This window comes from Condylostylus longicornis, unplaced genomic scaffold (assembly GCF_029603195.1).
Source record: "Condylostylus longicornis isolate FDR11 unplaced genomic scaffold, ASM2960319v2 ptg000122l, whole genome shotgun sequence".
NCBI lineage: Eukaryota > Metazoa > Arthropoda > Insecta > Diptera > Dolichopodidae > Condylostylus > Condylostylus longicornis.
The window spans coordinates 735,649-879,827 of NW_026578090.1; the positions used below are offsets into that span (position 1 = coordinate 735,649).

Here is a 144,179-nt window from a genome sequence, read left to right on the forward strand (position 1 = left end):
AACTATATCGCATACACAAAACTTTATGTGAGTTGGTTGTAATGTTTTTCAATGTTCAATGTTCATTGTCAATGTTTGATGTCTCACAGAACGATTTTGTTTTTTTGTTTTGTTTCAGTATTATCGTTTTTGTGATTTTTGACTAAACATGGTTTGTTGCTCGATTTCTGAGCATATAATAATTTTAATATTATAGCATTTTTTTTTATTTTCTCTTATTATCTTTTTTTGTTGTATTTTATTTTTCATTTTCTTTATACGTTCTCCTGTTACTAGTTGTACTTTAAATGACAGTAAGAGCATAAAATAATGAAACAAGAACAGTAAAATATCAACAACTTAAGAAAGTTAAGTAATAAAAAAATAAAATAGAAGAAGAAAAATAAAAAGGTAAAAATCATGTGCATCACAATTTGAGGAACAAAACAAAAAAAAATATGTATACCTTTATGTGAAAATAAGTTGTCCCAATGAAAACTGAAATTTCTCATAAAGTGAGCGATGGCAGTCTTATCATGCAAAACTTGCATATCATCCGAAAGTTGTATGTCACAAAAAAAGTTGTGTGTCATTCAAAACGTGCAAGTCATACAAAACTTTCATATCATACAATGCACGCTTGTCATACAAAATTTGTTTGATACAGACAAGTTGCATGTCATACAAAACATGTATGTCATACAAAATTTGCATGTCATACAAAACTTGTTTGTTACAGAAAAGTTGCATGTCATACAAAACTTGTTTGATACAGACAAGTTGCTTGCCGTACAAAACATATATGTTATACAAAACTCTCATATGACATAATACGCGCATGTCATACAAAATATGGACGTCATACAAAACTTTCATGCCATACAATTCGCGCATATTATACAAAATTTGCATGTCATACAAAACTTGTTTTTCTTAGAAAAATTATATGTCATACAATACAATTATAGTCCGCATATCATATAATACTAAATATTCTCTTCTTGGCGCTAACTTTGAATAAGATAAAGTGTTTTTGCAAAAACCATGTCGAACAAAAAAAATAAATGAATAACTTCAAACTATAGCCATTCAGTACGAGCATATGATTTTAAAAACTTTCAATCGAAATCCAGGGACTAGGACTTCTCATTCAATCATTACTTTCCACAAATTTTCCACTGAAATAAATTCAAAGAAAATAAAAATTATAATCAAAAATAAATATCTATAATCTTTTTTATGCCAAATTAATCATTTTTAATTAAATATACATACAATAAAGTAAAAAAATGCCGACACCTCTTGTATATACTACGTATGTTATACCTACTAAATCTATTCTTTAATCTCAATAACAACAAAAAAAAAAAAAAAACCCCAACAGTGAGGTGGTATAGTACCATTTATAAATACAATACACAATATACCTGACTTCAAGTTAAACTGCAAGCAAACAAACAAAAAAAAAAAAACGCAAGAAGTTAACAGAAACAGTATAAAAAGAAAACCATATAGTCAAGAAAGAGAAGTAACAACTCTTTGGTCACATAGTTTAACCACAAAAATTCATACGCTATCATCATAAAACGACACAAAAAGCAGAAAAACTGAAGCAAATTCAAAAAAATAAAAATGAAAAGGCCATAGAAAATAACGATCACACATGACTCTCGAACAAACACATATTCGAATATATAGATACAATAATATCGTGGAGGATAACAAGATAAATGAACCAATAATGCACTCTAATTTCAATAAGTTCGAACTTTAACAAAAATGAAAAGCATAAGAAAAATGAAAAACAGAAAATCCGACAACAAAAAAAAAAAAGTCCAATAACCTAAGACGTTTCTTCTTCTGTAAAGAAGTGCACATAGCAGAAGCACAAAAATCAAATAAAAATATCAAAAAAATTTTTTAAAAATGTACAAGCAAACAATCCTGCATGATATCCAAAAGAGATCAAATATGCAATTTTTATTTTTCTGTTTGTTCTGGCATGTCTTGAATATTTTCTTTCCAATTTCTTGCAATTTTGTTTTTGTCTTTTTTTCTATTATATTGGCACGGTTTACATTCCATCCATCCATATTTGGTAAATATTAAAATGGCCGAGAGAACATTAAATTGCAGTCTTTGAATTTTTTTTTTTTTTTGTTTCATTACTTTTTTAAGGTTAAGCTCAAGATCTAGCTTAATGCCATATAATTCTATCTAGGCACAAACACACATGCACAGATGTATGTACATTATCATGTTAAATATATAATCGGAATAATTGTAAGTGAATCGGATTTGCAATTAATCGGATCAATACAAAGGAATCACAAGCATTAATAATAAAAGAAAAAAAATATAAAAAAAAAAAAAAAGCAAAAAATTATAGAGGAAAAAAAAAATTATTTAAGGAAAGAAAAATCAATGGAATCATGAAAAGATTAAAGAGAATGAAGTAGATTTTGGAGAACATTATAGTAAAAAGGAAACAAGAAACAAAATGGCAATGAAAATTTTCGGTTTATAGAGTGAAAATTGGAAAATTATTAGCGAAAAGGTGTCATTACTTTTTGCTACCATTTTAAAAATAAAAAAAAAAATTGTTATTTTTTTGCTGTTCTTTCTGGTCGTTTTGGTTATTTTATTTATTTTTTCTTCTTTTTTCGAATAATGATTGTAAAAATTGTAATTTTCATTTTTGGATATATGAAACATTATGAACATGAACGCATGAATTGTAAAATTACATAATAACAAAATTTGATCGATTGTCTCGAACGATATTCTGGTATTCCAATTTGGTGTGATTCCTGATTGCACCTCAAATTGTCGGCACATTCTGGGCCGAATCCTTGGGTGTCCAATTTTCATAGTTTGCAATGTTGTATTGGGTACTTAAATATTCATTCATCGGCGACGTGTAGCAATTTTTTTTCATATCTCAGGAAAATCTTTTATAAAAATCAGATATAGTATTGGGTGCAAAATCCGGCAACTATGAGGTATTCTTATTATTATTTCTTCAGGTGGAGTTTTTCACAGAAAATTGACAGGGAAAGCCATCCAGTCTTTATATCTTTTTGTATATTATAATAATTTAAACATAGTAAACGATTGACGGCTGATGTCTTTAGTGCAGTATACCGACGGCACTACGTAAACCTTGGGTTAAGTTAGGCTTCTACGGGACTATCTACCTTGTCGTGGTGTTGGAGCTGAATGAAGTCAAGAAATCTCCCGATACATCTCCAGATGAGGTCTGAAACCAAATAATAATCAAATACTTTCACCACACCTGTCCCTCCTATTGTAACCTATCACTCTTGATTCCATCAGAGCCGGATTAAGATGTTATGCGACCCGTGTCAATAGTCAGCTTGACTGGAGGCCTAGATAATTAGTCCAGTCGCTAACAGATCATTCGGATACCAGGTGCACTCCGTATTATTTAGCCTTGTCTAGGTACGGCGGATTTCTACCTAGATCGGCGTATACAATCGCATATCATAATAGCACAAAACATATACAATAATAAACTATAAAACGCTTCTACTAATATCAAAATTGTCACTATTTTACTTGGTACTATCGAAATATTGTATTGAATTAAGGAAGGAATAAATTCGATACTTTTAATATTAATAAACAAAAATCGTTTAACATTTTTCACTTGCCATATTTGTTTTATTTTACACTTTACTTTTAATATTGTACACAATTTTACATGAGTGTTAATATTATTTTAATAAACTGTAGTAGTTAAAAATAAAAATAATGTTTTATTTTAGATTTTAATGACCCTATCAAATTATTATTGTATATAGTCTCTATATATGAAGAAAAGATTAGAAGTTCATTTATTCGTGAATTAGACAGAAAGAGCAGGAATATGAAAAATTTTTAACATGACACGATGGTCTTTTATGTTTTTCTTACAAATTATTTATGGTAATACCCGAGTTATTCTCTTTAAAAAATATTTTAAAATGTCATTAATTAAAATTACATAATGTTGTAAATTTTTTATTAAGAAAACAACATTGTATGTTTGTAAAGTTATTTTGTATTTAAATTTCAAAATTAAATGGCTTACTTTGTAAGTGAATTTATAATGAAATTTTATTTACAATCAGTTATCTGGTTAAGATATTGGAATGGTTAAAATTGGTTGTTTGTGGTCAATTTCCTTATGGTTTTGTGATTTTTGATTGTGTTTGTAAAATTTCCTTAAAACTTTTCAAAATTTTTCAAATGAATTTCGTAAACCATTTTTGAATTTATACAGAACAACGTTATAACACGGGAAGAAAATTGTTACTAAGCCTATAGGATTACGTAGCACAAGGTATTTGGCAACTGTCCGACGTGAGGAAACCAATCCAATAAAAGGAGTCCAACAGGAAAATTATCTGTTTGGCAAACAAGGCAGAGAGAGGTGTGCCATCCGCAAGGAATATCTGTAGATACCACAAACATGCAGTATAGAAAGAAACTACAACCCCGTGTCCCACGCTTATTAATCTTATAGTGCGTTATACGGAACGTTATTGTTTTTTCTCAATATAATTGACTTTTCACTAAATTACATTTAATTTTAAACTCATGCTTTGAATTCAAGTAAATTTAATTTAAGCACTTTGATTCAAATCCAATAGTTTTAAATCAAATTTAATTGACACAATATTTTCACATTTAATTTAAAATGAGCTCATTCTGCTATTGGAATATAGTATGCACTTCTTACTTCATTAGGGGTCATTGACCTTTTATAAAATAACCATTTTTTTTTTTTTTTTTGTTAATTTTAAAACTCTTAAACTTTTTTAACATTATTGTAAACTTATTTTTCCAATAAAATAACCATAAAAATTTCCACACCTCAAATTAACTGTGGGTAATAAAAGCAGTATGTACAGTTTTGTGTCATAAAAATCCAGTTATACACTTTTGATATTGCTATTAATTTTTGATTATTTCATATTATTGCTTAAAACTTGTCATATTTTAATGAAAGAATGTGAAACACAAGTTTAATAAGAGCTAAAAAAAAAACAACAATCCCAAAATTTAATCAATATTTCAATTTTCAATCGCTTAAATCAAAAATTAATACCAAGTAAGCTTAGTCTTTCTAACATCTGTGTTAAAATTTTTTCCAAAATTATTTCTGCTGAAATTGTACATTGTTCATGCACTGCACTCAGAATGTTGTATAGAAGGCTTTGAAGACTTTTAATATAATATTTTCTTCTTGTACTGGCAAACTAACTAACTTATACTGTAGCTTTGAGTCCTAACAATTTTTATATTATTCTGAAAAATTACTAAAAACATTCTGTTTCAGATGATATTTTTGATTGCCTTTTGCTTTTGTATAAATTGCTTTGTATATGCACTTTATTATTAAATGAACCAATCGAGAAATGGCTATCAATATTTGACGCGATTCAGATTTAATTCGTTAAAAATAACTGCTGAAGCGCAATGAATATCACTAAAGAACAACACAGTAACATTGTATGTTCAACAAAATAAATGAAAAGAAGAGAAGAAAAAACAAAATGAGCAAAAATTCAGAAAAACAGAATTGAAATTGAATAAATATTGTGGAATTGATCATCATCATCACCATCCATATCAGAAATTATCATCATTTTTAAGTTTTGTTTTTCTTTTTAATGTTGGCTTAGCAATATTGGCATGGCATCAATAATTTAAAAAGCAATAATAAGAAAATATCAGAAATCGAAGAGAAACAAAAACTTCAATTTTCATCAGACTTTTTGTTCTTGTGCTGTTGTTATTTAAAATGATGTTTAACTGTGCGCCATTACAATATTTTTTTGATAGTATAAACTGAAGAGAGCATGATTTTCTGTCTCTTTGTTTCCATTTATTTCTCTATAGGTTTTAAATTACTGTTGCAATTTTGATGTTTAATTTTGATGGCAGTTAAATAATAACACAACCGGTTGTGATTGTTATAAATTAAAATAATTGTAAATTAGTTTATTTATAAAGGGTTGATACGTTGAACAAACGTTAAGAACCGAGAAAATTAGGCTCTGATATTAATCACTGACGATGGCTCTTACTCCGTGCAACAGTGTTTAATGGTTAAAGTAAAATTAAAAATTCTGCCCAGAAGAGAAGTTTTGGAAACACTATTTGGTATTTAAAAATTCGCAATGGTGCAAATTTAAGACAAAAGAACTGTGTGCCTTCAATACTCTAAGTCAATAAGATAGTCGTCGTTATCCCTCCACTATATTTTCTGCACGCATCAGGAAATATCCACATTTCCAGAAGAAATTCAGCATATCTCCCACGGATATCACGAACAGCTTTTTAGAGTTACCAAATCAGTACTCAACCAAAATGAGCATTCATATAGCACGTATTACACCTTCATTTCCAATATCCTAACAGTCAATTGAAAAATTTTGCTATCGCCCCCAATCTCACCAATTTGTTAGATTTTTAATTCAATTTTGGTGTTATTCCGTTCAGATTTCTCTGATTAGCCCCAAATATTTAATTTACAATTTAAAATTCAACAAAATTTTACTTGTTGGTTTCTTCATTTTCTGTTCTTACTTTAATTTATTTTACATTCTACTGTTATTGTACCTCAATATCAGATTAAAGATATTATAGTAAATCCATAATGTAGATAATATTACATTTATAATCATGTTTCGTTTTTTCTGATTCCAATACAGGATTAAAATGTTGAATTCCTTTACACAATTCGTTTTTACTTCTATTATTTTTGTTTTAAACGATCATTATTTGCGATGCATTCATCATTTAACTTCAATTTAGATTGGTTTAAAGTAAAACGAAATTCATCCAATGATTATACAAGTACGATATATGATTATTCTCATTCAAGCTTGGATTTATGATGAGCTCATTGAATTTAACATGTTTTTTTCTTTCTATAATTTTATCGAAATTAAAATTTTGTCGTTTCTTTTTCACCATATTGAAAATTCAGTTGAGAAATGATGAATAAGAGAGAATGTACGAAAAGAACATAACATTAAGAAGCATCATTGAATAGAAGTGAAAAAAAAAGAGAAAAAACTAAATGATCGCGTGTTGATCTTAAATAACTTCTTTTTCCTTGCTTTCTTTTACAAGAAATAACATAAAAATTTAAGGTGATTTTTTAATTTTTTTTATTAAGCAACAAATCAAATTTTTAAACTTGTTTTTAAAAATAAAATGAAATGAGTAACAAATCAAAATAGAATTTAAACATTTTCAATTGATTGATTTAAAATTTCAGGAATTATTCGATTCTTTAAATCAAACATAAAATAAGTATTGCATTTTTTTGAACGAAAATTTCAAAAATATTAATATTGGGCCACGGAAGAGACGTCGACACACCTCCTCGGAGAATGTGAATCGTTGATTTACAGGAGAGGAAAGTTTTCCGACAGCTTTGCTTTCCGAAGAATATCAAATGCTGAGCTGTGGAAGAAATGGCGCTGGTTGGGGCACATGCTAAGAAGACCACAGGCTGCGATATTGCGCCAAGCATTAGAGTGGAATCCACAAGGGAAACGTAAAGTTGGAAGGCCGAAAATGACTTGGCGTCGAACAATAGACAAAGAAATCATCGAAAGCGGCAAGACCTGGGCACAAATAAAACATCTGGCCCGCAACCGAGTGAGATGGAGAGGCTATGTGGAAGCCCTATGCTCCCCAAGGGAGTGAGCAAAGGAGAAAAAAAAAAAATTACAATCCAATGCCAAAATAAAATTTCAAGTAGCTCAAAAATATTAGTCCGCAGCCATATTCATTTTAGGAATTCAAAAACTTGTATACTAATTCTATTTCGAAAATTTTGATAAACCTAAAATCATATCTTAGACTTATCAAAATTTTAATACCTCTGATCTATACCTCTGACTTTTACAGTTGTACATTAGTTTTAGTTGCACTTTTACTGTTGTACGATTACTTCTCTTGTAATATTATGTAAGCAAAATTAACAAAAGTAAGAACATTTCAATTTTAATTTAGCCATTTTACAAAAATCTGAAGAAAAAAAATTTTAATTACAGGTCTGTTAATATTCTAATCAAAGGTTTCAGCTCCTTCAAGGCTCCTTCTAATAAAAGGGGCAAGCAATGACTAAAATAAAACTCCAGTTTCTATTCTATTAATATTTCCTCAGAAATTCATTAAAATCACATTGAACAGATTGGATTTTGTTTTCTATTTCACCATAATTTCAAAATATTGCTCAATGAAAAATTGCAATTAAACAGCGAAAAAACAGCTGAAAAAAAAAGTAGTTTTAGATCGCGTGATAAAAACTTATAAAAAAATTTTTATTTAATTTAAACCGCACTTTGTGTAATTTACAAACTATAATTGTAGTTTAAGTTGGAATACAAGTAAGTGTAACGAAATTATAGTGGAAAATGAGATAAGCAATAGTAATTTTTATTATTATATAAACGCCCTCTTTAAATAAAATTTCATAAAATATCATAATTTTTATTAATATTCCAATTAGTCATAATGACGAATAATATACGTGCGATCATGATTTGTGAATTAAGAAAGCAAAATAGTCGCTTTTTACCGACAACATTCACAATGGTTTATTTAGAACCATTCGTCTTCAGAACTAAATTTACAGATTTGCGAGGAATGAAAACGCTTTGTTTTTGTTCTGTAATTTGCACATTTAAAACTCAACCATCTGCAAAACAATGCAAATGAAAACTAGAAAATAAAATTTGCAAAAATACCTGAAATTATTCAAGAAAATATCAAAAGTAATTTTAATAAAACAGAAAACAATACAATTTTAGTCCCAGTTTACACATTCTTATATAACAATATTATCCCAGTATTATGGGGTCATAAAAATTTTAATTTTAATTTTTTTTTTAATTCTCACGCACATAACAAAATGCGCATTCACTGAATTGAGTAAATTTTTAAAGTCTTTAATGTAAATTATAAATACGAGTATGTGTGTGTTGGTAGTGGTATTTAAGACTAACAGTGCGTACATAATTTATGTAAGTTTATACATATTTTTACTAATATGTATGTGTAATTCTTATAACTGACTTATCATTGTTAAGAAATCTTAATGATAAAAATTCGACATTATTTCAATATGTTGTCTTGAATATTGCCGAGAAGAAGCAAGCCTATATGTACAGTATATATAAGCATAAATTATAAAAATAAGAAAACCTTAAGGGCTTTTTAATTTTATTTCATTTCATCTTCAAAATATATAATTCATTTTAGTCAGACTTAGAATTATTTAATTGCTTTTAAAGGCGAATATTTTCTTTGAATATTTTTTATAAAAATAGTGAATATACGCTTTGGTTTAATCATTTTCTCTTAAACGAATGTTAGATGTAGTGTTACAGATTCCGAAGACGAAGAATTTTAGAAATCAAAAAGGTACAGTAAAATTAACCCATTTAAACGAGAAAATATAGCGTTAACTTGAGAGTTATGTGACAGTCCAATTTAGCAAAACAAGAGGAGATAAAGAAAAGGAGAGAGTAAAAATTTATGATATTTATATGAAAGAGAGCGTAAACTGACAGAATGCCACTGTATCTCGACCGGTATATCTCGGGTGTAAATTAAGATTTTGTCATTTTTTGCTGTCATTTTAAAACGTTTCCATATGCACGTCCATAAGTGGTAAATAAAAAATAATGTGGTTATTTTCTACAACTCACTTGTTGAATTTTGTTAAGTTTTTGTGAATTAAAAAATTTGTACATTTATTTAGGAAATTGTTGAAAAACTTTCAGAAATTTACCAAAATATTAGAAAACTAAGCAGCCGCACGCAATAATCCTGCGCATATGGAAAATGGCTACGAGAGTTGCAGAGACTGCTGCAGGGCAGAGCACCCTAAGGATGTGCGTGGCCACGGGATGCCCACAGGGTGGGGTTCTGTCCCCGCTAATGTGGAATTTGATGGTGGATGAACTCCTTGATGAGCTGCTTCGTCTGGGAATTGGTGTCCAGCCTTACGCCGATGATATTGTCATCATCGCTAGAGGTAAGTTTGAGGGGCTCTTTGTGATATAGTCCAAAGGGGATTACGGGTGGCCTGGGCCTGGTGCGATACTTAACCCTAATAAGACGGCCCTGGTGCCTTTCACTAGGAGAAGGAAGCTGGAGCATCTGCGCACAATGTACGTGTGCGGAGCGGCTGCAGAGAGAAAATCGGAGATCAAATACCTAGGAGTGGTGTTTGATTGTCATGTGGTGGATGCATACCATGATGGTCGTGCCGCTCCTAACTTATGAAGCAGTGGCATGGGCAAGAAGGGTGACTCGCATGCGTCTGCATCACAGGGGCTATGAGAACTTGTCCAACGGCGGCAATGGAGGTGATTTTGGGACTAACCCCCTTGCACCTTGTTGTGGAAATATTTGGCCCAAGAACCAAATTCGCCGATCCTATGGAATCTTTTCCAAGTGAGTTGCACGCCATTGAAATATGCGTGCGGTTCAGCCTGGAAGGGCGGTGTCGGGGACAGGAGATAATGATTATTTCAGATAGCCGGGCTGCGATCGGAGCGCTGAACTCGTTTTCAGTATCCTCCGCGGCAGTATGAGGCTGTCTTGAGAAGCTCAATGAGTTAGGCAGATGCAACCGGGTGACACTGTGTTGGGTTCCGGGCCATGTGGGCGTGGAAGGAAATGTGGCCGCTGATGCGCGTGCAAGGAAGGCGGCAAACACACCTCTTCTTGGGTCGGAGTCCTTCTGCGGATACGGACCATATACTATTCGTTGGGAATTAAGGAAGGAATCAGAAAGAAGCGATTATGACCAGAAGCGACTTAAGAAAATTATAGGGATGGGCAAGAACCAGGTGAGAGTCCTCACCGGCATTTTGACGGGTCACTGCAGGCTTAGGGGACACCACAGTCGCCTGGGCCTGGAAAATGAGGATACTTGCAGATTCTGTGGGGAGTATGGAGAGACCTCGGTGCACCTCTTGGGGGAGTGTGATGCTCTTGCTCGTAGAAGGCGGGAGGTGCTGGGAGGCTTTACTCTAACGGTGGCGGAGTTACGGTCTTCTGATCCTCACAAGTTGCTTGAGTTCATCAGGAGGGTGGGTCTCGAGCGTGTGTTTTAGGGAATGTTCCGCACTTGGATGGGGGCGCACAATAGATCCTTATATGTGGTCCCGGTGCACTGCTGCCCCCGTTATACAAATCTACAAATCTACTGTCGTACAATATTACATATTGAACTGCGTTACGGAGAATATACGAATATAAAAAGAAATCCTAATAGATAAATACAATTTGATACATCACTCAATTAAAATATTGCTCTGCTTTATCATTCTCTTAGTTCCCCTAATACTAGGCCCCTTCCCACACTTTTGTTTTCTACAAAATGTGCATAATTTCAATTTGAAAGTTGGGTTCTTACCCCTTATGTTTCATATTGTCCTGGAATCTTTATCAACTGTTTTTTTTTCTCTTATTTATAAGTTTATTTATTATAGGGCCACATAAGCCTAGACTTAAAAACATTAATGAAAATATTCTTTATTATATAATTTTTGTTGTGTAGATTAGAAAAATTGCATTTTAAAATAAACAAAAAAAAAGTATGCAAAAAAAAACTACAAAAAATTATGCAAACAGATAGAAAATAGAATCCTCCTTGAATTAAAAGATCCTTTTGGCTAAAAAAATAAGAACAAAATGATGATAAATAAAAAGTTATGAAATGATAAAAAAAAAATTGCATAAAAAAAAATTGCATAAAAAAAAATTTCTGATCACAATAGAAATTTCATAGATCTCAACTTATTCTACTTATTTTTCTCTGCTTTTTTGTTTTTTGCCCATATTTGAAGAGGAGAAGATGAAATCATAGAACTGCATTTGGTGATGAAAAAAAAATATTAGCAAGAAATGAATTGTAAGAAGCTAATAATATTGGTATAATAAGAGTGACAAAGAGCCGATATGAAATGTTGAAGAGGAGGTGGGGAGGGGATAACAATAAAGTCAGATCCACAAGAGCATTTGATAAGTAGAGAAAAAGAGAAAAGAAATTAAGATTGGAAAATGCATAATAAAAGGGTAAAAACAAACACAAGAAAAAAGCCGGAAAACAAGACAATATTTTTTATTTGCGGTCATATTATAGCCTAAATGGACATTATAACTCTTCAAGTCTTAAAGAAAGAAAAAAAAAAAACAAAAGACCAAAACAGAAATTGATAAAAACTAGAAAATACCGTGAAAGATTTGTGAATAAAAGAGCAACAAACAAAAGTTTTAGCTTATTTGCTTCTTGTACCTATGAATTTGTTTGTTTTTGGAAGAGTAAGAAAAGTGGGGAAAGAAAACTGAAAAGACGATATAGAACCACCGCAAAATCCATAAGATTTTTTTTTTGGCCCGAAGGTAAAGGTAGTGGCGGTTAACAAAGGTTATTTTTTTTGTTTTATTCTATTTCTGCTTTAGTTTTTGTTATTTTTTCTCTCTTTCATTTTGGATCACCTATAAGAGCAGGAGTTTAGCAGTGAAATCTATGCCTTGTATAAGTTGTTTTTTTTATGTGCCTCTTCTTCTTCTCAACATCACATTTCCACTACCTATATCTTATATATTGTATGCTTGTATTGTTGTTGTTTTTAAGAAATCGAAGACAATATTGCATTTTTAGTGCAATTTATTTATTCGTTTTTTTCTCTTCTTCTTCTTTATTTTTGTTGTTTTGTCTTCTATTATTTTTATTATCATTATTTGTTTGTTTTTTTGTTTTTTCTTTCTTTTTGGTTGCTGTTGTATTACCTTGATAGTTGTATTGTTTAGGTATTTTTTGCATTCAGGAAAGGGTTCAGATGCAAATCGGTTGTAGACAAACAAAGTAAATTGTTTTTCTTACAATTTTCTACATTTTTAAAAACTCTAACTTTAATGCATTGGTTTGTAAGAAACGGAAGCCCCCCAAAGCTCGGCACAGATATTCCAGATAGCATTACAGATTGCCATTTCTGACACATCAAGTCACTGCCGGTATGATACTATTCAAACGAAGGTATATTTCATTTATCAAATCAGACCCTTGTTTTCATTTGAACGGCAGTTATACGCATCTCGATCAATTTGAAGGTCTGATGAAAAATTTTAAAATTTTACCCTTCCAAAAGGAAAATAATCCAGATTAAGCCATTCCAATTTGAGATTATTTAGTTTCCCGCTTTGATAACTCTCCAAAAGTATAGGTAGAGCGGACAGGCTTTTGATAGACAAGAGAAAAAGATCCTAAGTGAGGGAAGAAAAGCTGTTATAGCGCCGCAATCAACTCCCCAGAAAATTCTAAGAGCTAAATAAGACAATGTGAGTTATAAAGGTGTCGATTCTCCATCGGAAGAGAAATAATTTTTGCAACTGTCACATTTTATATATTAATTGTATATAAGTACCTGGAAAAATTTATGATCCCTAGATCTGCCTCTAGTTTTTATTCTTGTTGCCCCTTATAAAAAATTTTTTTGTTTTCCAATTTTGTTTTTTTTTAATTTTTGTTATTTTATACTTGCATTCATCTAGATTTTATTTGGAAAATTTACGATTTAGTAAAGGCCCATCATTGCGCGAAAGAATGCACCTGAAAATTTATGGACGACTTTTGTTGAGGAGGACATGTCACGATTTTTTCTGCTTTTGTTTTTTTTTTTTTTATTAATTTTTTTTTTTTTGTTGTTTTTTTGTTATGAACTATATACATTATTATTGCAATCATTGAACGACTACTTAAATATTTCAAAATAAAATGTATGTGTGTGTGTATGCGGATAAATAATCTTATGGTTTACATACATATTTATAAAAAATTAATGTGTATATTGTGAGTATGTATGTATTAATAAAGAATATGCACATTTTTATTATTGTTTGTCGTTCAATTTTGAATTGAAGAGAAAGAAAAAAGGCATAATGCACTAAAAAGACAGCAAACATAACGAAAAAAAAAAACAAAGAAAGTATAAAAGAAAAAAAAAATTGATTATTGCTTTTATTTTATTCGGTTTTTTTTTTTAATTTATAGTAGCTGTATAGAGCTGCTGATATTGCTGCAATATTTAGTTGCAATAATATTAGAGTTGATAGCCATTGTCACTAACCTGAAACCTTTTTGTTTTTTTAATTTTCTTTCATTTTATAGGTATATTATGAGGCAATCATCAATTTCAACGGTTTGTTTCATAATGCAAACAGGGGTGAATTATGGTCACACAGAAATAAGTTGTATGCTACCTTATTTCGTTATGAAACCTGATGGTACTTGTACAATGAGCCGAGATGCTTGTACCATGAGTCAAGATAGTCACATTAAAGGGTCGAAATACTAACTATTAATAGCCAGAGTGCCACTTCACAGAATTTACACTGTGGAAAGAGCCATTTTAATTACTATTAATTCCAAAATTGCTTTTATGAAAAATGAATTCCAATTGAAACTTACGTTCACTGGAATCTTCTAAATTTTCTTAAATATCCTCTAACTACAGACCTTAAAATATCACAGACCTTAAAATATAGATGGATAAACACCGGAATATTTGTAAATTAAACGTTAAAATGAGTTTCTATGAACCGGTTTTTTTCTGTCATCTCTTTCTCTTTCTGTCATACCAAAGAACATAAAACAATAACTCAAATTATTCCAAATATTAAAAGTTATTTTCAAGTTTCGATAGTGAACTCTTGAAGTTAATCACTTTAATTAAATTTGAAAAGATGAAATGTTGCGATTATTAGAGAGAACAAAATTATTGTTATGCTATATTTATCTCTTTCCTTTATATACACAATATAATGTGTTCTCTTATTTCAGATTATGAGCTCATACCTATTTATGTTGTACAGAGCTATACCTCGTACACATTCACAATATGTAATTTATAATGATGATTTTTTTTGTTTTGCTCTACTAAAAATCACTAGTTTAGTTTATTACCATTATTTTTGATTCTTGTTATTATTTAAAAGCAAAACAGAAAAATTTTGGTATAAAAATACCATCATCATCATCATAATCATTGTGATTATCATCATTATAAATAAGAGGCATCATAGAAAAACAGCAGCAGCAACAGCAGTAGGAGCACCACAAATAATATAATGGTTAATAATAATGATGGTTGAATAAAAATTAAATGGTGAAACTAAATCGAAAGATTAAGATTAAAAAACAAAGTTTTCATTATTATTATTAGCAACTGCTATTATTATTGTTATTCTTATTATCATTATTATTATTATTGTTTTTATGGATCTTTTCCCTACTGTTAAAATGTTTGTGTTCGAGAAATTATTCTTTTGTTTATTATCATTATTATTGCTGTTGCTGTTATAATAGTATTTATTGTTGCTATTGTTTATGAATATGGAAGAATAAAAATTGTGTCTTGGATAGTTTTCGTATACAAAACGTATGGTTGATTTGGAAATGTGCAATGCCTTAAATAATTTCACATTAAAATAATTTTAATAATTTTTTTTTAAGAGTCACGTTGATTAGTAAAATTTTACAAAAAACAAAAATATTTTAATTGCAACAATTATAATTGTTCTTGTCTTAAAGAAATAAGTTATTTTTCATCATTGTTAAATAATCGGATTTCAATTTTTAATTACCTACTTTTAAATTAAATTTAACCTTCAATAAAAATACCAAGATTATGTACATACGACTTGTCTACACCATACGCATAAACATAGGTAATTGCTTAAAATTATTTTAATAATTCTGCATTGTAGACAGACGCATTACTTTTCTCTTATTTTATAAATTTTTAAATACAAAAGTAGGGTAACATAATCAATAAAAACATTCCTTCTTCAATTAACAAAAGAGAATTCAGGCAATTGGAATGTTTAAGACAGTAGGGCTTGTAATGCGACTTGAAATTATTTTTGTTAATTGCAACATGTTTGAATACGTATTTTACTAGTTACTGATTACATAATATAATTAGGAATAACGATTCAATCGCGATCTAAAAGAGGTATTATGCCCTATACTGAGAAAACTAGTGCTTTTAATGAGTCTGATTAACTTTTCTGGAGAAATATCGCAGGAATTTTGTGTTCATCAGCTAGAATCTACCAAGACAACATTTTCTCCTGTAAATCAAACATAATTCCATGGAAGATGCATTGGTATCTGTACGGTCTAACTTCCGTTGTAGAGAAATTTAGGTTTTCCGTATTAACTCTTCATCACAACCAGAGCTTCATAAAGAAAAGTGTATACAATTGAATTTGTAATATGCATAGGAAAATATATATCGATAAAATCAGTTTGACTTGCAAACATATACCTATTATCCGAAATTCCCTTTGTCGATATTCACTTAATTATTTGCGGTTGGGTCTTCCGTCTTTATTAACTTTGTTCCGATATTTTGGGACAATATCGAAAATATTACTGAACCAATATTAATTTCTCCATTTTAAACAGTTTTCAAACCGGAAAAATAATAAGAATAGTATTTGGAAAGATTTTAAATTTGTTATTTACCAAAGATAACTGCTTGTTATTTATTCTTAATAATTTAACAAAGATTTAACTCAATAAAAATTCTACACCCCAAAAATACAAATACCTATATATATCCACACAAGTACAAGTATGTTATATATTCAATTTAATTCCTTGAGGTCTAAATTAAAATAATTTATAATAAACTGAATTTCGAATACCATATTTTCATAATTATACAGTTTGTGCTCAAGATAAAAAATACATTGTAAAATATTAAATACCTATGTATATAAGAAATTGAATATCAAAAAATTACAAATGTGCAACAATTTACGATTTCAATAAATCTCAAATCAAAAAAATTTAAAATTCTATAAAAATATTATTCACTTTTCTATTGTACATAAACACAAATAAAATATTCCAGTGATGAAACATTGAAAAGGATTAAATTTAACTAATATAAGTGTTATACCAGTATAATTGATAAAGCCGTAAAATATTGCTGTTAAGGTTTGTTTTGGGAGAATCAGTTGAAGATGTGAGCGCACAATTGAAAAATAAGAGGGAATTAAACACCGTCAACAAAATTTTATTAGAATTGGAGCTCCAAAACACTGAAATCTAAAACATTCAATTAAGAGTATTGTCTACCTAAAGCCAACTTGGACAAATAAGTGTGAAATACGTAAATATCAACAAACGTCCCTGAATTATGAGCCAAAGAAATAATATTTTCGCCAAATAGAAACAACTGTAACATAAATTTTTGTTCGCCTGTACAACCGCCATTCGATAGAAATACTAATAAAGAAAAGAAAGTACAAATTCCGGGACCCTATATAAAGGAAATCAATACATCATACGGTGAAATAAGCCGTGGAAGCGGAATACTCAGCTATGCAGGAAGATTTGTAGATTAACAATATTCGTGGAGAAGGGCTGTAATAAATGTAATATCCAATGAAAATCTAGGTGACAAGCTTATAGTTTAGCCCAAAAATAGAAAAAGATTGAGAAGTTTTTGATGTTATCCTAAGTAAAAGAAGGAAGATAAATTGTACCACTATATTATTTCAAAATTTTAAAATAGTACTCGATTATTTTAAAGTACGATTGTATACATTCATAATTTAAGTACCTGATAAAATATAGTTTTACATTCATATACAACGTTTATATGTATAATTGTAACATACAAATAAATTTTCCCTCAAGAAATGAATATTGATTTTTATATTTTGCTCGTATTTTAATTTTTTTTTTTTGAAAAATATTTCAGGATATATTTTCTATATTATTGTTGGAATGTGAAGATTTTGGTGGCGTGTTCCTTACATCATTCTTTACTCATATATAATGATCTTTGGATTAGTTGATAATAAACGTATGTGATTAGATTTTGTGTAGTTATGAGTAAATATGTGTAAAAGTAGAACTGGTTTTTTTCTACTCACAGAACAAGTACAATTGTATATGTATAGTAGAGCTAGTACCTATGTATATTTAAGTATATTTGTGCATACTTCATAATGATTTTATTATTACAAAAATATTATGAATAAGTCAATAAATGAATGAAATTATTATTCTTGAATATTAGCCTAGAGATGATATATAAATTTTATATTATTTTTTTTTCTATTTCTATTAAAAATGGAGAAATATTCAAAACTCCATCCTTAAAAATTCATTTACATAAAGGAATAATAAAAATGATAAATTTTTTGACATAAGAAATAAACATGAAATTATTATTATTTTTTTAAACTTTTGTATTTAAAAAAATTTTTTTTATTTATTTAATTTTTCAAAAATAATAATAATGTATGGCAAAACAAAACTTAAAATGTGCATTGAGTTCATGAAAAACAAAAAAAAATTGAATTCATTTTAAGTATGTATAGAGTTTCTTAGACCGTGCGCGCATTGTCAGCAAAAAAATAGGAAAAAAACACCAAAAAATTAATGCTAGTTTTCTTTACTATTTTCGTTCAGTGAATAACACAGGAAAAATATGGTTTCTAGATTAATATATTTTATGAACAACCCAAAATACATGAATTTTCTATTAATAAGGCAATTAGAGTTCAAACATGTTGCTACCGTAATTCAATTTTTTAAATAGTGTGATTTTAGTGTTCCCATTAATATTGCAACATGTTTGATTTAATATTACAAATAGTAATTTCATCTTCGAGTGTACTTTTTTATTAAATTCGGAAAGCATGACTTAACAAAAAATAAAATAAAAAATATCTGACTAATTATAGTCGAACTAAAGAAATTTTGTTAATATTAAATACATTTCATACATGTTGCAACACATGTATCATACATTGTGCAACATGTATGATACATGTGAAATAAATGTGCAACATGTATATGTGAAGTAAATTTCAAAAATAAATCTCACAATATTTTTCTAATATGATATACGTTTCATACATGTTGTAGTTCGGATGTGCAACATGTTTGAAACAAAATTAAATATATTAAAATTATTAAAAAAGCAACTATAGATTTTCACTTCTACTCGATAACTGATTCCAGTCCAGAAAGTTTTTCTCTTAAACTAACGGAATAAAATGTACTCTTCGTACATTTTATTTCGTTAGTTTTAAATGAAGGTACACGTCCAAACATTCTGAACGCTTACCATTTTATAATATGCCTGTACTAAATTTTTTTATTTTTTTTTTTATTGTTTATGAAATTGTATTATCATTCGTCCATTTTGGATTTTTAATTTAAGCTCGAGGGCCCGAATAAAATGAATTCAAGAGAAAAATAAAACATAATTCTGTAGTACTGTTTAAAAAATTACCCTTTTGATAACTTCTTTTTTTGGTTTTTATTGCAATATTATGCACATAAAATTATTATTTTCTACTCAATATGATACTACTACTATACTATTATACAAATCGTGGATATACAAACATTCTTATTTCAAAATAGTTACTTTTCAAATTTTTACAATTTTATTACCGAAGACAATTTTCTGTTCATTGTTTGTCTTATTTTTGTTTTTCGCATAAAATTTTCTTAAAACTTGGTAAGTACCTTGTATAATAAGAGGAAAAATTGAATTTAAAAATTTTCAATATCTTACCATTTTTAGTAATCTCTAATGTCCATTTCATATTATTTGGTATTAGAACATAGCACTATACTATGTGTACATAAGGAACTTAATCAAAACTATTGGTAATATTGATAGAAATTATGTGTGTATGTTGATCATACATACAACAACGGTATGGGAGATGATCAACCGATAAATTTTAGATCTCTTAATATAATCTTGTAAAATTTGAAATACTCTAGGTACTTTTTATGTATAGAATCAAAAATTTTTAATAAAATTTATTTTAAATTTCAATATTATAGGCGTTCAGAGCCTAAAAATCTATGACCGTCGATACTCGTATATGTATATATAGTATCTATATAATAAAGGTGGGACATTATCACTTTAAATCTTATTGCACATAATATACACCATGTAATGGTACATAATAAGTTTCTGGATCAAGTGAGGGCGTTATTATAATAATTTATCAAAATGTCTAAATATTTTTTTTGTTGTGTTTCTCAATATTAAAACTCAATACTAGTGCATTATACCCAAAAAAAAAAAAAATAAATAACAAAATATGAACGATGATTACTTTTACAATATTTTTTTATTTTAAATTGAATTCGATTATTATTTTCGAAATGTAAAAAAAAAAAATCAATTTTAATCTAAAAAAAAAAAAAAAATTATTAATTAAATCGATTATTTAAGAAAAAAAAATCAATTGTACATGAAAATTATGCAATATTTTTTTTTAAAATTTTAAAATAAATTTTTTTGTTCATTTTATAGCCCCAAACCATTAATAGAATATGTAAATTTTTCCTTATACCTTATGTGATTTTGTAATAATTTTTATGAATTTGTGATCGATTGCGATTAGTAATAGTTGTAATTTCAAAATATAATTGAAATTGAATTGAATTTATTGGTGGTAAAAATTTATTTCCTAATACAAATTTTAGATTAACAAGTTTTCTGTAAATATTGCTAAATATTGTTGGAACGAATTAATTCAAATTCAAATTCAGGCCTGAAATTCAATATCAAATTTTATCTAGTTGAATTTCTCAAAAAAGTAATTAAAATAATTCTGGATTCCGACCTACAAATGTCGAAAAAAATTTGACTAAACACGTCTTTTTTTACTTCTCCCGTTCAGTCGCATTACCATATTACTTACCCGTCAACTACTTATTTCACTACTTCCCATGTAAAATTCTAACAGAATGGACTCTACTATTAAGCGTACAACTTTATATTAAATTTGTTCAGACAAAACTTTCCTTTTATTTAATATTTTTCGGTGTTGGCTGTCCGGCTTCACAATTATTTTGTGTACGGATATTCCTAACCGTTCAGGGTAAGTGCTATCTAATTCACTTGAGGGTACCTTGAGTTGTATACCTGAAACAGAAATATTTTAAGCAACAGCCTATAGAGATCCTACAATAAGCCGCGAATGACTGCCGTGGCCGAGGAAATATATTATCCTGCATAATTCGATTCCCTTAAAATCTACAAAATTTACAAAACGTACTATTTTACGAAAAATGATTTTGTAGGGAAATCTGCACTAATTCAGGTTTCGGGTATAATTTTAGAAGAGAGTAGTAGATTAAACTCATAGAAATGTAATTACCCAGTAGTTAGTAAAGTAATCAGAATTATTCATGAGTCTGAGTTTCATTTCCGAAAATTATAGGATTTAAATTTAAGAGTTAGTTCAAGAGAAAGCACTATTGAACAATTTTAATTATAAGAAACAAGTCAAAACTGCCTGATTCCGAACAAGTTCTAATTTAATTGTTCCCAGAAGTAAAAAAATAAAATTAATTTTAAATTTAAAATTTTTTGTGATTTTAATAGCAAATTTTTTAAACAATGTATTTTAAAAAATTAAATTTTTTTGTCAAATAATTCGAGACAGTTTTGTTTTTTCACAATAAAGGGAAACAAAAAGAGACAACATTCATTCAATAAAAGAAAAAAGTTTTTAATCACAGAAAAACATTGTCAATAATAAAATCAAATGTGTAAAAATAAATTTTTTATTTTTTAGAAAGTAACAAGTTAATTTTGCAACAAAACTAATCAAAAATAAAAAAAAACAAGAAGAATTCTAACTAATTTTTATTCATGAAAACTCTCAAGTGTACTATAATAAAAATAAAAAAAAACAATGAAAAATCTTGGGAAATCTTTTATTTTAACGCTTTTGTCTCAATGCTTTCTTAGAGTGATTCTTGTACATAATTTTCTTATTAGAAAAAACTTTAAAATAAAAACAAGTAAAAACATTTCAGTCGGTATAAACCAACTGTATAATACCATGCACTTTGGCAATCTGAGTTTCAAATATTTAAAAATAACCACCTAATAGAAACTTCACGGATATTGTGTCTTGGACACACAACTACCTAATTTTATTTAAAATTAACTTTCGGAGTTGTACGGCAGCTACCGTAACCTATCAATCAATTCCATCAAAACTTCATAAATATATCTGACTTGAAATTGAACACACGACTGCCGAGTTTCATGAATCTATAGCTTTATTATTTTTCCAAATATTTAAAATTAACTTTCAGAGTCGTATGGCAATTACCCGAACCAGTGCAGCAATTCCATTAAAATTTCCAGAGCATATGTAAAGTATAATTGGACACATCTTTGCAAAATTTGATATTAATAACTCTATTACTTTTTGAAATATTGAAAAAAAAACCTCTTTGAGTTGTATGGCAGCTACCCGGACCCGTTGTCCGAATTGGTCCAATTACAATTACAGCCGTCGCTGGCACAAAAGAAGCAATTTGTGAAAGTTTGGTCTTATTTGCTTTATTCGTTTTTGTGTTATCGTGCGATCGGACGGACGAACGTACATGTCTAAATCAACGCAGAATTTTACGCAGAATGAATATCTATACCGGGGACGAATCCTTCATGTAGTTACAAACTCCATACCAAAGTGAATATACCCTTCACGAAGTGTAGGGTATAAAAGTGTACAATTTAAATTAAATTTTTTTTTATTTTTTGTTGCTTTTGTCTTAATTTTTATCAAGATTTTAGTTAAGAAACTGACTAGTTAATTTTATCTTTAATATTATATTATTCAATCTAAAATTTCATCAAATTCATTTCAAAAAAATGATAAAAGATTTCCAAGATTATAAAATGAGAGAACGAACTTTAAAGAAATTATAAAAAATGTTGGTATAATCTTGTAAGCGTGTTGTAACTTAAATTTAAAAATTTTTAACAAATTTGTGTGTTAATTAGGGTTTTGAACCCATGTTACAGTTCAAATTCATATTCAATTTTGTGAGTCCAAAACTAAATGGAATTAGAAATCAACGAAAAACTCAGTTCTAGTTTAATTTTAACTTGAAGTTGTTTCTTTTGGACGCCTTTTCGTCATTTTACTCTCCAAATCTTCCTGTAAACTTGATTTTGGCCATTATTGCTGTGAAAAAATTTTCTTTTTCCTGTAAAAATTGTGTGAAAAAAAAAATTAGCTGGGACACAAACCTAATATGAGCCGGGATCCTAACCAAATAATAAATTTCAATTCAATGAATCTGAACATATTCTCACTGTACCAAACACTGGCATTTGTTGCCTTATACAACTAGAAACATTGTTGGGTAAAGTAGAGGTAGTTTGAATGCACATTAACGATTGGAGGGAATTATACTGAAAAGTGTTGAAAAGTTCTTATAGCTAGGATTTTATTCGGAAAATTGCCACTAATAACACAGAAAATGTGAATAAATGGGACTGTGATGGCAGTTCATGATGCCTGTGCTTCACAAATACCTGAAAATCACAGTTCTTTCATTATTTAAATAATTATTTTTATGAGTTCTTATTGTAAGTTAATCACACTATTTTCGAATTGAATATATTAAATTCTAAATTAAATTATATTAGAAAATTATTTTTAAAAAATATTTTGCATAAATTAAATTAAAAATTTAAAAATTTTTGTAAGATGCCGGTATTAAAACAAAAATCCAACTAAATCTATGTATTAAAATATGAATTTAATAACAAGATTTTTAAAATGTAGTACAAAAGAAGCTGCTGAAACGCAAAAAAAATTAAATCCTTTACACGAGCATACTCCACTAATATTTACATGTGTATGTATATAGATGCAATACGAGTATATACAGCGATTATCTACGATATTACATTGTGTGTAATAATTATATAGAATGATATTATAATTAGGAATATTGTAATACTAATTACCTTAAGGCAATAATTTTAATTACAAATCGAGAAGGATTTTTTCCATTTTATATAAAGCCACCATTGAAAATTTTAATAGAATATGTAAAAGCCCTTATACGTACTACTCATACAACTGAGCGAGAATATAAAAATGAAAACCAAAAAAAAAAAGAAGGATAATAGAAGAAAGTACAAATCTTTTGTTTTCACTTGTCTTCGGTTTTCCTTCTTTGTTTTTCACAAATTCTTAAGATATTTTCTAAGAGGAAAAAGAAGAAAATTTTTAAGATTTTTCAAATTTTTTTAATAGTTAATTCAGTTTTTCTTATAACTTGCGTTTCAATTCTCTAAAAACTCTTCCTTTCGAATTTAAACGATTTTATAATGAAAATAAAAGCAGGTTGTACATATTACCTACCTCTTCGTGTACGCGAAAAAAAAAATTTTGATTATTCTTTTTACACTGAAAATTTCCCATTTATTTTTTCGATGTGGGTTGTCATTGTTATTGTAATCGGTGTAAAATTTTAGTGAAATTCAAAATCATTTTCAGTTTTCATGATTTCCTCCTCTCTCCAATTGCTTTCTCTATTCTTTAGACTTATGTAAGTTTGATTATATTATAATTTTTTAAAATTAGAATTAAGTCACACCTACGTTATTCACAAAGAAGAAAATTAAAGAAAATATTTTATTGTTTTGTATTTGCTTTAAAATTTAAATTTATTCTAAAGTTATTTTTCAATTGAAATTGTGCACCGTCGACCATTGTTTTGTAAAACAAAGAAAGTTTGCCGAATATCACTAAGAGGTGAAGAAAGTGGGACAGTCATAAAACCTTTGAAATCTGAGATGAGTTCGTTTCACAAAATTGCAAGTCATTTCTCGACGAAATGGCCAATGAGTTCGAAATTAACTTGATTAGAGTTCCGTGGTATAGTACAACCACCGAATTGTAGGGCGTACTTTTCAAGTTCTTGAGTTTCTGTTATGAACTGTTACATAGCATTACGGTGATAAAATAAACCGATAGCAAATGGAATGTTGGGAAAATGATACAACATGCGGTATGAACAGAGAATTATGGCCGAAGCTATACGTTGTTCGAGGAGTCTGATATCTCCTTGTCAAGAACATATAGGAGTTGTGGTAGAGGTTATAATCAGGCATTGTCTAATAGTCTTATATGACCTGCGTATTAGCCACGCTGTGAACGACATGTACAATAGGTACTGTGATGAGATAAGTTTGGAGGCGGTAACCTTTTCCATACGCTTTTTGCTCGTATCCGGCTTTAAGCAGAAGTATGCAAATATTGCTTGGACCTTACTCCCTTTTTCCAGATTTGTTCCCCTATTATAAGCATTGTCCGCTAACGAATTTTTGTAATCAAATCGGATTTGTACTTACAGTTTTTTCAATAAACATTAATATAGTCTCACACACGTTTCATACTCATACCCATACTCAAACTGCTTTTTGAGGACAAAATCTTTTATAGTCAAAATATTTTCGCAAAAATCGAAAAAGAAAATATTAGCTATGATTTCTTAATCTTCCAATTTTTCTTTTCTTCATTGTCTTTAAAAAAACAAGAAATGGAATCATTTACAAGACCAAAAGCACAAAAGACATAAGATTTCTCTCACTAGTGTTGCAGAGAAAAAATTTTCAATGCTATACGACAACAATAAATTTGCGATTGGAAGCAAAAACTGCTTAACTTCAGTTTTACACCCTTTCGTGTCATATTTAGTATATTTTTGAAAATCAAATCAAATTTTGAATTTAAAGTTGTCATCTTTATTCACTCGAAAATCCATTAATTTATACTTCGTCTTAGACAATAGCAACCTGGAAGACTAGAATTTTTTCCAATTGAATTTCAAATTCAAACACAATTCACTCAAAACACAAATTTTCCAATTTGGCAAGTTTTCCCATAAAATCGCCGAAAACACTTTTGTTTCAGGAGCGAAAATCTTGAAAAGCAAAATAAAAAGAAGAGAAGATTAAGAAAAGATACGGAGGACTTGATAAGTTAATTTTAATGTAAAAACCAGAAGAAAAAACCCAAAAGCAAAAAAAGGACATCTTTTTTTTAAATAAAAAAAGAAAAAAACTAAAGAACAATGGAAATGTTAAGAAAAAAAAAAAATCCCCGTTAAAATAATAAGTAAATTTTGAATCCTTAAGCAATGTACGATTTATGCTAAAATTCATGAATTTTCTTATTAAACAAAGCAACTCCTTCTTTTAATGCCTTTATTCTATTCAAAAATTCATTTTCAAATTTTGCTGTGTTTTTGTGATTTTTTTTCGCCTTAAAATCTTTTAATTAATTTACTTAAGAACTAAACTGTCCTAACAATTTTTTTTTTATGGAAAATGCTTTGTATTTAACTGGAACATTTTTAAGAAAATAAAGAACACATTCAAGAAAATTGGAAAATCACATCCTTTCAGAAACAACAAACAGACACAAATATTGTGTATTACAAGAAAAATTACAAACGTTTAGGGCACATCAAATCACAAACAAGTGAAAAGAGCAGCGAAATCAGAAGAAAAAATTATAAATTTATGACACATAAAAAAATATTAGAAGCAGTAAATATGAGACACTGCTATTAAATGTAAATCTAAAAGTGCAGTAACTGTAAAGTAAGACAAGTGTAATAAAGATTTTTATTATCGGTCAGCAAGATTATGTGAATTGCATTTCATGTGGAGCACGAAGCAGAGTTATTTATAATTTGGGTTTTACGATCAGCGCTCTTTAAGGCAAAGAAGAAAGAAGATCTGTTTTAAAGGAATTTAGAAAGCTTCATTTTAAATACCAACGCAAAAGTCTTCCTTCTTCATGTCAGGATGGGTCATGCTCAAGGCATTTCAAGTACAGGAGTTTTAAAAAATTTTGATTGCTGTTTTTTTCCAGATTTGTTCCCTATTATAAGAAATACCCGTTGAAAAGCCTTCCTTCTTCATGTGAAGGCGAATCATGCTCAAAGCATATGAAGAAAAAATCTTCAAACATTATTTTAGTAAAGCAGTTTTCAAAAAATTCGCTTAAAAAATTCCAATCTTCTATGGCTTCAGCCAGAAAATGCGTTTGAATAATTTCATAATCTGAAATATTCAAACTCATAATTAAATTCCAACGCGAGTCGTGTAATTTAACATCCATAACACCATGCTGGTTGTGAAAATTTGATTTACCTCTTACACCTAACATTTGCCAAAACTCAGTACGCAGTTAAGTACAGTGGTACAACAGTAATAATTATAACACAATCCTCATGTTGTATGTAAAACAAAAGAGAATTGTCATAAAAGGCCAACAACATTATGTCTTTAGCCAAGTGGAATAAGCACATGAGAAAAATGTCCTTAAGGTAGAAAATTTTTTTGTTTTCTTTATATTTTTTCTAACTATGAATTTCTTTCAGTGCAACAATTTGTAATGTATTTGATTTTTTGACATCCTTTCGTCCTTTTCAATTTTAACTAGCATTTGGAAAGGAAAAAGTGTGTTACGTAAATGAACTAAAGAGTTGAATAACAAGAAATTGTCTTTGGATTTTTCTCTTTTAAACGCATAATTTGTTAAATAAAAAATTTAATAAAACCAATAAGAATGAAAAATAAGGCCTACAAATAGGACAAACCATTTAACAAATGTGGAACAGAAGAAAAATTTTGGAATACTTTCACCTGAAGCACTAAATTTGCCTTATGAAATTGTTAAAGGGCAGGAATAAATCAAGTTGGAGAAGCCTTTAAAAATAAATTTTATTGTAAAACTTCTATATAGCTCTAGGTATTGAAGACTTTCCACTTCATCAATTTATTTATAAAATATTCCTTTTTTTTTTATTAATATCCAACATCCTTTTAACAAAAATTATAATACGAGTATAATGTTATTATTCATTTGATGAAAAAGGATATTTCAAGATTTGGACATTTCACTCATTCTTTTCTTATTATTGTTATTATTATTATTATTATTTTTCATTTGTGGTTATGTCTTGGGACACAAATAATCATTCTAAAGAAATTTTGTAGGCAGGTAAATACAAGTTATCCTGTTAACGAATTAAATTTATTAGTTACGAATAATATATGAATGGTGCAAGAAAGTCCAGTTTCTCTTAAACCTTTATGAGCAATCTCGAATTTTCAAAAATTCAATTAAGTATTCAATATTAACCGCTTGCACTACGCCGTCCCAAATATTGCAAACTTTGCCGTCGGGACGATGTGACTAACATATAATGATTAACATTTTCAAACATAGTTATACAGACCCTTATAACAGCTCATTTAATTCGGTATTCATGATTAAATTTGTCAAAAATTAGAGAACAATTAAAATTTTTGACCACAAAAAACACCAAAAAACCAACACCAAAATTCGTCATTTTTCTTTTTAAGTAACTCTTCTCTTCAACTCAATCAAAGCACCAGTACCACCCTGTACTTTAACTAATTTACCTCTCTACAAAAATATTTCGACATATTATTTCTAATTTGATTTCATTCCATAAATAAAATAAACGGAATACGTAACTGAAAGGGGTACTTAGGTATATTTAATGTGTAGATATTGCAAATTAGAGCCAAAAAAAAAATTGTGATCCATAACCATCATTAGGTATGAAAAGTATAAGGAAAAATTCAAAACAAAGCCGAGAAAAAATTTGTGTGACAGAAGACGACAAGAAAGATTTACAAACCAAAAAAGCAGCATAGCAAAAATAAACAAACAAAAAAGGTCTTGTGGATAACAAAAACACAAATTATTCTCAAAGGTGTAATTTTGTAACTTCAATTTTATGTCCTTTAATTTTCTTTTCTATTTTTTGTTTTATTTATAAAACTCATTATAATACACAAAATGTATAAATAGAATGTGTCCTTTTTTATTCCTATACTTCTCTGGTTCTTCTTCTTCTTGTTTCTCTTATTTTTCTCAGTGTGGTTTTTGTTTCTTTTTTGATTCATTTGAAGAGTTTAGTCGTCTGTTTACTATTTTTTATAAATTTTTTTATTTTTTTTTTGAAAAAGTGCTTTTTAATTTGAATAAAAGTTTTTGGAAAATTTTTGGACATTTAAGGGATTTCTCCATCATACATAATAGAAATGTATTAGTTATAATATTGCAATATCGTAGGTTTAAAGCATGTTCCGCATAAGCGTCAGCGATCAGAGTTTCGAGAAAAAAGAATTTAAATTTCAACTTCTTGCAGGTTTTAATGAAATTTTCAGTAACTAAGGTATTGTTTTCTGTAAATTTCTCAAAATTTGAATGAGTTCAACATGAGTTTTAATCAATATTTGTAAGGATTTTACAAAGTATTTGGAGGAGGCATGAAAAATATGCATCGTGGGAGCCGTACAAAGTTTACAAACGAAGAATTGTCCGGAACAAGCAATAATAGAACGAAAAATGAGTGACCAACATTCAGAAATGCGAAAAAACATATTTTGTTCAAAAGGTTAAGAGGGGCGTTTGGCCGAAGTAAGCTTTTAACCGACGATATATGAAATGCATCACATACTATTATTTTTATTAGATGAAGTTGAAGAGGAAGAGGAAGAAGGAGAGGGAGAGAGAGAAAATTACCTTGTATTTTATTGATATAAAAAATATTTTATCGCCTAAAAACACACTTACGTATATGAAAAGTGAATCTAAATAATTTTGTGATCACTAAGAGAACACAAAAATTTTTTAGTGATTTTTTTTGTATTTGAATTTCGGAATGTGGTGAAAGAATGTGACCTTAAAGTTTATGCTTTTTAGTTTTTTTTTTTACTTGTGATTTGTGTTTTTTTTTTATTTTGCTAAAAATGAGATATGAAAAATTTGAATTTAAGGACATTAATAAAAAACAAAAGCAAAAAGAAAAACAATAAAACAATGCTACAATAAGTATAAGGAAAATGAAGACAGATTTATATTTGTGGCTAAAAAATTTTTCTAATCTAATCATTTATAAGACGTATATAGGCGAAGAGGAAGATTTACGTTGGAGAGTGTTTGTGGAAGGGGAACAAAACAAAATTATTGTACTATTATTTATATTTTCAATGATTAAGGAGGGTATGTATATTTTAGGTGGAAGTATTAAAAATGTAGGTTAGTATACTAAAATATTAAATACAGTATGGTTTATCGATTCTGACCCAAGTCTACGAAATTTGTATGTAAAATTAATCACCAAAAAATTGGAAGGAATTCAAAGCAAAGGTAAAGACTCAAATGTGCATTTTCGCATATGTAATAGTTTGTTAACAAGATTTTCTTCTAAATGTTAAAGCAAATTATTGCATAATTATCGGACTCTTTAAATTTCCAAAAATTCATACTATCTATATTAATGAACTTAATATTTTACAAATCAAATGTGATACATAATTGAGCTTCCGAGATTAATTACTACCAGATTTAATTGGGCTATTGCCCGATTATAGTTAATTGAATATTGTACCCCCCTTATTACTCTCGAATTTTTCACTGTAGTTAACCCAGTTCATGCATTTTATACTCTACTGTATTTCTTATCTTAAATAATTCACAAATTTATATTGTAGTAGAAAATTCCAAAAAAGTTTACTCTTCTAATATAAATAGAAAAAAAAATAGAATTATTTTAACTGATGATGATGGAATATCGTCCTTTATCCTACACACAAAACAAAAAAAAAACTATAAACCATAAAAAAAAAATAGAAAAAGAATTGAAATTTATTATTGACATTTATCTTATTAAATAATAATAGTTTGGTATTTCGGGGGTAACATTATTAAGATTAAGTATCCAAAAAATAACTATCACTCCCAAAATAAACGAATCAGAAAAAAAAAACCAAAAAATAAATAAAAGTAGTCCTTTTTGTATGAGTATTGGAAGAGTTTGAATGGTGAGGGAGGTGGTCGGTGGAACACTAATAAATCAAAAAATAAATTAATGAACATTAAATATTTTTGTTATAAAATTTCAAGTCAATTTAGTCTTATTATAAACTGTTCGAGTTGTAGTTTTAAATATGCTTAGCTAGTTTATTAAAGGCTTCAATTATTGTGTGATTCAATAATAAAGCAATTGGAGACTTACGTGAATTTTTTAAATTAATTTATTTGGCAATAATAAGAGTAATATTAATTAATATTTGATGAAAATATTATTGACAGCAAGGTTTTTTTTATATAGTAAACACTTAAAGCTTAGATGACATCAATATTAATCTAAAATTTCAAAAGCAAAATCATTTCCTTGACCTAAAAATGCTTTAATTTTATTAATTTATAAAATAAATAATCAAGACAAGTTTATAACACTGAATTACACAAAAAAAAATGTTGCAATAAATTAATAATTTCAATTCGAAAAAAAAAATTTATAATGAAAATACTTTCATGTCACTTACTTCCATGCCATTTACTTCCATGATCTTTTGGTGCAATACAATTAAAATTAAGTAAGCAATTTTATGTCTACAGAAACGAAGTAGTGCCGAATTAATAATTAGATTAATTAATCTTATCTCAACTAAAATGACCAGAAATCAGTCATCATGCGAAATTCTAATGCCCCGAACCCCTACCTCCCATACGCATTCACGTATGTACTCAAATACCCATGCACTCCAATTTTCGATTTTAATTCTTTTAAAACTTCATTTGATTTGCTCAATGTTTTAATATAGTTTACTAAAATGTTGCAAAAATAAAATTTATTACTAAAATAAAATCAATTTTTATTGACGTAAAAAATTTACGACATTGAAATGCACCAAATGCAAATTACAAAATGTAAAAAAATAAAATTGAATTCGCGTTGGAAACAACAAAACCACAGAAACAAGAATATTGGAATTACTTAAAAAAAAAATTTTTTTATGATCATTCGGAAGTTCAATAATTTCAAATATTTTATTAATTCCATAAATAAATTTTAAATTTATTAAAACACTTTACATTTCTCATATAATCCATAAATATGTAAGTGTTATACGTATGCATGATATACCTATATAATTATGAAAAGGATAGAAGAATATGTTTGAAAGATTAAACATATCCAATAATAGAAGTATTGAATTTGAGAATGATTATATAAAGCATATTTGCTGATCTTAATGACTTTGTTTTTGACAAACTTTCTAAATTAAATGTGTTCGTAGCTTAACAAGTTCAGGCAGAGAGAGGCAAGCCAAGGAACTTTTGAAGTTAATTGACTAGAAGCAAGTTGAATAGAAATTAGGTAAACCAGACTTAGTAGACACTTCAGTAGCCTAGGGACCGGAAAATGAAGACAATTGTAGATTCTGTGGAGAGAATGAAAAGATCTCACTACATTCTCTGGGAGAGTGTGTATACTCTGGTTCGTGGAAATAATACAGAATTACGCTTTGACAGAGGCGGAGCAGCATTTTTCCGGAGCTCACAAGTTGCACTCATCTGGAAAGCTGATTTCGATAGGGTGCAATAGGTGCATGCCTGCATTGAGGGGTTGTACAATAAATTCTTGCACGCAGCCGCGATAGAAATTATCAACACCTTGTCCGATGCAGAAAAATTTTCGAGAAATTAATAAAATTCCGTTTTTAATCTCCTCAATATGTTCAATAATCACGCTCAATGTTATTGTATTTTTAGCTTTTACATTGCGTTATACATTCCTTTTTCTCATTCGATCATCATTAAATTTAAATTAATATCACATAGTAGAAAATGTATTCCATAAATAAATTCACAAGTATAATAATATTAAATCTAAATAGATAAAAATTTTTTTATATATATTTAGATCTTTTCGGTATGAGTCGTAAGGTCATAAAAGCATTAAATGATCCTATAAATTGATTACAGAACAGAGAGGAAAATAGAGAGAGAGAGCGAGATCAAAGAGTTACCAATACAGTTAACATAACTCTTGTGTTCGTAATCTTAGTTTTTATAATATCGAGCTGAATATTGTGAATTAAATTAAGTTTTATCGTAAAAATTCTTGTAGTTTTTGGTTTTTGTTTTAAAAATCATTTTTAAACTATCACAGTATAATAAAATTTTTATTAAAAACTCCGTTAACAGCGAATACACGTACTAAATGGAAAGTTGAATAGCTATGGATCCAGTCTATGCGGGATAAAACGTGCCATCGCGGTGTCAAGATCTCCATTTTCAGATAACTCAAATCGTTCTAGTAACCAAGCTCTAACTTTTTGCGTAAAGTCTTCACAAAAACCACGGTCATTGTTCTCCTTTTGATTAAATCTTGCCTGCACTATACTGTGGAATTTTTAATGCATTCACAATAATTAAATTTGTAATATAAATCTCATATTCCTTTTATCTTGTTGTACGCCATAAAATTTCATTTGATTTTCACATAACTATTATTAGTAGCTAGCATTGTTATATTTTTACACAATAATTAATTGTAAAACTTAGCAAAACTATTAGATTTTAAAAAATTAATCACATGTTAAAGAACACAAAATTTTTATCATGCAAAATTGTAACCTCTTCTAGAACTTCTATACGTATCTAAAGAATTATTACACATTATTATTAAATTACATTAAACTTATTCATTTTAAAAATTAAAAAGAAATAAACAGGAATTTCTTTTGATAACTCATTAGCTTACATGTGTAGATAAAGGCTCTGTAAGCAAAATGTTCTCAACTTCGCACAGTAGAGCGAAAACTGATATTCAAAGAACACGAATATCTTAAACTATAGCGAAATTACAATAATAAATTTTATTCACCATAGGAATATTAATCACAAATAATTAACACTTGTTAATGGCATTTTTTAATGGACTTAAAAATAAACTATAGCAATTTTTATACCCATAACTAATTCTTACTTACCCCTTTTCTTATAATTTTACAGAAACTTCGAAATTATCACTTAGAGAAACTTTTATGATTATGTAAAATAGAAAAACTATTTCAATTTTTCTTTATTTTGAATAGAGAAAAATAAAAAAGATGATTGAAAACCTTAGATTTTTATAATTTTTCAAAAAAATCGAAAAATATTAAATGCACCTTTTTTTTGTATATGCTAGATTATTATTTAATATTAATATTCTTGCACATTGTTTTAAAATTGTGAGCCGTATTCGGCAGGTGTTCTTCTCTCCTGATATTGTAACGAATGTAATATTCAGCCTGCCATGATGCGACACAACTGTTTTTGCTTTGTGAAAGCTATATAGAATGTATATAAAGCTATTAGTTTTGCATACAATATGCTGTACCATTCCATTGACTATTCTACTATGAGCCTCGATATGTGTGTAAGCATTTTCGTATCAGGCATCCTAGCCTAACTCCTGCTGTTGTTGCGAATGAAATGATGAGTCTGTCATGATGCGACGCAACTGTTTTGCGTCATTATAATATAAAGAGAATTTTAATGAATTTTAATCGGAGTTCTATGTTTCTTCAGTATACGGTTAACGAAAATGAGCTGTTGTTACGAATAACAAAGATAACTCTTGCTGTTGTTACGAGTAGAATATTGAAACTGTTATGATGGGACACAACTACTTTTGCGTCGAATTTTTGGCCAGAATTCTATGTTTCTTTAGTTTACGGTTTACAGTGATGAGCTCCCTCCGAGTGATAAGTAGACTGTTCCATTCCATTGACCATTCCACTATAAGTCTCAATATATTCGAATGTTCCTAGAACCGGCTGGACCCGATATTGTTTTACACTGACTTTACTTTTCCCCGATTGCGGCACTCAATTTCTCAAATATTCTGAGATAAACTACTAGTCATCTTTACAATAACACGAAGGCTACTCACTAATCTATGAAACTTTCTCAGTGACGTTAACATACAATTATCCTTTCACATAATATATTAGTTATTTTGAACTTTGATTGCTAACAACCGGTTAGTATTCTTGCCATTTTTACAAAGTTTAGATGATCATGAGACCGATGAGATCCCATTTTGCAATATTATTTTTTTTATATTTTCTCTTTTTCTACCATATAATTGCACCTTTAGCAATTGATTCAACATTCAATTTCAAAATACTCTTTATTTAGCTGAAAAAAAAAAATTGTTTTATTTTTTGTAATGAAAAATATTCTGACATTTTAGTAGTTTTTTTTTCAACAGAATTGCATACGTACGTTACCTATATAACAGCATCTATGTATATTTATGTATGTAGGTACCTATATAATATTATTTAAATATTATGTACCTACAATGTAATATTTTGTGTAATGTTTGTGTTGTTCATCTCATATTTTTCTTAAATAATACACACAGAAAAAAAAAACCAAATACTATAATAAAAATTTCTAATAATAAATGACTAAATTAAGTGCGTAGGAAGGTGGTGTTCGCTTGTTTAAATCGCCTTTTATATATAATATTTACAAAGTTATCTACACATTTATACATACATACAAATATTGTTATTTTAATATTATTAAAAGCCCAGGTCAGGCCAGGCGTGTTATGCTATGTGTTGTTATTTTAACTGAATTGAAAATTGAATAAAAATACATAAAAATATTAAAAATAATAAAAGTCTTATAAAGTTAAAAGTTATAGCTGATTTTGTAATATAGATGGCAGATTGATGGTTGCTATAATTTTTTGTCGCTTTTTTTTCTTCTTCTTTCCTTTTTCTTCATACTTAAATTTTCATTCATTTTTAAAGAACATTGATTTTTTTTTTGTTTTTCTTGTGATCTTTTGATTTTTTTTTTAATATTATTCGCTTAAATTCAATTTACTCATCTGATTGCTTTAAGTTTTACAATAAAAATAAAAAAAAATAATATGAAAAATTTGAATTTTTGTTATTTTTTATTAAGTTTATAAACCGACGATTTGGACATGGGTTGAAAATAACCATAAATGTAGTTAATTTTAATAATTTATGACTTTTAATTTACTATATGAATGAATGAAGGAGGATTTTTGATTCTTTATTTTTCAGTTTTGTTACAAACAATTTTTTTTTTTGATTTGTTGCATATATGAAACATATACGATCTTATAAATAACAGCAAAATATTGCAACCCAAATTTGTAGATCAAGATAATTTTAAAAATTGTTAAATTGTGTACAAAAATGTGAGCTCGACCTTACAGCATACGCCACATATTATTAAATAACTATATTGAGCTATACGATACCTTATATATTTAAACATTCTTGACAAAATCCCAATTGTACAGACAAATTGTCGCCATTTTGACATTAATAACAATAGTCACTCATATTATATTTTTAATTATTTGGCATTCAATCTGAAATTTATGACATATGGTTCACCATAATCCGTTAAAACTTTAAATTATTTCACAAGATGGTAAGACTATTCAATTCTCACTTAACACTGCCTCTCGATGGTCCATCTAAGAAGTATAGCAGGGCAGGGAATGGAATGTACGGTTTGTGCCTGGAAGAGGACGAAATGATGGCGCACTTATTGTGTGAATGCGAAGTAGTTGCTCACCTGCAACTAGAGTGCTTAGGGGAGGGGAGTCTTTGTGCTTCTCGGGATGATCTCGAGGCTTGATGTGGCTCCTATACTGCGGTTTGTCAAGGGCCTGGGTATAGAGCAGATGTAGATGGGGACGGGAATCACAAAAAATCTTAAAAATCGAGTGAATGAGAGTGGCTTAAGGACCTTAGACCCCGGGGGGGGGGGGGGGGGGAAACACTATGCAAATGCCTAAAATAGTATGATGCATTTGCAACATCTGTGACTGATTTTGTTTTGTTGCTAAGCTGATATACCTTTTTAGTTTGTAATATTCAAGACGGCGATTTTATGTTGCAGTGAAAACGGTCCTTTACTTATAATATGCAATAACATATGATAACTGCTGGTGGTGCTGCACATTTTCCTCCCATTGTTATATAAGCGAGAGTGTTACCTTCCTGGCTTAAATTTTTTCAATAATTATTTTCTTCCCTTACAGTTCCTATTCCAAACAGAAAAATTTTTTTTGAATCCGAGGGAAGACGAAATGCTTCCGATAAAAATACTGACGCCGTACGAGTTCACATTGTTATGTAGGTCAGTGTCGGCTTATTGCATATCTTGGTGTTATTATAGTCTACTTTTAGGAGTACGAATTACATACATACACTTAAATACAAATTTAATTCTCGTTTTGGGACAAATCTTTCAAGTTATTTTGTTTTTAAATTTTCTCATTTTTTGAACAAATCAATTTTGTTTCTTTAAGTTATAAATTTTGTTTCTTGGCTCTTTTTGCTATTAAAATTTTTCTTTTCTTTTTTTTTTTGAATTTTGATTTTAATGATTGGTTTTTAGTACACAAGTGTTTATCAAAAAAATTTATTTGAGTATTCATCAGTGCAAAACTTAAAAAAGTATACGCGGATGGTGTCAATTTACGAATATTTAGAGATTTCGAAGGGAAGGAATTGGGAACAGATGAATAATGTTTTATTTCCGGTTAGAATTTCCTTTGCCTTTTTCATTTTACATATAGAAATCGATAAAATCGTACAGGGAACCATTTTGAATGTAGATGAATTTTTGGAGAAAATTCATCTTAATTTCAAAAATTTAAGTCATATTTTTAATGGTAGTATTCTACAATTGCTAATCTCTGTATACCTATGAATATAGTAATTTTCCCCCTTTTGTTTCACTTCCCGTATAAACGTGGTCAGCAAAATATTTAATTCAAATAATAAATGTTCCTGCCGTTAAAGCGACAACTTAATAGAAAATATCGCCCATCAGGAAAGGAGATTTTTTGCTATACAGATGATCCACTAATCCAAAATGTACAGCATTCGAAAATGAGTATTAATGCTTACAATACACCATAAGTGTCTGTGGTGATCAGAGGCCATTCCTCAAGTAAGCACCAATATCCCCTTACAAAAAAGAAATTTACAATCTGTAATGACAAAAGCCTTCCAAAAAATTGTTTTTCTTACGGTTTCCTCTACTGATTTGAGTCAGTTCCAAAACTATATTTCTTTAAAATGCAGTGAGTTTCCAGATAACCGGCACACTATAGATATTTTACGATTTTCTTAGCGGCTAATTAGTATTCCCAAATTTGTTCGTTGTTGGGCGATATATTCCAGTTTCCTGATTCCATAAACTTTAAAAGTGCTTCAAATCCTCAATTTCATTGTGAAATTGATCCTGCTTTTATTGTTATTCGATTATTAACTAAAATATAACTGACATCTATTAAATCTACTATAGTATTTAAAAAATACTTACCAAACAGCCATCATAATGCTCTCAGTTCGCCAAAACATACTAAAGAATAACCTTACCAAACAATATATTTATTGTTTGGTAAGGCTTACCAAAAAGAAAAATCAATAAAATTTTGGAAAAGAAAAATGAAAACGCAAAAAAAAAAAAAACACACACTGAAGCTGATGAGTTTGTCATTTCAATAATTCAAAAATTTTTATGAACCCAGACATCAGACTCAATAATTCAATAATTTTTAATATTCAATTTATTTTTTTTTTTAAATAAATTTATCGTGCATAAATTATAATATAAAAACAAACATGAGTATAACACACACACACATACAAACATAAAATACAAGAAATTTTTAATGTGAGATTTGTTTTTGGTTTTCTTTTTATGAAGTGAATGATTGCTACTCTAAAAATAATGACATATACATAATTACATACATACTTACATAATATTGTTTAGTTTGCAATAATAATTAAACCGAATATAGATTTTTTATAAACGGCAACACAAAAACACACATTAAAAAAATATGAAAACAGCGCAGCGCACTCTTTTTTCTAACATTTTCTCTTTACTTATAATCATTTTTTAACATATAAAATATTTTTTTTTTTTTTTTTAATTTAAAGTATTAAATATTCATTAAAATGAGACCACCAAGTGGATTGGTAACATTTTACTTTTTTCGTTTCTTTTTTTTTTTTTTTAATAATAATTTCTGTACCTACAAGCCAACACCACTTAATTGGTAAATATAAAATTTCTCAGAAGAAATCACTGAACCCTGAATAGAAATTTCGGTACATTGATTTAGTAAGCCAAACGCAAAAACCGGTCACCTAATTAAAATCCTGAAGATTTGTATGTAAAAACGACAGTACTGCGCCAGCGAGTGTCATTAGTTTTATTTTAAGGAATTGAGTGTCTTCCGAAATTATTAACCCATGTAAAAACGACAAGAAAATCAACTAATTAAATTTTTTTTGGAAGAATTGTTCATTCATTCAATAATCTGCGGCACAGTGAGTCGTTGCTGTTATCTATTTATTTGTTTCTGCCTGTATTAACTAAAATTTTATGAAACAGCTCAAAGTCGCTACAAAAGCATTCGGATGCTGTTTTTGGTATTATAATAACTCTTAAATTGTTAAAGAGAGCAAATTTTTAAAGTTATTTTAATAGCTCTCTCTGCTAGAGAGAGAAAATTTCTGTAATTAATTTAACAGCTCTCTCTGCTAAAGAGAGAAAATTTCTAGAATTATTTTAACAGAATTCAGATACAGTTGATGTTTAACACAAAGCTATTCAGTTTAATTTTGACCTAAGACACCTTAAGATGCTTTGGCTTGTACATACTGAATTCTGTACATAACGTATATCTTATGCATATATTTATGTTATTTCTTTAACTTCTGCGTTCATAGTCATTCAAATAATACATAATAATATGTAGTCATTTCAGACATAAACAAAAATAATATTACCTAAATAAAAAATCAAAAACTAGCGCAACCATAACATGTCATTTTTGTTAAGATGTCGTTATTTTTCACAAAGCAATAATTTTTTTCTATATTTTTTTCTTATTATACTATTCTCTATATACATAACAAGATTAGTAACAGGCAGGCTTTTATTAAAATAAACGCGGCATTTATCACTAACGCCATCTTTGGATTTTTAAAGGTAAATTTGTATATTAAAGCATTTTGTATAAGAGTATAGGAAAAATAACAGCAAAGAATGCGCAGCAAAAACATAAAAGAACGAAAAAATTAACAACACACAAATCAAAACCACATCTTAATAAGAAATTCAAAAAAAAAATATTTTTATAAATAAATTTAAATGACTTCAGTAAATCAAAATAATAAAATGAATGAATTAAAATAAGCTTTAAGTTGAAATTTAAATAAAAATGACAAAAAAAAAAAAATTCAATTTTACTACCATTAAATTAAGTTTTAATTTTGTTAAAATTGTAATAAAATTAAATACGATAAAAATGTTAAAAATACAAAATTCATACCTATTTTATGCTTATTTGAAAAATAAAAAGAGCGAACAAAGCGACCAACATTAGCAACTAAATTGTTTAAAACTTGTGCCAAATATTTTTATGTATGTATATGTATGTATGTTAATGTGTACGTCAATATTTCTCTATTGTTAAAGACGCCACCACTTTAATAAATCAAATATTTTGTTTTTTTTTTTTTTTTTAAATAACAATAATAGAAAAATATAATATTACATTTTAAAACTAAAACTAAATCAATGAGTTGTTGACTGATGTAGGAATTTTATTTTATATACATATATATTATGTACATTGTATTAAAATAAGTGTTGCCATCTATACTGGAATTTATGATAATTAATGTGTAACTACTTTGATACAATTTTTGTCCATTTGTATTCATTTTTGCTTTAAATTTAACAAAGAGAATCAAATTTTCTAAAATGCCGAAATCAGCTTTACATTTAAAAATTTTGCTGGAATACGGAAACATTGAAAATTTTGCTGAATACGGAAACATTTCTTTTCTTAAACACTAAAATATTATAAAACTGTCAAAATGCTGCTAATATTAAATCGTGAAATTGCTTTATTTCCAAAAAAAAAAAAATGTTATTTGCTGGCTTTACTAAACAGATTTCCAAATTTTTTAGAAGAAAATAAGAAACATACGATATTAAATGTGTATTCCCTTTTGCTTTGTCTAAATCCAGAACATTTTGACAAGAGCATACTGGAAACAAATTTGATGTAAGTTAGTTGTAACAGAGAATGCATTGGCTGTACATATTTTTTTAAAATTTGTTTGTTTTTATGATGAATTTTAAGTTTTTAACGCATAGCTCAGCAGCTACAATGATCGTATATTCTCAGACCTCAACTTTTACAATTAAAATACAATTATGTTTTTTCTTAAGGAACTGTCTACAAATAATAAAACTCACATTGATGCATAAACTAAATTAATATTAATTATGAGTTAATTTGTGCCAAATAAGACGACTTATTACGAGATTGGATACATTTTGGATATATTTTTTTCTCGAAATTGAATATGTTTTTGTTTTTACTGAGCGTGAGACAGTTTGACGAGCTTAATCCTTAATCCCAATTAATTTCAAGTGTTTAAAAACAATAAGATGATACGTAACAAGGCTATATGGATCGAAGCTTATTAACTACACCAATGACGAAAGCGTACGTGAATGAAGCATAGTTGAAAATAGTAACCCACTATCCCACTGACATCAATTATAAAAATTCCTTTCATTTGAAATTTTCTTAAGTTACAAATTACGGGAACTACAGGAATAAGAAGAAACAAAAATTGTAATTTTAATATATAAGCATATTGTACAAATAGCCTATATTAGACGCACATGGAACAGCATGGGTTTTTTAAACTTCTTATCATCGGCTGTTAATATATTATTTGATAAGCAATAAGCTAAGAAAATATAGCATCCGGTAATTTGAGTTTAAACTTCTTAACTAGACCCCATTGAGTATAAATTCAAGAAAATTCAGAGTTGCCGAGCATACAAAATAAATGGTTAAAATTTATGCAGATAATTTACCTTTATTGTAAATAAATATCAAAAAAATAATGACCAACAGGGCCCTCAATTTACCAATCTCTTTTACTCAATTAAGAGCAAAAATAATTCATATACAAAATTTCTATATTACGGCAACACCAAATTACTTTGACGTCAAAATATTATAATATGTCGCTTTTTCATAATATCATTTTGTTAGTGCTCAATATAATTTTGTTTTTTTGTTTTTTTTTTATTTCAGTATATCAAATAACTAGGTTGAATATAATATAATTTAAATGAAATAAAATCTATTTTAGGAAAAACTTAAATTGAAATAAATCAATTTTTAAATTACCTGACGAGATTTGTTTTTAACCTAATTTAGCATTTTTAAAAATTAAAATGAAAAAAAAAAATAATAATTTTATTTTTCATTCAACATAACATTTTAAATTGGAAATTTCATGAAAATTTCTAAATAGCTACATAACATTTTTTTTTTTTTTCAAAATATTTGAAATAGTTTCGCTTTAATATGAAAATAATAAATAAATAGAAAAAGTTGTCCCGTTTAATAAATTATAATCATACTTAAAATAATAATATTGGTAACTGGCTGTGATATTAGTAGCTTCCGTTTAAGAGAAAATTCACCATCATCACAATCATTTAAGAAAAAAAATCCACATAATTATTATGAAAAATGACGTAAGTGCATAACGTAAGTTTATAATGAAATCATAATGCTGCCTAATACGAATATCGTAAATAATATTATATAGAAATTAAATAATGTGCATTTTGAAAAAAAAAAATGATTGTGTTAATTAAAATGAAAATGTTTCTGGTTGAATTTTAAATTTTTAAATTAATTAATTTCTTTAATATACAAGTAAATTTTTGTTATACAATTATTAGAGAAAAAATTGATTTTATAATATTATTATAGTGCCTATATAATATCACGCCATCTATATATAGGAAATGCAAAATATTTACTTGTTACGTAAGTTGTGTCAAATTTACTTAAAATTTCTGTAATATTTTCACCATTAATTTAATCCCGAATGTAACCGATCAATTGAAAATTCAATAATTTATATATGGAAATGTAAAAATAAACTTATAGTTTCGGAAAAAACCAGTGTGTTTCCACTAGAACAGAATTATTTTAAAATAAGTAATTCAAGTATTGTACCCAATACTGAAAAATTTTCAATTCAATCAAAATAATCGAACCCTGCACGATAATGGCCTAAACATTTTTTCATGCTGTTCCAAGGAAATTTATTCTATAAAAAAAATTAAAACTAGCCCCAATTATTTTCATTCGAGATATTTATCCATAAAATATAATATAATTTAACGCCAGTATTAGCTGTGTATTCTCAACTTCAGTTAAATATGAGTTTCAGATTCAAGCTCATATGAGTGAAAAATGATATTATATTTATTGATGTAATAAGTGAAAGTTATCTAATATCAAATCGTCACTATAGAAAATTTTTTTAGTAAATAAAAAGTATGTTCAAACTTGCTATTGTAATTACTTTGGATCTGACCAATGGTGCAAATGTTATGACTTCGGTGTTTATACTTAAAGATCTCAAACAGAAATCCAGGTGATTTTTGTAATAAAAAATAATGTCGATAACTTTGAATATACAACAATATAAAGAAAAAAAATATGGCTGGCTATTCAATCGCCCGTCTAATCAACCCAGTGACTAACAAAATTGAAATATCTATGATTCTATTGTACCTATGATGTAAATCAAAGGTTCGGAACGAAATTACTCAAGTTGGGAATGAAAAAGAGAAATACAGTTATTTTGGATTCAAATAATATAAAATTAGAGTAATAAACAATTGATTTAGTCCAAGTATCATTTCTGAAACAAAACATTCAACACACTTTCAAATATAACCTCAAAAACAGTCACAATCACAATACTCTAAAAAAAACCGGAAAGATAAAAAATTTAAATTGGAGTAAAAAATTCCAACAAATTGAATTTAAGTTCCACCTTAAAAATTCAATAAAACAAACAGTAGAAAATCAAACTGTATAAAAATAACAAAAAACTCTGATCATCAAAATATTTTGATGTCCGCCATTTTTTATTTATTTTTAATTCTTGATTCATATTAAAAGAAATAATTTAATATTATTTTTTTTTTCATATTATTATATAATAATAAAGGAAGACCATTTTAAATAACAAAAACAAGAAGAGAAACAGAAGAGATCACAAAAATGTAAAACCAACAAAACTTGCCATATTATACATTACCATTTTAATAAAAAAAAAAAAAAAAAATAAAGGTACCTTACAAAATCAATTTTCTATATACGAGTACTTCAGTTTTATTTTTTGTTTTTCTTCTTTTTTACGATCACAATAATTCAATGCAACTCAATGTTGAATTCTTTAAACATCATTTTAAAAATAAAAAAAAAAATCATTCAATTTTTTTTCATTTCTTCTACTTATTTAGCTTCCATATACACTATATAAAACAATAATAATAATAACAACACCAAAACAAACCAAAAAAATAACATACTTCAAGGTGCTCCTATAAACTTAAAGAATTTAATGATGAAGCTGAAAAAAAAACAACAAGAATAACAACAAAAATAACTACACAGAATAATAAGAGATCGAGTTAAAAATGAAACGACATATAAGTAACACAAGCCGATAAACAGAAATAAAAATAAAGCAATATAGAAAAAATCAAAAAAGAAAAGAGAAAGAGAAAAAGAAAATAAATATAAAAATGAAACAGAGCCATATTGAAACTGTCAAAGAGATATCTTTTAAAAAAACAAAAAAAAAAAGGTTACAACCTCAATTCTTCCTTGAACGGACATTTCAACAAAAACAAAAAAAAAAAGCATTAATAATAACAATAATAATGAGAGAATAATAATAAGAATAATGAGAATAGCAACAACAACAACGAAAACGCTTTAAAAGCCAATAAATCGTCCAATGAATTCAATGTGTACATCTTTCTCTTTTTTTCTTTTTCTTTTTTTTGTGTTTTTAGAATGAATCCATTGAATTTCAATTTTTACATTCAATCTTTTGAATTGTTTTTCTTTTCTCTTTTCTTGAGTTTTCTGGAGATGCATTTTTTTGTTTCTTTTGCTTCCAATCCCAAAAGAAACTTCATCAACTGAAATAAAAAATATTTTTTTTTTCTCTCTCTTTTTTTATTGTTTTCATTTGGTTACTGTTTTTCTTTTTTTTTTTCATTTTCTGTTTTCAAAAATCCAAGCTACTTACTTGCTCTTTTTTAATAATTTTGTTACGGATTTTAATGGGGAATCTTCTTAAAAGTTAATCACACTAAAAAGAATAAAAAATAAAAATAATAATAAAAGAATAAAAAGTAAAATAAAATGTTACCTATAATTTTTTTTTTTTTGCTTTTTTGCAAATCATACTCTTTTTGTTGCAAATTAACTCTTTTGGTATGATGACAGAAATTGGATATTTGGTTTGAATGAATCCATTTGTAATGTTGATGCATAAATTTAAAGACCTACTTGAATTGAACTTGATATTTTTTTTCATTTGTAAGGCACTTTGTTAGTGCTGGAAAGAAAATAACAAAATTTAAAAAGAGAAAGTCCGAAAAAGTTAGATCATTTTTTGGTGTATGAAACCAATAACACTTATGAAAGGTTTTTGTATGAAATGATATCGAAAAACATATTATGTAAACAATTTAAAAATTTTTTGCATTTATGTATTACAAATATGTATAATAAACATGTATGGTAAACATGTATGATAAACATGTATGATAAACATGTATGACAACCATGTATGACAAACATGTATGATAAACATGTATGAACAAATGAAAAACCTGAAAAACGAAAATTGTTCCCGAAGAATAGGTGACTAATTTCCTTTAATCTCTTTCAAGCAATCAATTCATCCAAACATATCAGTTGGCCTCACAAAACACAATAAGATAATTATGATTTTTGGATAAGCAAAAACTATTTCATATATCCCAAAGTAGTCCGGAATATATAATATTGAAAATTTTCTAACTTTATTATTATTTTTAAAAAATAGCTTGGGAATAATTTTATTTCTTAAGGCAAAATAAATAAAATAAAAATAAAAGAGGCGTGTTACAAATGTCTCATCAAAAAATTTCTAAAACAAAATCAAATCCTATGAAAAAGAATAAAAAAAAGGAAAATGACAAAAGTTTAGAATAAAACGAGAAAAATAAAATCGTTTTTTTTTTTAAAGTATTCACATTATAAGATTAAGATTAAATCAAATAGATGATAAAATTATACCCTTACAACACTTTACACTAATACTATCAAACATTATCGAACAATTTCCAATAAGATACATTTGAATGCTAAAAAGTTTGAATATTTAGGTAAAATTAACCTTATAAGCTGTAATGCTGTCTACCAAAGTTATAATGCTGCCGCCCAACACTTATAAGACTCTTATAAGGCTAATAGGACTCTTATAAACAGCTGCAGATTTTTTCCTGAGAGCAAGTCGCTAAATTGATACTTTCCCAAAAAGTGTCTTCTCCCTTTGCATCAGACTTAGGCATTTACGAAAAACATGTGATACGTTCTTTGTCAGTTCAACGTTCAAGCATATGTGACAAATATTTGACGAGATAATATGCTCTCGTCTCATTGTTATTATACCAAAATCTATCTCATCAAAATACTAACTGCGATTATGAGATTCCTTCCTCTTAGTGTCAACAGGTTTTCATTTTTCACAAGCCATCCTTAACTGATCGGTGATTCGAATTGGATTTGGTTTGAATTTTTGGTCCCTCGAAAGATTTCCTCAATAGACTTCTATAGAATTCTTAATAGAATTCTCAATATAATTATGAAAAGATTGTGAAGCAAGTTCACCGTTAACTCAATATTTTTTTGCAGTAAAATCAACAATTGCATCATAATTTTTCAATATTAAAAGATTAGAACAACTTATAAAAATCACCAAAATAATTTCATTCAATTTATTTTTGTAATATTTTTAAGTTCATTAAACTTTTTCTTACCTGTAGAATTCAATCTTGATACTTTCATTCAAATATTTTTTTAAAATAAATCTTAAAGTAAAAAAAAAAAAACAATAAAAAAAAACATTACATTTTCAATGTAAGATTCTAAAATCATTTGGTGATTGTAAAGAGAAGGTGAAACCAAAACAAAAAGCAACTAAAAAAAATATTTGTGCACTTGAATTATCAGATTTTGAAGCCAATATTTTTTTTACAAGTAGCCAATCTTAAAACCAAAAACGATGAAGAGCAACAAATTACAAAACTAGCAACAGAAAGAGAGAGAGAAGATAAAAATTTTTGAAATTCTTCTGCCTTTTTTTCTCTATTCACTTTTTTTTTAAGGTAATTTTTCATTCAATTTTTTATGCTTTCTTATTATTTAAAAGTTTGGAAAAATTTTCATTGAAGAAGCCAAAAACAGCAACACTATGAACCTATCAGCACTATCACTAGTAATAATTTGGAATTTCTTAACTCTTTTTTTTTTGTTTTATTTCATTTTTTTCCCGAACCCACTGAAAACTTATCGAGTAATGAAAAAAACTGTATAAAAAATCAAATTTTTTGGTATTAATTTCAATTGCTGCCACACGTTCTTTTATCGTTGTACTCTTAGAAGATGGCGACTTGTTGCTCTCTATAATAAAAAAATTTAAATAATTAAAATTTTAATTTTTAAATTTTCAAACATGTTCTCCAGGGAATTTTTTAATTCTTACAATTCTATTAAAACTAAAATTTTGTCATCCAGAACTCCTCAAATATGAAAATATTCTCTAATATTTATATTGAAAATCGTTAAAAATTAATACGTGCCTTTGAAGAATATTACAAATTTTTTAATTGAACACTGGATTCATTCTACATGCAGTATTTGTTCATATACGTGGCATTTACCTTTCTAGCCCCAGTATTTGTACGCTCTAACTCAATCAATTTTAAAAAGTCATATATATACACAATAAAACACATAAACATACCTACATAACTATATTATTCCGGAGCCGGTGCATCTCTATTGTTATACTATAATGCAGATTATTTTTTATACTTCTTTGAATATAAAATTTGCGCTTATTTCTTTTCACAATATTGTTCTCTTTTATTCTTCTATACTATATTTACTACTTCTTTTAATATTATATATCGGATAGTATCCGTTAACATACTTACATACTTACTTTTATTATTGTATACCTACGTACAATAGTGAAACGATCAACGATCAGTAATAAATACAATAATAATAACGATCGCAACTAAACAAAAAAAAAAATAAAATAACTGAAACTGAATATAAAATATAATAAATAAGCAACATTGCAGAGAAGAAAATTAAAAAAAAAAGAAGGTATTTGTAGCTTACTGAATTTAGATGAAATCAGTTGCAGACATTACACTGAATTAACTACAGAAAAGAAGGAAAGGGAATTATAAAAAAAAGTCGGGCTTAGGAATAATACCGGCTCGTTGCTTATTATCGTTCATATTTGCACCAGTATTCGTAATAATGTGCAAAATATGTTCTATAATATAAGATCTAGCCGTATCCATCTCAATATTACTATGTAATCCCCTCAAGATACCAGAAATGAAGTTTTATATGCTCCTAATACGGAATGTAATTAAATATTTTTTCAGAATATTATGCAATTTAATCGGAAATGGTTTGAAGTCGCTCATAAAACATAAAACTTTTTGATATAGGTTGGGGTATTTGGTCAATCTTAACCCTGATCAACAAAAGATTGTGGAATTAGGTATCGACTCCTGAAGTAATGGATGAAAATAGGATGAGAACATTGAACTTTATGTCAAACTAGGGACGATAATGAATTTAATTGGTTTTGTGTCTTTCTATAATCTGCCAAACTTCTTCAATGAAAGCATGATTTCAAAACAGGTGTTTGTGGTTTATTTGCATACAACCAATTATAGGATGATTGCATTGTATTGGAGTAATTCATAACTTTCACATCTTGCCGTAACAAGCCAAAAATGTCTAAATTTTTTATTGTTGTCTCTGGTTACGTATTTTATATCTCATATAAATGTACAAGTTAAGACTTACTGTCGACTGCTTGTACATATTCTACCATTTAAAAGAAGAGGCAGCTTTACACATCTTATTTTAATACCCGCCAGCCGGTTGTATATGAATAACCCATCATTTATATTTCTGTATATGGCCCTTCGCATGTACTTTAACGCACCTTAGACATTCATACCAGTTCAATTTTTTAACTATATATTGTTAAAATTAACGCAGTGCAATATTATTTTGATAGCTTCGCTCGGATTATCTTATTATACTATTTTTTTTTTGTTGTCTTCTATTTTCTTTATATTCAAACTGATATGGGCTTCTGCTATTTACTATATTATTTTGTTTTTTACTTCATAATAAAATCAACAAGTAACAAATGGTTAGATAGACAAGTCAAAAAAAAAAAAAAAATCCGATAGGTCCTTTATGGTTATTTTTTTCGTAAATATTTTATAGGAAATAATTTTGTAAAACTCTTTCTATCCCCATATAGAAGTTAAGGGATTGGTTTTTCAATTACAAAATATTATTATGTATATAGGTTATACAAAATATTCAATACATTCTGATGCACATAAAAGTATGTTACAAAGAATAAAGATAATAAGCACCTGAATAATGGTGTACACGCTGCATAATACGACTCGAAGAGAGAATTCTCTTTATATATAGCAATTTTTACTTATAAGAGTGTATAAGAACTGCTACACAATGCCAGATGAATGCGAAATTGTAAATGAAAAATTTGTAATATAAAAATGAGCAAAATATCAAAAAATTTTTTACTATTTTTTTATTGCATCACCCTATGTTACTAATGTTGCATGGTTGTTGTTTTTGTTGTTATTGAATTTTCAATTTACCATACCAATACTATTTATTATGGTTACTTGCTTATTTTTCATATTAACTATTTTATATGGATACCAAATGTGAAATTTTATTTTTTGTTTTTTGCTTTTTGTGTGCTTTGCATCTTCTCAATGCACAGAAAAAAAAAACAATGGACAATAGGAACATAAATCAGTGTAATTAGTTTCTACTTTCGATATTTTTTAAAAAATATATACATGTTTATAAACACACTCATATACTATATATAACACGTAAATATATTGAATTTCAAGTACTTTTTTAAAGTACCTTACTTACATATTATTAAAATGTGCATATAATGTACATAATAAAAAAATCTGTAAATAGAAATATGTAATAATAAAGGTAAAAAGATGCAATATGTAAAATTAAAAATAGTAAAAAGCGAGGAAAAATACAGTTGACCATGTCAACTAGGTGATACCCGTACGAGTTTTTTATTCAATGGAATAACAAATACTCGTATTTTACCACTGACAATAGGACAGACATGACTTTAAGTTGCCATATTACCATATTAATTTATGCAAAATTGCAGTACTGTGTTCTTCAAAATACTGTGTGAGCCAAACTACTATTGAAGTTATATGGCAGTTACCACAAGGAGTCAAGAAATTTTAACGATTTTTAGTACACTTGACAGCCCAAGTAATATATCCGTTTGTGCGAAATTTCAGTGCCATAGCTTCTATAATTTCTCAGATAAGGCAAAATAAATTTTAAAGTTGTACGGCAACCATCCGAACCAGTACCTCGATCGTATCCAATTTGAAAAGGTTTCTGGTATTTACTACCAAAAATCATTTGTGAAAATTTTGTAACCTTAGCTCAATTAGTTTTTAAGTTATTGCCGGCACGGACAGATTGTAGATTTGTAGAAGAAGGGCAACCGTGCACCGCGACCACATATAAGGATCTATTGTGCGCCCTCCCACCCCCCCTAGTGCGGGGCATGCCCTACACCACGCTCGAGACTCATCCTCTTGATGAACTCAAGCAACTTGTGAGGGCCGGAAAACCGCAATCCCGCCGCCGTTAGAGCAAAGACCCACAGAACCTTTTCCCTCCAGGAGGTGCACCGAGCTCTCCACACACTTCACACAGAATCTGCAAGTATCCTCATTTTCCAGGCCCAGCCGACTGAGGTGTCCCCTAAGTCTGCAGTGACCCGTTTAAATGCCGGTGAGGACTCTCACCTGGTTCTTGCCTATCGCTATAATCTTCTGAAATCGCTTCTGGTTACAATCTCCCAGGAGCTCCTTGGGAGATTCTCCAGCGCTCCCACTGCTTTCTTCCTGTTTCCTTCCTTAATATCCCATCGCTATCTATCCCATCGGATAGTATAGTCCGGTTCCGCAGAAGGGCTCAGGCCCAAGAAGAGGTGTGTTTGCCTCCCTCTTTGCAAGCGCATCAGCGGACTCCATTCCTTTCAGGCTCACATGACCCGGGACCCAACGCAGTGTAACCCGATTGCGCCTGCCCAACTCATTGAGCTTCTCAAGACCGAAAATGAGTTCAGCCCTCCGATGGTAACCCGGCTATCCGACATAATCCTTATCTCCTGCATCCGATACCCCTTTCCAAGGCTGAACCGCACGCACAATTCAATGGCGTGCAACTCGGCCTGAAACACACTCGGAAAAGTACCCATAGGTTCGGAGAATTTGGTTCTTGGCCCAAAACATCCCCGCACCGGTCCTCATGCTTTTTCTTGACCCATCTGCGTACCATCAAACAACGTGTGTTCCCGCTGGGTGAGCTGGAAAGTCACGCTCCCAGTCCCTCCTGTTACTCAGCAAGAGAAAAAATTTTTCTTGAAGCTGTACCTCCATACCATGTCGTCCCTAGGCATCGATAGGAGCGAAACCTTCCCGACAAGACGGCCTCAATCCCTCACTCCGATCATTCCATTTCTTCTCAACCTAAAAATGGCAGCCTTCGCTACTATCTCCACAATGAGGTGCAAAGGGGTTAGTCCCAAAATAACCTTCATTGGAACGAACAGACAAACGGACATGGTGTAATTAACTCAGAATTCGACGCTGATCAAAAACATACACTTATGTCTATATGCATTGTCTCTTATCGTTACAAATGGTAAGACAAATTTAATATACCCTTCGAACATACGTTCGTACTGGTATAAATACAACAAAAAAAGCAAATTTCAAAAAAATGAAATTTCATTTTTCTTCAATTGAATTTCTCTTATATAGGAGCGAAACTATTGTAGAGTGATATCTGTTTAGCGGTGCACACAAAAAATATTATGTAAATACAAAGACGCGAAAAATATTAGCATACTATTTCTACATTGACCTATACGACATTTTTGCTTCCTTTAGAAATTCAATTAAGCAAGAAACTCAAATTTTAATCGTTAAAAAGAGGAAGCAATTTATTGTTATAAAATAGATTTAGAGCAATTATTTCGCGTTAAACATTTAAATTCGGAGCTGGAGAGGCTGTAAAGCTTCTAAGTTTTTAAGGTATTTCACAGCAAATGAGGCATATATCTATATTTCGCAAAAAATATCTCCTGTAAGAGTTTTTTGTATAAGTACAATTAATTTTATTATTCAAGTTAATTTGATCTTCCATATTAATTCCATAATGAGAATAGCTTCATAATAATTTCGTTACAACTCCTAAATGCTGGTGTTTGCTTCCAAATCAAATTCAAATTGGTCAAAGAATTCGTATGGTTCTAATGACTGCTTAGATTAGAAAAGAACGCAAATTCAAACACAGAAGAACCTATTAAAATCAGCTACACTCTCATTATTATCAGCACAATCAAAGACAAAATTTTCTTATTTTTCAAAAAGTATCTATGGAAAATAACAGAAAATACAATTTCATGCTCGATAGAATGTACTGAACACAAAAAAAAAAATTCAAATAACCTATGATTGGCGCTTATTCCCTCGTATTATTGAAAAACAAAAAACATTTGAAAATTTTTGTATACACGTTAGATATGAAATGCATTTTAAGGCGGTTAAAATTTTCTTAAAGGGCTCAACCAATGATTTCTTTGGAATTTGTTTTCAAAATAAAAAATAAAGGAGAAAACAGCCGTGATCACGTTCCTTTCTAATGCGTTTTTTTAAGGTATATGACATGGAAGTGCCTTTTTCAAAAAAATCAATTCTAAGCAAAGGAATTTTTTTAAAAGAAAAATAAAAAATTTTTAATAAACGCATGAAAAACGATCATTTCCTTTAAAGGATATTTTTTGTTTGATAATAAACTAAAAAAAATTTAAATATTGTAACATTGTTGGCCATAAAATTTAATTATAGTTAAGGTTCAGCATTAGATTTAGAATATAATTTAAGTACTTCAATAGTCGTAATAATAAAACTTTCCCTTTTAATATTTTCTAGAATGTGATGAAACATCAGACCACCAAGATGAAAGACGATCTAGCACAGAAAATTTAGATACAAAATCTAGTTCAACAAATATACCAAATGATATTAAAAATTCACCAGCATCATCATCATCATCAACACCTTTATATATTCCTAATTATACAGAATCACTAGAATCAATAAAACCAACAATAACAGATCTATCAAATTTACAAAATTCGGTAAAATTTTTACAACAATTTCCAATTTCTAAATTAAAAACAAATACAATTGATAATGACAATAATATTATTGATGATGATTACGGCAACAACAATGTAAACAATGATAATATTATTGGTTGTGATGTCATCAATCCAACAATTAATATTGGAAATTATAGTAGCAGTAGTAGTAGTAGAAATAATAATAATAACAATAATAATGATGATAATAATATTAATGACCATAATGTTATCATCGATGATGACTGTGATATAAAATATTCAATATCATTGAAAAAAAATAAAATTATAAATAAAGATTTAAAGTCATTGCATCAATTAACTTCATCTTTACAAACATCTAATCATTCATCAAGAGAAAATTTAAAAAAAAATATTGAAAAATTAATATCAACAACAGAAACATCATCATTAACATCATCATCGATAATAACACCAACAACAACTACAGCAATATGTGCATCAACAACAATAAAAGATGAATATTCTCGAATTGATAAATCACCGATACTATTCTCAAATCCGATTAAACATGAAATATCAAGAGAACAAGAAAATTGTGATAATTTATTACCATCAATATCATTGTCAACATTAAATAAATCAACAATACCATCAACAACAACAACTGGAACAGGAACATTAGGAACAACCGGAACATCAATAACAAAATTGAAATCATCATCAAATTTTAAAAGAGAATCATCAGCATCACCTCCATTACCACCTAGAAGTATTATTACCTTATCAAATAATTATAATATAAGTGGTATGAATGAATGTATAAAAAATATTGAAAGTGGTAATACAAACAACAATAAAACAAATAGTAGTAGCAGTAACAGTAAGAATTCATTAAAACAACGTAATAATAAAAGTGATAATAATAAAAATAATATAAAGAATGAAGAAGATATAATATTAACATATGATCATGAAGATTATAATATAAGCCAACCACCACAGAAATCAATAATTTCCGGTTTAGAAGCATGTGTTAAACAATTAAAAACTGAATCATTAAGTAGAACGAAAAGAACAGCATATGAATCATTTAATCGAAATAGATTATCAAATAATTCTGATAGTATTCTATTACCATCAACTACAAATTTATTTCAATCACAATCAACAACATCATTATCACCACATTCGTCATCATCAACGACACCAATATCATCTACTGCTACCACATCTAATATAAATCAAATGCCTACAAGAATTACAAGAAGTAGTAGTCGTTTAGCTGCTGCTGCTGCTGCAGCTGCTGCTACATCAGGTACTTCAACTACAACTTCATCTAATATTAATGATTTTAAGATGTCAAATACTTTAAATGAAAAAAATTTAATGAGTACAAAATTAAAACAATTTGAATCAACAAATCGTCTCACCGGAAATAATCGAAGACTTGAACGAGATTTAAAAAAATTAATGAATGAAAGGTAAGTGAAAATTTAAAGTTTTCTTTTTTTCTTTTGAATAAATTAAATTTTTTAACGGTGGAATTATAAATTTATGGTGATTACAATTTGCGTCTAAACAAAAATTAAATTTATTACTACAATAATTTAGAGTTTCAGGTAGAATTGCTAGAACTGTCGACAATTTTGCCAAGTAACCCCAATTTATTACAAACTATTCCGTATTGTATAATGCTCTTTATTATATTTCTAGAAATTTATCGAACTCTTGGCTCTCAATAAATAATTTGCAGTGTGATAAAAACGAAATGTGTATGATAGTTTCGGAATTGGAGGTCACATTTTAAACAGTTTGTAAAATTTTTAAAAAATCAAATGTAGAACGTTCAAAATGTTATCAATTTTGTGTACAAGTATGATATACACACGAACTAATATGATTGCTTCAAACAGAGAGACAAATATTGACAAAATATAAGGCGAACACTATATGAGAGCAAACTATATTTAAATACTTCCTAATATGCTTACAAACGCCGTAATACATCACAAAATACCGTAACATATACCGTACTATAATTTTTAATGACAAAACCAAAATTCCATTTCATATTTTTCATTCATTTTTCATAAATTTTATGATTGCATCAAATTTAAAATGTCATTATTACACTTTTCTATAATATTTTCTCATTATTATCCTTCATCATTCAATATCCTCCCTTGACTATAGTTATATACACAAAACAAAAAATGAATCTATCATTTTCAATCCCTTAAGTATAAAAATCCTTAATTTTCTAATCATCATTTTTTCCACAACAATAATGCAAAAATTGCATTCAATTTGATTGACTTCGATTTCGAAATTTTCATAAAATTTGCATTGACGAAAAATAGAACGAAAAATAAAAATAAATGAAGACCAAAGACCTAGGTATACAGGGTGTCCGGGACTCAATGGTATTCCCGAAGCAGGGTGATAGAATACATGTAGACGAACAAAAAACACCTAGTGACATTTTCCTTTTTGGGCCCTTGTTCTCGAGTTATGGGGCCTCAAAGTTGGAACATCCAAAAACCGGCTTATTTTCACATTTTTATTTATAACTCGGGAAATGTGACAGGTAAATCCAATCTTGTACACTCGTTTTAAAGCTAATGAAATACTCATTCTAACGGTTTACCAGCGGTTGCAAATACTTTTTTAGTTTCAGAGATATTTAAGTGCAAAGTCAAAATTTGTTAAAAATTTTTTTTTTAAATTTTCGTTTAACCGTCATTTACTCATAATTCCTCGTTATCAACCTATCATTTTTTTTACAGGAAGACGAGCCCTATATTCTGACCTTCATTTTGATATGACATAATGTGGGAAAAATTTTAGAAATAACATGTCTATCAGGCGAAAACTGAGGCCAAAACCTTAGAAAATTAACTAAAACAACGTATTTTTCAAACAAAAACAAATTTTTTTAATCTTTATTGCGCAGTATATGCATTATTAACATGCACTTTTTTTTTCAAAACGAAAGACATTTGCATTACCTTTTTTTCTCCACAAAATATTTCCAAAAGTTTCAGGAATATCGTGTCTACGGGGATCAAATTTATAAAAAAATTAGTTATAATCGATAAATTAGTTATAATCCAAGAAATATTCACCCTTTAACCTTCTTTGTGTTTTGTTATTATTCGAAAAATGTAATTAGTAATCTTCACCTGTAGGTAATATAGAAAATTTTAATTTTCTTATTATTTACAAGAGTGTTTTTTATTAGGAAAGCCAAATTAAAGTGATCAAAATTAACTAAAATGCTATTTATACAAATTTTTCTATTTCATACCCTTAATAATAGTTTAAATAATATGAATCAAAATTAAAAGTACTTTTTTTTAGGTGAAGTTCATTAGTGTTTTAAATCTTGATGCAACAGAAATTTTGCAATTTTTTTGATACTTAAGTTGATTTAAATAAAAGTGAAAAGTGGTTGGAGCAATAGGGTCCAATGTAGTTATGATAAAAAGTATTTAATTTTTTTTTCTGATTAAGAATACTAAAATACTTACTAACTCTACTTTCATGTGAATAAGAATATTAAAAGTACCAATTAAAAGTATTAGTAAAAGTATTATTATAAGGATATATGGATATAAAAAAAGGAAGTTTACTTACAAAAAAACGTTCTTGTAAGTAATATGAAAATTAAAATTTTCTATATTACCTACAGGTGAAGATTACTAATTACATTTTTCGAATAATAACAAAACACAAAGAAGGTTAAAGGGTGAATATTTCTTGGATTATAACTAATTTATCGATTATAACTAATTTTTTTATAAATTTGATCCCCGTAGACACGATATTCCTGAAACTTTTGGAAATATTTTGTGGAGAAAAAAAGGTAATGCAAATGTCTTTCGTTTTGAAAAAAAAAAGTGCATGTTAATAATGCATATACTGCGCAATAAAGATTAAAAAAATTTGTTTTTGTTTGAAAAATACGTTGTTTTAGTTAATTTTCTAAGGTTTTGGCCTCAGTTTTCGCCTGATAGACATGTTATTTCTAAAATTTTTCCCACATTATGTCATATCAAAATGAAGGTCAGAATATAGGGCTCGTCTTCCTGTAAAAAAAATGATAGGTTGATAACGAGGAATTATGAGTAAATGACGGTTAAACGAAAATTTAAAAAAAAAATTTTTAACAAATTTTGACTTTGCACTTAAATATCTCTGAAACTAAAAAAGTATTTGCAACCGCTGGTAAACCGTTAGAATGAGTATTTCATTAGCTTTAAAACGAGTGTACAAAATTGGATTTACCTGTCACATTTCCCGAGTTATAAATAAAAATGTGAAAATAAGCCGGTTTTTGGATGTTCCAACTTTGAGGCCCCATAACTCGAGAACAAGGGCCCAAAAAGGAAAATGTCACTAGGTGTTTTTTGTTCGTCTGCATGTATTCTATCATCCTGCTTCGGGAATACCATTGAGTCCCGGACACCCTGTATAACAAAATAAATGTTAAAATTCCTCGTATTACAAAAAAAAAAAAGGCTCGAAAAAAAATTCCATTTCACTTTTAGCATCCCACCCAAAAAGGCCATTCTGTGGTAATAATGAATGCATTTTGTATATGACAATTGAAACATTGATGTCAGTCTTGTGGCCACTACACTGATAAATACCATATGAACATCATCGAAACCAAAAAAAAAAAAAACAAAAGCATCCATTGAAAATAGTTGAAAAAAAAAGCTAAAATGTTAACTGACAGCTTGTACTCTTTTCTGTTTTCATTTCTGATTTTCTCATTTTTTCCATTTTATGCAATTTTATTTATCTTTCATCTATGGAACAATGTTATAAAAATAAAAATGTACTTATTTTATAGTACTATTGCAGTAGCAAGATAGCTGCAAACCAAAATTTTAATAAAAACATGCAAAACAATACAAAAGTGTGAAACAAAAAAAAAATCCTTAGCATTTCAATTTAGAATAATGTTAACGTACACGCGGTACACTTACACATCCATATTGGAGAGGTGTGAGTGATTCAAATATAATGAATAGAATGATTTTTAACATACCAATTTAATAGATGACTGAAGAAATCATAGAAACACCATAACTGTTATAATATAATATGCATATGAATCTCTGCATAAGTTTAACATTATGTGCACGAGGTCTAATGTTGAATGGTTTTCCACACAAAAATTTAACATTGTCGAATACAACATTCGATCTTGCCGTGTCACAATTTTGTACAGTTACAATCTTCTCTTAACTGACGATAATTATTATTTTCCCAAATTACCTAAATATTGTACACTCTAAAAAATAATTGGAATAATTGAAAGTATCCAAGTACCTTAAACATAGCTCGATGACAGTAAAGCTTTAACTGTTCGGGTTGGTATGTAAAATAAAAAGGAAATTTTTTTACTACACTTCAGAGAGGAGCGCGTTCATTCTAACGTACTGAATATTATCATCCGTTAATTTACTTAAATTAATAATTATCAATAATTACGCCAATGTCAATTTTACGGTATATTTTACGGTAGATTTTTAATCAAATTCAATTAACGCTAAAATATTCTTCAATTCTTCAATTATCGCACCCGTTTTCGACAGGATTTTTTGCAGTGTGCGAGGGTAATAAAATATTTTCTGAGTAAGAAAAACAAAAGAGCAAGTACCATACTATACATAGAACAAAAAAAAAAAGAATTAACGGTGTGATTGAATAAAAATGCATTTGACTGATACCGTTATTTTAACCGTTACACTAAAATGTAACTTAAAACTTATTGTAACGCTCTCTTTCTTCATTTCCATCATCTTGCTTCTCTTCACTCTTCTCGCATTTCACTACAATAAAATTTATTACATTCTGTTATTCTCTCATATCGTTCTCAGCTAGGTACGTACTTATATCATACATCATTCTTGGGAAATATTCTATTAAACTGCAAAATAAAAATAAAAAAAATCATAATAATAAAAAGTGACAACGTCAAAAAAAAAACAGAGTAAAATAAGGGGTTGAAGAATAATGTACGCACTGATAGTGCATACAAACCTACACAATGCATGTTCTATGAATTTGGTTGAAAATACACGTATATGTACACATACACACCTATTTAAGTGCACTGTAAAACGTACATACAATTATATGCAATGCGTGAGGGTAACCGTTGTGGACAAGTTGACATAACGATTTATTTTATAATTTTTAGTAAAAAATTTATTTATACTGTTTTTTTTTTTTTAATTTTTGTGTAATTTTCTTTGTTTTTATTTGGTTGTGATTTTCTCTTGTGAGAAACAAAAAAGGCATAAAAGAAATTATGCACAACCTAAAAGCTTGTTAACAATATGAATGCGTTTGTATGAATGTCGTCATACAAGGACTTAATTAAAATAAAAAAAAAAAATATTTAAAAGATCAAATAGAAAAAGTGAATCTAGTGCATGAAATCAGTGTTGAGCTGTGAAATGATTTTTTTGTGTAAAAGATTTTTTTGTGTAAAAATTTCTGTTTGGCTTTATAGAATTCTGAAATCTGCGTATCGCAGTGATGTTATGAGATGATCCGTGTCCAGTGTAGTAGTTGCTAACGAGTAGCATACAAGCTGATAATATTTGAATGATACTGGATCACCTTAACTGGATCACGATAATCTTGCGATGCAGCCGAATCTCTGCATATCCCTTGGCTACAAGAAAACAGCAGATGAATTTGTAGTAGACTATTCCTTTCCTACATGAACAAAAATAAACTCAACTGTCCAATCCTACAAAAATGTAATTATTAAATTTAAATGTTGTGCAAAGAATATCGAAAGAAAGAAAAATTTAACCCTTTCTTTCTTATATGTCATAATTTAGGTTCATTATTTTAAGTTACTTTAATTATGTTTTTTAATACCGGTATGGGACCTTCTAATCTCAATTGACCTTTGACTGCAAATTATTTTGATAAGTGTATAATTCAGAGTTCAAAGTGTTAAGTACCTTTAAAAATCACGTAAGATTTACGACGGCGATAAAAATGTTCAAATAACCGCATGATATTCAAATTCTTGCAAGATATTTTGCCTATATCTTCTGAGACAGAAGGAAAATCTAGTTTTCTCAGCAAAAACCCAAGAGTTTTCTTACGACCGGATTCTTGGCTCACGGACAATATACAATACAAATAGAGCAAATTTCCTTTTAACAGATAATATGTGTCAATATAGCAAATAGACGTAGTATAAACAGTTTGGATATTTCCGATGGTGAAAGAGGCGGGTTATCATTGGCAAAAAGAATTTGGCAGGACCAACTTTCTTCAATATATGGCAAAGCAAAACACAAGAAAATTGGACGGGTACAGTATCTATTCACGTGAGAAAAGACAGTCAACTTCAGCTCTTGCAATTATAAGTAACCGCTTAACCGAAAATAATCCATAATTCAATTTGAAAAGCATTCCTTTTCTACATTTTTGTACTATAGCCCTTCCAGCACAAGAACATCCAAAAAAAAAATTTTTTAAAATAATAAACAAAAACATGACAAAAAAAAATTGTGAAAAAAAATAATTCTTCATGAATTAAGCAATTACTATCAGGGAGAGCTTAATAGGTCGTAATCATAAAAACATTTTCATAATAGTTTTATAGCATGCATAATAACTTCATCAATATGTATGACAAAAAAGTAGCCTTATATGTTTGTTATTATAACGTTATTTTTTCGCCATTTTTTAATGTTGTTTATAACGGTAATTTTTTCACTGCATTTTTTATAAAATTTATTGTTGCTTTCTCATTTTACTTGCTTTATAGCCAGCCATAGTGTACTGATTTTATTTCAATTTGTTGATGCAGTTATTGAATAATATGATAAAAAAAAAAAATTTTTAAAGCCTTATTTATAGGTTGCATATTGATAGGGTGATTTAATATGAAAAGATTATTATTATTATTTTTTCTGATTTTTTTTTTAAAGAGTAATTGGACTATTGTATATAAATATTGTTATATATATAAAATAAATGTATAATGGAATTTAAATATTGAATTTAGTGAATGAAATTTTTTATTTTTTTTTTTTGCTAGTATAAAATAAGGACTCTAATTTATTTATTGTATTAATAAAACGATTAAATTGTATAATATTGAATTTCATTATATTGATTGGTGACAATTTGTGTATATAGGTAATTTGAATATATGTAGTTAAATTGAATACCTCACATTTGTATGCCTATATAATAAGCGTATATTAATTTTGAATAAGAAATTTCCCGAAAGTCATTTTGAAAAAAACTTCATCCAGAACAGCAGAAATATAGGATTTGATTAAGAGGTTACAATAAACCATAACAGCTGTTGTTCTTCGCAAAAATTATGTCACTAACATATAAGACGGTAACCTATTGTTACTAGGGTAATATCTGACTAGGACACATACATGAATGAACTTTTTTGCTGGCTGTACGAAACCCTTGCGCGAATTCTACTTCAGTATCTTAAAAGTTCTCTATGGCTACGCACTATGGTAAAATTCAGGAAGAGTGCACTTAGATCAATTAAGCCGGCGAGGCTATACCGTAATCAGTGGTCATGGAATAAGGAATTTTCTAAACTATTCACTGTAAATCAACATCACAATAGATATAATATTTAGATAAAATTTTTGATTTCATTGCAGCCGCTCTTAATCCACACGTAACAGTAATTCTAATGTCTCCTATTAAGTTCCAGCCAAAGTTGAAATGTCAAAGAGAAAATTTCTAAAAGGTCTTTCCTTTTCCTGCCTCCTAAATTAGCTGAAACGTTCTAATCTTTAAATGGTTTTTTCCAATCCGCAAATTATCAATGGACAAGCACTTAAAATGCGCACTCAGGGATTTATTGCTTCATTTTCTACAATAAGATGCTACTATATGTTATCGCTAGTATTCTGTGCAATTCCCGGCTTAAATTTTGTTTATATTTTATATTGTATTTTATTGAACAACAGAGCAAATTAAATTTTACTTACGTTTTAGTTTATTAAATATAGAATTATATATTTTATAATAAAAAAAAATGTATTCTAACCATTGATCTTTAATCTAAAATTTCTAATATTAAATATGCATTTTACATACTTTATATTTAAAATTTTCAATATGACACAAATATTTACCATACATTTGTTGTTATCCTGCTTCCCTCTATCCAATTTACCATTATATAATACATATAATATTTCATATTGTAGCTCTATACAATTTTCCTGCCATCGTAATATCAAAATTGTAAAACATCTTCTACTTTATAATATAAAAACTAAAATAAAATGCTAAGCACTATACACAAAAACCTTTTAACCATTTTGTTAAACAAACGTTCACAAAAATTTTAATTCTATAATAATTTTTTATTATACAAATTGCACCACAATGAAAAATACATAAATAAAAATTCCGTTCATATATAAAATTTGACATCATTTATCATTGCCGCATAATATATATAACATACATACACACATATAAATGTAAAACCTATGACATTAAATGACTGACAGGTTCGATTTATGCAGATCAAATGAAGGGATTTTGCGATTATTATAGAAAAAATTAAAATAAAATAGAAATGAAATTCAAGAATTAAAAAATATGCAATAAAATCAATGCAACACTAATAGTAACATACACAACAGTAATATTGCATAACATAAGGCACTTATATAGGAGTATAGAGTATGAATAAAACACTGCAATTTTTTTTATGTTTTCTTTTGTATAAATTTCTCTATATTGTCCGAAATTACAAACAAAACAAATTGAAAAACTGCAATTTTTCAGTGTTTTGTTTTTTTACCCCTTAGTTGTTACACGAAAACAGTAATAGTGCCATATGAATGTCACATAGAAAAAATTATAAAAAAAAAAAAATAAAACAAAAAAAAAGTATTTTTATTGAAAAAATTAAAAAAAAAAACACACAAGAACAATCCATCACAGCGTTAGTGAAGGACAAGAGCAACAACAAAACCAAAAGGCAATGAGAAAGGGACAACGAATAAAACAAAATTAAAACGTGAAACAAAACAAGAAACAATAAAATCAAAGAAAACGGAATTATTTTTACCGTTTGGAAAAAAATGTCATTCCGGCCAAATGATAATGTCATAAATTTTGACACATTGATAGACAGTTATGATGTTTTATTTTTTTTTTGCTATTGCTTTTCTTTCTTTCTTTCTACTTTTAATTGACATGTAATATTTTTTTTTTGTAATTTTAATAACAGTTTTGTTCAATTTTATTTCATTTCTGTTCATTTTTTTTTTCAAATTTTTTTTTTTAATTTTACTATTTCAGTTTTTATTGTAGAATAGTTCGAGTGGGTGATACAAAAATAATTGTAGGTTACTTGAATATTGAATAGAAAATTTTTAATATTTTTTTTTTTTGTGTTATTTTGTTATTAATGTAGGTCACACACAATATTAATGGATAATAAAAATAATGCCATGCGAATTCCGAATTCGGCTGATAATTTTTGAGATTTGAAGGTAGTCACTCAAAATTTTGAAAAAATTACTAATTCTTTTGCAGATTAACTGAATGAAAATTAAATTTTATAAGTTATAAGCAAGGAAGTATAGGAATTCTGGTATGGGTATAAGTATATCTCACAATGGATCGGTCGCTGATTATTAATTGGCACTTACTATAGTAGAGTTATGCGTGTCATATGGTCCTGCGAGAAAGGCGGTAATTGTCCATCTGTCGTTATAGTAATTTGATTTGAATGCTTTTTCGGCCACCTTTATACTTAATGTTACATTTATATATAATATCAGTGTTTCTTTTCAATTAAATTTGATTTCAATTAAACTAGTTTTAAATGTGCACCTAAAAGTATGCAATTTTTTTGTATTTATAAATTTGTTGTTATGTAATTTTCCATTGCTTTTCAAATAATTATAAACAATGATTGCACAATTCGTTTCATAAATTTCAGGATTTTGTGTTTTATAGAACGAGTTATTTCTAAATTGCCTCTTATTACTTAACAAGTAAACGCAGTTACTCTTATTTACAATTTTGTCGATAATTTCTGGAAACTAGACTTGTTTTATGCTCTAAAACATTGTGCTATGAATATTAAATTAACTTGAGTAAAATTACTCAAATAATATTGTATTAGTTTCAATTTACGCAATCTATTTTTCACTATTGCAAATATTTTGAACTCAAATTATTAAATTTTAAGTCAGTAGGAGCCTTATATACCTTTAAAATTATTTTAACAATTTTATTATATTAGTATATTACGTAGACCCATGTACTCAACCTAATAATATATGCTCAACTTTTTCGTACAAATGTATAACAATATCCTTCAACAAAATAAAAGAATAAGAAAAATAAAAATATTATTTCCTGCTTCATTTTATTGCTCTATATTCTTTATTATTGCATTCTTTTTTTCAAAAAGGACATTTTAAATATTATTACAATTGTTATTGTAATGAAGAAGAAGAAGAAAAGAATTTTCCTTTTATTTCTATTTTAAACTTTTCCTTTTAAAATATTTGACATTTTAAAATACCTTCACTATTATACAAAAAATTTGTGTATATACCATAATAGTAGTAGGGATTTGTGTATGAATATAAGGAGTTGAAAATCATTTAAATACTGTTTTACTTGAATATTGAGGCGAGGAAGGTTTGAAAAGAATGTAATAAACACACGTGGCAAGCAATACATGTATAGCCTCTCTATATTCAATAAATTATTGTTAATGTTTAAATTTTCTCATTTCTTATTATTCTTATGTACTAAAACAAAAAAAAAAGTTGAAAAATTTATAAATTTATATTTGAAAATTAAATTACGAATTAAATGTCCTGTATCCTTTTTTTCATAAAATAAGAAAATTTTTAATTTCTCTATATACTTTTATAATTTTTACTCTTTAAGTCCTTCTATTTTTTTTCAATTTGTTCTTATAATTTAATTTAATGAATAATTTTTAATATATTATAGAAGATTATTGAAAGTAATGAAGAGAAAAAATATAATTTAATTTCTTCTTTCAATGTTTGCTTTTAAATTACTTTGAAATTCTTAGTATTTTCAACAATGAAAACAGTGTTGTGAATTGTTTTAGTTATTAAGAATGGGTCAAACACACTTTTAGTTCTACACATTCCTTTGCTCAATTTCCTCTGAAAAGCAAGTTTGTATCACATATTTTAAAAATTGTGAATACAATTTAGCCTTCTAACAAAATCTTCCAGTTTTTATAAGAAGCACTCTAAATGAGAAATGAATTTTATGAGAAGCACATGCTCAGTGGTACCTTGAATATAGAGGTGAAATCCATCAACATTTTTCTTCATTTTGATGTTTAAAATGTAATTTAAGTAATTAGTACTTAAAAAACAGAAATTAACTAAATCTTTAATTGAATTAATCTTTATAAAAAATTGCATACTTCTAGGGTGAAATTTTCTCAGTATAATTATTTTTTTAACTTTCTTTTACCACAAAAATTAATGAAAAGTAAATATAGCTATTGTAAAAAATTGTTCTGTCAGTCAATCAATAATCTATCATTTAAACTCGATGTTGTACTCAATACCAACTCAACTGTATACTATAAGGTTTTAAAATATTTTTCATTGAAAAGTTTCATTTTTACACTCTTCATATAATCCATAATTTCTCATTAAGAAAATAATTTACTATATTTGAATTTGATAGGTGTCATTCAATATTTAACAGAAAATATTATTTTCTTATTTTGAATATAATAGGGTTTTTTGTCTTGTGTTACTGGCTGAAATTTCACCCAAAATTTTATAATATTTGGTGATACACTTAAAACAAAAAGATATACAAAAGAAATTAAAAAATTAAGAAATTAAGTTTCAACTTTCAATTGACTGTGTCGTAATTTATCTATATCGAGTGTCAGTAAATTACGACACAGTCGATTTAAGACACCGCTATATTTGTCGGCCTATATCGGGACATAAATTCCGACAGAATTTTTTAAGTTTCTAAAGAGTTCTACTTTAAAAAGTTTGTAATTTTGATTGAAGCTCGCCATACAAATACGCAAATGGCAAAGCCTCTTTTAATACTACTCTAAGTTTGTTGTTCTAAAAATTTTTCTAGATCTTGAAAACAGGTTAAACAGTCACTTGAGTTACAAAAAAAGAAACTTTTATTCTACACTACAATCCATGAGAACACACGCACTCAAACATTTATTTTGTATCAATACATAAATAAAATATTAAATATAAAAATTATAATATATTAAATAATTTTTTTTTTAAGTATAAACCTTGACATTTTCTATGGCTAGCCGTAACAATAAATTTTAACTCACCCCTTTAATAATATGATAAAAGAAAAAAAATAAAATAATGTTCCCTTTTAATCAAGCAAAAAGCAACACAAGAAAGTATTTATAACTTATGTGTGTATACAATAATACGAGCTTACATACATATGTATGTATAGGTACATATACAATCAGTTGTACTGTAGTTAAATATTCACACACAAGACCACACTAAAAGAAAAGGAATAGAAATGACCATAACTTTTAGTACAAAACTTAACGAAAATGAATAAAAGGAAAAAGAGTAAGAAAAGAAAAAAGAAAAAAAAGAATATTTATAACAATAATAAAAATGAATAACAGTAAAAATAATGTTGTACAATTTCATTTGTGTTTGTGTGTGTTACAAAAATATAAAATTTTATATTTTAAAAAGGTTTATAAATAATTCCATTTTTTTTATTTATAATTTCTTTAGTATGTTTCTTTTATTGCAAAGAATAACCCATATAAACAAGTACAGAAATTGAAATATATTTGAAGTGAAGGCCTAAAATATAGAAGTTCAGAATCCAGCTCCAACTGTAGTTCTTTCAACTGTTTGTTCTGAATTCAAAATTTCACTTTAATCATCTTTACAAATCCGACTATAAATGCGACATGGGCTCTGCGATTCCGAATTCAATTCGGATTCCGAACCCGACTCCAATTCCGAATCCGAATACATCTCCGACTCCGAATCAGACTCCAACTCCGAATCTGAATCTTAATCCGACTCTTATTATGACTCTGAATTTGACTATGACTTTGACTCTGATTCTGACTCTGAATCTAACTTTGACTCTGACTCTTGTTCTGACTCTAACTCTGACTCTGAATCTGATTGTGACTCTGACTCTGACTCTGACTCTGACTCTGACTCTGACTCTAACTCTGACTCTGAATCTGGCTGTGACTCTGACTCTGACTCTGACTGTGCTGTGATTCTGACTGTGAATCTTACTTTTATTACGTAACTCTGATTTTGACTCTGTTTCTTTTTTATGTACACTTAAAATAATTTTAGTTTGCCATGAAAACAACGCATGAAACCTAAGCATTATTTAATAAAAGTTTATTAAAGAACAACCCTATCAAAATATCGCTAAAAGGTAAAAATAAAAATTTATATAAAAATTACAAAAGGAATTTAAAGGAAAGAAAATGATATCAGTTCTTTTGGATTATTTTGATTTCCGAATTTTCTATTAATTTTTTTGCATACATACATATATACACATACTATATACACAGAGGTTTTAATCCATTTTATACCTTAATTTCAAATAAATGAGTGTGTGAATCAATAGGCAGCAAAATTATTTTCCATTTTGAAAGGCTTAACATGACTCTCAAGTTCACCAGCCCAAATAAAATAATTCATCTTATAAAACTGGAGTCATCGGAGCTTCAATATTTATTTTTTCACACTACCAAAAACCAAAAATTTTTTGAAAATCTAATGCCCTCTTACACTTCCTTTCCTAATTTTGAATTTAAGCTACATTCCATAACTCGAACAATTCTTGATTTCATCATTTTGCAAATATATTTTTAATTCATCTCTTAAATTAAATAAAATAAAATATCAACTAAGTTCTAGAATCATTTATTAAATTTTCAAAAAAAAAATTTTAGACCTCTTGTATATTATTTATTAGCGAAAATATGGAATTTATTCAGGTATTTGTGTGTATGTTCATTATAACACGTTTTTCGTTTTATATTTTATTCATTTATAAACTTTGTTATTCTTCTCTTTTCTTTTATTATAAATGTTTTGTGTTATTTTTTAAATGGTTTGTAGTCAATCATCACACACTGAATAATGATGGAAATATAAGAGAGGCAAAAAAAAAGAAAAGGATAGATTGAATCGACCGTAACTTGAAGCTTTTGATGGACATAAGGTTGAAGGACTACTGATGGATAGATGGTTAAGGTTGAAATTATTCTTAGTCTTGTTTTTTTTTTTGTTTTTATCCTCCAACAATATTTTTCATTCATATTTTCTTTTAAAAGATTTTTAGTTTTTACGTATCCTTTCTTAATTTAATGTCTCCATAAAAAGCATTTTGGAGTTTGAGAATGAATGAATGGTTTATTCTTGTTATATTTGTATTTTCTGTTACTTTTCTTTTTTTGTACATGGGAATGGATCCCAAGGGTTGAATTACCAATTTTTGTGTAGAGCTTGTTTATATAAAAAAAATAATAATGTAGAAAAGAAACTAAAAATGAAAATAAAAAATTGTAAGTTCTAAGAAAATATTAAAAGAAATTTACCATTATTATTACAGAGTAGATGGAGAAAAATAGAGGAATATTATATAAGAAAATGGGAAATGGAAAATTATAATCAGATTTTCAGATTGTTTAAGATTACCATTATATTATTTAATTTTAAATAGGTAGCTAGCTACAAGATTATTTTAGAAAATGAAATTAATTCATAGTATTTATGAAAAATGCCTAACGGTATGCTAAATTTATTCATCGCTGTTATTTAATTTAAATTTTCTTTTTCTCATTTCAAGTGATCCCTAATTGTTAGTTGATTTGATAAAAGAAACTCTAAATCAAAATTTTTTTCTTAATTTTTACATTTTTCAAAACGGGAAATTTGAAATGATTTTAACCCGATATGGTCTAATGGCAACCCTCATTAAATAGAATTCATGGCAAAATAAAAATTTTACAGTGATTTTACATTCATTTTACTCGAACTCGGGCTTTGATTTTGAATAATCCTAGCTTTGTCACACGTTTTAATCCAAATTTTAACAATAATGTCAAATAATTCAACAATGTTAATGAAAATTTCAAAAATTATTAATATTATGTTGTCCTAATACAGCTGAAATCTTCAACATTTCTCTGACTATCTTAATCTTAATTATTTTATGACAAAACCTAAATTATATTTCTTATTTTTTAACTCTAGAATTTCTAAGAATAAAGGAAAATACAAAATCCTTGTTTTTTGACATAAAAACTGTCACTGTCAATTACATCATGTATTTAAGAAAGAGACAGATATAGAAAAAAAAAAGAGTATATTAAAAACATTTTTTTATCCCTTTTTCTCTTTCTTTTTTATGTGCAATTATTTTTTCTGTTTTTTTTTTGCATTCTACTCTTCCCTTTCTCGCACTTCCTCTTCTTCTTCTATAATTTTTTATTTTACTATGTGTTTTTATAAAAAATAATTTGATTGACATTTAATTTAATGAAATTTTAAATTATTTGTCAATCAAAAATAATAAAAAAAATAAAATAAAATTTAAGAAAGTAAAAAAAAAAATTTCTTGACTTTTGAAATAACCTGTCCATTTTTATCCTTGTCATTTATTATCCTTTTGTCCATTTTGAAAGATCTGAATAAAAGTTTATTTAACACTAAGATTCTTAAAATAAAATAAAAAAAAATGAAAAATTTAAGCGTCTCTTTGAGCCTGTCCATCATTTTTCCATGTTGCCAAAGAAAAAAAAAAAACTCAAATGAATTTTTAAAATTTTTCTTTATTGACAATCAAATGTCAAGATGAAAGAACTTATTTGCTTGACATTTCAAGTTGATTAACTTGACATTTCATTATAAATTGGAAATTTAAAAAAAAATATTTTTTTTTTTGAAGAATATTTAATCTTCTATCTAAATTTTTCTCTAATAATTTTTGGTGATTTTCAATTTGTCGCATTACTACGACGCAAAGTCGTAACCTGAGGACAAACGAATGCAATCTGAATTATTTTCATATTATTTAAATTAATTTTTTTCTCATTAACTTGGTAATGAAATAGAGAATTTATTTTCTCTATAATTTTCTGCAATGACGGCTAGCCCTGACAAATATCCCGTTTTGGAACGGAAATTTACAAATCAAACGTGAAATTTTAAAATACTAACTCAATGAAATTTAGAGAAAATATTACAACTGCAAAATAGATGGATGGCGTAATTAAAGGTACGAGTAAAAAGTCAGAAAAACTAAAAAATTTTCTCCTCGAACCAGTGACCTACCGCTTTCTAGGCGAACGCTTTACCAACTGAGCTACAAGAGGAATGAAGAAATTACCGACAAATTGTTCTTTACATTGTTTTATACTCTAATCAACATAATTACCAAGTATTGTTTACATGTGATGTAATATGCAATTTTCTATTTGAAATAGGCAGACACAAGAACACATTAAAAGGTTATGTACCTATTACACTAATACAATTACTGAATTACTAATATAACGTGTAGTTATTTTAATTTTTAGGTATTCTGCCTATTACACTATAATACGACATCCATCTGTTCTGCAGTTGTATGAAGAAATTTCCATTGAGTTAATAATACTAGTGTAATAGGCACAATATCTACTAATTAAAATAATTACATGTCGTATTAATAATTCAGTAATGTTATTGATTCAGTAGTGTGAAATTTAAAATTATTCAAATAAAATTTTTAAAAATTAAATTTCTCATATGTATCTTAAAATCCTTAAATCCTTTCATATTTTTCCTTATTTCCCAAATATTTTCCTCAATATTGCATTTGTCATTGAAATTAATCTACTACCAAATTAATACCTCCAATATTGCTTCCATTGACATTTATTGCTCCAAACTATTTTGTATTTTTACAGAATTTCAATTAGAATTTATTAAGGTTCCTTGTATTTCAAACCCAAACCATATAGAATTCTGATTACCATGTACAAAATATGGACTAAAACACGAACTTAATGCCAACAAAAAAAGAAAGAGTAGGAAAGGACCATTTAAAAAATTTCATAATTTTTAAGTTATTAAAAAACAAAATCAAACAAAATGAATTCAACAAATAAATTTATTTTTTTTTTGTTCTAGTTTAAAATTCCCGTCACATAGACGCCTTTAATTCTTGACTTAAAACTTAAAAATAGTAAAAAAAAAAAAACAAAATAAAGAAAATTTCGTATATGAAATTTTCTTGCATTTCATTTTTAATTTTTTTTTTCTTTTCCTTTCTTAAAAACTGTCAAAACATATAAAAATGTCAATCTTTTCAATTAAATAAAATAATATCCTTATAGTCCTTCTTATATGTATAAATATAATATATAAGAAACACATACAATCATGCACATTTATTTTAAATTTAAAATTCATAAAAAATTGTATAGAAAAACTAGAAAACTTTTTAAGAGTATAAAACTGATGAAATTCTTAAATATTATAAGAAAAATACCGTTATTTATATGCACATACACACAAATGTAAAACAAATCTTGAAAATTCTTTAATTTTTATCTACATATATCGAAAAAACTCTTTACCAATTTCATGTATGAAACTTAAAAACACACACAAAAAAAAAAATAGAAAAAACCAACTTCGAAAAAAATTAAGAAAAAAAAAACAAAACCATTAGAAGCTTAAGGAACAGCAACCACAAGAACAACAACAACAACAAAAATGCAAAACCTTTATCCTTTCATATCTAATATTTCTATTGTTATTCCATTTCTCTATATTATCCTTAAAATTTTCCTTATTTCTTGATTTGTTTCTTTCTCATCCTTTTCCCTTTTCCACAATATTTTCATCTCACTTCTCATTGTCATTCTATAGCATATGAGCAAAACAAATAAAACATAATAACAAAAAAAAAAAAAATATTTTTTTTTTTTCTTAAGAAAAAATAAGAAATAATTTAAAAATATAGAAAACAGAAAATCAATTTCTATACTGACTGACCTTAAGAGGAAAATAATTTAAGATAAAAATGCATTTTATCTTTTACAATATACACACATACAACTTATTATTGTTGTATATAATATATACAGAGCGTTAGATATATAATATGTTTATTAAAATCATACATGCTTGTCATACAAAATTATAATCAAACTGAAAAGGTGAATTTTTCAAATAAAATTTAATTAAATAATTTAAGCCACAAAATATTTTTATTCATACAAATAGAATATTTTCAAGAAGACGTATGAATAATATTAAAGTGTTCTTATATAAGAATCGAACATAAATTTCAAAATGTTCGAACCTATTATACGATTTTATTATATTAAAAATTCAAATTTTCTTCATTGAATTGCTTACTATTTAATTCCTTCAGTTTAAAATATATTATTTTAGATTTAAAATAATTATAAAAGTTGTTTTACATAAATTAATCTATCGCATACAAATAATCGCATCATACAATTTCTATCATACAATTTAATCATACATATTATTTAAAGTAATATTCATTTTAGTTATCATACATAATAGCCATATAAACAGGTGAAATTTTCAAATATTATTCAATATACTCATTGATACATAATTTCCTAAATTTCTTAAATTCATAAATAAAATTTTTTAATTTTAATCAAATCTGAAAGCAATATATTCTGGAAGAATAATTATTGTGTGTTTCCTTCACAATTTTAATGAGATTTATAAAGGAGTTGACCCGAGATAAGGGGGTTCAAAATCACGGTTTCACTAGTATCCTAGAAATATTAATGCCAGAATTTGTTTATCAAACCCACAATTGAAATAAATTTTTATTGGTTCATTCTATAAAAGTCAGAGTTTATAATATGAAACAAGTATATGCAAATTTTTTGTAAAATTAAATAAATAACTCATTTTATATTGTACATAAAAATAAAATTTTTCATATCATACATGTTTGTCATACATGCTTATCATACATGCTTATCATACATGCCTATCATACATGCTTGTCATACATATTGTTGAAATTAAATGTTCATTTAATTTATTGGATTTAAATTTTTAATATCAAATGATTGCTCATTAAGTAAAACAGTATTATTGTCTAACAATCTTTTTCATACTTTATGTATGATACGATCCAAATTATGGATAATTGTACTAATACAAAGTAATTTGTATAAAATACAACTTTCACATTTCATTCTGAACGTAATTTATGAGTAGCCCTTCTAACTGTATAACAGTTTTTATTTTTAATTTTTTTTTTTTTCTAATAATATTCTTTATTATATGCATTGTTATTATTGCAAATAATGTCCTAGGTTAAAAACAATCTAAACTTATCAAATTTTCTTGTATTTCTTGCATAAAACACATACACTTATACATATATACATTTTTATATTATATACGCCTTCTTTTTCTTATACAGCATATTTAATTGAAAAAAATAGAAACAAAAAACTTAAGAAAAAATATTTAGAAAAAAAAAAAATTGTTTTTTGAATCCTTTAAGTTTATATGTCCTGTCTTCTTTAATATGCATACATGTCCATTCTTATTTTTTTTTCTTAAAAAGAAGGAAAAACAGTACATCATCTTATTTTATTCCTTATATACCCATAAACACACTTTTTCTTCCATAAGGATATTTGTACGTACTCTACAAAAATATTTTTCTTTCCTCTTGTTTTATTATCCTTTATATATATAAATATATACATTATTATTTGTGTAGATATATGTACATATGTGAATATTATAAATATATAAATCATTACCATCAATCCAAAGTAAATGATGGCTAACACAATTGAGTATAAAAAAAGAAGAAATAAAAATTAAAATAACAAGAAAAACAAAAGGATAATAAAATATTTTATATGAAAAAATAAAAAATGTTCCTTTTCTTAAAAAAAATTTAACATTTCTTAGCAATGCAATGCACTTTAATATTATAACAGAGCATACATATATTTGAGGTTGTTTCAATAGTTTCTCTAAACAGTTTCTTCGTTTTAAATGGGAAAAAATCACAAAATAGCAGCAATAAATTGAAATTCTTCAGGGCTAAATTCTATAGACTTTAACATAAATCAAAAATTTAATAATAAAAGCTATATTTACGATATCAAACTCTAGAAGAAAATTAATCTTCAAATTAATATTTTTACTGAAAATCAGAAGAAATTTACAATTAAATTGTAATTCGAACTGCAAATGATTTTGTATATTTCTTCAAAAGTAATCGTATGTAACAACAAATGGAACTGTCTTTATTCCACTTATCATACAAAATTTTTGGTATGATACACAAGTTTGATCATAAATTTCTAGAAATATCAAATTTTTAAAATATGGCGATTTAGTTTTTACGGTATAATATTCAGGATTTTGAGTATTTTAAGAATATTGAGTATAAAATCTGTGAATAATGTGAGTGAAGTTCAAGAAATATTTTTTAGGGTCCATAATGACGGACTCTGTATCTTAAATTTTCCCATAATATATTCTGAATAATTCAATATAGATGTTCTATATATAAAAAAATACTATACACACATACGAACACTTTATTATCATTATATTTAAGATTGAAATTTTTCATCATTCTTATGAAGAACAACAACAACAATAAACAAAAACGATAGAAACTAAAAACAACAACAAAATGAATGCAAAAAAAAACTATTGTATAACAATATAGAACAACATAAAGAATTAGATATGTGAAAGAATAGTTTAAATTCTTTCTCAAATCTAAAAATTATAAAAGAAAATTAAAGGAAAAATTAAAGAAAAATATATGAAAAAAAAAAAAATGTCAGATCTTATATTTATGCAATATTTTCTACATAAATGTGTGTATGTATTTTATATGTGTTATACATAATCTAAAATCATATATTGCAATTTATACAAAAGAATTTCTATAGATGCATCGTATATTGTGTATGCAATTTAATCAGAGAAAAATACTTGGAAAATTATTGTAATAAAAATTGAAACCTGGTGTTATCCGACAATCACTAAAAAACGGCATCTACGACATGGTTTTTGCATTCTAGATCAACAGTTTTTCGATATTTTAAAAATATCTCAGAAAAACTGTGCTCCAGCCAGGCAAATTTTTCACATTTAAACAAATTTTCACAGTAATTTTGTTTCAGACAAATATTTTTTCGTTATTTTCATGATTTTACACAGAAACTGCGTTCTAGACACACATTTTTTGTATATTTTCGAAAAATTTTCATGTGAACAGGGTTCTAAACAGATATTTTTTTAATATTCCTACATTTCATGAAATTTCATTCTAAGCTCAATCAAATCCAAATTTCATACAGTAAATTCCCGACATATTCAATAAATCAATATGGAAATTCTATTTTTAATTCCAAAATCGCAAATTTTAGTAACAATTTCTATTAATTTCCTTCTAAATCTATACCAACTTAAAATTTTTATTAAATGTAAAAGTTTACAAAGAAACTCTTTACTAATGCAAATAATTTATTGAGCACTCTGTATTTCAAACAATAAAATTTCATATGTTGTAGAATTTAAACAAACCAACGGCTAGAAAAAATTTCAATTCTATTCGAAACTAAGACAACACACATCTCAACAGAATTAAGAAAACGAAGAAAACACAAAAAAGAGAATAAGAGACCAATAGAACAACAAAACAAGTAAAAACGTTTCAGTCGGTATAAACCGATTGAATTATACCCTGCACCTTTCGTTATTGTGTAGCAATTACTTGAACCTCTAAAATCATTCTATAGAAACTTCACGGACATGTCTGACCTATAATTGGACATCCGACTGCCAAGTTTCATGAATCTGACCTTATAATTTTTCCAAATATTTAAAATTAGCTTTTGGAGTTGTATGTTAAGTACCTAAACCTGCCAAGCAATTCCACCAAAGCTTCACAAATATATCAGATCTATAATCGGACACACAACTGCCAAGTTTCATGAATCTGACTTTATTATTTTTTCAAATATTAAAAATAAGCTTTTACACTTGTATGGGATCTACTCGAACATGTTAAGCAATTCCACCAAAACTTCAGAAATATATGTGACCTATAACTCGACATACAACTGCCAAGTTTCATGAATCTGACTTTATTATTTTTCCAAATATGTAAAATAAGCTTTTGGAGTTGTATGGCAAGTACCCGAACCTGTCAAGCAATTCCATCAAAACTTCACAAATATATCTGATCTATAATCGGACACACAACTGCCAAGTTTCATGAATCTGACTTTATTATTTTTCCAAATATTAAGAATAAGCTTTTAGACTTGTATGGGAGCTACTCGAACCTGTCAAGCAATTCCACCAAAACTTCAGAAATATATTTGAGCCATAATTGGACACATGATTGTCAAGTTTCATGAATCTGACTTTATTATTTTTCCAAATATTTAAAATTTGCTTCTGGAGTTGTATGGCAGGTACCCGAACCTGTCAAGCGATTCCTCTAAAACTTCAGAAATATATTTGACCTATAATTGGACACATGACTGCCAAGTTTCATGAATCTGACTTTATTATTTTGCCGAATATAAAAAATTTGCTGTTGGAGTTGTATGGCAGCCACCCGAACCGGTGCAGCTATCCCATTATAATTTTCAGAGCATGTGTAGAGTATAATTGGACACATGTATACAAAATTTTATATTTATACCTTTATTTGTTTTTGAAATATTTAAAATAAACTCTATGAGTTGTATGGCAGCTACCCGAACCCGTTGTCCGAATTAGTCCAATAACAATAGGGCTCGTCCTTGGCACAAAAGAAAAAACTTGTGAAAGTTTGGTGTCGATTGCATTATTCGTTTTTGAGTTATCGTGCGATCGGACGGACGGACGGACGGACGGACGGACGGACGGACGGACGGACGGACGGACGGACGGACGGACGGACGGACGGACGGACAGACGGACATGTCTAAATCGACTCAGAATTTTACGCTGAGCAAGAATATATATATATGTCCATACCGCAGATGACTCCTTCAAGTAGTTACAAACTCCATACCAAAGTTAATATACCCTTCACGAAGTGCAGGGTATAAAAAAACACAAAAAATATTGAAAAAAATCTGGAAAAATTCTTCATCTATTTTCTTGTTTTTTGTTTATTTTCTCTTCTTGCTTCTTATAAAGATGACTTACAAATACATACATGAAAAATAGAAACTATTTTACACATTCAAACCCCCCCCCCCCCCCCTTTTCCCATAATATTTTTTAAATATCAAAGGAAAATATCCCATAATATTTTTTCAAATATCAAAGTATTCTCAGCACTCTTCTTTCACACTCAAACCTCTGGAAAAGAAAAAAAATAAATAACAACTTGCAAATGTGCAAGACGAAGAAGAAGAAGAAGAAGAAAAATCATTGAATAAAACTAAAACTATGGCAAAAACATAACAGAAAAGTTCAAGTCATTCCCATCAACCTATAAGATTTTTTATATTTTTTCTTTTTTAATAGTTTCCAAGATAAAAACAGAAAAAAAAGTAGAGAATCATAAGCAAACAAAATAATAAAAGAAGGAAAAGAGGAAGAGAAAAAAAAAAACGTTGAAATCCTTCATATTTTCTTTCCTCCTATATGTATGCAATTTTATTCTAAACATTTCAAAGGATATCACACTATCCTTCAAGAGTTTGACTGAAATTTTCTTAGAAAATATTAGAAAAATTTTTTTTTTTTTTATTTTTCTGCAATATTTTCTTTTTCATCTTTTTTTTTTCTAATTTTTGAAATGGTATTAAAAATATTTCTTGACATAAAAAAATTTATGTCTGATATTTTTTTATTTCACTTGTTTTGTTCGTATATCTAAAAATGTTTGGGTTTGTGTTTGTATCATGAGAGAAATATTTTTAATGCTGAATTACATCACAAGTCAAAAATGATCAAAAAAATTTTCTTTTTTGCTCTCTGATTTTCTTGTTTCTTGCTTTTATTGGAAAAATGTTTTCTTCAGGATTAAATTAGCTGATTATTAAGAAAAGATGCTTTTTACAATATGATTGAGGAAATCAGAGCGTTGGTTGGGAAGGTGTCTTGGTAGTGCAGACAGATTAATTTATGAATAAAGAATTTTTCTATACCGCTGAACCGCTGTTCAATAATGCAGCACGAATCGTATCCTGGATTTTTATGAAAATTTTTATTAAAATTGCTATAAATTGAATTGGAATTGGAGCTATAGTGTGTAAGAATATTGATTCCTAGTTTATATTAAAATTTTTATAAGTAATGTATTGGGTATTTGAGTGACAATTATTTAATATCAGAGATTTTGAATTATTGAAACAGAATCGGGTATTTGAATGATTAATAATTAAAAAAATTAAACAGATTTTTGAAGAACTCTTTTGAATAACCAGTTCTTTTTTCAATAATGAATATGGTAACCAACATTTAATATTGATCTGGGTTTAGAAACAATAAGAAAACTAATATAAAAAAATCAAATTTTGCCAATATCTCTGGATCATTTCGATATAATATAAATAGCCGGGAATGTAACCTATTATTTGTTGTCGAATGTCATCCATTATTCACATATTATGTTACGTAATTCGTTTTCTAACATTTTCACTCCTCTGATCCGTCGTAACTTCTTTTTTTTTATTAAAAATTTTTCAATTAATTCAATTCAATCTTCTCGAATCTAAGATAATCGGAACCATTTCAAAGATTTAAATATATTTTCGAGAAATATCACTCTAAAGCAACAATGTACGGTAATTTTTATGTGTTAACATTACAATTTACATAAGATTTTTTCTTGATTTTATAAACATATTACATTAATTTAAAAATTTCATTGCAGTTAGCGCAAATCAAACGATTGTATTTAATTCCCAAAACCATATTTTATTAAAAAATTTCAAAAACTAAATTCATACTTGCCCAACTCACCGTATACCCTGTCAACTTTTAAATTTTTTTCAGAAAAATAATATTACCAACTTAACCAAAAATAACTTTAAGGAAAATCTTTCTTTTCATTTATAAATTTCTTAATGAGTACAATAAACTAAAAATAAAATATTTTGTAATTTCTAGTTTTGATATTTTTGACTCTAAAAAAAAAACAAAAAAATCCTTATTCTTGTTGTTTCATAACTTTTCTATATAAAAATACATAAAACTTATAAATCCCAAGGATCCATCACATATCATTCGAATTGTTAGTAATAAAAATAAAGATTTTCAACAGAAACAGAACAGAAAGAAAATTTTTGCAACAAAACTATAATGAACACGTACACATGTAAAAAAAAAAAAAGGACATTTTATTTTCCTTACCATTTTTACTCTCAATTCAATTTTTTCTTTTTTTCATTTCTGTTGTTTTGATTCCTTGATTTTAACTAAGATTAAAACTTCATCTTATAACAAAAATCTTATATAATTCAAGACCATTTATAATAATATCCTTATATAGTAAAAAAGGATACATATGAGTAGATCTATGTATAATATAAAAGTGAATATTAAACAGGCACAAAACACATAATATTTTGCTCGTGTACATTTGAAAAAATAAAATCAAAATAAAATAAAAAAAAATTAAATGATGACAAACAAGAACAAAAAAAAAGAATGTGAAAAACCAAAATCCTTGTTCTGTTTTTTCTTCTTCTTGTTCACAATTTTTTGATGTGATTTTTTTCGTCCTCATTCAATTTTCTAATTCTAATAACACAAATATCCTTTCAAAAAAATATCCAAAAAAACAAGAATAAACAAAAAAAAAAATTATTGACGACATCTCATCAAATTTGTACGTGTCTCCGATGTTCAAACGACACTAAATACAAAAATGGAAAAAGAAGAAAGAAAGAAAAAAAAAATGCTTTTTGTTCTTAATGTTTCTGGAAAATATTTTCGAAAAATGAGAAGAAAATTGTGAAAATTTTTCAAAAATATATGACGATTTTCATCCGAAAAGCAGAACAAAACAGAACAAAATACAAGAAACACAACAAACAACAAGAAAAAAAGAAAATCCTTAACATCAAATCAAAAACTTCAACCTCATTTTGCTAAAAAACTTTGTCGTCCTCCTTGTATACACACATACATAATACTCTAATATTGTATCGGATGATTTTTTAAATAAACATGCAAGCAGTACAACCTTATATGCTTTGAAACTAAAATACAAAATGCGGAAAAGAGTAGAAAAGTAAAACAAAAACAAAAAAAAATAATTTTGATGGTTCCATTTATAAAAATATTAGAGTTTATTATAGAAGAAAATTTAAAAAAGGTAGCCCTCTTCTTTGCAACAAATTAAATTTCATTAAAATAACAAGACCGAATTAATTCAAATGTCGAATGATTACAAAAATTAATTACCAAAATTAAAAGTTGAAGAATTAATAAAATTTTCTGGTTACACGCCCTGATTACAATTTTTAAGTTAAACCGAAGTTATTATTAAATTTCCATTAATTCACTAGGGTAGAATTTTACCCCAGGCCTTTATTTAATTAGAAATTAAGCGAACTCGAGTGCAAATTGAAAACCGTTACATTCAAGAAAGACTTAATTTTAAAAAAGAAGCAAAAAAACATCTTAGAAATTCAATAATTTTAACAGATCTAAATATTAGGGTAAAATGCTAAACCATTAGGATTTTTTCATTGTGCGCCCTAAAAATGGTTATAGATTGTAGAAGATGTGTACATAGTAAGGGTTACGTTACGTAAGATGTGTACGTACTGAATGAAATAAGCGTAAAATTCTGAAAATTGTCACAAATTTTTGCAATTTTGTCTTGTCGTTTCACATAATTAGCCAAATTAATAAGTGCAGCCCCTATAAGTATGCAATTTTCGAGTTAATATTACTCCTTAACATATTTTTTTTTTGTAGCTAGCTATATCAACCTAGAATATATGAAAATTTCATTCTTTCTAACATAAATATTTTGCAATTAATTAAAATCTATGCAAATATTTTAAAAATTGACGTATGCATTCATCTTAAGGTCCTTATCGTTGCTCATGGAACTTAATTTGCATTTTGAAGAGTGAATTTAATTTTGTCATATGTGAAACATGAGGAAATTTCCTTTAAATTTAATTTGAGTACAATTTGTTATATTCCATATCTCATCGATTATTATTCTATATCATACTAAACGCCTAAAATTATGTAATTTTAATTTTATTCTCGCCAATTTATTACTCATTAGAAGTACTTTTTTAGAATATTCTTGCTCGATATAATTACAAAAGTACTGAAATTAATAATTTTCAAATTGAATTTTAAGCAAAAGTGTACCACCAACACATCATTATTTTTCGAAAAAACTTAAAATCTTATAAGTATATAGGAGTTAGTATATTAGTCGGCATATTTTTTATTTATTTGTTTTTTTCTTTAAATTATATTTTTTTTTTTGTAATTTGCCACTCATCCATTTCAAAAATATTTTAACATAAAGTATAGGTACATTATAACAATCATATTATTATATTTTGTATAACAGAACAAGAATACTACTTATAATAGAGAGCCATTTTTGTACTTATATATATAGTATAAAGAAAACTATATATATAGTTGTACTACATTACACGTTTTTGTAATATAAATGCATAATTTAAAGAAAATAATATGCTAATATCCCTTAAATGTACAAGGATAAGGATAAAAGGAGAGAGACAGAGTGAGAGAGAGAGGAATGGAAAAATAAAAAAAATAAAAAAACTTGAAAACATGCTTGTTTTACTTTATTTTTTCTCTCTCGTTTTTTCTTGTTTTTCATGTACTCTTTATACATTGTATATTTTGAATTCATTTTTATGCCATTTAACAACATACACACTACTATAGCACTATATTTCTCGAAATATTCCTTTACGAAAACAAAAATTCCTAATATTAGCCAGGATATACAAAAAATTCTATAAATACCAAAAAAAAAAAAAAAATTCTAATCTAAGAAAAAAAATCTTACGTTCAAAATTTTCTTATTTTAGTTTTCATTTTTTTCTAATTTGATTTTTTGATTTGATGAGAATAGAAGAGAAAGAGGTTCTTTTCAAAAATACAAAACTTGTGTGGTATAAGAGAATTCGATTCGAATATTTTTTATGCACGCAAGTTTGTGTGTGGATACGCCACAAGCATGTGTGTGGATGAGCCACAAACGTGGGAATGAAGACATGTGCCAAAAAATATGATGACTCCTTGATGGAAGGATACAAAAAAATTTGAAATCTAGATTTAAATATGATTCAAGTTTTGAAACAGTTTTGGAAAATAAGACAGGTTCTGTTGAACAGCACACAATTGGGTGGTTTAGAACGGGTTGGGAGCGGTTGGGAGCGGTTGGGAATAAAAAATCTAGTGTACTATAAAAGATTTACTTAAGTTTTTATAAAAACAGTTTAATTTTGTTATGATTGTTGTTTTTCATCTTCAAGTTATTGATGGAATCAAATGTGTATTAAGAAAACACAAAAAAAAAACTCAATTCTTTTCTTGATGAACCATTCATTTTTTTTATTTTTGAATTGGTTTTCTTTAATTTTTTTTCTTATTCTTCTTCTTGTTTTCATTTTTTCCCCCCATATTTTTTTTTTTTTCATTTTTTGATGATTTCAGTTAGTGAATATTGCACAAGAGGGTCGTTACTTACGTGACACATTTATAAATTACTTATAATGCAGTTATAGATGATGTGAGGATTATTAGTTATGCAGAAGGTGGTGGTGATGATGTTGGTGGTGGTATGTAAAAAATCAAAAATAAATATAAGATGAAAATGACTTAAGAAATCTGAGAATTTTGGTTTTTTGTTTCTGATTTAATTTGTTTTTTTTTTTTGTGATTTTTAAATATGTTTTACAGGCTTATTTCTGATTTAAGCTGTTTTAGTTGGTATCCATCCTTAGCCACACTCATATGTTTATTATTTTTTTCTTACAATGCTGTACAAGTATGAAATTGTGGTGGAATTTGGGGTCCTGCGGTTCTTAATTAGTTTTCAATTCATATGATTAATGTATTTTAAATTTCTTTGAATATCACCTTAAGATTTATGGTATAGTAGCTCCTAGAATACCTTAAGAAACATTTTTAAAATGAAGCTCTTTTAAAATATTAATTCATGTCTTTGGAAATGAAACCGTCTTTTACATTATTCAAGTGTTTGTGTGTCCTTTGCTAAGGTACGTGAATATGAATATAAAAAAAAAATTTCAAAACTTTTTCGGGGGTATTTGCAAAATTTACATTGTACGGATTTAATAAGCGATTTATACGTTCTCAAGGAGTATGCTCCTGCGTTTCAGATACATCCATGAGAGTTGAAAACTACCCCGCTGCGAAACTGTGTAAGGACAATATTCTGAAAATATACGCGTCCCTTTCCGAAAAAAAGCTCTATCGAACACAATAGTTCTTGTACAAAATTTGTTTTGAATAATTAAGTCTAAAGCATTAATTTCTATTTCTTTATCATAACAATTTTGACAAAATAAATAGTATTCTCCTAAAATTATGCAACATATTAAATTATTCCTCCTAAAATTATGCAAATTTCCTCTTAAGTTCATGTAGTCAAAAATAAATTTATTACGAAAATAATGCTAAAGAAAAAACGAGGAAAAAAAAAATTAATACTTCAAAAATAATTCAAAATTTTTTCACATCTGGCGCACCAAAATCAAAACGATTGAACGTTATTTTCCATATTTTGTTTTTCTCTCTTTTTGTTATTTTTTTTTTTCGATTTCTTTAAAATATTCGGCACAAATAAAATTTTTTTTTTGGTTCTGAAAGAAAAAGTAAAGGAATCACGTTCATATCCTATTTTCAGAATTCAATCTTCATCAAGCTAACAAATAATAACAATAAATAGCAAAAAAGAACAAAAAATAAAAATAACGCCATAATATATGCAATTTTTTTTTTTTTGCTTTGTTATTTTTTATAGAACTTTTTCAATAAATATTTGATGTGTGTAACACCAAAAAACTACTAAATTACCTCATTCCCTTTTTTATATACCATCCATGTAATTCCCATGTAATGCTTTTCTTGTATAAATGTTTGTGAGAATGTCATTTTAGACATATTCACAAACTCTATTGAAAAAAATAACAATATTGTTGTTTTTTCATAAATAAGAAGAGAAAGAACCATATCCTAGCGAATTAGAATGTAAGGAACGAAATATAAGAGAAAGCAAAAAAAAAAATTAATATGGAAAACCACCACCATATCAGCCACCTCCTATACTATGTTCAGTTTAAAATACAAAAATTAAAAAAAAAAAAATACCAAATTTGAAATTCACTTTATTTTTTTTTTTTGTACTCGTGAAATAAAGGTAAAGCTTGTTGAAAATATATGAGAGGCAATATTATATTTTTCTACAAAAAAAAAAAAATAAAATAAGAAATAAGAGCAACAATTTAATACGCAAAACACATTGAAAGTCCTTTCTCGAAGGAATCACTGGAAAAATACAAGGAACACATATGAAAGTTTTCAAAGTGGTTTTTATAGTTTTCATTTTATACGTAAATAATTTACAAGCGTTTCGCAAAAACTATCTTGGTACCAAAGAAAGTATCTTACTTTTGTGCCATTAACATTTGAAATAAGGATTGAATTTTAACAGCTTTTTCGTATCCTTGCTGTTATCATGATATTTTCTAAATCCTCCCTACCTAATATTGCGAAATCGTTCCGACATCAAATATTCAATTTTCTATGGATTGCATATTTATAGAACTAATTTTAGGCCCAACATTTCACTCCTGAATTCGAAATACCTATCTTAAATGCAAAGTTTCAAAAGCTTTTGATATTTTCTAACATTTCTCATACAAATATCTTTATCATTTCATATGGTACTCCGTTCATAGAAATAAAGCTCACTAATTGCTTGCCTTCCTTGTGAATTTTACTTAGGCATAATAATTTCAAAGCAGAGCCGATGACGGACAAATTTTCGGATACAATTGTGTTGAAATCCCAAAATCCTGTACTTTTTTTTTAAACTTTAGTTACTTTTGCTTTCGATTATTTCAATGTCGTACAATTGATTTTATTGGTCCAAGATTTTTCATTGTAATCGTTCTCGTCAATTATGAATTATGGAATTAACTCTGTCTGCCTGCATATTTTAATGTATACTATGGTTTCGCATTCAAACTTTTCACAAATTTATATTCAAAGCCACATTGCTATGATATTGTGTGTAGAATTTGCCATACTTAAACTTAACTTCAATTCTAATAATGTCAGTGCTTCTTGCGGCACTCTCCATACTTTACGATATTCTAAGTATTGCTTAAATTTTCACAATATTCTTCAAAACTAAAACTGTTCTCTAACTAAATTAAATTCAATTATAGACTGGAAAAAAAAATATAAAATAAATTTTGATGAAAATTTACAAAACAAAAAAAAAAAACATTACTCGCGTAAGTCTTCAATAATTTTATGCAAAATTTATCCTTTTAAGAACAAAAAAAGAATAAAATGCAAAACAAAGTACAAAATACGGTAAATTTTTTTTTCTTTTTGTTGTTGCTCTTATTTTTATTATTGTTACTTTTTCACACAAAATAACAATATTAAAAAAAAACAATACAAGAATAAGGTGTACAAATACAAAACAAATATGACATCCTTTTAACCTTTTAAAACCATATAAGAATTTGAAAAAAAAAAAAAAAAAAAAAAAAATGTTTTCCTTCTTTAACCAAATTTACAAGCAAAACACATTTAAAATATTTTGTTACAAAAAAAAAAAAAAAAAAAAAAAAAAAAAAAAAAAAAAATTTTTTTTGTTCAGAAAACACGAAAACAAGAATCGCTTACATTTGTGTTTTTTTTTTTGTTCCCCAACTTTTTTATAGATGTACGCATATATTTGGTACCTTAAAGAGTCATTGGCGCGCTCAAAACAATAAGGATATCCTAATAATATCCTTTAAAATATTATGTTTTAACAAAACAACCAAAAAAAGAAAATATTGTAAAATACAACAATATTCAAATGCTCTTACCCTTCCTCGTTGCCATCCTCATGCTTGTTATCGCGCCTTATATAGCAAAATACTTTCATCGAATGCGAATAATATTAAAAAAAAACAAAACAAAAAATTTCATTTTAGACGGGAATTATTCAACGCGTAATATTTTTGTTTATGATCATTTTACGCAACATGTTTCACATTTTCAACAAATAAATATATACATACATAATGTATAGATATACATATTTACCTGTATATCATATGCAGGGTGGTCCCTGTAGTAGTGCATTAACACATAACAACGTGTACGTCTTATTTTGTCGTGATTTGATCATTTGAAAGGAACAAAAAAATGGTTGGACGCTCATATCTGGACCAGTATAGAACAAAAGCTATATCTTTAGCTATGTTAGGGCAGTTCTTAAACAGTCTTATACAATAAATTTTAGAAAATTGTTACTATAGACTATTTTAATAAGGATACAATGAACTTTTAGCATTTTTAATTTAAGAACCAGAGCCAGTTACAAATAGCTGTATTGTTTTCGGTGACGTATAGCCTCAGTTATTCTAAATTTTCCAAGATTCAAAATACCTGATTTGCATCCATTTTAACTATGGAAATAAAATATACCTGTAACGGTTTGTAAAATAAATGAGGATGAACTCTTGAAAAATATTTGATTTCGTCTAAACCTGTCCTGCTGGTAGCATATTGTGGAACAGTTTTTCTCATTTCAAATGAAGACAATATTTCAATGCACCACTTCATGGAATGCCCTATATTAAATAAATTTATATATGAGTATTATATTTGTATACTCCAATATATAAAAAGATATGGCATTCCATTATTGTTACCAAAACATACTTTCAACTATAAACTCTAATATATGCTCTTGCACTTTATTACATATTGTGTTTTGTGCGTTAATAAGAAGGACATAATACCCTTTTTCACAAAAAAAAAAAATTTTTTTTTTGTGTTTTGTTTTTTAAATTTCACGCTGTTGAATATTTTAAAAAATATTCTACTCTCTCGTTTCATATAATATTCTCAGAGTACAAGTAAATTATAATAGGGTTGCATTATATAAGGTTTATTTTGTTTTCTTCTATAATATTATTGACTCTAAATTTATTTGTTTTAAATAGAAAATTTTCCTATTTCAAAATTTTTATTGTGTTTCTGTCCTATTCAATATTCAACGTTTCTGGGAGGTATGAAAAAACTAAGAAATTTTTTATGATAAAATTTACGCGTTTATCACATAAAATTAAATAAAATAGTAGATATAAAATTCGTAATAATAAAATAAAAAGGAGCTATAAAGGATCAAAGTGTTTTTGGAAAAAAATTTATGTTAAAGAACTTTAAAATAAAGTGTGGCAACTATTTAAAAATGGGATATTGATTGAGTAAGAAATTATTATTGAAATTTCAACAAGAAACAAGGAAATCTTTAAGACGAGAACTGCCTGCATTGATCCACAACATAAGACTATTAATTAGCGTGGTTACTGGAGATTTTTTTTCTTTTACTGTGCAAAATACCTGTCGAGCGAATACAAAAAACATGTACTGTCGAGCAAATGCAAGGCTGCTCTCCTCCATTAACACTAAAATATTTCGGTAGTGATTTTAAATCTGCTCAAAATTCTTGAAAACTCACGTATTTGAAATGGTATTGCGATTGATAAGAACAATAGATATATTGCATATTCATTTGAATTGAAATAAAATATTACTAAGAGTTCTAGAGTTCAAAAAGGGAAGAGATACAAGATCTGTGTAATTGCTTCCCATATGGTATAATTAGTAATAATCAAACCAAGACGAATATAATCATTTCTATTAAAGAAATAAAAATGGTTTTTAAAAAAAATTCAATTTAAAGCAATAATTTTCAATATTATTGTAGAATATGATTACCATTATTCATTCTAAATTCCACATTAGAAAAATGAAGTGGTTTGAATTCCGGTTTCAGAGTAATGATAGGCAATCGAACAACTATTTGACCAGTTGTAAATAGCATTTGTAGGCGTAAAAAATGTGTCTGTTCGTCAAATGCATGAGGCATTACAGAATTCGTCACCTTAATAGTTAATCTCAGAGGAAGGTATATAAATTTATCGGAATTCATTTGAAATCTCTGGCTTCCGAATTCAATAGCAATTAAAACTCTCTAAGAATTCTTTTGAACAAGAAATACGGTGCCGAATCGAGATTGCAAGAAGTGCATTTTGCAATGTTCGAAAAGGTTTTATGTTGCAGAGATTTAAATCTAGGATTACGTTTACGCTTCATGAAATGTTACATTTGGTTTATTTTATTATATGGCGTTGAGTCCTGGACGTTAAAAATTCCGCAAATGAACAAATTGAAGGCTTTCGAAATGTGGCTATATCGACGAATGCTAAAAATTTCGTATGTGGATCATGTTATGAACATTGCAACGCATCAATACTCAACGAGAACTATTATCAAATGTAAAAAGAAGAAAAGCGGCGTATTTTGAACATATAATTCGTAGCGAAAAATACGAGCTTCTACAACTGATAGTTCAAGGGAAAATTGAAGGCAACAGAGGTATTGGAAGAAAACATTTGTCATGGTTGAGAAACATCAGGAATTGGACTGGCATTTTTAACATAGGCGACTTAATGCATGTGAACGAACAAACCGTGAAGAGTACAATAACATCGTTGCAAGAATATAACAACAACAGCAATCGTCAATGACATATGACCGCTAACATTCAGAATGGGGTAGGCACATTAGAGAGAGAAGAATTCTTTCAAAAACTTTAGTTATAGAATTTTTTAATTACTTTATGAAAAATCAAAAGCTATTAAAAATTTACAATATTTCTGACATTATTCTCAGATTTTTCAGTAAAGAACTTCAAGAGTAATCAACAAAAAATCAATTTTTCCATTTGATTTTCCTTAAAAATGTTATATAATTCCAATAAAACTTAAAAATATCTAATTTAAACTATTCCAACGAAAATAAACGAAAATTCTAATATAAAATTAATAAGGAACCTTCTTAGTTTTACTTCTTTTTTCTTGAATTCACTCTTGTTAAATTTTATTTTTAAATTTTTTCCAATTATATAAGTTCTTTCTTTTGGATATACAACAAAAAAAAAAATCTAAATAGAAATCATCATTATCAAGAAAATATTCAATATAATGTAATCATCATCATCATCATCATCGTCATCAATGCATTATAAAGTATCATTATCAATATCATCAAAATCATCATCATCAATTCTTTGTATATTTTACGTTTTCGCGCATCAAACCATTACGCACATTTATGTAATTCCGATATTTTTTTTTTATTCTTCATGCACACATTCATTCGTACAAAATTTAAACAAAAAAAAAAAGAAAAACGAAAAACATTTTATTTTTTGTTTCATTCTTTTTTTGTTTTTTTGATTTTTTGAATAAAAAATATTAAAATCCTCATGTCCTTTTTTCTCTACCGCATTAATTTCTATGAAAAATCTGATGCAGTCAATAACGTGCCATCTAATATGGTCAAATTTATAATAAAAGAAGAGAAGTGGTACGATTTTTTGATCGAGTTTTGAAAAGTGGTACGAGTTTTTTCGTTTTTTCCCGAATACCACCCCCGAGGAAGTATAACAAATCTGTTACGTGGTCTTTAAGTTTTTTCTTTAGATAACTTAACAATCTGTCGTTGTTTTCCTAAATAGCCCTAAAGAGTTCATATTTCTTTCTGATTTGTACTCCATTTCTGATATTTCCGTCAACAAAAACGAATTTGTACCCACTTTTTTGTGTTTAATAATGAAAATTTTTCACAACCTTCAACTCATTATAATATTGTTCTTCTTATGTTATAGTAGTGTTGAACGAACGAAAAACGGGTCGGATAAAACAAATAATAATAATTTACGATATTAGATACGGGAATATTATCATATTCATTTAAATACTTTCAACTACCGTTTATACTAAATACTAAATACTGAAAGTAAGTTTAATGACTAAACTAAATTTCCTTGGGTCTATAGCTTTGATATACACTTCAATCTTATTACAATATAAGAGTAATTAGCTACCAAATAATTGTAATAAAGGCATATACAGGAGTGCGATTAAATTATTACTATTAATTTTGAGGCAAGAATAATATGCACTTGATATATGAAATCAACTCTAATTGAAAATGATTTTTAAGATTTTAGAAATCTTAATTCGAAAATATTCACAGCCAACTATTCATAAATAAAACTATTATACTCATAAACAGCCGAATTCTCATAATAAAACTATCAATGTAAAATCAAAAACGTATAAAATAATTTGAGTACTATATGCGTATACTAAATCAAAATTCTTTTGTACCCATAAAACATTCAAAATTTTCTTCAATCTCATTTAATTTTTTTTCCATTTTTTCTCTAAAAATCTGCTCTACCCTACCCTACCCTGTAATATCGAATTCATATTCCATTTAATACACTTATTTACTTATTATTTTCAGGTGAACTTATATACATAACCCTCCGCACATTCATACAATGTAATAGCATTTTGAAATAAAGAAACTGAAAAAGGACATTCTCTTCTTTCTTGTCCCACAATTTTCTTAAAAATTTTGTTTTTGTTTTCTTTCTTTCCTTTTAATGTAATAAAAACTCGTTTATATATTTTCTATTCTTTCATATCTTCTTCCTCTTCTCTTTCTCCTTCTCCCAGTTTATAAGCAAAAAGTATTGAATTCGAAAATTTCTCAAAAATCTTTTTTTTTTTATGATTTTTTCAAAAATACCTACCTATTTACAAATTAATTTAGTTTGAATAACACAAATATACAAAATAGGATTGGAAAAATTTTTTTATATTTCAAAATTTCAAATATGAGAAAGCGGACCTGCAAGAATAAGAAATACTAGAAGAAAAAATTCTTATGCAATCGACGTAATCAAAAATCCTTAAAATACACAGGGATGATAGCAAGAAGAGCTCCAAATAAAAAGGGGGAGGGGGGGGGGGGGGGATAACGACTAAAGCAAAACTCTTTTTTTTAAAAAAAAAGGATCAGAAATCTTCTTTTGAATATAAAAATCATATAAGAAAATGATGAGCGCATAGAAAATTAAGAGTATGAAAGAATTTTCTACCATTTTTTTCTGGAAAATAAAATCAACCAAAATAAGCAGAAGAAAAATAAATTTCAACATTTGAAAAGGATAAAAGGAATAGAGTAAAAAGGAAATTTTTATCCCTTCAAAAAAAAAAAAAAAAATTGAAATTGTAAAAAAAAAAACCGGAAGAATTTTTCTTATTTTTTTTTTTTTTTTTGAATTTCTGCTCCTTTTTCTCAATCTACCTCATAGTTACTCTTTATTCAATAAAAAGAGTTACACTTTTATAAGTCAACAGAAAAATAAGTTAAGATAAACTAAAGGAATTGAGATAAAATATGCCATAGATAAAAAATAAAAAAAAATAACAAGAACAAGAAGAAATATTAATGCAAGTCAAAAATTATTTAAGATAAGGTTTCTATAGTGTCGACATTAGATGTCTATATTAAAGGATATTGAATGTCCTTAATATTGAAAATATGAGAAAATATTATGCAATTTTTGAGTGACATAAAAATCAAATCATTTACAGGAATGATTTGATATTAGAGTTTTTATCAAAATAAAAGAACATGAAAGTATCGAATATATACTAGAGCTTAAACGGTGAGGAAGCCCTTAAAACGAAAACTACACCAATACTTAATCCGAAAATTATTTTTTCTCGTTAATTGCAAAATTTTAATATGGGTTTAATTCATGAATATATTTTATTGTCGCTCCTTGTCCTCCCCCAAAATATAATTCAATCAGTTTTAAAAACAAAACAATTGAATGAGTATCTACTCTCTCTAATATTCATCTGGAGTGCAACTATTTATGCGGTACAACAAGAATTTTTAACTGCAATATGGGGTGCGATGAAGGTAAGACAAAATTTACTTATTTATAAAGAATATACGAACTCTTTGCAACATGACAAGAAGCTTCATTTTGCAAATTTTTTGTCCAATATCACAATTCCTATTCATATTTCCCATTCATTGTTATTCATAGATCGGAATATAATGTTAAAACAATTTTGATAGTTATTGGTACATAGAAAACTAATTTTATAGTTCTTGGGCTTCCAAACTAACATATATTTACCTAATATTTATGATTTGATATTAAATTTTCTTTATAAAAATGTGAGAACTATTTATCGGAAATAAACTGCTTGTAATTATACTTTTATCACCTACTCTTTTATATAGGCTTTTATGCTTGAGTATAGAAGAATATGAATAACGTATTTATGAATCGTAAATGATAAAATAATTCAAAATTTTACGAAAATATAAAATTAAAATTTTGTAATATGTGAAAGTAGGGTCTTCCTTCTATGTATACCACTTTAACAACATGTGTAACATCTTAACAACTTACACTTAACAGTAAGGTGTTGAAATTTTAAAATCAATTGTTATAAAATCGGTAAAACTTAAATTTAGTGTAATTTAAGCAAAATTTTTCAAAAATATTTACATATTTACAAAAAAATTTTGCTTTAAACCTTACACGGGCCCGATGCCAAGCTAAAAACAACATAATAACTTAAAATTCTCGAATCTTTTCATTTGCGGAATTGTGCATCGATTACAAATTTTTCAAAATTCTTTTGATTACAAATTTTTCAACAGAATGCAAACTAAAAATTACTGCTCTAGTTCATCTAGTTAAATCTACAATTAATAGTATTCAGCGACTTTCCACTATTACTATCAAAATTTAATTAGAAACAAAAATCTTTTTTTAAGACTTAATACCCGTGCCATTTTATCAAAGAAAAAATTTTCCCCCTCTTTATACACCACTCAAATTTGTGTCAAAAGTAGAATTCACTTTACATACTTTTATCCCGTTTACGTGCCCCACAAAATCACATGAAACAAAATAATAGAATTATTGAACCCCAAAACACAATTCACCACAATAAATTTTATCATTAATTAAAATAAAATTTAAAAAATTTCAATTATTATTTATTTAAATATTTCTTTTTTCAATTAAATATAACAAAAACAATAAAACAAGAAAATTCTTCAAAAAAAATATTTTTCCAATTCTTTCTCACAAAACAATTTTTTCTCTTATTGTTGTTACCCTTTCGACTTCACGAATTGAAATGCCGCCGGCATTTACCAGAAGTAAAAAAAATATTTTTCTAAAACAACAAAAATATTATAATTGTTCACTTTAATAATTTCAATAAAACTTGAATTTTCAATATACTATCTACAACTATACATATTTATAACTCTTTCAATATAATTTTATATTTATATACATATATTAAAATAACATACACGCACACATAAATGCAATATTTGTTGCATTTTTCTTTAAAGCAACAATGTACAAAAGTACAATATTGTTATAATCACATATAATCACAACTGTACGAATTCGAATTACTCAATTTTTATTTATAAATAACACAATGACAAAAAAAAAAGAGGGTGTATAACAGTTTTGGTTTATGAAAAGTGCCTCTTTTACAATTTTATTAAGAGATATTTTAATTTGAATTTAGTTTTGTCTTTATAATATAATAGAACAAATGAGAATGAAACATAAAGAGAATTAAATATAATTTTTAAAAATACAAACACGCAAATTTATATTGGCAACATTTTTTTTGTTATACAAATCAAATTTAGTTTCTCTCTCATATATCATTTTAATTTTGCTTGTTTTTAAATGTTTACTCTCTCCCCTGTTCTAATTTCTCAAAGAGCATAAATGCAATTTTTTGAGAAATTTTTTTTATTTCTTTTTAGATTTTTATTCTCATTTTTCCCCTTTTTTATAACAAAAAGTTAATGTGCATAAAAATCACATTTTCTTGTTTAATATTTTACATTCCTCTCTTCAATAGCACAGTTTATTTATTAACTTATCACATTATTATTATATTATTACATTAAAATATACAAATTTAATTCAATAGAAATACAATTACAAAAAAAAAAATCAAAAACACACATTTTTTCATTTGAATTTTGATTTTCTCTTTTAAAGGCTTATTAGTCCTTAATCTCTCTCACTTTTTCTCTTATATTTAAAAAATTACTCTCTTATATTTTGTTAAGATTATAAAACTATAGAATATAAAATAATGTAAACCAAATTATGCATAATAAAAAAATGTGAAGTGGGTTTGTTTTTAAAATGTCATAAATTTTGACTTCTCCAGTTGTATGTTTGGATGTGTGTGTTCGTAGTATTACAAGCATTTACACTTGTGTATGCATAAAAAATTTAATAAATTAAACAGGTTTTATTAACATTTTCTCCTGTTTTTTTTTTATTTTTTCAATTTTATAAGAAATGTAGAAGAGAATAATTTCAGTTGAGAGCGAAGAGAATTATATATAATATAATTCATACGAGAGAAGAAAAATACTCTCATTTACGAATAAAACCAAAAGGATAGAAAATAAAGTGAACAACTTGAATAATATTTGTAATTGGGATTAGGAAGATGGCAAAATTTTTTGACTCTGTTTGATTGTTGCACGTGTGTGTGCTTACTTATTTTTGCACTTTTTAACTTTGTATTTGTTTTGTATTCTGAAACTGTTAAGAAAAATTTGCTACTTACTACTGTAAAGATTCTCAATTCAATTAAGAGAGGATGAGAGTTTTTTTTCATTTTATATTTTCAATTTTCTTACAATTATTATACGTTCTTGTAGTATAACAGTCATACATACACACATATACAGGAATACTTCTTTTACAAATTCGGTGTATTTTGTTGTAAAAAGAAAAATAATATTGGATTAAAGAAGATTTCCACATGGAAAAGCAGCATTCAAAGAAAAATGCTATAGTGTAAAGGCAAAAAAGAAAAATACTAAAGCAAATAATAATAATAATAAAAATAAAAGAAAGGAGAAAAAAATATTTTTGTTGAGCACGTTTCGTCTAGACACTTCATTTTTCTCATACTCTTCTCATACACATAGTTATTTACTTATATATTTATTTAAACTGTAATAAATAAGCAAGTATATAAGTGGTATATAAGAAAATAAATTTTATTGTTTAATATATAAATTAAATAAAATCGATATATAACAATATTCTTATATGAATTATTTTTATTTTTAATATAACAAAATCTCTTATATATGTTGCTTCAAATCCCTTCTCATCCCTTCCCCCTTTATTATAATTTTACACATTATACACATGTTTTGAAATAGATACTATGGTATAAAATCTATTATACCGTATTATAATAGATTTTGGCTTTAATAAAAACCAAAAATTACTTACTAATCTTATATTCGCTCTTCCATTTCCTCGTACTGTTATAAAACACTTGTTTATTACAACATTATTATCGCATTATTGTTTAACATACCATAAAATATCCAAGATATTCAGTAAAAAAAAAAAGAATAGGAAATAATTGAGAAAAGAGTATAATAAAAAAGAGTAAAAAAAATTATATGCATACATAAATAACTCTTAAAAGTATGCAATTTTTATTTTTATTTTATTATAATTTTTTCTTTTTTGAAGTAGGTGCTAACAGGTGTTTTGTATGGAATATCTTTATCCAATTGAAGTTATATTGGTCATTAGTTGAAAAATATAACAATTTAATAAAATAGAATAGTTAAGGAGTTTAATTTTCGAAATTATTTTTAATCTTAACTGTGATAGGGAAGGAGAGACAAAAATAATTTTAAGTTATTGCAAATTATTTCTTTGCAATATTAAATTGCTAATTTTAACAATATTTACTTGTGTATAACACTTTTAAAGGGGTCCGTATAACAATATCACAAAATTAACGGTGAATTTTACTATAATAATTTCTTGGTAAATGAGTAAAATATAGAGAATCAATGCACGGTACAAATTAATTTTTTCCATATAATTCATTAAGCGAAATTTTAGCAAGGATTTTCTTAAACACAAGCCTTATAATTTTATAAAGCATGGGCCCCCATATAATCTTATTTCATTTTTTTTTCAATAATTTTCTATCAAATAGGTATATAATACTAAGCAGTCAAAAAAAATCGTCATAACTTTTCTATCTCCTCCTTTTTCGTTTTGCGTATGTATTTTTCGTTTTGTCTACAATTGCAATATTTTCGCACTTTTTACTTCGTTCCAAAAACGAAAACAATATCCGATTTTTTGCTTTAATAAAAATAATATAATACAAATTTTATCTCAATATAAAATGCAACAAAAAAAATAATGTGTAATATTCTTTTTCCGTATAACAAAAAAAAAAAATATAAAAAACAAAAAAAATATTGTCGCTTCGCATTCGCATTGTCGTCGTCCGTCAATCAGAAAAATATAAACGAAAACAGAAAAATAAAACAAGAAATAGCAATCAAAAACGACAAAAATAATAAAAACAAACTAACAAACAAAAAAAAAGTTGAAACGAACGAACAGACGAAGATAGACACTTCTTTTTATTCACGTTTAATATTTGTTTTTATTTTTGTTCATGTTTCGCTCTCTTATTCACATTGAGTATGTCTAGATATACAAGTATATCTAAATTGTTATTTATATAACAGTTTTATATTATAAAATATTTATATACATACATACATACCGACAAATGCACTTTGCAATAAAATTTTCATTATTCTTTTTTCTCGGTTTTTGTTTTATTTGATTTCCTCTCTCGCTCTTTTATTTATTTGCTCTCTTATTCCTTTTAAATTTTCTTCTAATATGAAATGCGTGTAATATTAAATTTTTCACATGTTCGTTTTTCTTGTTTTACTACTATTTTTGTTATATTTTATTATATTTTTTTTATTTTATTTAATTGTGTTGCTTTACTTTGCTAAAAATTTTTGTTGTTATACTTTTCACTTTGTTCTATTATTATATTGTGTTGTTTTGCTCCACTACTCATATTTTTGTATGAAAATTTGTTTAACAAATACTTATACACATACTTATATATTAGTGTCTAAAAATTTTCAATTCAATTTTGATTTTTTTTTGAAAAAATAATAACATTTTCTTATTTCGTTATTATTGTTATATTTTGCCAAATGTAAAAGGTATTACAAAACAAAAACTAAATGCTTTTCTATTATATATGTATAACACTTAGCACAATAAGAGAATCTCAACTCTTTTTTTTTTTTACCAAAAAAATAAAAACGAATTCACCGAAGATAGATATTTTGGTTATGTAGATAGACAGAGATGAAAGATTGTCAAATTTGAGTAGAAAATAGAAAATTTTGTAAATTTTATATTCTAATATATATTTTTATTTCTACTTGTTTCTTTAATTCCTTCTACTATCATTTTAATATACAATAATTATTAGTAAGAGAGAAAGAGAGACGGATACAAAGAAGAAGTATAGAGAGAGGAAATAAAAAAAAACGAATATAATATTATAAAATCTGTTATATATTTTTCTATTACTACTATTATTATTATTTTACTACTACTAAAAAATACAAAACAAAAACAATAAAATATTACTACGTTTACAGATTACACACTATTCAATTTATTCTTCTCTTCTTTAAACATTATTCTCTTATTGTTATATCCTTCTTTTAATACATTTGCCTTATCTTTCTTCAAAATTTCGTTTTATATTTTCATTTTATACTTTAATATTCTCACAAAATAGAAATAGTTATACTCTATTTGATTTTCTCATTTTTGTTATATTGTTTTCTTCACCTTATTAAATTCTTTCTCTAATTTTCTTCTTTTCTTCATTATTATTTTGTTATATATTTTGTTTCTTGTAATATTTTTGCTCACTCATGAAAGCAAATGAGTGAGTGAGTGAATAGTATACCTACTCCAATTTGAATTTTACCGTTTTTGTTACATTTGTCATTTTCTCTTCTCGTATTTGTATTTTAACATTATTTTCATTTAATGCTCTTTAGCAAATAAAAATAAGAGAACAAAAACAAAAAAACAAATATCTTTTTTTGATGTGCTCTCATCGGATTTCTATTTTTTGATATATAATTTTTTTTTCTTGTTTTTTTTGTATTTATGTATTATCTTACATTTATTTATGTTATACAACTAATTATAACATAAATATACTGATATAATTCCATATGTATATCTTATTCAATCATTATTTTGAGAAAATTATACATTTATTAATGTATGTATGTGCATATTTTAAATATTCTACTTTTTCATACCAGTTCTTTAACATATAACATATCTATCAATTTGTATTTTATTTTTGTTGTTATTTCATAATAATAATATATATAACAATATGTCTATGTATAATATTAATAAAATATTATATGATATACAATATAGTATTAATATTATTTTGTTGTGTATGTAAAAACGATGAGAACAGATTATCAGAATAAAAATAATAACAAAAAATTAAAATAAAAATATAATATAGTATAATAATATTGAGATTGTTGGTTAAAAGAAAATATAACAAAAATGCTTTTTTTCTGAACAAAACAAAATAATATAATATGTATATTATATAAATATCATAACATAAATGATATACAAAAACAAAAAAAAAAAATAAAATTCATATATGAATGTACGAGAAAAAAATGAAAAAAAAAACAATAAGAAAAAAAGAAATCATAATAATAATGAGAAAGAAGGAGACAGAAAAAATTTATAATAATAATAATACATGTGTATATTTTCATATAATACTATAATATAATACAAAAACAACAACAATAATAATAATAATAATAATAATACATACAGAGCGACAGTCAGAATTGTCAGTGTCAAAAAAGATTTTTTCAGTCAACGACAGGCCGTTTGTTAGTAATCATGTCACGGGAAATGAAATTTTATCCGTCAAATTTTGAAGTTAATCATTATTACAATAATCATAATAATAAGAAAAGAGAAACATAAAAAACAAGAAAAAAAGAAATAATAATAAGAGAAGAAAGAAAGAAGAAAATAAAAAATATTGAAATATAATAATAAGAAAAAGTCAAGAAAATAAGAAAGAATATAATATTGAGGTATTTCTTTTTTGATTATAATGATAATTATTGATACTTGATAGATAGATAGAAAAATAATAATAATAATAAAAAAAAGTATAGAGGAAAATTATTATTAAATAATAATGATAAAAAATATGTGGATGAAATTATAAAACAAAAAAAAAATATAGTGATTAAATAACAAAAATATTTGCAAAATTAAGTGTTTGTGTGACAAAATAATATTTTATAATTATTATTTCATGCAAATTGAAAAGAAAAATAATAATAGAAACGGTGTTAATTAAATATTTTTTTTTATTATCATTATTACTTTAACTTCAATATTATTATATTTTAATTCAAAAATATTATCGAAAAACAGAAAATATTGCAAATTATATCAAAAGATATAATTACAAAATAATAATTATTTTAATATCATAAAATCAAGAGAATTATGTTTCACAATTAAAAATATAATTAACAACATATATAGACTCTTAAATAATAATAGGAGAAAATAATAAATATAAAATAATAATTATGAGAAATAAATAATAATTATAATTTATAAAAATAATGTAACATTTTAAAAAATAAAATAAAAAAATGAAGAAAAAGAAAAGTGCCAATATATTTTTATTCAATATTGTATATTAGAATAGAAAGAATATTTTAAAATAATAATGACCATTATATTATTAAATAAAAATCAAAATTATATACGAAAAATATACGAATAAGTATAATCAAAATCTAGTCATATATACACTTGAAATTAAAATTCACAAAAAAAATTTTCTTCTATAATATTATGGAAAATTTTATAATTCACAAATAATTACGAAAATAATTTTGTTAAATTATTAAAATATTTTATTGAATGTGAAACATAATTTTTATAATAAAATAAAAATATTCAAAATTATTTACATTTTCTTATATTATTATAACAGATTTCCTCTCCCGATTCAAAAGAAATATAATTTAATATTTAATGTATACTATATATTTAAAAACTAACATAAATACTGCTTGTTGTATACTAAAAACAAAAAAAAAAAACAGAAAATACTTACTATTAAAAAAACCAATGTATACTTAAAAAAAAAAATACTAAAATATAATTACAAATTTTTAAATATAAAAAATCTATTAAAATTAAAATTAAATGTTCATAATATATGAAAAAAATTTGAATAAAAATTAAATAATAAAAATTATTAAAAATTGTATACGAAATTTAAAAATCAAACAAAAATTATTTAATTAAATATTTTTGTAACAAAACAACAAATTATTAAACTTATGAAATAATAAGGTATACAAAGAAGAAAATTATTAAGTATACTATAAAAATCTAATATAAAAAAACTTGTATACTATTTAAATTACTAGAATTATTTTTTAAAGTAATTTGAAAAATAAAGAACATTTAAATTAAAAATTTAGCAAAATAACAAAATTTTGTAAATATAAAAATAACAAAATAACTTAATTATATATATAACTTTAAATTTAAACTATAATTAAAAAGAAATATATTATGATTCTTATATACGTTATATACTTGTATAAGACATACATAAAAAATTAATTATATAAGGTATATTAAAAAATTTCCAAAAATACTTGAGTAATAATTAAGTATTCAAAATTTATAATTAAATTTGATGAATAAAATATATTATAATATACAAAGTGTTATACTTATACATTATATAATAATTTAATTATAAAATTGTTAAACTGTGATTTTATTTAATAAAAAAGTAAAACGAAAAGAATAAAAAATTAAAAATAATTAATAAAAAAAAGAGCACATTGTTCATAATTTTTTTATTTTTTAATTTTAATTAAATTCTTTAATTAATTTCCTATTTAATTTTGCTAATTATAATTTCCTATTTTAATTATATTTTATTCTCATTATTTTTTCTAATTTCTAACTTTAATACACAATCAATATTTGAACGACATCTAGCTTGTGTTTGTTTAATTAAATTTATTAAAATAATTATAAATTTTACTCTACCTGTTATATAAATCTGTAATCACATTCAAAAACCATTATAACATTAATAAATCTTAATAAACTATATATAAGAACTGATTTATATAACAGATTAATATTAAAAATTACGAAATTATTATGAAATCTTAAATATAACAGGTTTTAATAGAAAATTACCAAATGAAATATTAAACAAAAATATTTTCTTAAAAAAAAAATTTATTTTGTAAAAAAAAAAAAAAAATCTAATAAAAAAAATGACATTTTAAAAATTCATAAGTCAAATAATATGAAGTTAAAAATCAAATTAATCAAAATACAAAAAAAAAAAAAAATATTTTTAATGTCAAAAGAATATTTTAAAAATAAAACAACGATTAACACAAAAATAATTAATAATAAAAAATTAAAAATATAAAAAACAGAAAAAAAAAAAAATTTTTTTTTTTTCAAAAAATATTTTATAAAATAAATCAAATAGTTTGAAAAAGAACAACAAAAGCAAAAAAAAAAAAATTTCAAAAATATTTTTTTCTCATTTTAAAAGCAACAAGAACCTATCCATCATTTGGTTGACATTTTAAATTGAAATTGAAATTTTGACAAAAAAAAAATTTAAAATTAAAATATTTTTATATAAAAAAAGCACAAAAACAAAAATTATATTTGAATGTGTAAATTGTCAGTCTTAAAAATATTTTTAACACAAGCATAGAAAAAAAATTTATTTTAAAAAATATTTTTTTTTTGATTCCGGCATTGAGTGTGGGTGCATACAACCATCATCATCGTCAATTTATTCCTAAAATCAAAAGAAACATAAAAAAAAATTTAATTATTTTTTTTTCTTAATTCTAATTTATTTAAATTTAAAATTGAAAAATTTTTTTATTTTATTGTGTTCTTTTGTCTCAATTTTTTTTTTTTTAATATTTTCTTCAATTGCTTAATTAATTTTTAAAATAATTTTTATTTTCTTTTAGTTTTTACACAGACTGTAATATTAAAATGTATATATATACACCATTTAAAATAATATAAAAAAAAAAATTATTTGAACATGAAGTGTGTAATGTGTGTTTTAAAAAAAAAATAAATTGATTTAAAAAAAAAAAAAATTCAAATAAAAAAGAGAAGAAGAAAATTAAAATAATTAATAAATTTAAAAAAAAAAGAAACGAAATTAAAAAAAAAAATTTTCTATAATGATGCTACACGAGGCTGTTATGTTGGAAATTTATAGGCAGGCGTTAAATGCAAGGTAGTTAATTAGTTTTTAATTTTTTTTTTGTAATTTTCAATTAAGTATTTCAATTGTTATTGTTCAATATCATCGCATATTAAATTCTATAACAAAAATATTGTCTCAATTCTACTCTAGTATGGTATCAGAGTAGTAAGTACTATAAGATAGAGTGAATAATAAGTACTATACGGAAGACTTCTAGGGTATCGAGAAAGCCACCATGAAGTTATTCTTGTTTTATTCAATTTACTTGTTGTAATATTTTCAAGTAAGAGCGTTTAAGAATTAAAATTTAATATTTTAATATTGATTTGTTATAATACAATAAGTATTCAACAAAATATTATGCAATTAAATTTGGACTTAGATATTTAGATAAATTAGAATTAGCCATACACTTAAACATATGAATTCAATCAGCTCCCACAGGCTAATTTATTGTGCTAAATTATGATTATTTATAAGTAATAGTGAGTAAGATAATAGAAGTCCTGCATAAATGATTTATTCAGCCATGTTGCATTGTACATTATCGAATAATATCTATATATTTCATTAAACAGATACCTTATAAAATTTTGTAAATTTAATAAGGTGTCTAGGTGTATTTGTTAAAGATATACTTAAGAATAAAATCTTCTGTTAAATTTTCTAAGACTATTTTCATTATCTAGTATAATATGAAGATGTTATAAAATTTTTAGAAGACAAATCTGAATAATTAAAATCAGAACTAAATTATTTTTAATAATTTATATAAGTACTTGAAGCTAACTATAGTATTAAAATATTATTCGGTAAAATTTCCTATAATTCTTCTGTAATTTTGTGGCTGTTGAATTTTGAAAAAAATCTTTTGTTTTTCTTCTCAACTATTCATGATCAATATTATTATTTAGTACTGTAACATCTCATGCAGGATATTATTTGGAATATATTGCTATTATATACACTGGACTGTCATATTTAAATAAAGTTACTATATAAAATAATTTGCATTGAACAAAGTAACAAGTAGATGAAATACTATTCCAATAAATTTTGAAATTTAGAAAAATTTTTTACCAATTATAGATTTCAATTCTAATTATCTGAATTGTCAACAGAATTTATTATGAGTCCTTACAGTTTTTAGTGAGTTCCTTCTATGAAATACATGATATAATAAAAATAGAAGACTTTGAAATCAGCATCTTAATCTACTTAAAATTGACGTAATAATTATTAGTACTCACATATGTAAACTCTATAATTAATTTGTGTTTCAATGTTATACGTTTTATAGATAAAATTATTTTGAAGTACCTGTATTCGTCTCTGGTTCGTTCCCATACTAGAATATGCCTCACAGGTTTGGTTGCTTTTTTACATTATTCATATTAATAGGATTTAGTCGATTTAGAAGAATTTTTTATGATTTGCGCTTCGTCACCTTTGTTGATAAAATGCTACTTTTCTTCTTATGAGAATAGACTAAAATTGACTTACCCACTATAAGGAAGGGCCGTGATATTCATTTTTCAACTTACGAAATCTGATTTGATCTCTCCCAATATTTTTTTAATAAAATCGTCGTCATTTCTAATGTTAGGTATTTTTCTCCTCATATATTTTGTGGTTCCGTTTCATAGAACTAATTATGGGAAATACGAACCCGTCAGTAGAATTTTAATTTGTCTAGCAAATTTAAGAATACACTTGATTTTAAGTCAAAATATGTAATATGTTTGAGCTAAGCATGTAAAATAAAATAAAATAAAAATTCAAAGTCTAAGTAAAAAATATTATTTATTCTCATATTGCATAAAATATTGTACAAATTCATTAACTCTCACTATATACATAATCTTATGAGCAACACACATACATACATATATTCTAACTCAATTACTAACTATTTTGAATACTTAATTATTATAATCTAATATTTCAAATTAGTCTAAATATTTGTAATTATAATGACCCCTTTTTTGACTTTAACAAAATCTTTATCACTAAATTTGTACATGTTTCAAAATATAATTAAGATTGTCTGAGCCAAGCATCTCATGTAAAAAAAAATTTCTTAATTTTCTCAACATATTGAAATTTAATACTAAGTACTTATATTAATTATACGTATGTATATGACACGTACATGTGTAGGCTTATGTGTTATAATCTCATACAAGAACTGTTAAATTAAAATTAGTCAGAAAAATAAAATGTTTTCAATCAAAATTTTTTGATAATTAATAAATTAATTATAGCTATACATTTTTTTTTTTTTTATTCAAATTCTAGTTCAGATTCTAGTATATTAATAAATCTTTGTCAATGTACGAATTTTAATAACAAGAAAAACAATATTATTAGATTAAGAATGTTATTAAGTAAAATACACATTTTATACTTATAGTGTTATGACCTTATCAAAAAACTTTGAACTTATTATTAATTTTGATTTAAATTTAAATTACTTTATTGTATATACTCTGATATATAGGCTGTCTACTATGACTTGTTTTTGAAGCAAGTCTTAGAAATTATAAACAAAAAATATTTGTTATATTTCATGTTTTACTAAAACAATTCATTGAAATCAACACAGTAACAGATGTGGTAAGAGATTCAAAAAATTTGACGTGATATTAGTGATTTCGAAACACTCTAGAGGTGATAACAAAAGACACAGTTTAAATTTCTAGAACTCAAACAAAAGTCGCTTAAATTTCTTGAAACAACGCTAATTTTCAGATTAATTTTAAAAGATTTGAGTGAATTTTGTCACATGTTTTATCTAATTAAGAATTATAAACTTTGGGTTTTTTATACTCTAAAAACAAAAGTTTTTATCTTATTCGTGTACAACTATTTAATTTACATGCATATTGAGTGTAACTTCATATATTGACAATATCGTAAATTAAACTTGATTCACAATTATTGCCTTTTGTCTTCAATATCTCTTGTGAATTTTGTATAACGTGAACCAAAAAAGACTCTATTGTGTTCCGCCAACTTATCGATCTAAAGAACTACTTCAACTTCAACTTTCTAATGGATTCGATTATTTTGAGAGCTCACGTCATATCATACCCTAAAATAATTAAGATATTAATACTTATATATGTTTCATTAAAAGATAAATTACTTGGTAAGCAAATATTAAACTAATGTATAATTTAGAATGTATAACATCTTAAATTTTCACATTAAATCGCGTAATTCTGTTTCTGAATTCTGTTTCTAATATTATTAAGCTCTTATATCATACCCCAAACTTTAGTCTAGTATTCTTGTAAATTTCAACCAAAAGTTTTTTCCATATTGCATACTCCAAATATAATATATAATAATTCAATTCTTGTTATTATACCAATACAGCTTCTTTAGTGAAAACAATAGCTCATGAAAACCTAACATATAAATTGCAACTAAAAGGGTACTTTGAAGTAAATTAAGAAAATTTTCAAAATGAACTTGAAAGCTAAACAAACGACATTTATTATTTCAATTTTTTGCTGGTTTACAACCACTGATCACTGTAATCTTTGACTAGGATTTTAATTTGAAAGAATTTTTAATATTTTCACTTAATAAAATGGAAAACTTGTAAAATTTTATTTGTAAATTAAAATATTGGACATAACATACTCATTTATAAAATTACGTTCAGAAAACATAAATGGTATCGCTATAACTACAAAATTTAGTATGTGTTGTTGGAACGCTCTCATATTTTTTAATATTGCTTTCAATATATTGAATTAATTTTCAATAATAATAATATCTGAATTTCATACTTAAGTACATTACATTCGCTACTTCACAAATTCTTATAAGAAATTCCTATTTAAAAATTCGGATACAAGTGAAAAATTTTGTCAGTTAACTACATATATTGTAAGTAGACCCTTAATAAAAACAAAAATGGTTCTTGTTACCTTATAATCATTCACGTATTTATTTTGTTACAATTTTCTGAGCTAAAATTTTGTTATAGCCCCTAATCTTTTAATATTTTATTAATTAACCATTTATCGCTTTTAAACAGGTCCAGTATAACATTAAAAAAATTATATTGCAATCTTTACATCTAATATAAAAATTTCAGCAAAAAACTCATATTCTATTGATAAAACATTTATCTAGTTAATTTTAAAAAACCAAACACCATAATATACCCGATGTCGGGCGCCAATTCACTAATTAAGTAATAATAATTTTAATAAATAACCACTTACTTCTATTATAAATTTTACTAATTTAATAAAATATTTTATGCTACACTTTTAAATTTCACTTATCGATCACATTTGTTTGGCATTCATTGCATTTGAAATTTTGGTTTTTGCGTGGAGGCGCAATAATTCCATAAAATGCAATGCAATATAATAAATTTAATTCAATATTATTAGAATATTTAGATGAAAAGTTCAAAGAATAAATTAATTGAAAATAAAAAAATAAAAAATTGGTTACTTATCATTTTTTTTTTTTATTTCCTCAAATTTTCATAATTTGGTTGTTATAAATTTTTCATTTTTTAATGTTGACGCATTAAATACACACATTTTTTAATAATACTCACAAATATACGTACATACATACATAAAAGCATTATATTTTTGGGAGTTCTTCTTTAATGTTTGATGGTTGGTGTTTTTATTCTTTTTCTCATTTTTCTCTATAACATTCTGAAGAATTTATGATTGAATGTGGGGGCTCGGTTATATTATCCTCATTTGTTTGGTGATTTATTTCGACACACAGAATTTCCAATTTTTGTTTTTTTTTTTTGAATTTTATTCTTATTAATTTCTTATTATTTGTTTTTTTTTATATTATTTTACATATTATATGTATATAGTTATGTTTTCTCTTTTATTTTCCATTTGTTACATACTTACTTATACTCGTAGTCATGTTTAGTTGATTATGTTGGATAATATTCGGTATATGCATATAGAAGAACATAAAATTTATGCTATCTGTATGTAGTTATGTAATGTGTATATATGAATGAATGTGTATACGAAATGCGTATAATATATTTTAAGTGTATTATATTTGTATGTTTTAAGTGTTTTATACTTGATGTTAAAGAATTTTTCATTTTTTTCTTTATTGTTTTATGATAATAGAAATTTATGTTGACTTATGTTGGTTTTTTTTTTGTTTTTTTTTTTTTATAAATGTTTTTATGTCTTGTATGTTTTTTCTTTCATTTTATTTCGTATATATTATTATATTATATTTAAAATATTATATCTTATATAGTTTATTCATAAACCATCAAGAATTTTTCATCATGTATATATATATATATATATATATTCTTAATTAGTTATATAGAGATATAAATGTATAGGCTCGAAATTATAACACATAAAATATCGCACCCCTCATTCATGTATATTATAAGTTGGAAATCAATTTTTAATAGTAGAAACAAAGAAGCCGTAAGCTATATGGCTAATTCTTGTATGCGATTTTTGCCATCCTATATTCGTTCGCATCCTATTTCATATTTTTCTAATCCTTTCGCAGCGGACAATATCTTTCACATCACATGTTTTTCTTATTATCTCTGAGTGTATAGTCTCTGAGTGTTTTTCCAGTGTAATGTGCCTTAGAGTTTTTATTTCCGTGGCTTGTAATTTTTGTTTGATATTGGAAATTTCTGTTCTGGTTTCCAGTACCATATGTTGCAATGGGTCTTATGTATGTTTTATATATTTTGACCTTACTATGAAGATTAAATATACTTGTTTTTCCAAATAACATCACGTAGGCAACCCGAGTCTAAAGCGGTATTTTCATTGTGATATTTTATTTCAGCTTTTAACTTTCTGCCTGCGGTAATTTCGACGCCAAAATATTTGAAATGATATTTGTAAATTGTACCTGTTCGATGGTGGAATTATTTACTACGAGATTTCGTTTTTTCGGTAGATATTTGCATGTTATATGTTTCTACTGTATTATCTTAGATTTTAAAATATTCTTTAAGAATTTATACTATGGCAGGTTTCGATAAATTATTTTAATTACAAAATTCTTATAGGGAAAATCATTTCATTTAGCTATGTATCATTTGTATTACACTTGCAATTAGAAATATCTTACATGCTGCAAATTGCATTAGAATATGATAAGTATATTTTAAAAGTGCAAATATCAGGTAGAAGTCCAAAAGTTTGAAGTGAATTCATGGTTACTGTCATATGCATTTGGAATCTACTTGTCCCTTATGCAGCGGTTGATTTTGTTTAAGTGTTATTATAACTTCAATCGAATACAACATACGACATACTACCGTATTCCGTTTCTAAATTCAATCTACAATGGATGAGAGGTAAATAGACTTAAAATATTCAAGAACAAAGGGTGCGATATTATATAGAATAGCATAAGATTTTATTTTTTTTTTTTGTAATATTTTTTTTTTTTTTTAAATTTTATTTTTTTAAAATTATTATATTTTTAGTGCTATAATATACATAATAAGTATTAATAAATATTAAATAAATTATATTAATTCTATGTAGGTATCCATCATATGTATATATACTTACATACATAGCCATGAGTATTAAATAAATTTTAGAAAATGAAAATGTTGATGAATATAAAATTTATTAAAGAGGAAAGACCTTAATTTTTAATATTAGATTATTCGCCTTTTTCTTAGGCGATGTTTTTTTTTGTTCAAAAATTTTTCGTAAAAAAAAAAAATTATTAATTTGTATTTCAAAATATACTTATGTTTTTCTTCAAAAAAAAAATGTGTTTTTAAAATGATTTGATTGAGAGAAAAATTGAAATTAGAAAAATTAGAAGAAAAATGGGGAGTTTTTTTTATTTTTATTACTTTATTATTAAATTCATATATAATTATGTAATAAAATATTCTTTCATTAGAAAAGAGAGATAAGAGATCACTTCCTTAGGGAAGTGAATAGAATTATACAATTTTAATGCAACATTGAAAAAAATTTGCGGGTACAATAAAGTGATTCTCATTAAAATTGCTGAACAATACTTATTCAATTTTAATATTAAATTAAGGGTTTAGAGCCAACTGAAATTGCTTCATCTTTTAAACTGGCCGGACCGTTGTCAGAAGATGAACTAATTAAATACACCTGAAATTTACATACAAATAAGTACTAATTTGTAAAGACCATATAACGTGTTATTTTAGTTGTAGACCCGGTTATATACTAACCGGCTTGTGATATAAGCGATAAATAGTAAAAAAAAGGAAAAAAAAATACCCTGGAGCAGCTTTCTTTAACCGCGAATATTCATTAAAAAAAGAAAAAATATTATACTTACATGGATTGGAGTCACTTTTCCTTCAGATATTTTTGTAGATGTTCTAAATACTTTCAACAGATCACAAAGCAACTCAACCACTAATTTCTGCCTAAAATTTGGTAGGTAACCTTTCAATTGAATTCTTTATGGGAAATGTTGTTTTATGCACTGAAATAAAACAATTTTGGATCAACATGTAAAATTTTAAATGCTGCATATTATGCCTACATAGTTTCGCGATAAAAATCAATAGGTAGATTATTGACAAGAGCTTTATGTCCGAAGGCGGGACATAATGAGGACATAAATCAAATTTATTATGATAAATATTTCACTGTCTGTCACATACGATTACGAAATATTTCGGATCCATTGTTACTTCAAAAATATAAAATTTATATATACAAATACCAGTATAAGAAGTGCTTACGGTCTACAATATAAAAAAAAATTAAAGAAGTAAACGGACAACTCCCGTAACGTTGTTTCTTTCGTAAACAGAAATTTTTTTTTTAAGTTTTGAAGAATATGCTAAAAACAATAATCTAAATATTTTATTATTATTTAAATTTATTATGGTGTTCTTTAATATAGACCGCCGATATTTTTATATTGATTGAGTATATAACTGAATTTTATCTAATTAATTTCTAATTCACTACCTGAAAACTTGATTTTAAACTCTTTTCATAACAAGTTCCACATTTTTATTTATTTTTTTTTCGTTTTTTTTTTTTTTACAACTATTCAAATCTTCAATTTAATTCATTATCTTAATTTTATATATAAAATAAAATAAAAGGAAAAAAAAATTAATTATTTATGAAGCATATCGAATTTCTCTACTTATTCTAACTATAATAATTTTTTTTATTTTCAAATTAATTTAGATCAAATTTCAAATTATTCCAAATAAACCTGTTAATAAAATTTCTTATTAATAAATTCAAATACAATTATTATTAATCAATTAAATTTTAAAATATTTTTTATAAATGTATTTTGTACAAAGAATTGGATCATATAATTTGTAACTGGGAACAAAGTTTTTCTTATAAGTGATATAGTATACAGTTGGATACAGTAGTCGAGAATCAGTAGTACATATAGTTGACTGTTGCCTATTTAATATGTAAATAATTTCCCGCCTAAGGAATTGACATAAGAAATAAAGAACAATTTTTTATTTCTCGATCTAGAATAGTAAATGTGAAGAGATTGCATATTTGAGTTTCTTGTATGCAATTTTCCTTTAGAGCTGTAATTATAATACTATACACATCTTTAGAAAATCCCACTTTTTGGGTAATTATTTTTTTACCAAATTAATTAGTCCGAATCTTAAATTTAAACAACGGCAACTATACTAAAATAAAAATATAGGAGTGCGTTTTCTTCCAAAAAAGCAAAGATTAAAATTTACTCAACTACTTCGTACAATAATCCCGTCATTTTTGAGAAACATTTACAATTAAAGAGGATTCCCCTCATAAGATGTTGTACCAGCATATGAAAAATATTTCTTAATAAAATTTTAATCTTTTGTATGTTGCACTTACTTCTTTTTGGCATAATTTAATTTGAGCTCTATACTTAATATGAAGTGGTGTCCCGATTGAATGCATTTTATACTTCCTGCCGTACGATTCTCTGCTTATATGATTAATTTTTCAACTCATGCTTGATAAACTGCGGTTACATTTTATTAAATACAAACTGAATACTTAATCTAGTTGACCTGTTGCACATTAGTAAATAAATACTAAGTAAAAAAAATTGTGTTATGTAATTCGCAATATCTCACAGTCTTATATGTGGTAATCACTAACATGGTTCCGCTTTTATTATATTTGAATAATCTTAATTAAATTAGGTACATATTTGTTTTGGAATAGCTGTTGAACATGTTATTAAACACATTATCATATTAATATATTTTATTATACCTAAATCATGTTATATAATAAATATAATAAAAAAAAAATAATGTTTTAGGTTCTCCTTAAATTTAAACTTGAAATATAAAATATAAAACATTAATTATTAAAATAATTTTATGCATGAACCAAAAAAAAAAAAAAAAACCAAATCGATGTTACCAATTAACAAAAAAAAAAAAAATAATATCATAATTAAATTATAATTATGAATTAATTTGTAAAAATTAATATAAATGGACGTATGTATAACATATTTTAATATTTTTTATATTATTTTTTATTTTTAATATTTAATAAAAATATTTTTACAATATTTCTGCAATACAAATTTTATACAATTTCAAGGACTCGAATATTTTGATGTATTCCATTTTTTTTTTTTTCAAATTTTGATTTATGATAATTTTATATCTACCATTATACTGTTATACATTTACGTATACTCTTGTGTATGAACATTTTAACATTATTTATGTTCATAGTTTTTGTTTTTGAATATAATTTGTATAGAGCTACCTACTTTTATTGAAATTATTTGCATATGAAAGAGCATTCCATATTACTTATAGGTACTCATATATATACATAATTATAATATAGGGTGTTCATATCCTAAATACAATGTTATAATTCGTAGAATAAATGGGGTCATGAAAAGGTATAAATTTTAATCACACGTTAATAGGTTCCGTGATATTCCTGATTTAAATCAACATCGACTATTGTTTTATTTACTGTGTAAAGTACCATATTCAGTGAGTAAATATAGCTTTGTCAGTTATCGACCTATGAATAAAGTGTCAGAGCCATTTGCTCCATTAGATTTATCAGTTGGCATAAAAAAGCGAACATCAGAAACTCCAAAATCTTCAACGTTACAAAGAAAAATGCAGAGACGTTCACATACAACACCAACATCTATTCAAGTACCAACATCATGAGTGACACCGCTTAATCAATTTTCCCAGCTGCTGCAGCATACAAAAAATTTATCTATGAATTAAGTTAAATATGAAAAGTTGCAAATCTCCAAGATAAATAGCGTATAAAAATTTCAGCATTCATTAATACCGTTCCATAACTCATTTTTATATAATTCCAAGTAGGTTTTAGTCAAATAAAATTTGTAGGTCCGCAATTATTAAACTCTAAGTGTTAACGTCCTACGAAATTTTCAACTGAATTTCAAATAGCAGTATATTTATTAATCGAACACCCTGTTTATTTTTATTCTTATGCATAATTTTTATATTGTGTTATTGTTTCGGTATTCAATATTTTTGTATAAAATTTTTTTTTTTTGTAAAAAAGTAAATATTTTATAAATTTTATTATTATTTTTTTTCTATAATAAATTAAAAAGTGTTGTGATCTTGTAGAAATTATTATATTTGTATGTTGTTTCTAAATTTTACTCAAATTTTTAAACATTTCTTATAATTTTATGTTACGGTTTTGTGTAATACAAAAGTCGTATTAACTATGATTTTGAAATTAAAATTATAGCGGAGAATCGGTACAATAATAATACGATAAAAAAAAATATCCTTTGGGACCGAACTACCGATAAGATCTAAAGAGACATATAAATAAGCAAGTCTTAAAAAATTTTTGGAATGCAAGTTTATTTTTCCGGCCTCTAAGTTCAATAGGTGAAAATATTATAGTTGTTAATGAAGGTTGTCCGAATATTAAATGAAAATTTCAATATTATGGCATAGAAAGTAAAAATGTACTCCGCATATCATCACTCAGCCGTTATTCGAATTGAAGTTCGGGAAGTTAATCTGCATTAAATCTGCATTTTTTTTAACACACAATAGTAAAAGACTGAAAAAACTAAAAATATTTTTTAACATTCACTGCCATTCTGGAAACATTAAAATATAAAAACTTTGAAAAAATTTCTGAAAAAAACAAACTATTAAATCGTCAAACCTCTTGTTATATACAAAATTTATTTCTTAAAAAATAATATCATTTTGAAATATTTCAAAAATGTCATTTTTATTTAAGTGTCACAAAAAATTATTTTTTTTTTTTCTTTTTCGCTTCTTAAGTTTTGATAATCAAAAATTTTTATTCAATTAACCCACAAGAAACTAAGTATAGAAACACTAATTCCAATCCATTAAGTCTAAATATTTTTGTTTTGTTAGCATATCACTCAGTCATAAAAACGTCAACCCTAAATATTTTAATTTAAGACTTCATTAAGTTATAAATTAAAATTAAAATAAAAAATAAATAACACACACAAAATACATACATATGTATATTAAATTCTATTTTTAATTTCATTTTAATGTTCATGCATATTTTTTTATATACAATTTTGTATAAATTTCATGGGGTCCGAACTTATTAAAATTAGATTTATTTTCATCATATTTTGTAATAAATTTTTTAATTTCATTTTAATTTGATGAAAAATTTCAAATTTTAATAATATTCTACTTGTTGACTGGTTAAAAATGATGCAATAAAATTTGATTTGAAATACTTTAAATCAAATATAATTTATTTATTTTTAAACATTGTAAATAAAATAAATTGAAAAATAAAAAAGTATAAATTTGGTTTAACAAAGTCCTTGAATTTATTTTGATTTAGATCAACTTAAAAAATCTTTAAAATCTTATGTTTAAGTTAACAGTTTACTTATTTAATGTTATTTTAAATTTTTTTTCTTCTATCTTGCAGTGAATTAGCCAGCCCACGATGTCAGTCACGTGAATCATCTGGATCTGGTGGTAGATGTCCATCAGATGATTCAAATTGCTCCGGAAATGGTAGTACATCAGCAGGACCATTACCAACAAGTCCAGTTGGAATAACGTTACCAGCTACATTACCACCGGCAGCAGCTGCAGCGTTATTACCACCTCAATCGGCTGCAATGGCAGCATATTTAAATGTTGCAGCAGCAGCAGCACAACAAAATCGTTTACTTCTTGGTAATCCATTAGCAGCAGCTGCAGCTGGTTTAGTTCAAGCAGCTCAGTCACCGCCAAATCTACCTCTAGCATCCCCAATACATCCAGATGATACATCCATATTAGATTTTAGTACGAAACGTATAAGAAAAGATTCTGATACAGATAGTAAAAGTGATAGCGATGCTGTAAATTTAAGTAAATCAGATAATGGAGAGCAATCTGTTGGTGGTGTTGGTGGAGAATATGCTCCATTAGATTTATCAGTCGGTACAAAAAAGCGAACATCAGAAACTCCAGAATCGCCAACGTTACAAAGAAAAGTGCCAAGACATACACCTACAACACAAACGCCCAATCAAGTACCAACATCATGGGTGGCACCTCTTAATCCATATTTAGCAGCTGTTGCAGCAGCTAGTCTTTCACCAAAAAATCATTTAGATTGGAATGGAAAATCTAAAATATCACCGGTTGCACCAAATGATGCTGCCAAAGCTTTAGAAAAAATGTCTGAGATGACAAGACTGGGTGGTCCACCAGAAAATGATGTACCAATGCGTATACCTAATAATCAAGTCAGTAATAATTCCACCAATAATTCAAGTACTGGAAGCACAGGAAGGCACAGTGCTTGGCAATCACATTGGCTCAATAAAGGAGCTGATGCTGCAAAAGACGTTTTCAAGTGTGTTTGGTGTAAACAAAGCTTTCCAACATTAGCGTCTTTAACAACACATATGAAAGAAACGCAACACTGCGGTGTAAATGTCCCTCCTTCAGGTAATTTGCCTACTCAACAAGGTAATAGCGGTGGTTCAAACCAACAGCAACAACATCATCATCAAACTTCACAAAATACTTCATCAAATTCATCCAACAGCAGTAAGTCAGACCTTAATTTATTAATTAAAGAAACAATGCCTTTACCAAGAAAATTAGTGCGAGGTCAGGATGTTTGGTTAGGAAAAGGAGCTGAGCAAACTAGGCAAATATTGAAATGCATGTGGTGTGGTCAAAGTTTCCGCTCCTTAGCAGAAATGACATCACATATGCAGCAAACCCAGCATTATACAAACATAATATCACAAGAGCAAATTATATCTTGGAAATCAGCTGAAGAAAATAAAAACTCTAGTGGTGGTGGAGGAAATAATGCAGGACAAAATCCTAATGCCAACTCAAATACGAATAGCACTGTTAGCGCGGTTCTTACATGTAAAGTATGTGATCAAGCTTTCTCATCTTTAAAAGATTTAAGCAACCACATGGTAAAAAATGCACATTATAAAGAGCATATTATGAGATCCATAACTGAGAGTGGCGGACGAAGACGGCAAACAAGAGAAAAACGTAAAAAATCATTACCTGTTCGTAAATTACTAGAGTTAGAAAGAGCGCAACACGATTTTAAAAACGGTGATATTAAAGGTATGCGACCAAATGTTAGTGATCTAGGTGCAACAACCAGAATAACATGTGAGAAGTGCGGAGATAAAATTGAAACAGCACTTTTTGTTGAACATATCCGGTTGTGTGTTGGAGGGCAAATTGCGAATAATACACCACGTAATAATTTAATGAATAAGCCATTAAATGCAAATAGCATTATACCACCAGATTCAATGAGTCCCCTAACACCAACTTCAAGTCGTGATGGCAGGAAGAGTATTGGTGGTTGCGATGATAGTGCAACGTCCCCAGCATCATCAAATCGACATATCTCTCCACATGCACCAGATTTATCTTCACCAATATCATCTAAAGATGGTGTTGGTGGAGGTGGTGGAAGTGGAAGTATTGGTGGCAACAGTTCAGGTGGAGAAAAATCCTCCCCTTCCGTTTTAAATGCCATTGAACAATTAATTGAAAAAAGTTTTGATACTCGATCACGTCATAATACGCCTGGTTTTTCATCAAATAATCATACGAGTGCACCTCTTGGTTCAAGTATATTAAAGCGTCTTGGTATTGATGAAAGTGTTGATTATACAAAACCATTAATTGATCCTCAAACAATGAGTTTATTGCGGTCATACCAAAATTCTCAATATCCGCGACGGGAGCGAAGTGGTAGTGAATCAAGTTCTGTGTCTGATCGTGGAAGTAGTCGTTTAGAATCACTTACACCAGAAAGAAAGCCAGATATGATGCTTTCAAATAATACTTCCCCAAGAGAATCCCCTGATAAAACAACAAATTATAGTCATTCAGAGCATGAAGAAGACCATAATAATAAGAATTCGTCAGGAGTAAAAGTTAAAAATGAACCCTTAGATGATGAGAATGATGAAGACGCTGAAAACAATAACTGCGATGAAAATAAAAATGAACATATTAATAATCAAAATTTAAACAAAGAGATTAAAAAGGAATTTGTAAATCCCGATGAAGGTGAAAAAAATTCTCATACAGGCGGTATTGATGACAATTGTGAATTAGATTTATCGTCAACAGTCAAACAAAAAATAAACACACCATCGACATCAACGGTTCCTAGTCCAAATCAATTGCTGCATTCGTATCCATCAAATTCATCGAATATGGTTGGTAATACTGCTAGTAATATTGGCATGCCCGGTGGTAGTTCAATAACACCTGCTGCAAGTCCTTGTAGTGATCGATCTACAACACCAAGATCTACAACAAATTCAATAAACAATGATAATAAAAAATTATCTGGCAGTGGAAGTTTAAATGCATTATCTTCAATGTTTGATAATTTAACTGGAACTGGTTCCATAGGTAGCGGTAATGATTCAAATAATGGTTGTGGTAATAATGGTAAAAAAACTACCTCACATCCATTAGCCGCATTACAAAAATTATGTGATAAAACTGAAACAACATCAAATAATAACAGATCAAACAATAGTAATGCATTATCAGCTAGTATATCCTCAATGGGTGGTTCATCACCTGGCAATATATTAGCATTTAGTTGGGCATGTAATGATGCTGTTATCACACAAGATTCAATTATTAAATGTACTTTATGTGATACACCATTCTGTTCAAAAGGTGCATATCGTCATCATTTGTCTAAAGTACATTTTGTTAAAGAGGAAATCACTGATCCATTAACATCAAAATCATTATCATCAGCAGCATCATCATCATCTTCATCTGGTAATAGTTCCATAAGTGGTGGTGGTAATAATAATAATAATAATAATAATAATGGTAACAATTCGAATGAACAACAACATAATCGTAGTGCTAGCGTATCCTCAAATAAATCATTACCACATAGTCGAAGTCAATCACCAAAAGTTCCGATTGGTTTAAATTTAAACAATAATAATAATAATAATAATTCATTGTCATCATCAGCTATGACAAATAAAAGTCCATCACCATCAACATCTATGAGTAATCCAATTAATCAGCAACAACAACAGCAGCAACAAGGACAACAACAACATCAGCAACAATCACCTGCATCCACCCAGAGTCCTTTCGATGAAAGTCCACATTCAAAATTCTTAAAATATACTGAATTAGCTAAACAATTATCATCGAAATATGTCTGACATTCCTAAAGAACTAATTACAAATAAAAAAATGAGAAGGAAAAACTAAGGTAAATAATATTTTACTTCCATAGTTTAAATATTTTAATAAATATTCATCTATACATATATTAATATATTAGATTATATAAAATATAAGTCTGTTTAATTTTAAATAAAAATATGTAATATATATGAAAAAAAGTAATAAGTCAATGTTCATTCTCAATTCTTTTTTTATGGCTAACTGAACACATGCTTATTATGTATGTACATACGTATGTGCATAACATAATATGTACGTATTAATTATTTGTTGTTTATTATTGATTGTATGGCGTTAATTATACTGTTTTATACTTATTATTCTGATATTATCGATTGTTTATAATTATTTTTTTGTAAATTATTGTTTGCAATTTAGCAACAACTATCATAAACATGTATGTATATTAATATCATGTAATTATATACATATGTATAAATAACCCTTAAAAAAAAATAAAGGAGGTAAAACAAAACTTAATTGCGCGCCATTTGTAAAATAATAAATCATGTCAACATTAAAAAATACAATCACTCACATAAATTACGTACATAAAACAAAATAATAACAACATACAATACAAAATTTAAAAAGAATTAAGAATGAAAAGAGACAAAAAGTAAAGAAAACGAAAGAACCAAAAAAAAAGTATTGGAAAAAAAAAATATTAACCACACAACAATACAACAACAAAAATATATTCTCATATCTCTTTCCATTATTTCGTAAGAATATAAGCAACAACAATTTACAAAATAAAAAAAAAATTTATTGAATAACAACAAAGAACAACAACATATTTAAATTAATTGAAAAACCAATAAGCCAGAATGAGATAAATTGAACTCTTTTAATAATGTAGAGATTATTTAAAAATGTATTATTATTAATAATAATGATAAATATGTAATAATGAATATAGCGAAAAACAACAACAATAAAATAAAAGAGAGAAATTACAAAAACAAATTATTGAATTTTTTAAAAAAAAAAAAAGAGTAAATTTTTACCAACACAATTAACTTCCATCTCCAACTTCTTAAGTTTTTGTTTTTGTTTTAACAATGACAGGAGTTTAAAGATGAGTGGAAAAAAAATAAAAATAAATATGGAAGTAAACAAACATCTGAACAAATTGCATACATATTTATTATTCTTTAAAACCCGTATAATTTTGTAATACACATAAATATTAACATACACGCATAGGTATGATTTGTTGTTCTTTCCATTTTACATACTAATTTATTTTGAGAAGTTTTATAATGTTTTGAGAGATAAATTAAAATTGAGATAATTATGTTTAAATACTTTTGTAATTAAAGAAGAAAAAATAAGGATGACTTCGTTTTAAATTAAAATATTGCACCTGTTAAAAACAAATTAAATTGGAACTAAATGACTAGAATTATGTATGTGTATTTATAATAGCTGGCAATACCTACTTACGGGCACACTTTTTTAAATTAGTTTTTTTTTAAACACAGTAATTTTGAGGAAAAATAACATTGGTAGGCGGGCATTCTACCACTGAACCACTGATGAAATAAAAAAATATTATTATATAGATAATTTTACACAATTTTTTAACTGTTATACAATTTTGTTCGAAGTAGATAATACAATACATTTCACTCAAAGTAATAATTGTCGGCAATACTTTCTTAGTAAAAGGCTTAAAAGCATTTAAAAATTATTGGAACAGTAAGCTTCTAAATTTTTAAACAGACATCATAAATCATTGGAATTTCAGATCAACACTTTATTATTAATTCACTTGTATGATATTCTATTATAAATAAAACTTAATCAAGCTGTTATTATGTTGGTCTGTTCACAGGGCGAAACAATTTTAATAAGATTGTTGTAAGAATAATTCTGTTATATACCTGCATAACATGCATAACAATAAAAGTGCAAAATTTACAATTATGATATACTAATTTAGTTTAACTACTCAATGTGACAAATCCATCACACTCCATTCCTTGGAACAGATTTTTATTCGATTAAAAAAATTTATCTTGAACTTTCGAAATCGGCCCAATATTCTGTAAATTAATTGAAATTAAAAATAATTCGAAATACATATGTATGTATGTATAAAATAAAGAGCAATAATAACATAAAATAAAAAACCAAAAAAATCAATTTTATCAATTAAGATTGATTGGTGTTAAATTAATTTTTCTATAGTCACATACATACGTACATATACATTTTATCTCTTTCCTTTTTATTGCACCTACATACATGTATAACATTTATATTCAATTAAAATTTAATATTCAATTCAAGCACTTTATAGAGAACAATTTTTTTTTCAAATATTCCCTACATACATACTACCTGCTTGTATGACAGAAAGCACATGTTTCATATTCATGTATAAATATGCCTATATAATATCCATTCATATACCATAATATATATGTATGTATACACATGTATTGCATATAATTTCAGTTATTATTTTACCACCTTTTCTTTACAAAATCCATTCACAATATTTTTTATTACTGCGCTCTTAAAAGCAACAACAACAACAACAACAAAGCAAAATAAAATATGTTACTTGTAATTCACCAATTAAACATTTTGTTGCAAAATATGAAATAAAAACAAAATATTCAACAATGGGAATCAAAAATAAAAAAAAAAAATTCACCAACAAGCAAAATATTTTTTCATCTCCTTTTTTTCTTGTTTTCGTTATACTTACCTTACTTCTGCACATGTATAGTATGTATGTGAAGGCATTTGTTTGAGTCAGTGTTGTAGGAGACAAAAGAATTAAAACACCAGCAAAGCAACAACTACAATAATAATAAAATTGATATGAAAGAGTAAAAATGGTAGAATTTTCAAATTTAAAGGCATATATTGCTATCCTTTTCTAACAAATTAAAATTGAAAAAATTTAATAAGCAAAAAAAAAAACCTATATTGAAAAAAAAGGGGAGTGAATTATTATGACATATTTATATACAATCAATATGAAATTTAAATATGTTTAACTATATGCATGTACATATATATAATATGTAAAATATAAAATTATTATTGACATACTTACATACTTATGTATGTAAGTATGCATATTAAAATCCAAAGCTTAATCTATCGAAATTTATTTCTTTTTCGTAGAATGAATTCTTTTGCAAAAAAAAAAAAAATTCATTATTCCAAAATGACTCAAATGAATTTTGTTCATTGGTGATATTTTCAAAACTGATGAATTTTTTTTTTATTAATACACCGCTGGTGAATAATTTTTAATGAGAAAAAGAAAAAATAAAACAAAGAGATTTTAAGAAAAGAGAATACTTAAAAGAAAAGAGTAAAAAATATAAAAAAAAAATAATTTATTTCGGATTGATTGTGGTGATTAAGGTGAATTTATATATTAATGGTGAATACGGATTAAGATGATTTTTTGATGGAATACAAAAAAAAACAAAAAGAAAGAGTTGTTTTTTTTTTTTTTTTTTTGCTTCATTTTTTTATTGTTTTGAATTAATATCGGTAGGTAGGGCCACAAGAAAATAATTTATGGCTATTTTTTTTTTTTTTTGAAATTTTTTATTTGTTTAAAATAATTTATGGTTGTTTGTCCATACTTATTATTGTGTACAATAAAAATACACCACGTTGTTTATATTATTTTTGATCAACATATTAAAATGGTAGATATCAAATCAATATTCTTTATAAAAGAAAAATTTATAAATGTTACTCGTACACTATAATAGGCCGGTGGAATATTTAATTTTTCAACATGTTATAAAATGTATGTGGGTATATGCATGTGTATAAGAAATTATAAAATTTGAAATTCACCAAATATACAAATTCCTTCATGGTTTTTATTGCCGAAAAAAAAATATTTAAATTCACAGCTTCTATTTTTGTAATTGCCACGATAAAAGGTCATATGCCCACCTTACTTATTTCAAATAAATTTCCAGTGAAATGGAATTGATCAGATTTCAAAACTTTAATAAAAATTATTTGAAACTTTTCCTCTTATAACTTAGTCAGGCTAATTTATATTTTAGTTTTAGGCTATATCTATATTTAAATGAATTTAAGAACTACGCACTTCCTTCTACACGTTGTATTACTTTTTATTTTTACATAACTCATTGTATAACAGACTTATTATTTTTCTAAAAACACATACATATTTTCAGTTAAATTGGGAGTATAAAATGACCACAGAAACAGTTCCAATTGAAATTCAGTTCAAATGAAGGGGTTTTTTTTTAGGTCTAAATTTTTAATTAAAATAAATTTCATCCGTTTTCTTACTAATGAGATACGTACGTGTATGTAATTAAATGTTTCAAAAAAAAAAAATTCAATAGTGTTTAACAAATACAATAATAATGAAATTAAATTCGATAGAATATTCGATAAACAACAAAAACGAATAAAAAAATAATCTACATAAATTTAGAATAAAATGTACTTATACATATATAAATTAAGTCTTTAGAATTTAAGTATAACACTTAAAATTTAAATTTTAAATATTAAAAATAAAAGATTAATATAAATTTTAGTTTTTAAGTGATAAGAAAATCTTAAAATATTAGATTCAAATAAAATTAATAAAAAAATTTGTAATTATATAACAAAAAAAAAAAAAAAAATAAGTGAAAAACAACAAAATGCAATTCCTAAGTATACCTAATTTTTATTTAAAAAAAAAATTATAAAACAAAAATTATAAATTTAAAATTAATTATATTATATATAGTGATTAAATTAAATTACAAAAAAAAAAAATTAAATATTAAAAATAAAATTTATATACAGTATATGTGCATATAGAAAATATTAATTATTATTAAATATACTTATATATTTAGAATATACAAAATAATTAGATATTAATTTAAAAAACGAAAAGAAAAAAATTAAAAAAAAAAAACTGAAATTAATATTAATAATATAAAAATTAAAATGAGAAAAACAAACAAATTTTAAAATTTAAAATTAAAAGAAAATGTTATACGATAATTTCAAAAAACGAAAAAACTGTACTGTTCTAGCCATAAATTGTAAATTATTTTATATTATATAAAAATATAATATGTATATGTATGTCCTATATATTATGTAATATTAAAATATTATAACACAAAAAATTAAAAATTAAATAAAGAACACAATAACATTGTGGTCAGAATAGCAACAAATTTTATCACGTATAACAGATAAATTTGTACTAGTTTGATATTACTGCAACCAGTGAAAATTAAAAAAAATTAAACTTATTAAGTAAAACTAAAAACTTAATGACTTTGGATTGTATACTATAATATATAAAAATATAAATGAGAAATTTTAATGTCATTTTAATGTCATAACTTAACGTTAATTAAAAAAATATTAGAATCAGTTAGTTAAAATTAAAATAGTATCATGGCAGTTCGGACCGCACAGATCACAAAAAATTCATGTATTTTAATTTTAAATTTTTGTTATTTTATTTTTGTTCATTTTGTTAAAATTATAATTTTAATTTTAAATAAAACTGTAATACATTATTATTATTATAAAGAATAAAATAAAAATATTTAAAAAAATTTTAATAAAAAAAATTTTACACAGAAATTTCAGGAAAAATATTTATATATATATATGAATAAAATCAAAAAAAAATTTAAAAAAAATCTCAGTATACGTAAAAAAAAATATAAATTTAAAAAAAAAAAAATTTACAATTCGTATATAAATTGTAATGGTATAAGAAAATTAATTAATATTCTCGTGAATAAGAAGATTTTAAATCTTCTTACATATGAGAACAACATTAGACAACAGATTTCTAATCAGTTCACCCAAAATTTCAAATTTGTTTTTTTTTAAAACAGCAAAATTTACAAAAAACAAAAATTTTCTCGGAACCACATCGGAATATTTTCCGACATGTTCCGATTAGTGCCGAATATACATGATCTGTACAATATTTGGATAATTTTTTTTTTTTTTTTGAGAGTAGTCTCAGCCCATTTCAAATAAAAATTTAATTATTGCTCCGTTATAGACTTTGAAATTACTTAAAAATTCGGTTAATTGATTAATTACTTTATATAGTTTCGGCTTTTTAATTCGAACTCTTGACGCATTATCATTGCTTTGAAAATAAAATGATTTTTGGAAATGCAGTTAAGACTTAAGTCACTTTTAAAGTAAACCATCCAATATATTGATTTTCCTATTATTCCGGGAGTTTTTTTTTTTCATATATTTATTTTGTAAAATTCAATTAGTAGCATACACTTAGGCTACTGCAATAAAAATTTAAAGATTAAATATTTTCGATTTATATTACAAATTTATATACGAAATTTAAATAAAATTAAAAAAAAAATTATTGTTTGATTAAAAAAAAAAAAAAAGTGAATTAAATTCGATATTTTTAATTTGTTTTTAATTTAAATTATAAATTATAATATAAAACTTATGTATGAATATTATTTTTTTTTTGTATTTTTCTCATAAAAAATATCGTAACTGTTATATTATGCTTTTTTATTATTACAATAATTTATATTTTTTGATTCAATTAAATAATAAAGTAGAAAAAAAATAATCATCTGTGGTTTAATAAATAAAATTAACTCTTTTTTTTTTTAATTTTTATAATTTCAATTTATAAAACTGTTATATTCTCTATACATAAGCTCTTTTATTTTATTTTATTATATTTTTAATTTCATGTATAATTAAATTATGTATATATTATTTTTTTTTTAATTTATATAAATGTATGTGCACATATATGATAATATTAATATATATATATATATATATATATACATGTAGGTATTACAATTTTAAATTTAATATATAAAAAAAATAAAAATAAATTTAAATAATTATTTTTTAGTGAATATTTTTTTTTTTAGTTTTTAGTAATTAAATGTAATAATAATTAATTATTTTTTTTTTGTTTATTTATAAAATGAAAGAAAACAATTAAAATCATAAAGAAATTAAAAGAAAAATATAAGAGAAAAATGTGCCAAAATAAAAAAAAAAAATTTTTTTGTTTTATTTTTTTTTTTGTATTAGTTTATTTTTAAATTTTCTTTTTTCCAGATTTAGTTTAAATTTTTCAATTAATTTTTTTTCAGATTTTCAGTCATTTGATTATTTTATTAAATATTCCACAAATAGTCAATTTTATTTTTCACTATGTTAGGAAAAAATTTTTTCGATCTATGTCCGTAGAGTTTTGCTGTGAAAAATGGCGCCCGATAAAAACTCCAATTTTAACAACCCTCCTTATTATTTAAATGATAAAAATTGCGTTCTTACTCTTTATTGATGTGCTGCGAAAAGTGGCGCCTGATCATGGTTACAATTACTTATTTAATTCTCTTTATAATTGATATTATATAAAATTTAGTTCAAGCTTCGTCTGTATAGTATTTTGAGGAAGAGTGGCGCCCGAGCAAAATTCAAATTTTTTTTTTTTGAAATTCTTTTTATAGTATAAATTAAATACTAAAATTGTGAATTTAAATTTGTTCCCTATTAAATTATTTCAAAAAGTGGCGCCCGAGCATGTTCAAATAAGAATAATATTTTGTTCGGGAGTATGAAATTTTGTGATTTTGAATTAAAATTTCTTTTTTAAGACTATTTAGTTTTGAAACTTTTAATTCAGTTATCAATCCAAAATACTCATCCAATTTATAGACTTATATAAATTTAGAATTTTGAATTTTAATTCCATTACTTTATTATTTTCATTTCTAACCAAAAATAATTTTAATATTTAAATAAATTTCATAAAGAAAAACAAACCTTAAAATACAATTAAAAAATTTTAATTTTAAATTAATTAAAAAAAAATTAATATTTTAAACAAAATGAAAAATGAATAAAAACTTCGTATACGTAAAATGAAATCTTGAAACCTCATTTATTTATTTAAAAATTAAAAATTAAACAAAAAAGTATACAAGAAATTAGAAAAAATATTTGAAATTTTCGGTTAAAAAAAAAATTATATAAAAATATTTACATAACAATTATAGTAACAATCAAATAATTTACATAATACTCGTATACCTTGAAAGAAATAAAGTATACCATTAAAAATTAAAATTAAAAAATTACAAAAAGAAAAATTTAATAATTTAAAAATAATATTTTGAACATTTTTAGATGACAAATTATTATAGAAAAAGAAAAAATAGTCTAAAAAATTAATAATAATTTTTAATTATAAATTTAAATAAATAATACGAATTCAAAATACAAAATAAAAAAAAAAAAACATGATATACGAAATTTAATAGTAAACAATTCATTTAAAATTTATTTTGCGTTTTCAGAATGAAAAAAATCCCCAAATTAATTTATTCCTTCCAAAAGTATTCGAAATTAAGAAAAGCTTTTATTAAAAAAAAAATATTGTTCAATTCAATTTTAAACACAGTGCTAATACCGATACACAAACCGATACAAAATTAATATAATGTTAGACCTTGAAGTTAGTTAGTTAGTTAGAGAGGGGAGCCGGCCGCTTCAACGCTATCGCCCCGCTCTAGGCAAGCAAAATTCCTATCGGCATCCCTACATAACACACCCATCCCGCTAAATCGATTGAAGTTCCTTTGAAAAATCACACACAGTCGCTCCCGAAAGATCCACCAATTCATTGAATCAATATCAACCCAAAAAGCATTCCTTCTTCCGCACCGGAGTATGGCACTCGCATAGTTTATCCCTTATAAGAAAATTCCCTGAATGTAAAACTCCCGTAGCACAGAATGTATAGAGTCAAATCGAATACAAAAAATTAAATTTTAATAATTTCATTCAACTGCTAAGTAAATTACGTTTTCTCTAAAATTTGATGATTCTTGAAAACGATAAAGCATTATTTTGCTTTTTCAAAGCAAATATGTCAATATTTTAATTTACAAAACTACTAAATATACCAAAAATTTTGATGGCAATTTCAATCAAATATGAAATCATAAGTATACGTAAAAGAATACAAAACAATATTATATATAAAAAATATGTAACAAAAAAATTTTTTTTTATATTGATTTATGAAAATAGTAAATTTTGACAATTTAATAAAAAATTACAATATAATTAAATTTTTATTTATACAAGTAATACAAGTATACTTGTAAACATATACAGTTTATAGAACACATGTGACTTACTTAAAAAAGTTCAAACAAAATTAAAGTTCACTTCTGATATAAGCATTCGTAAGCGCTCAAAAAAAATTCTTTTATTGGTATTATGGTAACGGTGGTGCATATTAATCTATATTAAAATCTCACTGGAAATTTTGTATACTTTCGATTAAAAATACCAGGTATAATGCCCAAATAATCACAACAAATTCCAGAATCTTATACAGGTTAAAATTATATGTATGAGTCTCCTCCCAAAAGAAGAGGAACAAAGAAAACTACATTCGTTTTTGTACTTGTGTAAATTGTATACATTAAACTAGTTTCTATATTTGTCAATATTTTGTTAAAATTTATTATTTTTTAAATAAAACGCAAATAAATGAAATAAAATCATCTATAAAAAAAGCACAAAATATATTTCAGAAAAAAATTTAATATCCTCCCTCCTCCTTATAAAACTCCATATTACAAAAAGTAAAAAGCTCTTACTCCCTCTTTTAATATAAAAGTTAAAACTAATGAAATAAATTATAAAAGAAGCCGATAAATGTATAAAGTTAAAAAAAGAAAGAAATGCAATACCAACAAGTCTACGACATTATTATAAAAAAAAATTTTGAAATTTTGTAAAATATAATAGGTATACGTAAAAAAATGTAGTAATAATAATTAAGAAAAACAAAAAAAAAATTATAAAAATATTTAGAGTAAAATATTTGAAACATATTAGATGTAATTAAACTATGTTAAATAAAAAATTAAATAAAATAAAAAATTATTAAAATTAACAAAAAACAAAAAAAAAACCATACAAACTAAAATTTATGTATACGCCAAGCTGTAAAACACAAAAATCATAAAAATTTTTATTTATTTTCTCGTGAAATTTTTCTAAATAAAATATAATAAGTATAAAAAAAAATATTAAATACCATAATTATATTGTATTTAAAAATTAAATTAAATATTAAAACAATTTTATGCTAAAACAAAACAAAAAAAAAAAATATATTTATTACTATATTAATTATATTTATTAATTAAAATAATTAAAAATATTAAAAAAATTAAGAAAACATGTAAGTATACAACAACAAGAATTAAACAAAAATATTTTAATTTCAAATTCAAATTCAAATCAAAATACACAACACACTACATAAAACATTTTTAATATTTAAGTGATATTTTAAAATTGAAAATAAAACAAAAAAATCAATAATATTAAACAAAGAAAAAATAATGAATTGAAATTAAATAACAAAAATTATAAAAGGAAGTTAAATAAAATTATAAAATTAAAAAATTATTAAAAATAATTTATAAAAGAAAAAAGAAAGCCAACAATATAATATAGATGAAAGAAACTAAAAACCATCCTTTTTCCTACTTTATTTAATAATTATAATATTATATAATATAAAATAAAAATCTAAAATATTATATACATTTATAGAATATAAAAATATTACATGTAATTTTAAAAGAATAAAACAAAAAATATTCGACTCGGAATATTTTCATTAAAAATCATCAGAAAATAAAAGAAAAACAATTAAAAGAACAAACAAAAAATAAGCAAATAAATAAATAAATAAAAATTAATTAATAAGGAAAAACTATATAATATATATATATACCTTGTATACCAAAAAAATTAATAAATTATTAATTAAATATTAAAAATTGGAAAAAGAAACAAAATGAAAAAATTGTTAAAAAAAAATAATATAAAATATAAAACAAAAAAAAAAATTAAAATAAATTTTAAATTTAAATTCATAAAATATAAAAAATAGAACAGCTTAAATAAAAAAAAAAAAAATAATAATTATAAAAATTAGGAATTTCAAATAAATTAATAAAAATTAAAAAAAAAAAAAAATTTAATTTTCCAATAAAAAATTTTCACTTCATTTTTATAAATCACACTTTAAGTTTCTGTACAAAAATATAAGTATAAATAAGAGTGTAGAAATAATGCAGAAAAATTGTTAAATATTTTATGTTTACTCTTGTTTTTTTAACTCAATTCGTGTTCTGTTTCTTTTCTAATTTTACAATTATTTTTCTCTTTACAATATTTTTAAGTTTACTATAAAAAATATAATTTTAAAAAACGCTCAAAAATAAACTTTAAAAGACAAATAGAAGATCAAATAAAATTCAAACAGAATGAAAGAAAAAAAAATCAATAAAAATAAAATAAAATAAAATAAATATGAAAACAAGAAAATAAAAATTCTACTGTATATGTTAAATAAAATAAAAAAAAAAAAATAAAAATTAAAAAAAAAAAACAAAAAATAAAAAAAAAATGATATATTTCAAAAATTTCAAAAAAAAAAAAGGTTGTTTTGATTTCGTTAAATATAATCTTTATTATCTAGCGAAATTAGTTTGCAACTAGATCTTTTGGGTGCAATCTCAGTGCAAAATTCTTGTAAACAGTATCGAATATTCCTTAATAATTTTTGATTAGTGAAATATTGTTATTAAGACTTAGATCAAGAGCACTATACGCCATAAGGTAAGCAAACTTTCATTAACTAATCAAGAGATATTATGTGAGGTTACTAGGAAATCACTTAAAAATCAACGTTTTCAGAGCCAGTTCAAGAGTATTTTTAGTAAGTTTTTCCAGCATCATTTTTATCATACCAGGCGGAAGCTAACCCATAAAACAATCTATCATCAAGAGTAATTTTATTAAAATTAATATCAAAGTACTAAGAATTAAAATGAATATTACCTAACATTCTGGTAATAAGTTCATTCTTTCCACAGTTCACAGCATGATCGAAGACGATTGAAAAATTCCACTGCCTGTCTGTACTTTTATAGTTTTGCAATTTAAACTTGTTATTCGAATAGTTCTCTTATAACATCAAGCTACTACTCCTAAATACCATATAATTATAATATTTGAGTCGGCAGCAAAACTACTCTAAACAGCTCTATTTAAAAAATCAAATTTGTTGAAATAATAATAGAAATTAAGAGAGAGTAATATAAATATTGGACAGCCACAAACCTTACTATAATTAAGAGTGTATCAATTCATATCTGTTACATAAATATGTATGATTACATTCTGGTACTTCTGTATCCAACATAGTAATTTGCGGTGTGGAATAGTATCAAATATCTGGATGGTTATCAAGTGGATATTAGTAAAAATTATAACTACTTGTCTGTTACACAACATTAATAATTTCAAACTCCACTAATATTAGTCACAAGGTAACAAAATAAAAGGCCTACAATTCCAAATGAAATATTCGTGCGGATTCAATACTTAAAATAAAAATCACAAGCTATGTGCAATAGTTTTAAGCAACTCTACTCATTTATTGAAAATTTTTTGATTTCAATTTTTCAGCACGATTATTAATAATTTGAAATTAGGTTTTCAAACGATCATTCATTCATTTAATATGACACGATCGCATCTAAAAATTTCGTTTTAATTTTCAATTTTTATTTTTTCTTGTAATGAAATTCGTGAGTTTTAATAAATAATTTTTTTCCTATATGTCATTTTCAAATGTATTGATGATACAGCGACGATATTCTATTAAATTTATTAATGAAATTCATATATGAGAGTTAAATCTTATGAAAACTTGATTTATTGATATTTCGATTAAAAGATTAACTTATAATTTTGTCTCTTAAATTTAATATCAATTTAATTAAGTTTAAGTCAGTAGATTTTAGTATTTGCTTTCATATAGTATAAATAGCATTAAAAAAAAAATGAATGTTAAAGAGGAACCGCGTGACATTAATCTCCATTTTCTTCTTCTCTGATTAAAATTTTAAATTAATAAACTACTTAAATAGAAGCTGTTTAAATAATTAATATAAGATAAAAAGAAAACAAGTTGTTGTTTTTTCTTGGTTTTGTTAATCTAATAAACCATCTTTTGTGTATATATTAATTAAATTTTCACTTAATATGAAGATGAAACGCGGGCGCGCAATATTGTACAAAATAAACAGATAAAAAATTTTATTTAATAACAGCACAAATTTATTTAATTTTTACTTTAACAAATATTTGGTAGAAAAACAAATATTTGTTAAAGTTTTTTTTTTTTAAAAGAAAAACCGCAAAATGCAATAAACACATCAGGTTCATACTATCTCTATAATAATGTTTTAATTACAAGAAAAATTTTAATAAAAATGATTTAATAAATAAATATTTATGTTTAACAATATTTTTTAATAATTTTTTATTTTTAAAAATCTCTTAAACCTTGTCTTAATTTTTTTATTTGAATTTTCTACTATATAGAACACAAATATCATAATTAAAATATTAGTAAATTCTATATGCAGTTAAACATATCAACTATAAGGTAAAATTTATTATTTAAAATGTATAATAGTGTAAGTCACAATATATAAGTGGAAATCATCATATTATTGGAATGGAAAGGATAAGATCAGTTGAAAATGAAATGGTAAATATGTGAAAGAAGCGTTGTAGAAATATTAATGACTAAAACCATAAATCATGAATCGATGATCATTTTAATAGTCTTTTATGATAAGTAAGTTGAAGTCAAAAAAACGATAACTCATAACATACTCAGTTTCTATAAAGTATTAATTCATTATCGTTTACTAAATTAATTGAAGTCAAATAGACGCGGCTCTCCGAATAGTATTCAATTAGTCTCACTGTTATCACTTCTTGTCACTGTTGTTAAAATTTCGTTAAATTTTTCCGTACTGCAATATCTTCTAATATTAGCGTTTTTAGTAGCGAAAATTTTTTAAAGCGTACGTAATTGTGTTTACGTACAATCAACTAAATAAAATTCGGTTTATTTTAAAATTACTGTTAAGTTTACTGTTCTAATGATAGATTACAGATCGAAAATGGCTATATTAGTGTTTACTTATGTCGTAAAACAATAAAATGTTTAATGTTTACTGCAGACAAGCACCTACGTCATTAATTTAGTCAAAGCGCAATTATCCATATACTCGTACTTTCATTTTCATACATTAGCGTAAAACATGACGAAAATTAACGAAAAGAAAACATTTATGATTTAAAATTCATAGTGATTTTTGATTGAAATTTTCTGATTTAAGTAGTGCTTAAAATTACTTAGTCCCATTGTGGTAGCTATATGGATTTGTTATTTTCCTTCTTTCATCCTTTTCTGCAGTCTAAATTTTAAATTATGATCCAAATAAACTATAAACTTACACTAAAAACACGCATTAATTCAAAAACTTATACTAAAATTTATTTCGACACTTCGACACAAAATTACTTACGACAGTGTTACAAACGGTAACGTACAATTTATTATACTACATAAAAATTTATATAATATTGAAATTATAATGGGAGTGTTATACAATAATAAAAAAAAAAATTATCTATGTTAAATAATGTTCAACTTAATTCAGATAAAAAAGTACAATATTTGAACAAGGTGTACTCAAAAAGAGAAGAAAAAGAAAAAGAAAAAACAACAAAAAAAAAAAACGCTTAAACAGAAGCCGCCACGCCACCTATTTGTAGTCCTATAAAAGAATACAAATAGATTTTATTATTATCGTTTCGTGATTTGTAAATACGAAAATTATACAATAATTTTGTAAAAAAAAAAAAAAAAAAAACAAAAAAAATTTTAAATTTTTTTCTTGTTTTTTTTTTTTTATTTTAGTATTAACGAAATAAAGTGGAAAATATTTTTTATGAACATTGAAAATGGAAGATAAAAAAAAATTTTTTAATTTTTAACACGTTTTCATTTTTATAGTTTTCGGCAAAAAAAAAATATTTCAATTTTTAAATGCATAAGCAATACAAGTTCTTAAATTAAATGTGTTATACTTGTTTTTATTCCACGAATCAGTTGGAATACCATCAAAATATTTCACTGATTTGAGACGATATGAATTTTATTGGTACATATCGGATATGACTTTTATAATCGAAAGATATCGGATTTCATTCCAAAGTAATTCAATTATTTCACTTCAAAATTTTCTTCCAGTTTATAAAAATTTAGCTGAACCGATAGATTTCCATTACTGGCTTGTTTCAATTCGATTCCTCATCAATGCAGGAATATTTGGATAAATAAATACCATAAACCTATGAGGAACATACGGAATTACCCTATCAATATGTGTACAATGAGTTGGCTATCGGAACGTTTAACTCATATTTTTAATATTGTCGGTTATATGTATTAGAATGTCTTGCGAGACTCACATCTTTAGTGAGATATAATCAGTTGACAGTGTTTTAAATACAAATGCATACGGACATAGAAGTGAACGCAATGGCAGATATGCTGTTAAGAGATAAAGTTCGAGAGCATTTCTTGCGGAAACGAACAACATAAGGTAGGAGATGAACTAAATCAAAGTAGGAGATAGAAAAGGCGCTGTTTAAGAAGTCTTTCAGAGCTTTAACAGACTAAATGTCTTTTAAGAGATTATAACTAGAATAATATGTTTTTAATAAGTTTATTAGAATGGATAAGGGTAAGAAGAACTTAAGAAAATTATTATAATGGTTAAGAACAGCATAAGAATTATTCAGGAATTGGTAAGAACAGGATAAGGTATTGATATTCCAGGTCACTGCAGACAAACTTTTACTGATTTTTTTTAAAAAATCATGTTCCGTATTTTTACCAACTGTTAAAATTATTTTTGTCCTCAGTTAAATTATGATCTACCAGCTTCCATGTAGAATAAAATTGCTTTGAATAAAATTCCGATTAAAGGTATAATTGCTCCAATTTCATCAAAAATTTCAAAAATAATTTTGAAATTAATCTACAATAATTTCAAATAATGCTACCTTATTCGTGTCTCTTTGTATATTAGAAAAATATAAATAACCAAAGGTGTGGTAAATGAAATATTTTCAACAACGATAAAATATTTTTCAATATTATAAGTAAAAAATAAATTTTATATATTATGTATAAATTTAAAATTATATCACTTTAGACATAATAATGAGAAAAAAAGTGGCGGCATTTTCCCTTTATCACTTTTAACTGATGAAATTATGTACAAGAATTCTTTACATTATACAGGTATGCATATTATATAAAGATCACAGAGTAAAACTTTGTGTTATAAAATTTGTTGATTTAGGTCTCTTCTTCTGAACATTAGAACACGAAACCCTCTAAAAAAAAATCACAATTTAAATAATGAGCTAATAAAAAACAAAAGAGAAAAAATAAAATTCTATGATGGAAAAAGAAAGAAAATTTTGCTTTTAAATAAAATTTAGATAAAAATTAAAGTTTATTGCTCTACCATTTAGTACCAGCCTGTTAAAAAAAAAAACTTTCCTATGTAAAAATTTCATTGTATTTTATTATGATTGTTAATAAGTGACAGCACACAATTATCGGGATTATTTTACGCTTGTTAATTTTTTATTCATTTTCATAGTTACTTTGGATATGAAGCGCGTTCTTAATTTTAAAGGTGAAAGCATTTTTTACTTTTCTTATAGGCGGTTTTTAATCCATATTTTTTTTAAACAATAGAATTCTCTATTCTTTCTATATAAATTCGAAATTTATATTCATATTTTTGTGTCGGCTAAAAAGAGGCTTTTTTTCTCTAAGTACAATTTTGATATTTTAAAGAAAACTTCGTTTGCACTTTGTTATTTTCCCGATTAGATCATCAAATCACAACAAGTTTTATGATGCAATTTTAAGGACAAAACTTTTCGGAAAATTTTTGTAGAGTTTGGGGTAGAAACATTTTTCCAATTTCTCATCCAAACTCCTTCGGAACTAAAACATCATTCCAAAAAATTTAATGTAATCCGATTGAATTTAATATTCAATTTATATCGGGATCATAAGAAAAGAAATTATTGAAAAATATTGTCTTTGAATTTAAATTTGAAATTTATACAAATTTAAATTTTAATTATAGAAAGATTTTGAAAATTTTTGTATATCAAAGCAATTGAATCTTAGAATTGTTAAATAGCATACTGTCTGTATACGTTTATAATTATTTTTTTTCTTACTTAATTATTTGTGTATTTCATTACAGATACTGCAAGAATCCGTTAATAGTACTGATGAAGTGCTAATTCTTAGATCAATTCTACGTTTATTCAGAGATGATATGGTTTAAAGATATTGCTTCGAGAAAAATTTCACTTCAAAAGTAAGCATTCGACAAGGTATGGCACAAAGGTTTGATACTTAAGTTAGGGCAAATGTTACCATCGTCATTTGTAGAAATTTTGAAATCTTACTTAGCTGATAGATTATTTAGAATTAAACAAGATGCTGAATAGTCCACGCTAAGAGAAATAAAGGCAGGTGTGCCTCAAGGCAGTATATTGGGCCCAACGTTGTACCTGCTTTACACGAGTGATTTGCCACAAATAGAAAATGCTACGATAGTCACTTTTGCTGACGATACTGCAATATTGGCAGTAGGAGCGAGCATTGACGATTCGACAAAAAAATTAGGAGGTAAATAACAAAATAAGCCAGTGGACTAGAGATTGGAAAATGAAGTTGAATGAAACAAAATAGGTTCACATAAACTTCCCCAATCGGAAAATAGTGAATCCACTACAACGTAGCGATCCATAACCCAGCAAAATACCTAGAAATGACTTTAGCTGTCAAGCTAAGGTGGAAAGAGCATATAAAGAAGAAACACATAGAATTACAAAATAAATATAGAGAAAATTATTGGCTCCTAGGTCGTAAGTCCAATTTGGCAATTGATAATAAGATTATAATTTATAACCAAATCATTAAACCAATATGGCGATATGGCATTCAACTGTGGGGTTGTGCCAAGAAGACTCACATTAACAAAATTCAAACCTTCCAGAAAAGTTCTACGGGACATGGTTAATGCGCCATTGTATATACGTAACTGTGATATCCACAGGGACTTAGGAATTCCTTTGGTTTTGGATGAAATTAGGAGTTGTGCTACAAAGCATAGGGCTCGTCTAGAACAGCATATAAATATGGAAACAGCTTGTCTGCTAGACAATGGCGTTATGACAGAAAGACTTAAACGAACAAGACCATTCGATTTAACACGAAATACCAATTTCCTTATGGAAGGTATTTAATTCCTGCACGGAAAAATCAAGTTAGCGCGGAGATAATAGTTGGTCTGTAGGACCAGTTTTATCCGTTCAGAGTTTAGGTAATTTCTTACGGTAGAAGTCGGAGGAAGGCAGATAGAGTCGTTCTCCTTCGTCTTTCGAGATATTTTTCACCTAGCACAAAAAAAAACAAAAAATTTCGAAAATTATTGTGGAATGAAGCCGTAAAATTTTTAAAAATTTCTGTAATGCAATGATTGCCGCAGATTTTATAAACATGTGGAGACAATTTCAATGCTACTTTCGTGGAGAGTAGAGTATTTATCTAATATACACATCAGTGAATTGTTGTCACATACACCTAAATTATATTTTAAAATATCGGCTGTGCTCTTTTTCAATTTTTTACGTTATTACTATAACTTTGAAATAGTATTTTTCAAAATTTCGTCAAAATTTTCTCCAAAGAAATATTTTGAAGTAGATTCTAGTTTCAGCTACATATGAAACCTATTCCGAGTTATCATATGTTCCAAAAAGTAATCATATGAAATTTGACAATAATTTTAATATGAAATTTTTATTGAATTTAAAAACGAAAAAAAATTTAATCAGAAGTGTTATTAAAATGTCAAAAAAAAATTCAAAATACCTACGTTAAATTCTAAATTTTTTTTTTACACTTTTGTTATGACTCTCATATATACTTGAAACCTATATGCTAATTACCCTGATATAATATGATGTCTAAGCATTCATGACACTTTTCATGCAGTAAAAAAAAATATAATTTTTTTTATTACCTTTTTATACAAATATAAATTTTAGAAGAATTCAGAGTAAAAAAAAAAAGTGAAATGAAAATAAAAACTATGAATTATAACTTATGAAATATTTTTATTTTTCATAATTTTTTTGTTTTTTTTTTTTGCCGTAAAAATTGGATGATTTATAACCTTTCATATTCATTTAAAAATAAAATCTTTTTGAAAAAATAAAAAAATTTTTATTTTTGCATAAATTTTTTTTTTTCTTCTTTCTCATTCTATTTAAAATATTGTCCTTGTTATAATGATTATTACTATATGGAATTACTATTATTTTGGCGTAGCTAATTAGTACCGTGCATAATTATGAATTCAGAACATTTACTACAATAACATTACGTATGTGTAGTTGTATTTTACCTTTATCATATTCTACTCTATTCTTTCTGTCTTTTCTAAAAAAAAATAAGGGCCAAAGATGTTAAAAATTAGACAAGTTTTTTTTTTTTTAAATTGAATACAGACGCATATGGATATGTGAACATCACATGTTTTTGAGAAATTCTACTTTGGAATAGTAGAGTATTTAAGTGAGTAAGACATTTGTTTTGAAAATGTCTCTTTTTAAAACGTATTTCAAATTGTCATTTCCATATGAACACAAGTACTGAGGTCATCAAATCACGGAATCTCCAAAGCTATTTGACTGGATATATTAAAAACTTGATATTAATTTGTCACCGATCGGTCAATAATTTGATTAATTCAATAGTTTAATAAATAAGAAAGACTGCTCGGGCGCCACTTTCTATAAATTGAGATGACAAACGAAAATTTGTTTAATCGACGTCAATAACGAACCAAACTTGAGGAGACCAAATAACAAAATGATCACCAACTGTAATAACTGTTATCAATTCAATTATAAATCAGCCATTACTAACTGTACTTACTATAATATCGTAAGGTAATCAATAAAGTAATGTCTTCTCATTTAGGTAAATTTTTTTTTTGTTAAGATTTTGTTTTTTTTTTTGGAATTCAGTTAAATTTATTATTGAATTAGAATTATGAAGAGAGTGAGAAATCGAAAACAGAATGAAATAAAATAAAATATAATAATAAATTAAACCTTTTTTGGACATTTATATGACTGTATGTGATATAAAAAGAAAAAAGGACATTAAATAGGGGAGATATGTAAAATGTCCCAAAATTTTATTATACATTAATAATTATGATATTTTTTGTTTTGTTTCTTTTATATAATTTTAAAGTATAACTAAATTTGAGAAAAAAAAGGCACATGAGCATTGCATACCATGTACATATAACAAAAATTTATTAAAAATTATGAGTTGTTATACCAAAATGTTGTAAATCATCCGATTAATTATTACATGTCTACTTTTGTTATACAAAAAAGAAAACAAATGTTTTATATTTTATTTTATATATAAATTTTATGGTGATTTTGTTTGTTTTTTTTTGGTATATCCTAAAGCATCCGGAGGATAACAAAATATATAGAAATTGTTATACAATATACAAGTAATATGGAAAAAAATAGGAAAATTTTATTTATATGTAGAAGAGACAAAAAAATTCATCCGACATAGCAACAAACTTGAAAAAAAAGAAGATATGAATTTTGTGATTTCTATTTTGTATAATAATATTGAATGTGTATAAAAGAATTCACATATTACAATTATATAAATATTTTATATTATATAATATGTATAACAGTTAAAAATTGAAACATATACAAATAAACATATAAAACGGGAGTGCTCTAATTTAATAAAAATGGTAATATTGTAATTTTTTTTTTCCTAATATGCTCAGATTGTGTTGGGATAAATTGAAATGAAATTCGATATTTGAAGAAGCGAAATTTTTAAGTAGCGGAAAATACTGCAAAGTTCATGGAAAATGTAGTATTTCCCGCTACAAGGTTCATGGAAAATGTAATATTTTTTAAAATAAAACAATATTATTTTGAGTTCAGAAATTTCTAACGCAGAAATGGATGAAATTTGATTGATATTGAGCAACAAATCTAAATTGAGTCTGTCAGAACAGGTCGATATTTTCCTATTTTAATAGGTGGAGATATTACGGTGTACTTAAAAATAAGTCGTTATGGAAATCTGTTGCATGACTTAAAACCTACTTATATCGTATTCCAAGTATTTTCTCGGTTTAATATTAAAGTTATTAACTCTTTTAAAGTTAGACTTTACAGTTGATCCTTAGAGTAGCGTTTATCGTAATTATTGTTGTACAGTAGATAGTATTTATCGTAATTATTGGTGTACTAGAGAGGACAACTTTATTTGAATTTTAAAGTTTTCGATTCAGTTCATATTTTTATACGGCTCGGCTCAACATTAAAAAATGAAAAATTACGGTAATTTATGTATATTTTGAATCCAAGATTACTTTATTTCAAGTGGATGGCCATTTAATCTATGTGAATATATTGTGTAAATAATATGAAAACTATTGTGCATAACATTTTATGTAGACACCCTTATGTAAAAAAAAAATTTTAATTTTTTTTTTGTTTAAAAACAAATCAAATTTTTTCTTTTAATTCAAGAACCTTCCATTCCTAGTTATTGTCTAAAAAAAATAAATAAAAGAAAACTAAACAGAATTAAAATATGAAGGATAATACGAAAAAATTGTTCTGGTCTGGTAAATTTTGGGTGTTTCTTTCTAAATTTCATGTCAGTTTTAGTTTTTTGTTCCTCTTTGACCTTAAAACGATGTGCACCATATGAGTGAAAGATTCTATAAGTGTACGTTAAATATTTTAACTTAAAATTTAATCTTACTTTCACCGCTTCTATTTAATTTACTCTAATATCATTTAAAATTGTGAAAAATAATCATAATCTTCCTATAAAAAAATTTCTCTGAATATTTTACAAGCTAACCGAATTTAGCCAGCCAAAATTATTATTAACTAATAACCTTATTGACCAGGTAGCTTAATCTAGTTGCGTGAAATAATTCTAAAACTCAAGTGATTTTTATTAAATGAACTTACAAATTTTGTGGGTTTTGGAGCACGAATATTTCAGACGCTAAATATTTTTAGGTGTAAACATCTAAACCATTGTGGAGGTGCTGAGAATAGTAAAAGTTCACAGACTATGGTGATGTTTGAATTGTTATAAAGTAAAGTGAAGTCCAAAAATATGCCTTCAAGTGGAGAGCTTATACAAAAATTTTATCCGTTTTTGGATTTCATTTTTTGCACTTATATTAGTTATAAACAAATTTTATTACAGGATAACAATTTCCCTTTTATCTTCCATTCGTTTTTGCAGTTTTGTATTTGAGTTTTTGATTTGGTACTTACATTGGGGCTTTAATGTAAAAAAAAAAAATAATTCTTATTTATGTCAGTTTTTAAAAGTGAATACGTTCTTGAAGTATCCCGTTATTTTGTTTTTTATTTACAACTACAGTTGTACGTATGTACAGATGCACAATTTCTACTCCAATAAGTTTGTGTATGTATAAAAGCAAAACCAATATAAATAACACTAAAAATAAATATATAAAAGGATCTTTTAAAATAATTCGTAAATAACAAGGAAAATCCAAACTAGAAAAATGAAAATATAAAAGAAAACGAACAAAAAACGGAATAAGAAAAAAATGGCTCGCTTCATCCAATCAACGTTATTTTCTTTGGTAGAAAATTTCATTGGGGCTATTGAATTTTCATATTTTTAAAATTATTTTGTAGAGTTTCATACAGATTTAATCGGAAATATATTTTATCTAGGAAATCATAAAATTCTAGACTAAAGAACGATTTACACTAGAATATTGTTGTAAAAGAAACTAGGAAACTAACTAACCCTTGCTTGATATTTATCTATAAATGCACATATGTTTATAAAAATGAATGTGGGTCAGTATTTGGGTGTTTTATGGACTACAATCCTACTAATTCGGTCACCGTCAAACTTTGTTTTTTACAGATATCCTGGGATAATTTCTAAAAAATGTCGTGATAATGAGTGTGCATGACCATCTTACATGACCAAATTGCATGATCAACTTGCATGAGTTTCCGGCTTGAAGAAACGGCATGACCAACTTGCATATCTAACATGCATAACAAATAAGCATAACCAGCTTGCATAACCAATCGGTATGACCAACATGCATGACCAACTTGCATGAACAACATGCTTGACCACCTTGTATAACCAACCGGCATGACCAACATGCATGACCAACATGTTTGATCAACATACTTGACCATATTTTGACGCAATTCGGTTGACAGCCCTCAATTAAGTGCAAAAGGTATTAATAACATTATGTGTCATACCATTTAATGCTTCCCATAATTTTAAAATTTTACCACACGGTCCCCAACACACTTTTGTGGTTTAATCCGTACATGTAGGTATAGATATATAGGAAATTTTCAAATATAACCCTTACATTTTTTATTCAAGGAGAATGTTAAGTTAAACGACATTTTCCAAAAATAATGTAGTGAAAAAATGAGTCAACAACATAGTTATAATAATAACGATAATAATTAAAGAAATCGTAAATATAACAGTATAAATCGTTGTTGAATTTTATATATTGTATATAACACGTATGTTATTTGACATCTACTATATTTCTTCTCTTTTTTCCACTTGAATTGTCATTGAGATGAATTTTGATGATGAATTTTTCTTCGTTTTACTTTTTATTTTCCTTTCAAATTATATCAGGATTCAAATTGTACCACCCTCCCCCCCTCCACCCCTTTAAGTAGTAATCTTATAATACTATTAAAGAATTGTTTCTTTCGCTTAGTTAATTTCCTCTTAACTGATTTGTTGTATTCAATAAGTTCTTGTCAACTTCTTTAAATACATTTAAAAAATGTTTAGCAATTCTGTTGTATAACAGATAGTGTGAGTAAATTTGCCTGTAACCGAGCATTGTATAGCGTATTTGAATACAATTTGATTGTTAATATAAAAATATTTTATGTTTTGTAAGTCTATTATAATAGTAATAATAATAGCAATAAGACAATATCACAGTATTAATGTAAATTTAAAGAAATGTAAGAAAAAATATTTAGTAGCAATTTTGTATTTCTTAATTCTCCCCTTCTGTTTCTCTATATATAGCCTTGTTACACATTCTTTCGAAAGTGGAATTTTATCACATTTGAAATTGTAATAACCGTATTATGTGTCTATGTATATAAAAATAACATAAAAGAATAAAATATCAAAATCCCTTTCAAATCATTCTAATCTTATTCACAAATGCAATAATCCTATTCTTCTCTTTATAGAAAAACGACGTGTCTATCTTCTTTGAATAAAAAAAAAAATCATGTAAATTTTATATTGAACACCTTTATCTAACTCGCATTTTCATAAGAATTTTGTATGTATTTAAAAAAACTCAATACAATATCACATCCGCCAAAAAATGAAATGAAGAAGAATAAAGTTGAAGATAATATTGAATGAATCAGGGTTATATGAATAATTTTGATGTGGTATATGGCAGTTAAGAAGAGCCTTCACGAGATATGAAAGTGAGAGCACGAAATAATGTTGCTTAACTCTTCTTATCTAATTGACAATGCTGCGTAACTAAATGTATTTTAGATGATAGAGTATTGTATTACGATTTGACAATTATTCCACAACTATCGACAAACTATTGTGCCTTCCTTAGACTAAGTAGTTCCCTCATTTAAATTGCTTAAGATTAGTTTCCATGATAAATTCGAGCATTGTTGTCGGGCGGCGGAACACTGTTCTGCTAAAGTGAACAGTTAATTCCAAATAATATTTTCTTTCTTGTGTGGATCAGTATCTCACAATCATAGAGATATTCAAAGGAGGTAAATTCTTCTAAAGAAGGTGTCCAAGTTAATAATATTCAATTCGAAGAATGTATTGAACTTGCAACTGCCACCCTCTTCTATACTAAGCTTCCTGAAAATGTTCTCTTGATTCTCAATAGACTGGCATAAAAATCATGAGAATAATCTGTACTATGTTGTTCTTCTATAGGTCGGTCTCGTAAATTGTGATTGATTGAGGTTTATATGATTTTTAATGCTAAACTCATCCCTGCCTAAGAAATGTTTTCAAGCGTGTTTCACTTTACAATTGCGATACACAAATCTACTTTCTTTCTTCATTTTTTTTTTTTTGTTTTTCTATTTGTTAATCTTCTCTTATTGATATCTCATCATACTTTCATATCTTATTCTCATTTTTTTTTTCTCTTTCAATTCTCAAATATTTTTGTATGATTTCCTTCCTCTATTTAAACTCCTATATTGTACTATAAAATGGTGTGTATATCTTTTGCTATCAGTTTTGAATATTGAAGTGAAATAAAAGCAAAAGAAAATTATTTATTAGTCCCATGTCTATCTTGTATACACATAGCTATATATCCCTACCTATATATGTGTATATTTTAAAATCTAAATGCTCTAAGGCTGATACTATACTGCTTATACTTTGTATTTGAATTATTCTATACATTTTAAATATTTAGCTACAATATTTTCTAGCGTTTAAGTGCCAACATGGCAATCTTACTTACTTATTATGCCACATTTGATTTTCTTA

At 26.1% G+C, this 144,179-nt stretch overlaps 1 protein-coding gene across 2 annotated transcripts; it reads left to right on the forward strand.

Annotated features, from left to right (window-relative positions):
* The first annotated feature begins 53,092 nt into the window (after window positions 1-53,092).
* LOC129614831 (protein tiptop) lies at window positions 53,093-118,649 on the forward strand. 2 transcript variants are annotated; one of them, XM_055529732.1, is made up of 2 exons: window positions 53,093-54,727; window positions 114,696-118,649. In XM_055529732.1, exons 1-2 carry the CDS (start codon window positions 54,054-54,056, stop codon window positions 118,459-118,461), a joined length of 4,440 nt encoding a protein of 1,479 aa, XP_055385707.1. In that variant the 5' UTR covers window positions 53,093-54,053; the 3' UTR covers window positions 118,462-118,649. The 2 variants fall into 2 exon arrangements, with proteins under 2 accessions (XP_055385707.1, XP_055385708.1); XM_055529733.1 differs by lacking the exon at window positions 53,093-54,727 and adding an exon at window positions 102,588-102,762.
* Window positions 118,650-144,179: the final 25,530 nt, after the last annotated feature.

Bases quoted from the DNA above. Each gene is read 5' to 3' on its own strand.
- LOC129614831 (XM_055529732.1), top strand. From the start codon at position 54,054: ATGAATGAATGTATAAAAAATATTGAAAGTGGTAATACAAACAACAAT. The intron at 54,728-114,695 runs GTAAGTGAAAAT...TCTATCTTGCAG, and splicing joins AAAAAATTAATGAATGAAAG to TGAATTAGCCAGCCCACGAT.